The sequence below is a fragment of the Apodemus sylvaticus genome, chromosome 4 (assembly GCF_947179515.1).
Source record: "Apodemus sylvaticus chromosome 4, mApoSyl1.1, whole genome shotgun sequence".
In the NCBI taxonomy this organism is placed as follows: Eukaryota; Metazoa; Chordata; class Mammalia; order Rodentia; family Muridae; genus Apodemus; species Apodemus sylvaticus.
This window is the reverse complement of record NC_067475.1, coordinates 54,474,997-54,592,807: the sequence shown is the minus strand read 5'-3', so window position 1 is coordinate 54,592,807 and position 117,811 is coordinate 54,474,997. Positions and strand designations below refer to the sequence as shown.

Genomic DNA, 117,811 nt, shown 5'->3' with positions numbered 1-117,811 from the left:
TACTTTATACTTAATTTCTGTGGCTTTAGACAAGCAAAACCACCAACCATTTAAATGGAAGCACAACACTATTTTGCAGCTCATGGAGTTTTTTCCTGTTCCCAACAAACATACCGTCTAAGTTATATCCCACCCAGCCCCCAGTGCTGGGGACTGAACCTAGGGTTTTGTCTATGTTGGATAAGTGCTGTACCAACTTACCACTGAACCACAACTGGTTTCTATTCCTTACAGGGTGCTCAAAGGAGGGCATACAATGTAAAACCGGAAGCCTACACAACTTCCAAGTCTATTTGATCCAAAGAAATTTCATAACAAGTTTTCAGTAATATTCTATTATTTTACTTTTAAGAACATGTGTGTGGGTCTGTGGAGCACAGAAATGTCTGACCCCTGGAAGTGGAGGTCCAGGTGTGTTCCCTGCCCAATGTGGATGGTGGGAACTGAACTTAGGTCCCCTGCAAAGGCAAAATCACTTAGTCCGTGGGGCATCTCCCCAAACCCCGAGATTTTAGTTTTAAAAACGAATTTAAACATACTTTCTAATGGAATAAGTTTTTCAGAATACATTTGAAATTAACTTGAAATATTAGTCTCTATTTTAAAACAGCCTGTCACAAAGGTGTAGGGACCCAATGTTTCAAAGTTAACTGCATACATTATCATCTTTTGCCACGCCACATTCAACTGAAAAGGCCTTACCTTTTAAAAGCTAGTTTAAAAAAACTACTTCATAGTATTAGTTATACCTACTTAACAGCTTTTGTAAAAGAACACCAAGAGTACATGTATATTCTATATAATCCAAAGTTAAAAGGGTTGTCTATAAAAAGCAATTAGTACCTCAAAAATCTCTCATTAACCTGAACAAGAAGCTGGGAGAAAGTAGCTAAAATATACAGAATCTCTTTTTGTTAACATCTCCACGTGTATGTTTAAATGACAGAAAATATCTTATTTGGTCTGTCCCAAATTTCTAAGTGTCAAGACAAGAAAAAATGGATGTCTTTTATTTTACATGCTCTAGAGAAAAATGCTTGAAGACATTAAAACTATTAATACTCATTAAAATATAAATTAACCTCGGAGGCCTGGAAGGTATTTTTTTTAACTACCTAATTTGTAGAGAAGTGGAGAATCTAGTTAGTGAGACCAAAATCAATGGCCCAAAACGAAACCGAAAAATAAACCTAATTAGCCATTCATTTAACCAGGGAAATGCATTTATGGCGATTGAGCATGATTAATAGTGCATACCTCTACCTGCGACCCTGGGCTGCTCCGAGCCTCGCTGCAAGACTGAGTCAATCCTGCTAACGAAACAAGAACTGAGACAAGAGTGCAGTGAGGAGGCGCCAGGTGAGCTCCCCAGCACAGCCAAGCCAGCACCGACCCTGCCGCAGAAGCCCAGGGCCCAGATCATTCTAATGATGCCCAATGCACAGGTGGCTGAGACCTCCGACTCCTGACTTCCTGCTGGGAAAAATTTCCAGGCCTTCTGTACACCTCTTTGCCCTGGCACACCACGCCACCCTCAACCCTCCCGGCCCACCCGACACACTCACTGGCCAATTTCTGTCTGGATTGGAGAGTTTAACGAAGAACAGGAGGCCGACATTGAAGTAATTACTTCAGTAATCCCGCTGGCCCGAGGGGCAGCGGCAGAAGCACCATGTTAGTGCTTAGTCGACACAGGTAAAAAGGAGTCATTTTTTTAAATGGTGAACTTGGACAGGCTTCTGGTATTACTTTTCTCCTCTCCCCTAGAGTTCTTGCCCAACAGCTCCCTAGGGACAGGCAGGAGGAGGTTGGGATAGGTTAAAGATCGATTGTGGCGGGCTCGCCCGGCTATTAAAAAAAAACAAAAAAACAAAAACAGAACAAAAAACAAAACCTGGAAAGGAAAAAGGAGGGCGGCCCTAGCCCGACCCGTCCCAAACCATCCCCAAGTCTCACCTCTCCCTCCGCCAACTTTCCCCCTCCCCCAAATCCTCAGGTCTCGGGAGGGAGGGAAAGGGGGCGCATCCACGGTATCCGACAACCCGCTTTGGCGAACTTACCCCCAACGGGAGGCCTAGAGGATGCGTACCTTAAAGTAGATCTCGTCCACCACCTCGTGGTAGGTCTTGAGCTCGTAGAGCTGCACTTTGAAGTAAGGCGACGACAGGATGTTGGTGAGGATCATGGGGTTGAGGTTCATGGTCTTCTCATTGCCCCACAGCGGCAGCACATTGCCCTGCTTGCCCGACACCGCCGGCTTGGTGGCGCCGCCGCCGCCGCCACATTGCTGCTGCTGCTGGGCCACGGCCGCGGCCGCCTGGTGCTGCGGTTGCGAGTTGCCGGTCAGCGCGGGGCTGTTGTTAGCCATGTTGCCGCGGCAGGAAGGAGGGTGGGAGGAGGGGGCCAAGCTCGATCGCGCTCTTCGGGACAACGGTCCCGGACCTACTCCATGGAAGGCCGTCGGGGCAAGAAGCCCGCCGCGTTGTGCCCCAGCCGAGCGAGGGACTGCAACTGGTACGCCGACACACGCTCCCCAGGCCGAAGACGGACGCCAAACGCAGGTAGCGGGAACTCAGGACGCAAGGCAGAACGGGCAGCCAAGGAGCTCGATCTCTTCCGCCAACTGCCCCTGGGAACAAGATGGCGGGCTTAGCGGAAGTGACGCCACACGCCCGGGCGTTCGAGCTAAGCCCGTGACCAATCAGAGCCGCCCGTGTGTGCAGGCTATTCCTTTTCCTGTTTGCGCGAGGTCGTTGCGTGTTGGATCGGCTCCGGTGGTCTGGGTGCTGTGCTGTTGGCTTTCTCCTGGGAATTTGTCGCGGGGAAGGGGGTCTAGACACAGTTGCCGTGTTTTAGAGTTTGCATCGGCAGCTTGATTTTCCTCGAGGCAGGAAGAGGGTCTCGTGACATTTATGTTCTGGACGAATGCGTGACTACTGCAGAGCGGTTGAGGTCTCATGAGTTAATTTTGTTAAGATTCTCCAGAAAGGACTAGAGTCAGGGACTTGATTCCAATAGAGTCCTTGAGGCTTTCGCAGAGGTAATAGTGCCCTACGGGAAGTCGTAGACGGCCCCAATTTTTTTCTCCTAAGATTAAGATAATATTTTAACTGGGCTGTGAGCATTAAAGAAAATACTTTGGACTGGGTGTGGTGGCGCCCGCTTTAATTCCAGTGCTGGTGAAGAACGGGCAGGCGGATCTGTGATTCCAAAGCCAAAGTCCCATAGAGTCCCAATCTCAAAACAAAAAGTAAAATCTGCCACCCTAAGTGGAGTGCTTCCATTGAATCGAATCTTTTATATTTTAATTAGGGGCTCACACTCACACTATAGCTAAGGCTAGTATGTAGCTCAGGCTGGCCTCAAACTCAGGACAGTCTTTCTGCCTCAGCCTTCGAAATACTGGGATATGATACATGAGCCACCACATGTATTGAGATGATAGTTCTGTGGTACCACTGCCCTGGGCCTCAGATAAGGAGCGGAGATGGAGAAAAGGTGTGGAAGTAATCACAGGGTCTGCTCACAAAGGTACTGATAACTTAAGATTAATAGTGTTTTACAGTTGAAAGACAGCTGGAGGCTCTGACTATCTACTATTTACCATCTAATAAGCCTGATTTGGGCAGAGAATAGCGTAAGCATAGAAACCAAAATCAGAGATGGTAAATAGTACAGTTGGCAAGAAGCTGAGAGGCAGGCAATAAAATGTCTGTAATACGTGAATGAAACATTAGGAATTTAATAATGCTTAAGGCAAGGGTTACCCCACATCCTTATAGTGTGCGTGTTTATTTAAATCAGGCTAGGCTGGTTTTGATGGCTACATCTGAAATGCCAGCAGCCCAGAGACCGAGGCAGAACAATCAAGAAGCCAAGACTAGTCTGGGCAATATAATAATCTGACTTAAAAAAAAAAATCAGGTGATTGGTATAGGTCAATGATAGAAGATGTGTTTAGTGTGGTCAACGTCGGTTTAATGCCAACATACATGGATTTTCCTATGCTCACTCATGCACATATGCATTAAAGACTGAGGATGAGGATGTACCTCAAAAGTAGAGATTTTATTTATTAGCAAGCAAGAGATTTAGCCCTATCACTGGAAAAAGAAAATAGTTTATACACATACACACACACACACATATATATACATATATATAATTTTAGATATGACCTTAATGTCGTCTTTGTATTACTTATATTAATATTTCTGGCTTCAGTCCATTCTTAAGAGATTGCCAGAATAATTTTGTTAGTGCACCTCTGCCCCTGGATGCCATGGGGTGAGCGCCATCCAAATCGCCAAACTCCAACAGCGTTTTGTATCTATTTAATGTCTGCTTGGGTTGCATACTATCATCCTTTCCTGGAAACTCTTGGGTTAGGAAGTTTCAGAGTAGATCTTAGTTTCAGCAGCACATATAGATGAGACTGAAATGGCAGACTGAACACGGGATTGGCAATGAGTTGAACCAGTTCATCCTGATACTGAATCCTGTAGCTCACCCCTCAGGGAAGTCCGGTCAGTTCCATATGCAGTCCTGAATTGAAAGTCAGAGTTCTGCAAGTGACTAAGGGCTCCTTGCTAAAATATCCAGGTTCTTGTGTTCTCCTCAAAGAATTTGATTGGAATAGAATGTTAAAAAGGGCAAGCACTCACTCTTAGTGGGAGTGGACTAGTGAGCCAAGAGAAAGGTCCCAAATTGCTGGGCCATGAGCCACCGTGACACTTTGTAGGACAGTTACATACTCCCTGCCTTTCTTGGGTTTATATATGACTGACTTGTTAAACATGCGCCTTGCTATTCCCAAGGAAAGGGTGTCCGGCCTTTCTTTGCCAACTGGCTGCAACTGCTGCTGTTGTTTCTCCTCCTTCCTTATTTCCTCCTTCCTTCCTTGCTTTCTCCTCCTTTTCCCCTTTTCTTCCTCCTTCCTTCTCCTTCCTCCTTACTTTTATGTTGGTTTTTCCAGGTAGGGTTTCTCTGCATGCCAGGCTGGCTTCAGACTCAGAGATGCACTTGCCCCTGTCTGCCCAGGGCTGGGAGTAAAGGTGTGCGCCACCAGCACTTAGCTGATCTCTACTGTTTGTAATTAAACCATTACGTTTCTCTTTTATTTTTTTGTTTAGGGTTGTAGTGGTGAGTCTGTGCCACACTGCTTTGTGCTCCCAGCGGATCGCATGTGTGTACCCACCCAGGAACTATCTTTGGATCCTTGAATGAAGCAGCGACAGCAACAACACACACACACACACACACACACTAGCTTATTTTTAAATTGCCTTGGCTACCTCAAGGCTGGGCACTCCTAACCCTTCCCCTGATATCCTGGCCCAATGGGGAAAGTGGCTAGTGGCCACTTAACCGAATTCTCTCATGGCTGTTGGGCTTTATCTCCAGCTCCTACACCACATCCCATCCCCCGCCCCCAGTGAATGCAATTCTCTGTTCCTCTCTGAGTCTCACCCTATGCCCAGCCTTTGGCTGTTGGCATCTTTATTGATTGACCAAAAACCAACTGGGGCCGGGCGGTGGTGGCGCACACCTGTAATCCCAGCACTCTGGGAGGCAGAGGCAGGCAGATTTCTGAGTTTGAGGCCAGCCTGGTCTATCTACAGAGTGAGTTCCAGGACAGCCAGGGCTACACAGAGAAACCCTGTCTCGACAAAACCAAATCCAAAAAACCAACTGGGGACAAGGATCTTCAGCATTTGAACCCACAGATTCCCGATTGAATCAAAGCTTTAGAACCTATCTCCAACATAGGGTGGGACAGGGTCCCTTTTATAACCCAGATGGGTCTTAAAATTGCTATGCAGTTCTGGGCATTGTGGTGCACACTTTTAATCCCAGCACTCGGGAGGCAGAGACAGGTGGATCTGTTACTTCGAGGCCAGCATAGTCTACAAACTGAGTTCCAGGATAGTCAGGGCTCTTACACAGAGAATTCTGTACTGAAAAACCAAACCTAAAAATAAAATTACCGTGCAGCCATTAATGCCTTTGAACTCCTGATCCTCTTGCCTCTGTCTCCTGAGTGTCTGGCTAATTTACTTGTTCCTCCTTAGTCCTTTCCGGCTTTATGTGGGTGGAATTTGAGGACCATTTTTTTTTTATTAGAGTTGGAGAGTAAAACAATAGGGAAGGCCAACTGAAAATCAGCAGCTGCTGGAAGGAGGGAGACGAGAAAGTCTTGCCTTATGTTACGACAGAGGCCAGCCAGCAACTGCAGGAAGGGTGTGTGGGGAGAGGGTGAGGTAATGGGGATGAGGGGAGTCTTGGGGATGAGGGGAGTCTTCAAAGAAACGGTGAGAGGGTACACAGCGCCAAGGAAAGAATGTTTAGGCCTTGGCTGATATCCTGAAAAAGGAAAAAAAAAGTTAGGCTGCCTTTTAAGTTAGAACTCAGGAAAAAGCAGACCATGAAGATCTGCAACTTCTCTTACTTTTTTTCTAAATGAGGTGGTTTTTGGTTTTTCTTTTTCTTTTCTTTTTTCTTTTTTGCTTGCATAGGGTTGGGGACAGGATCTCACTCTGTACATGTGTGGCCTCAAATATACTCTGTAGACCAGGCTGGTCTTAAACTCAACAGATCCTCTTGCTTCTGCCTCCTGAGTACTGGGATCAAAGCCGTCTACTATCATGTCCATCATGCGTCTAGTTTGTTTGAGACTAGGTCTCTCTACGTATCTCTCGCTGGCCTGAAACTCGCAGAAGCCTGCCTGCCACTGCCTTTAAAGGCATGTGTTACTAATCCTGGCTCTTTTTTTTTTTTTTAAGTTAATGTTATTTCCCATGAGGATTATGAGATTTTTCATTTTGTTTCCAGATAGACTTTACCTATACTGGTTGTCCACACTGGCCTCAAACTCCCTGGCTGAAAAGATCTGAATGCTAGGGTTAAAGATGCCCAGCTGGGAGTCTAAATTCTGATATAGCACAATTTTTGGCCAAGGGCATTTTTTTTTTTACAAGGCTTCGAATCAGGTAACAGGGCCAAGGCTACAGATGGGAGTGATCTGCTCAGCAGATGGCTTGTGAATTTGTTGATACTGAATTTATTTTAAGCTGTTGGACAGAAAAAGAATATTGTGGGGTTAAAGTCTCTAAGTCAGTGTTGTTGGCAGAGGATCTTTATATGGCCATGATATAGACTGAATGATTAGCTCCTAGCTGACCCACATGCCAGTGATGGCCCTGCAAATGGACAATCCTTCTGTAGCATCTTAGAAATGTTGGATGGGGACAACAACAGAGAGAATCAAGATGCTAACACCAGGCACTAATGCCAAAGGAATGCAATTCAAAAGCATAATCACGTGGATTCATCCAGGTTCGTGCCCAGGTTCTGAGGAAGCAGTAACCTAAGTAGGATCAGTGATGCAGAGAGTTCTCACTCGGGTGTGCTATAAAAGCACAGAATACTCAGCCTGGTGGTGGTGGCACACACTTTTAATCCCAGCACTCAGATTAATCCTAGAGGCAGAGGCAGGCAGATCTCTCTGAGTTTGAAAGGCCTAGTCTGCAAATGGAGTTCCAGGACAGCTAGGGCTACACAGAGAAACCCTGTCCTGAAAGCCAAAACAAGCAAAGAAAAGGCTTGGGTCAGGGGTCAAGAAATGACAAAGCTCAGTGACAGTGCTTGCCTTTCATTTGATTCTCAACACAAACGAACACCAACTGGCTGACTAGCTAACTAAGTACAGAGTTCTCACTGCACCTTGTCTGTGTGCACCCCGAGAAGGGGAGAGAAAACACCAGTGGGCCCGCGAGGCAGCAAAATCTTTTATTATTCCCACCACAGAAGCAGAGTCATTGCTAGATCAGGGCCACCAGACAAGGACTTAGAGCCTTGTTTCTTCTGGCAGCCCTGAGTAGGAGCTGAGGCAGCAGTTATAAGCATAAAGCTCGCAAGCATCTGGGCTGAGTAACAGAATTTTTACCAATGAGAACTTCGGGTTTAGGGACAAGCCCATTTTCCATCATTGTTGGCTGACATTCAATGTAAATGTTTTTGCCCAAACAATCAAATTCATTCTTTGATTTCTTTGATTCTTTCTATTGTTAGAATCATGCATTATATTTGGGTAACTATTGATGCTTACAGAGGGAGTTGGTCAGCTTAGGTAAAATGGAGTCTAAAGTCAAAATTGTTTAAGACTTCCCCCACAACCCCAGGATAGCTGTAGCCATTTTGTTCCATGCCGGCCAGCTATTTCATATTGTTACTGTAATATGCCTGCCAGTCACTGACATAGAAAAATAACTTTCTGCTCAGAAGGGAAGGTGTCCTGGGGCTGAAGCCACACAGCTCTGAGGGGAGAAGGCATCCTAACGGAGGGTATCCTGAGACATGAGGGCCTAGGAACCACACAGCTCTGAGAAAGGACCGTGTCCCAATGGAAAGGCATCCTGAGACATGGGAGCCCAGGAACCAGAGCCGGGAGGAAGTCTCCTCAGCAGAGGCACTGCAGCTCCCAGGGGAGGGTATCCCCAGCTGAGCTGAGGAGCTCAGGGGCCTCAGCCTCACTCCTTCTCTTCATTGCTTCTAATCTTCGGATGAGAGTCACGCCAGGCAGCTAATCTCATAAAAGAGATTTACTAGAGAGTTCTGGGAGAGGAGGGACAAATCCAGGAGTGGCTGCCTCTACTCTTGAGCAGACAGCAGCAGTGAATTGGGCAAAGCACAGTGTTTATATAGGGGTCCTTTGGGGGTGGAGCTTTCTAGGGTAGAGATTTTCAGGGTGAAGATTGGTGGGATTTCAAGTTCTGAGCTTAGGGGAACTCAGGAATTGGTGGGTTTTCCTGTTCAGGGATTGGTGGGGTTTTGTGCTCAGGGACTGGTGTATTTCTGTGGGAAGTTCAGTGATTGGTGGCTTTTATTTAGACTTTTCACTTAAAATTAGCATAACCCGCAGAGAGTCCCGTTGAGAGGCAGGAGAAAACCTTTATACAGTTATGGCAGTTAGGGAGGTCTGGGGAAGGGGCCTGCTGCTGGAGCTCCTCAGGCAGGGCCCTGGCCATTTTCCTGCCTTAAGGGTTAACAAAATTTATAGAGGGAGTCTATGGCAAGGAAAACCTTTCCTGTCATTTGAATTTCTAACACATACCCTGTTCTGTATGTTACGAGGTTTGTTAATCTTAAGAAATTCCATGACTAAGTTTCATGTAAGACCCATCAATTAAAGGTCAATATGAACTGTTATGTCTTAAATGGCTTGAGTCAGGGCTGACCACTGGGCAGTGCTTCCAACATCTGTGTATGAGCTCATTGTGGTTTTTGCCATTTTAGCCTTTATAAGCTGGTTTTGAAAAATGTCCAAGTCTCTTCTGCAACTCAAGACACTCTCATAATAGCAATACTGCAATAAAATAAAAAATCAGATCACATACAATGGCACTGAATATATATGACAATTCCAGAAGGGAGAACAGAGAACATGGTGAAGAAATATTGGACCAAAGTAAGAAGGAAAACCCGTGGGGCAAACTCAAAACTCCCCATCTCCATGTCTGATGTCAAAACTCTCTTCAGGTCACCAACTCTCTTCAGCTTTCTTTGACTGCAACACATTTTTCTCTTTTGAGCTCTTTCTCTACACCTGGTCTGCAAGCTCTCTTTGGCAGGTGTCTTAGGGTTTTACTGCTGTGAACAGATTTCATGACTAAAGCAAATCTTATAAAAGACAACATTTCATTGGGGCTGGCTGACAGGTTCAGAGGTTCAGTCCATTATCATCAAGGTAGGAACCTGGCAGCATCCAGGTAGGCATGGTACAGGAGGAGCTGAGAGGTCTATATCTTCATTTGAAAGCGGCTAGTGGAAGACTGCCTTCCAGGCTGCTAGGGTGAGGGTATTAAGCCCATACCCACAGTGACACACCCATTCCAACAAGGCCACACCACCTAATAGTGCCACTCCCTGGGTCAAGCATATACAAACCATCACAGCAGGTATCCCTTGACTGGCACCTGCAACATTTTGGGGGTCTCCAGTGCAATCCTGGCTCCATCTTCACAGCTTCATAAAATGGTATCTCGTGGCCTTCATGCAGGAACATCCCTGACACATGCCTGGCCTTAGTGGCTTTCCTTAGCCTCAGGTGGAGATTCCATAACCCTTTCCTATCCTTGACTCTAAAGCAAGAACATGATTGAAGTTACCAAGTTCTGCTGCTTTCTGGGGCTAGAACATGGCCCCTTCGTTCAGATAGGTGGAAGAAGGACTACAGTTACATTTGCATCAGCTTTCTGTTGTTGATGGTTTCTTCTGCACGTAAGTTTTTCTTTAGTTCCTTTTTACATGTTGGAAACTTAGCTGCGTGGGGTCTTACCCTGTGGTCACCATTCCTTTTAATCCATTTAGCACCAGGCTTTCCTTTAGACTTTTTATCTCCTTGATCATTTAGCTCCAGTACAATTCCTGGAGAAAAGGATTTCTCTTCAAACTGTACATTTTGTATGTGTTTGCTTACCTTGGTCCTTTCCATTATAGATCTGCATTTAAGAGTTGTTATGAATATAATATGTGTGTGTGTGTGTGTGTGTGTGTGTGTGTACTTGGCAGGCCAAGGCTAAGGGATGCCCCTTTGTAATTATGCCACACAACAGATCTGGTATAAAGGAGGTTTTCTGGGGGAAAGGAAGAGGGGTGAGGACTTGGAGAAGAGGTAGAGGCAGACGAGTGGACATGTAGACAGGCAGACAGAGGGCAGAACTGAGGGTGTAGGGTGTGGCACTGGAACAGGCAGAGAAACATGGGAACAGAGCTATGGTGGCAGGCAGTCTTTTATACTCAGCCCATACCTGGCATACCTGGCATACCTGGCATACCTGGCAGTGACATGATGATGTAAGCTGTTGCTAGGTCCCTGTGAGGAGCCTGGTGGAAATGCCTGTAAGCCAACAAGTGTGACCACACATAACCACATGCAACACTAAATAAGTTGTCTTGAAATCTCCTGCCAAAGCCATCAATCCAAAATTCTTCAGTTTAACCTCAGGCAGATCTTCATGACAAGGGCAACAAGCAGCCACAGTCTTCACCAAAATATCACAAGAATGGTCTCTAGACTACTTGTTAATATTCTTCCCCTCTGAAACCTTTTGAAATCAGGTCTTTGAATTTTCCATTGTTCTCAGCACCACTGTCTTCCCTGCTTCTACAAGTATGGCCCATTAATTCAAAGTCCACATTCTGTCAACAGGCAGCTGTCAGGCCTGTTACAGCAATACCCTGCTACCTGGTACTAATTTCTGACATAGTTAGTGTTCTATTGCTGTAAAGAGACAACATGCCCAAGGCAACTCTTATGAAGAAAAAGGATTTAATTGGGGACTTATCTACAGTTTCAGAGCTTTAGTCCATTACCGTCATGCAGGGAGCATGGTGCTGGAGGAGTAGCTGAGAGCTACATAGTGATCTGCAGACCAAGACAAAGAACAGTGGGCCTCCCATAAAGCCCACCCCAAGAGACACACTTTCTCCAACAAGGCCACGCCCCTTACTCTTTCTAATCCTCTGATGATTAAGCATTCAAAACTATGTGCCTTTGGAGGCCTTTCGCATTAAAATCACCACATTCGAGTTGGGTGCAGAGTTTGCTTTAAAGATGTCCATGCTTCTGCCCATAACCCCTCACCCATTGTTCTGTAAGTAAGCCTAGAGTGAACATTGCTCTGTAATTTCCCCAGAGTAAATTTTGATTTGGCCAATAGATAGGGTAAGCATTGTTTATGTCTCCCTCCCCACCCCAGGTTAGAAATATTAGCAACACTTGGCAGGATGTGAGAAAACCAAGGATATGTTTGGGAAGAACAATGGTGTCTTGATATAGGGAATGAGACAGGCAACTGAAGCCTAATGGTGGAATGTTTGCAGAAGAAATTTTGACATGGTTTTCTGTTGCCATGCTATGTGGCAGTGTGCTTTTTCCCAGTGGTGGTAGTGGCATGGGTAATGCAGAAGGTAGTGAGATATGTAACTAAGGGAAGGGGATGTCTGTTGGGGATGGCAGTCTTGGGGGGTGGCAAGTGGCATGGGGGTGGCATGCCTATTTAATGGGAGGATTAAGCAAAGGAGTATGGAGGTGTTTTGAGAACAGCTGCTAGAGCAGATATTACAAGCACTGGGAGTAGGAGTGGTGGTGGTGGTGGTGGAGGAGGAGGAAGTGGTGGTGGTGGAGGTGGTGGTGGAGGTGGTGGTGGTGGTGGTGGTAGTGGAGGTGGTGGTGGTGGTGGTAGTGGAGGTGGTGGTGGTAGTGGTGGAGGTGGTGGTGGAGGCGGTGGTGGAGGTGGTGGTGGTGGTGGTGGTGGTGGTGGTGGTGGTGGTGGTGGTGGTGGAGGTGGAGTATCAGCTAGTAGCTGCAGAAGCAGCCTGGCTGTTGTTATGCATGATAAGAGCTATCTGAGGCTTGGGTGGTGGGACATAGGGAGATGGAAGCTATGAGGGAGGAATTACAACAAGAAAGAGACTAGGAGCTGACTTCCTTTGTTGGCCTCCAATCTATTGGATGAATCAGAAAAAGAAGGAGCAGTAATGGTGCAAGTCTGGCACTTCTCACAACTGGGAGACTGAAGGGCAAAGAAAACACAAATCATATCTGTATTAAAGAGCCCTTCTTGGAACCCCCAAAACCTGAAATCTACAATGTTGACTTTTGTTAACCTAAGCAGATCTATTTGCAAAATCTAGGATTTGAAGACCTTCAAGAATGGTGCAGACTACAGTCTAATGCTGCAGACAAGTTTATTTTAGCTTCAGTGTTCTTTTATACATGCATGAAACAAAGAAAGCAATGATACAAGGAGGGTCATTAAAAAAATCATGTAAATAAATGCCAGTAAGTATGAACTGAATATTAACAGAACAGCCTTTTCCTAGAACTTTCTCAGGACAGGGCAATTTAAACACAACTCCCTGGCATATGCTATAGATTATACCGGGGAAAGCATGAAAGCAAAGAGGAAGGCCAGGCCACACTGAGGACAGCACACAGCACATCCTCTCACCAGACTGGATTCTATATGTGTTCTGACAGCCAGCAAGAATATACATGTCTTTTACATCGACTGTGTTTATTGCAGGAGGCTTGAATCGTGTTCATGAATAATCCAGGGAACAAAATGCACTTGAGGGAAAAGGCCCTCTGCCTTTTCCCCTTGAGCCTCCCTCACAGTTCCCCAAGGCATTGCTCACTGTGCTTCATTCTTTTGACTATGTTCTGATACCCATGCATGAGAAACGTCAGGTAGGAAAGGAAGACAAGAGTGAACTAGAGGCTCCAGGTGACTGCCCTGGAGTCTGGCCTTGATAGAGAAAGGGGAAACCCACAGTATGCAGCCGTGCATCCTGGGGGCTTCGTGATTCCAGCCTCGTGATTCAAGCTGCTGCCAAGATGCCTGAGCTGCAGTAGTGGCAAAAGCAGTTAGTGGATAGAGCTGATTTTTGATTGGACTTCCAGCTCACTCCACCAGGGGGGAAATTCACATATGCTACTGTGAACTTAGACAAAAAAACCCCTGTGACCAGAACAAGTCATAGGCTCCAGTGGAGAAGCAGCTGCCGTGGCTTTGTTAGATGGTGTAGCTGCTAAGGCGCTTCTCCACATTTGTGTTTATGTCATAGGTTATTGCTGCAGTCGGGGTCAGTTTGAATATTTATTCTGTTTTCTGTTTTGGTCTTGTCCTGACTTGTGTTTTATAGTAGGAGGAATTCCCCCAGACTTACCCAAATAGAGCAGGTTTCCTCATAATTGCCCAAACGTGGTTGTATACATGTCCTGAGAATGTAGGAATGGCTTCTTTGACTGAGCTAAATTAAATTGACATAACCTAGGTTAACAGTTAAGAAGTCATTTAATTATATCTTATCTGACAAGAATTGAAGGAATATATGCATAGTGGCTGACTCCAAAAGAAGACCACAGACTCATGGGAGACAAGACTTTTGTGTTGTTTTTAGCTCCCAAATAATCTAGCCTCAACTCTTCTTCCCAAAGAACGTCTCTAGGTATAAATCCTCACAACAAATGTTCTCTTCCCTTTTGTATTTCCAAGAATCTACTTGTGAACTGAGACTAGGCTGGGTGGTAGACTTGCCTAGCCTTGGTGAGGTCCTAGGTTCGATTCCCAGCACCACAAACAAACCAAATACAAACCCCAAACTACTTGTTGAGAAGAAGGCTAACATGGTAGGCCTAAACTGTCCTCCTTGCTTGCAAAACTGTCCCTTAGCAAGTATCTAGGATCATAGAGTAGGGGAGAGTTTCTGAGGCAGGACAGAAAGATGTGCAATTGTGGGTACATGGGAAGAAAAGCTAGGGAAGGCAAGGGGCTGCCTCCCAGGAGCTGCCTTGCTTTTCCTCCTAGAAAGGGCAAGGGACCATTGATAAAACCTAAATTACCTACTGGGACAATATGTTTCCTAGAGACATCTTAATCAAGGATGGTGAAAACAAGAAATCAACTATATTTATAATCTGTAATAGTTAGTTTTCAGTACTCCCCTCTCATAATGAATTCACAACTTTGCTAAGAAAAGCAAATGCTTTAACCTTTGACCTTGTTGTCAACTACACATTTTAAGCAATGGGTAAAAAAAGGCTGGGTGAAGGGAGCACACTTGGTTCTTAGCCACTTCTAGAATTGTTGTGAGCCACTGAAATCCTTCGTGGGTCCCTTGAGAAACCCATATCCTCATTTGGGTATGTCTTATTCTTTCTTTGAGAGTCTCTATTAACCTTTGTGCTTAAGATCAATATTAAAATGTCTTTTTAATAAACCTCTAATTCTGCCTCATACTGGCTTGCCCTGCAATTCCTTTCTGCATGAAGCCCTAAATCCCAGTGTGTGTGTGTGTGTGTGTGTGTGTGTGTGTGTGTGTGTGTGAGAGAGAGAGAGAGAGTGAGTGAGTAGGAGGGAAGAGAATGGAGCTGTGCCTCTACCTTGTCACTGCTGCCATCCCCACCACTCTTAAATGCTAGGAATGGCTGGCTGCAAAGAATTCTGATGCTAACAACCTTATTTGAGCTCAGGTTTCACAGTGTTAGGGTAAAATCCTTCAGAAGCTCTATAGTTCTCGGTTGTATAACCTTGGGGGAGGGAGTGTAGCTCAAGGGTAGATAGAGTGTTTGCTTAAATTGAGGTTCTAGTACAGACAAAAAGGATTCTTCCAGATTACATGACAACTTGCTTTTATGAGCAAGTAGTTATAAGCTTGGATGCTTATCAATTGGCTGTAATGATTCACAACACAATAATTAAGGACAGATACAGACGTATAGCGTGTACAAATTGGGACTGGCCAAGTGGAGAAAGGCTACGGCTGCGGAACATTTTAAATACAAGCTTCCACATGATCAGCATGGAACACTCTTCCCTTCCAGAACACAGATGTGATTATCACCAGGAAAACTTACCTAAGCTCACAGCAACGGAGTCTCTCTGTCTCTGTCTCTGTCTCTGTCTCTCTCTCATTCCGTTTTGTTTGTGTGCTTGTTTTTTATTTTTAAACTTGTATTTGTTTGAAAGAAGGTCTTGCTAGGCATTTCTGGCTTGAACTTCTCGTTGAGACCTAATTGACCACTCAGCTTGTAGCAGTTTCTTGTCTGTTTCCTGAACTCTGGGATTGCAGGCATGCACCGCCATGCCTGACTGAGACGTCTCATTGTGGTTTATTAAATATGTACAACTGACTTAGTCATCAGCCATGTGATTGAACCCAATCTCTAGAGCCTCTCTGTGGCCATAAGATGCTCCATATTGTAGAAAACAGTTGTTTTCTGACTGTGCCCTGCCTTCAAGGACTAGGTTTTACAAGCAACATTGTTTTACAGATGGAGGGGAGCTGTGAACCTTGGATGTATGCATAGCACCGTCTGTCTGGCACCATGCACATGATATAGACTAATTAATAATTTACTCTTTGGGTAAATTATCCACTCTACAAATTCATTGGGGTGAATTGAAATTCTAAGGGAACATGGACATATTAAAATCATATCAGGACTAGGTAGTGGCACACATATTTAATCCCAGTACTCAGGAGACAGATTTCTGAATTCAGGACAGCCTGAACTATTCAGAGAAACCTATCTCTAACAAAACAAAACAAAACAAAACAAAAAACAAAACAAAACAAAACAAACACCAGGAATACCAAGTCTAAGAGTATACTGGGCATATTAGCTTGGGGAAAGAATCTAGTTTCCTTATTTAGACACCACCCCTGTAAAGGTAGGCATTTAGCATTTCTGTGGACTTTCAGTTGTTCTACAGATTTCTGCTTAGCCAGGATCCTGCTGTCAATGCAGCCTACCCAAAATGCTGTCTGCCTGTCCTGTTAGCCCATCTGTCCCTGCTGTCTCTCTAACCATTCACTCATCTAGACCTGGCCCTGCCCTTTTACCTCTGGAGTATGCCTTAATCTCTGCAGTTCAACTTTGGCTTTGCAGCCTGACTTACAGCCAAGTAGCAGTGGCTTCTCTAGCAAGACTTTCAGCTCAGTGGGGTTCACTGTTCAATAGAAAGTTTTACATCTCTATTGGTTTTCAGTGTTTAGCCTCTCAGACTTTGAGCCTTTTTGCCTTTTCAACCCTTTGCAGTTATTTTATAGTATGTGTGTGTGAATACATACATTTACTGTGTGATGTATAATGTATAATTTTAAGGGTAATGTTAGTGATTAAGATTGGAAAGGGAACTCATATTGACCAGCATTATCAAGAAAAGTGAGAATTTTGTTTTATTTTTTAAACATTTATTTTTATTTTATGTGTATGTATGAATGCCTACATGTATGAGCATCATGTGTGTCCCTGGTGCCTATGGATGCCAGAAGATGGCACTGGATTTCCTAGAACTAGAGAAACAGTTGTGGGTGCTGGGAACCACACCCAGGTCCTCTGCAAGAGTGGAAAATGCCCTTAACTCTATCTCCAGCACAATGAGAGTGGGAGGATGTGGCAAACTGTGTCACTGAAACCGCTGTACCTCGTAAAATTGTTAAATTCTGATATAGTGGGAAGTCACAAACATGTCTGTCTGTTTCTGATGCAGTTCACTCTTGACACTGTCTTCTAAGAAGGCTGGCATCTCAAGGGCTAAAGCCTCATCTTCTAATTAGAAGGTTCATCTTTCTGAAGTAGACTGCCCCCAACATGAGTCAGTTCATTACTTTAAGTTATTGGGAAGGGCAACTCCTAAATCACCTCATTAATATAAACTACTGTGCCCACTGTGAATAACAAAGATACTCCCACACTCAGGAAATTCCAAGGTTGTACAGGCTAGTTCCTGGTAACTTGAGACAAAGAAAAGATACATTCTTTGTCAAATAACCTTGTCTTAAACTAATTATGTAAATCATACCTTTTATTATAAATATAACTTTTCCCTATAGGAGCGGAGAATTTGGGTAAATGCCTTTAATGGGTGTTTATACAATGAGACTTCAATTGAAAAATCTGGGCACTGAGTTTCTAATGAACTTCGTTGATGGGCAGTATTTCCCAGAGGTTGTCATGGCTTATTGCAGGAGGATTGATCACACCTTGTGTTACTTCCTGAGAAAGGATTCTACTAAGTGTCAAAGCAAAACATAGCTCTTTCTTCAAAGGAATTAAGAGGGAGTTTATCAGTGCCAAATAAAAGTGACCATGGCTAGGAGACACAGATTCAGGCAACCCTGTAGGACAGTTCCACTGTGAAATGGTCACAGGAGTTTTTTTTTATTAGTCACATAATAAAAGAAAATCAGAAATCAATTCAAGCACAATGGTAGGGACCTCTGACAGACAGACTGAAGCAAAGCTGGGACATGTCTGCTCTTATGTCACATTTAAATTTTAGAGCTTACCTGCTTTTGGGTTGGTAGTGACTAGGTGTGCCAAGCTTGACAACACATTCTAAGAATTTTATCTAAAAGTCAGGAAGATGTAGGATGTTAGGTCGGTCGGATATATCAGCGAGTGACAAGTGGCTGTCACAAGGGATTAAAGACAGCCTAACTCATTTGAATTCACTGTCCGTAACAGTTCAGCTCTATCATCATTAGATGAAATCAGTTAACCAGACTACAGAATCTTCAACATATATGTGTGGCTTTTCCAGGGAACTTCCACTCTCTGTCTCTGTTTCTGTCTCTGTCTCTGTCTCTGTCTCTCTCTCTCTCTCTCTCTCTCTCTCGTTTTCTCATTTTTTTTTTTTTGTTTTGTTTTTTTTGTTTTTGAGACAGAGTTTCCTGTACAAAGGGTAAAGTGGCATGGAGCTGCATCTCTACACTGTACGTACATGAATTCCTGCTTTGGGTATATTACACTTCAACTATGTCAGAGGTAAGTACTTGGAAAAACTGAGTATCTGGCTGCAGACTGTTCACATTATCTCTGCAGCTTCATGCTGTAATATGTAATTATCCCAGAATTAAGAGAAAAAGTAACTATTGGATGATATGGAATAAACTTCTAAACAGATCCTGACAGGGATTTCTCATCTACTCAGTCCCATAATTTGAAGAAATTACAATCCTTGGTCTTAGAATTCTTATTTTTTGTTTTGTGGTAGAAAATAGGTTTGTTAAAACCTCACCTGATGTTTATAATCTTCTGGTTGAGAGAGTATATTGTTACTATTGGTGTGACTACATGCTCTGTGAGTATGTTAAACAGTTAATATATTTGAAACGCATCTATGTTTGACTAAATATCATTTTCTCTCAATAATTAAATGCACTAAATACTCCTGGCTAAATCCAAATATATAAACTTAAATCTTAGGAGTGCATCTTTTCAAGTTATTTAATTTATTTTTTTCATTTTTTATAAATTAAATATTTACAACAGTAACAATACTGAGAGGCCAATTAAAATAAATAAAATATAATTCCTAAGAGGGAAAAAGAATACACAATTCCTTGTGTAGTTAATATTTTAATAATGCACATCACAAACAACCACATAAGAAGCACCTTTATGGTTTGTTATGAGTTAGAATAACGTGCATTACCAAAAAAGTACTACTTCTTTTTAAGATTTACCTAATTTTATTTATGAGTACACTGTAGCTGTCTTCAGACACAACAGAAGAGGGCGTCAGATCCCATTACAGATGAGTCACCATGTGGTTGCTGGGAACTGAACTTGGGACCTCTGGAGGAACAGTCAGTGCTCTTAACCGCTGAGCCATCTCTCCAGCCCTAATCTCTATTTTTCCTTAGAGTTACCTTTTCTATAGCCAGTACTTACTCCTTCTTGATTCTGTGCTTATCCTCACAAACATTTGTCTTGGACTCTTATGCCAGTCAATGAGCAAAGAGTTAGCAATTCAAATAAATCAGTAAATCACTGCATCTCCAGATGATTCCATGCGGGGCTCCCGATGCTTATTAATATGCACTTGATCTGGGCATGGTGATACACATCTTTAATCCAAGCACTTCGGAGGAGGAGGCTGGCAGATCTCTGCGAGTTCAAGACCAAACTGATTCCAGGACAGCTAGAGCTTTTACACAGAGAGACTTTGTCTCAAAACAAAACAAAACAAAACAAAACAAAACAAAACAAAACAAAACAAAACAAAACAAAACAAAAATCCCCAAATCAAACCAAAATAAAAAAAACCACTTGAGAAAGTCACAGGGCACCTTGTACTTTATTTGCTTTCTCTTGGGACAGATGGAGGCCTCGACCCTCACAGTCAGTCACACGGGGCAGCTCCCTTTAAGGGCCCTGAACTCCTCCACTCACAGCTGAGGACAACTTGGTTGGCTAATGTTTCTTCAGTTCTGAGACTGTGGGTGGAACAACAATCAACATTTTTTTCAAACTTCTTTTTATTTTATGAGTATGACTGTTTGCCATCATGTCTGCATCTGAACTGCCACTGGAGGCCAGAAGCTGGAATTACAGATAGCTGTGACCCACCATGGCGGTGCTGGGAACTTAACCTGGAGTTTTCTGCCCGATCAGCCAGTGATCGGGACTGCTGAGTCATCTCTCCAGCCCTGGCAATCATTATTAACCAGCACAGAATCCCTCACCCCAGAGAACCAAGGATTTCCACAGAACAAAAAGCTATGAAGAATGCCGACACTGAGAGACTAGTTCATAGATACTCCAAATGAAAGCATTAAAATAACAGGCGGTTGCCTGTATTTTAGGTGGACGTGTTTGTGACCTTTGAGTTCTACCTTACTCCTTTCTCATTTCTAACCCTGTAATTCCCTGACACTCTCATGTGTACGGTCACAGTATGTTTTAGCTTGTAACAGACAGAACAGAGTAAATGAATCAGGAGGGCTGAAGGTGTAGCTCGATGATAGGCTTTTGTGTAGCAGTTTCCCCATGGTGGAAAGGGAAACTCCTTAACACACAGGCTGTAAGAACAGAAGGGACATAACACACGGTGATACAAGGGCAGGGGAAACGCCTAATCTTGCAGGGAAATCTATTAAAATGGGAAGAACCCAAATGTTTGAGAAGTTCCTGAAAATGATCAGATATATTAGACCCCTCATTTGCCAATCACATTTTAAGCAGTAAGACTGTCTAGAGGCATATGCTGACAAGTTGAGTAGCCTACACAAAACAGAGACCCAGCTGAGACACCTGCCGCAGGCTAGACCAACTGAGCTCCCCAGAAAGGACACTCTCCACTGTGTTGAGCAGCCTGCAGGTTGCACAGTGCTAGAACTCGAGAGGTTCCCAGCTTTTGTGAGCTGTCATCTGTGTTGAAGCGGACTTTGGTGGTACAGCTGTCTTTAAGTTATTTCTGCCCCTATAAGTAACCCCTCATTCATATTCCCATAAGTAATTCTTATAAAACTCACTGGTTCACTTCTTTGGACTTTGTGTTAACTATAGTTAGGTCTCCCATGGATTCTCTGTGTGGGGTGAGTAGATCATTGTCTGCATCTCTGTAGGGATATTGTCTCAGCACAAGTGTTGGCTTAGCATGCACAGGCCCTGAGTTTGAGCCCCAGCATCACACATACATATACACAAATTTCATCAGGAGCACATAGACACATGAATGTATAGGATTGTGTTAAAGTTACTAGGCATGAAAGCTTAAAACAAACACATCAGACCAACAATCCTGCAGTTCATACTTAAGACACACAAAAGGAGAGGCAAGCGAGACTGCAGCATGGCACACTAATACTAATTAGTGCCACTGGTAAACCCCCCTCCCCCCGGCAAGGGCAGATGATGGACTTCCCTTCATCTGGGAATTAGCTCAGTTGTCTTTGGTGCTGCTGGCTTAGAAGTCATCCTCAAGATGTTTATGATATCTGCTTATTATCCCATCAGAGAAGCAGGAAGGACGATCTCAGGTTTAAAGTCAGCAGAGCCTACATATCACAACACACACACACACACACACACTCACTATTGGTTCTATTCTTGATGGTAATATTCTACACTCTATTGCTGAAGATACTACACACTTTGGTCACAGGACATGGAGAAGTCAACCTGGAACTGACTTAATTTTTTTTTTCATTTTACAGAAGGGGTTATACAGGTGCTGGGTGGGGTGGGGTGGAAAGAAAAGACATCAATAGTTTCGTTCAGCTGTGATCCCTGTGATCTACAATGATGACCAGTCTGTCAAGTCATGCACGTAACAGTGGTATGAATGTTATGGGGGTGAACGAGTAATTTCTGATTAGATGTAAGGCCTTGGGAGGGGCAGCTCATTTGTGGTAGTGTAAATACAACCAAGAATTCATTGCTGGGGAGCTCGAATAGGCCTTAGAGAAGAACATATTGTCAAGGGACAGCTGACTCTATTTTCTTCTTAGCTAAACAATGTTAGACTTTGATTTATTTCTTTTTCTCCTCTCTAATTGTGACCTTAGCTAGAAGTCAACTTGATTTTTGATTTGTTCTTTCTCACTAAACTTGTGAATTATACATCAACTATTTCCATTGTTCTGAGAATTGACCGACCATAAAATGTTTCATGATATGTTAACTGTCTGACCATAAACCCATATGTCTTAGTCAGAGTTTCTATTCCTGCACAACATCATGACCAAGAAACAAGTTGGGGAGGAAAGGGTTTATTCAGCTTATACTTCTGCGTTGCTGTTCATCACCAAAGAAGTCAGGACTGGAACTCAAGCAGGTCAGGAAGCAGGAGCTGATGCAGAGGCCATGGAAAGATGTTCCTTAGTGGCTTGCTTCCCCTGGCTTGCTCAGCCTGCTCTCTTATAGAACCCAAGAATACCAGCCCAGGGATGATACCACCCACAAGGGGCCCTTCCCCCTTGATCACTAATTGAGAAAATGCCTCACAGTTGGATCTCATGGAGGCACTTCCCCAACTGAAGCTCCTTTCTCTGTGATAACTTCAGCCTGTGTCACACAAAACCAGCCAGTACACTTTTCCCATTATTGGACAAATAAGTGAAAAATTTTGCTTTTACAATTACTCCCTTGTTTGCCGTAAAAGGCCTTTCTGTTTCTGGTCTTGTTGCTTCATTCTTCTACCAAGAGAGACTGCAAGTTTGGCTTGGCTGTAAATAAACAGTCAACATCTTGCAACATCTTGGTGTTAGTTCCTGGCTTTCCATTCATAATACACATTATTATTATTAGCAAAATGGACATAGTTTTAAATTGCCTTCTAACTACGTATCTCTATACCTAAAGACTAGTGTAGCCCTTAGTTCTTAAAGAAGCTTCTTACTGAGTGGACCATGGGTAATACGGAGACTCACAGGTGCAAACGTAGAAAGCAAGTGTCTATGCAATGCTCGGCATGTAGTCTCAGAGGTTTAGTCCATTATCCTCCCGGCAGGGAGTGGGTCGGCACACCAGCACATGCGAGCTGAAGGAGGAGCTGAGAGATCTATGACCTGATCTGCAGAGAGCAGTAGGAGATTTAGACACACCCGCCAGACTTGAGCTTATAAGATCTCACAGTCCACCTCCACAGTGACACACTTCCTCCAACAAGGCGACACCCACTCCAACAAGGCCACACCTCCTCATAGTGCCAATTCCTGATTCACATGGGAATTTACTAGATTCCACACACACAAATCTATGGGGGTCATTCCTATTCAAACCACCACAGTCACTAAACACAGGCTCAGAGCTGGCCCACAGGACACATTCACACTGGGATTCAATTCCGTTCCATACTTTTGTGTCAGGATGACAGGTCATTCCAGTGTCCTTTCTAACACCAAGACAGCCAGTAGAAGAAAAACACCCAACACTAGGAAAATTTTTTAATGAAATTCTAATATCATACCTCAGCTTAAGCCCATGTCATGACATTTCTCTGGAGGATGGTAATGTTCTGTGAATTACTACCTAACAGTAAGAGGGACCAAACAGTTCATAACACTGAAAGAAGACAGCTATGATGCCAAGCGAGCAAGAAGAGGTGTGGATTTGGGTGGGTAGGGAGGGTATGGGAGAAGCAGAAGGAGGTGAAACTATCAGAATATACTGTATGAAGAGAAAGATAATAGATAAAGAGGATTTCCTGGTTTTTCATTTGTTTGTTTGTTTGATAGACAAGATACTTCAAAGGTTGTTTTTTAAAACTTATTTTTATTTTACATTTTTTGTTTGCTTTTCCAGACAGAGTTTCTTTGAGAGTTTTGGCTGCTCTGTAGACAATGCTGACCTCAAACTCAAGAGCTCCACCGGCCTCTGCCTCCTGAGTCCTGGGATTAAAGTTGTGGGCCACCACCACCCAGCTTGAAGGTTGTCTCATTACTGCGTAGAATGTTATCTAATTTTATATATAACACAGTGATTAGTTTGCTCGGGCTCACAGAATAGATGGCTTGAACAACTAAAGTTTATTTTTGCCTAGAACCAGGGAGATGAACTTTTACAACTTCACATCTGACAGCCAGGAGCTAACTAACACCAAGGTCAGTTATTTTTCCATGTTGTGACCAAAATATCTGAGAAGAATAATCTAAAGAGAGAAAGGTGATGTTAGGTCCCATCTCCCAAAACCTCCAAAATGATAGCACCACTGACCATGCTCTAAATGACACCTGGGCTCAGCTCATGCTGGACTCTGAAGGATTGCTGGTGGACAGAAAGAGCTTACACTCGGCATTCTTCAGGAAACTGTGACATGGATTTCTGTCAGCCAGGAAGAGCCATTTCCTTTATCTCTTCTTACCTCTGGCAACGGGGCTTCTAGCCGCCCATTAGTACATACCTGTAACATGTAAGCCCCCATTAGTACATACCTGTAACATGTATCAAAGCCCCGATGGCTTTGGCTGAGTACATACCTGTAACATGTAAGCCCTGATGGTAGGTCTTAGGCTGTTCTGGCTTAGGCTGGGTACTGGCCGTCCTGGAACTCACTCTATAGACCAGGCTGTCCTGGAACTTAGAGATCTGCCTGCCTCTGCCTCTCAGTGCTGGGATGAAAGCGGTATGCTATCTCATCCAGTTCAGTATCGTTTTTCAAAAGACATTTTGAAAGGTTATTGAGTGAGTAAAAGTAAAAACAATACTTGAGGTTAAATTACTTGATTTCAAACTCAACCTGGTCTCCATGTCACCGAGGACGCACTGTATAGTGAGGAAGGTTCGGTCCGACGACAGAGGCTCCATTAAAGAAACATCTACACTAAGTGGCTGGTCATGGACAGGAACAGATGCCACTCACAGCTTGAAGTCTGCAATTTGGTGATTGTTCAGATTTGGGATGGGCAGAGTGAACAGATGATTTTCAGGCTTGAGGACGCAGCTCTGAGCGTCACAGGGGTCCAAGTGGGATGAACTAGGCAAGTGGAGAGGAAACTGGTCATGAGGAATTTATATCCATAAATGGGTCAACCAGAAAAAATTCTGGACTTGTCTGTTGTAAAAAAGGAAACATCAGAGATAAAATATCTTAAAGTAGGAATCTAGGCTTATGATTCAGAGATGTCAAGCCAAGTTCTGACGATCTCATTTCGATGTGCCCGAGGGAAGGGTGGATGTTACAATGGGGCCGTGTTGTAAAGGAGCCTGCCTACCTCGAGAAAGCCAGAAAGCACAGAGGGAGAGCTTCATTTCCAGTGCATTACTCCTCCCAATTAGCACCCACCTCTTAGACCATTCAGTGACTTCAACTATAAATTCATTAATGGGTCCCTAACCTCCCCTCCCCCACATCTAGTTTCTTCTCAATAGTGACAGCAGCCCTTTAATATATGAGCCTTCTGGGGAGACATTTCTGGAGGACTGGTTCCTTCTGTGGCCAGATGGCTTACTAGACCAAAGGGAACATTAGGTGTCCACCCGGGGAAGGCCAGAAGGAACTAATTTTTCCTTAATGGACGGGCCTTGCTGCTGCCATCTCACTGTGATAAAATATCCCGACACAAGTGATTGATTGGGGAGGGAAGGAAGGGATTATTCTGGTTCAAAGTTCCAGGTTTCAATCCTTCTCCCCACCCTACCCTACCCCTTGGGGAAGTCACAGGAGCTGGAGCGTGAAGTAGCTGGTTGCATGGCCGCATGACGTTACCTCAGCCCTCTCTCTCCTTCTCACTCAGGTGACGGCAGGGGAGAGCACCACCCAACCAGCCAAGTCCTTCCATCACCATTAGGGGAATCCCCTACCACTGGGATGCTCTGGGGACTCTAGATTGTGTCAAGTTGATACCACTGTTATTGCTATCCAGCACACCTTCCTAGTGCGGATGCCAGCTTCTTTCAGTTTTATATATATATATAAATATAAATACCCAGAAGTGCGTTTATGTCGGTTTTGAAGTTCCATTGAAATGATATCCCGTGAGAAGACATATGTCCTTTAATAAAGTCTGTTTGAACTGCATGTGCACTAAGGCACCAGGAAACTCTCAGACTGTAACAATACAAGATCTTATCTCAAAAGCTGGAGTTACACATATTTTTCTCCATAAGCTCTAGTCTAGACTCTCAAGTACTGAAAACAGATGTAATTTATCTTTGTGCTACCCTGTAACTATCAGCATCATGTTTTTGCACAGAGTAGCCAGTGAGTGTTTGAATATTTAACATTTCATTTGTGGCTTTTTAATTTTTTTTTTTAACCTTAGAGGCAAGTGTAGATCAGCATTCTTTAGTACTCAAAGCTGTTCTTAAATTTCTGATTCCTAACTCCAAGCGTTGACAGCACAGTACAGGCAGCACTACCATGCCCAGCTTATTTATGGTATATTTAACAGGCTATTCACTAGTAAAGAAATGAATGAATGAATGAATATTTATTTGAGACAAGAGTCTCATGCTGACTAATCTGGCCTCCAACAATGTAGTTGATGGTGACTCTGAGTTCCTGTTTCTGCCCCAACCTCCCGACTATGCTGGGATTACAGGAATGCGCTTTCACGAAACCTGGCTCAGTTTTTGCTTTTAAAGCAAATTCCCCCAATTCCCCCAATTCCCACCTTAGGTGTTTCCATCACCTTCTTTGGTTGCATACAACAAAATTGTAAAATTCCGTGTAAAATTGACGGAAAGGACGGCATTAACACTACACATTTTCTAAGATCAGACAGTTCTTAAAGTGTATATGGTTAAAAAAAAAAAAAAAAAAAAAAAAAAGAAAGTTCAGTGTTGGAAGCTGAAAGAATGCTTAAGAGCTTAGGTGGTTGGGACTGAATTGTTCTGGGTCAGCAGGCTCGCGCTGAGCCCACCTGCCTCCGTGGCCTGCCATTGGCCAGGACGATGTCCACCTCTCTTCCGCGCACGAGGAGCCTCGCACCCGGGGCGCCACGGACCTAACAGCCGCCGAGCCCGCAGCCTGGCCGCCCGTCTGGCAGTCAACAGTCGCGGCAGGGGCAGGTCGCCGCAGCGCGAAGGTCTGGGATGCTGTGGGGCTGAGGGTCGTGGTCCCTAGGGTTCGGAAGATCGGTGGGAAAATGTCTTCGGGGCATGCGCCACAGCGGCCGTTAAGTGACCCAAAACCGACACCTTGGAGGCGGCAGCCTGGAGGCATGGGGCCTGAGCATGGCCGGGCTTCGCACGCCCAGCGAGGACCCTGAGGGCGCAGAGCGCAGGCGCGAGGCGCAGGGCCAGCCGGCGGCCAGGTGCCGCCAGCCAGGTGCGGAGCACGGGCGGAGCAGCGCGGCTGCGCGGGCGTCAGGGGGCGTCAGGGGCGTCAGGGGCGTCAGGGGGCGTCAGGGGGCGTCAGGGGGCATCAGGGGGCGTCAGGGGCGTCAGGGGGCGTCAGGGGGCGTCAGGGGCGGGGCCTCCAGCTATACGGTTCTGGGCGGGACTTTGAGCTGCTTGCTTTCCCGGGTGGATTTGCTTCTCGCCCTTGGGTAAGTGATGCTGGGCGTTGATGAGGACTAGAGCTGGAATACTAACACCTAAAACCCCCTACTCCCACCCACCCCCAGCCGAGGTTCCTAATACGCATCAGGAAACCACAGAAAAGCTGGTGGTTGACCTCTTGTTTACTTCAGATTACGTTCTAGTTGATAGGACCGTGTAGTAATAGAATACCAACATTCAAGTCCGCGGGTGAATTGGATCCGTGTTGCAGCATCATCGGCTTATGAAGGGCATCGGCCGAACCCCGGATTCATTTGACGATGTTTGAGAAGTTACTGAAAGCAGAATGGATGAGGTTGAGATTTTGAGGATGACGTTGAACTTCTGATTTTCCACTTTCTGTGTGCTGAGTTACTGCCGAGGACCACTGGGTCTGGTTTAGTGCAGTGTTGGGGAGAGCCAATATGCTTCAGGCTTGCGGTGTAAGCATTCTACCAACCAAGCAGCATACGTAACTCAAGGATCTTAGCAATAGCGTGAATCACACTGAACTAGTAACGGTTAAACATGAGTATTATCACGCTTTGCTCAGTTGCATGATTTTAGAACCCATCGTCAGTATCTCAGTACTTACAGGGTGAACTTTGTGGGCAAGTGGTTAGAGCGGAGAAGGCGGCATAATGCCTACTTTTCATCTGGGCCATCGTTTCTTCCAGGCATCTCGTGTGAAAGGGGGTTAATTGGCATTTACAGCTGAGTTGCGGTTGATTCTGATACAGAGCCCAGAGGATAAATCAGCATTATTCTTTTTTTTTTTTTTTTTTTTTTTTTTTTTGTCACAATGGAAGTCGGAAACAAAATGGAAATGGCAGAAAACATACCGGTAAATGCTCCCTTTTTACCCACCCACATGGGTCTCAGAGGCGTGTACTGTGGAGAGATGACAAGCCATCCCATTAGGCCCTTGCATCTTCCCACAGGGCGTTGAACTAAATAAAAATTGACATCAGTGAAACACCCACATTTGATGCATAGAAAGTAAAACCACAGTTGTTAGTTACTTAAAAAATAATCTCTAAAGTGCAAATGGGTCACCTGGAGATTTTATTTTTCCTTTTCTTTGCCCAGAGAGTTTAAAGTGTAGAGTCTTCTCTGAGATCCATTGAGACCCAAGACTTTGCATTTCTAAATTTCCAGGAAGATGTTATACTTATTGAGGGACCTCACTTGGTGACCCAGGCTGAATCTCCCTGCTGGGTAGCATTTGGGCACTTGAACTTTAGCTAGTGCAACTTCACCTTGATTAATTTTAGCATTAACAAGTGTGAAACTCTGGGTTCAGCCCCCAGCACAGCAGGAGAGAGGGAGAGGAGACTGGGCCTGGGTTGCAGGTGTGGGGTGTATTTTATTGTATCGCTGGGGATGGAGGCCAGGGCCACACCCAGAAGACAAGTGGGCTGCCACTAATCTACACCCAAGCCCCACATGTAATTTGCTTTTATTGGATATCATTACCCTAAATACAAGTTTGTCTTGATTTAGTCCTTTACAGTACTTGTAGAAATAGTAGGGACAGCTGTTGCAGACACAGCTTACATTTCTTTTTCTCTTGGATCTGCTGAAGAAAAAAAAAGGTGGGGGGGTATTCTGATTTAGGACGGTTGCAACAAGAACAGTAGGGCTTAACTCTGGGTAAGTAAAGCGATGGCAGCGGCAGCAGAAGATAGAGATGTAGCGATAGAGACACAGGCAAGGAGTGGTTTATGGGAAGATAGGGTGAGTGCTTAGAAAATCAAGAAGAAACATGAAGGTGGGAAACCAGCTCCCTTTAAACCGAGTTAGCAAAACTCTTGGTATAACTGGCCTATGCAGTCCCAAGACTGGGGTCCAGACCCAGATCAGAGCCTGCTAGAGAAGTGGCCTTAGAAGTCTGAGTGAAGCCTGGGGGTTGAGAGCGTGCCTTAGTCTTCAGTCTGTCTGGACCACAGTCCTGGGCAGTTTACACAGTAAAGAGGTCCCCGACATTTACCTACGGGAAGGTCATACTGCACGGAGGTTGTGTCACACAGTGGCACTGCTGAGTGACCCTGGGTTTGAGCTGCTGTTGCTCAGATTGATCCTTTTGTTTTCTTCTTAAATGTCCAAAGTCATGTGTGATTGAGACCTTTATGTTGTTGTTTAAAATCTTGCAGTGCAATAGTGTGATTGGTGGTAATTTTAAAGAAGTATGTGCAGAGAAGGTAATTAGGTTCAAACCGCCATTATACAAGCAACGGTACCAGTTCGTTAGAGACTTAGTGGATCGCCACGAGCCCAAGAAGGTAATTATTATATTATTATTATTATCATCACTATTATTATTATCTGTTAAGACTGCCCTATTAAAGTGGCTTATTAAATATACTGTAGGAATACCCCCCCCCCCCCCCCCCCCCGGCCTCCCACCCAAGTATTTGGAATTACAAACAAGGGCTTTGGCATGCTAGGCAAGCTGTCTGCTTCCCCAGCCTGAGTGATTTGAGGTGTTGGATATGATTATAGTACCTTGTATACAAGAAAACTGTCAGAAAGAAAAAGAGATGTGGTTTTTTTAGGTTGCATAGTCTGCTTCCACCTCATAGGCTCAAGCCATCCTCCTGCCTCAGCTTCTCCAAGTGGAGAAGACCTTAAGGGCAGGAGCTCCACGTGTTTCAGAGATAAGGAGTTTTTGTTTTTGTTTTTCTTCTTTTTTTTCTTTTTTAAACCATGGAGTCATGAACAAAGTCACAAATGGGAAAGTTATGATAATCCCAAGAAGGGCCAGCAACAGCATTTTTAACAGTGAGGGCAGCTTAATTATGATTATTTATTTTTGGAGACAGGGTCTTGTAGTTCAAACTGGCCTCCAGCTCCATTCTCCTGCCTCTCCCTCCCAGGTTTGTGGTTACAGTGTTTGCCATGGCACCTGCTGAGCACCCTCTCCCCACAATCTGTTTTTGTCTATAGGGTCTGGCTAGGTTGACAGCTGGTCTCAAACTATTGGGATCAAGCAATTTCTTTTCTTCCCCCTCCCCCTCTTTTCCTACCCTATCTTGTACTTTCTTTTCTTCTTTTCTTTTTTTTTTTTTCAAGAGAGTTTCTCTGTGTAGCCGTGGATGTCCTAGAACTCTGTAGACCAGACTGGCCTTGAACTCAGAGATCTGTCTGCCTCTGCTTCCCAGGACTGGGATTAAAGCTGTCTGCCACCATGCCTGGCCTCAGTGATCTTGCTTTTCCTTTTTAGCCTTTAAACTTTCCCCTGACAGTAGTGGGGCTCCAGGCATTTCCCAGCCCAGTTGGGAAGGATCATTGAGGAAAAACGATTTCTTCAGTTTGGGGAGACAAAGTTCATTGGCATGGGGGGGGGTGTCTGAAAGAAGCTTTAGGAAAGTGTGGTTATGGGAAATGGGAACAAATATTAATTTTCAACATTGAGGCTGGGAATGGAAACACAAAGAGTCTTACCTCAGTCTTAATGGAGGAAGGTCATTCTTTGCAGTGACCCCTTTCCTGGAACATGAAGTGAGGCAAGTCTCTTTAGCCCTGTACAGGGCGCTCAGAGCCCAGGTGGAAATCACCTTGCTAGCCGGTGAGATAGCTCAGCCAGTGTAGGCATTTGCTGCCAAGTCTTATGATCTGAGTTCAAATCCCCAGGATCCTCCGGGTAGAAGCTGAGAGAACTGATTTTCATAGGTCCTCTGACCTCCATCTGTGTATTGTGGTAAGCAATAAAAATGCACCAATGAAAAAAAAAGCACCAATATTAAAAAGAGTTTCCACTGGGCAATGGCGCACACCTTTAATCCCTGCACTTGGGAGGCAGAGGCAGGCGGATTTCTGAGTTCGAGGCCAGCCTGGTCTACAGAGTGAGTTCCAGGACAGCCAAGGATACACAGAGAAACCCTGTCTCAAAAAACAAACAAACAAAAAAGTTTCTATGAGTAAGTTTTTTTTCTTTGAAAAAAATTAATTGAATCCCAGCATGGTGGTGTAGATTTTTAATTCCATGACTCAAGAGGCAGGTGGATTTCTGAGTTTAAGGTCAGCCTGGTCTGTAGAATTCAAGGACAGCCAGAGCTACACAGAGAAACTCTGTTTCCAAAATCCAAACCAAACCAAACCAACCCTAACATAACCAAACCAAATAAACCAACCAAACAAAAACAAATCAGCTCTGGGGTGTGTGTGTATGTGTGTGTGTGTGTATGTGTGTGTGTGTAACCAACCAAACAAAAACAAATCAGCTCTGGGGTGTGTGTGTGTGTGTGTGTGTGTGTGTGTGTGTGTTTGTGTGTGTGTGTGAGAGAGAGAGAGAGAGAGAGAGAGAGAGAGAGAGAGAGAGAGAGAAGACATTAGATACCCTGGTACTATGTGCTACCTGGTATGGATGCTGGGAACTGAACCTGGGTCCTCTGAAAAAGCAGCCAGCATTCTTAACTTCTGACCACTTCTCCAGACCTCTTTGCTAAAATTTAAATGTGAGGAGAATCTTGTCTTTTTGCAGTTGGTTTTAATGTCATAGATTCCATATTTCTGGAATGTTCTTTTGGAATATCAGGCAGTATTGCAACATTGTGGTCAGAGGTACTGTGGTTCTTTTCATATTAGATGGTAAGTGGGCCAGAGTGGCACACATATCCAACCCCAGGTATACGTTAAGGTTCCAGGCTGAGGCAGGAGGTTTGCTTAAGCTCTGGAGTTTTGAGGCTAGCCTGAGCTACATAGTGGGTTTCTAACTCAAAAGCAAAAACTGACCAACCAACCAAAATTGCAGCAGGTCAGATGATAACTGGCCTGTCCATCAACTTTGGAACAAAGTCATGGTTTCATAGATAAAGTCCCTGGTGATTATGCTAATGAGCCTGCTGTGGCCATAGATCAGATTCCAGTAAGGTGAAGGATTCTTTCTCCTCCCAGTGTGGAGGACTGGGTAAAGTGGCCTTCTCTCACAGACTTCTAGGTACACCTCTGCTTTGCAAATGTTCACACACCTGCCTTGGTGGTCTTTTAAGCAAATCTGTTCACTCAAGAGTCTGAAGTGACTTATTTTTGGCAGCTCAGAGTTCAATATGGAATTTCACATGGCTCAGTGTGATTGTTTCCTTAAATAATTTGAGAAACTGGGGCTGGAGCTGGAGCTCAGCCTGTGGAATGCTGGCCTAGCATGCACAAAGCCCTGAGTTCCATGTCCAGTATCGTGTAAACTAGGTGCAATGGTTTAAGCCAATAAACCTAGCAGTTTTAGAACTTAGGAGGCATAGGCAAGAGGATCAGAAATTCAAGGTCAGCTTTGGCTACATATCATGTTTGAGGTCAGATAGGAGACCATAGGAGACCCTGTCTACATATTAGATTAGGCCATAGGAGACCCTGTCTACATATTAATTAGGCCATAGGAGACCCTGTCTCAATAAATAAACAAACATACAAAAGAAATTAAGAAATTAAACTACTCTATAAGAAAGGAATGAAACAGAGTTTTAGCAAGCTTTGTTTCTGAAGCATGATGCTAAAACTCCAACCTGTGCTGGGCATGATGCCACAGGCCTGTAGTCTCAACACTCTCAGTCAGAGGCAGGAGGATTGCTGTGAGTTTGAGGCCAGCCTGGTCTGCAATGTGAGTTCCAGGCCAGCAAGGAGTATAGTACGCATCGAGACCCTGTCTAAACCAAAACAAACCAAAAGCAACAAACCACCTAAAAAAAAAAAAAAAGACTCAACTCTGATCCTTGCTTTGCAGCTGAGGGTAACTTTGAACTCCCCATGCCCCTGCCTCTGCTTTGTTAAGTGCTAGGATTCTGGGTCTTGCTGTCACTCACAGTTCACTGGGAGCTGGGAAGGGGACCCAGGGCTTCAGGCATGGTAGGCAGGCGCTTTATGAATCCAATTACAACTCCAGCCCAACATGTGATTCTGAATGGGAAGACTAGTCTTCTCTGGACCCCCTAAGGCAGGGTCTCATGTCCTGCCTGCCTTCAAACATAGTTTTCTGTCTCAGCATCCCCAGTGCTAGGATTAGAGGCAGAAGACTGCCTTGCCCTTTTAACTTCCTTGTGTCAAATATAGAGAGTAGCAAATGTTCTGAATAGGAATCATCCTTCCATATAATAACTATGTTTTTACTACTGATACACAGTCTCTCACAGAGGCAGGACACACATGCATGCATACATGCATGCATGCACACATGTGGATGGAGGCACCAAAAAGGTCAACATTAGTGTCTTCCTCTGTCACACATTAGGTATGTTTTTGAGATAGGTCTGAAACTGAACCTGGATATGTCAGATTTGGCTAGGCTGAGGGTAGGATTACATGTGCATGCTGCCACCTGACTTTATGTAGGTGCTGGGGATCTGAACTTGGCTCCTTATTCTTGTACTTCACCCTCTCCCACCCCCCAGTTTTAAAAACTCACACCTTTCTGGCTATGAATGTCTCGCAAATGACATTGTGTCTCATCTATAGGTTGCAGACCTGGGATGTGGCGATACCAAGCTTCTAAAGCTGCTAAAAATCTACCCATGCATTCAACTGCTTGTTGGGGTAGATATCAATGAGGAGAAATTGCATTCAAATGGGTAATTCTTCTAGTCCTATGGTTTGGATGTGGTTTGCCCCCCCTCCCCCGCCCCCACCATGTGTTGGAAGCCTGGTCCCCAGAGTGGTAGTAGAACTGTAGAAAAATGAGGTATAGTCATAGGTCATGGGGTCTTTTCCATAAGTTCTCTCTCTCTCTCTCTCTCTCTCTCTCTCTCTCTCTCTCTCTCTCTCTCTCCCCCCTCCCCAGACACACTATTATGATATAGTACAGGGTGCCCTTATTTTAAGTTTGCAGTGTGCTGCCATGCCTGGTTTAAAGCCTGTCTCTAAGGTGTGGGCTAGGTCTCACGACTGTGTCAGTTCTGAGGGAGGATTGCACAGCTTGCCCGTGTGTGGCCCCGTCACGCTCCCCTTTCTACTCTCTGATACCTGTTAGATTTCTACATCATTTTGAGACCTGCTCTTCCAAAGAGCAAAGAGCCAAAACATCTCTGATCCATAGAGAGGCAAAATGTGAAAATGAGAACCACTGTGAACATTAAAATTGTGTTCTTCCTGGCCTGACTTCCCACTGTGGAAGGAAGTTGCCCAATGGTCTAGTGTTTAGTACAAGAAGAGAAAAATAGGCCAAGTTAGTCACATTAGTGTAGGCAAACGGTGATAATCTGGGTTCTATAGCTATAGCTATCAGAATTCCCTTTTTTTTTTTAACTTTTCTCTCTCTCTCTCTCTCTCTCTCTCTCTCTCTCTCTCTCTCTCTCTCTCTCTCTTCCTCTTCCTCCTCCCTCCCTCCCTCTCTTCCTTTTTCCCCTGATGTTGCGAATCATAAACCCAGATACACCAAAGCAGGATTTTGAGTTTCAGGGCCCCTCCCTGTTTAGTGGGGCAAACCCTTTGCTGCTGAGCTGTCTCCAGCCCCAGGATTGCTAAGTCGGTCGTTGGCCGTGTTTCTAACTTAACGATGGTTCTTTTGCAGGCATCGCTTGTCTCCCTATTTGGGGGAGTTTGTAAAACCCCGGGATCTAGATTTGACTGTCACCTTGTATCATGGCTCTGTTGTGGAGAGAGACTCCCGCTTGCTTGGATTCGATTTGATAACATGCATTGAATTGTAAGTTTGAAAGTTGTAGAAACTGTTCATTTTGGAAAATATGAAGGAGCTAGCCTCATAAATCAGTGTGGTTATTTGAAAAAAACCAGCTCACTTGGGTGTATCTTTTTACTTTTAGTATTTCTTGGGAATTCCAAATATGAAGATAATTCCAAAAATAGATGTTCATATACTCACCGCACAGCCAGCTGTTACTGCTTCTCTTCTCTTGCTTATCAGGTTACACATGTGCTCTCTTCCTTGACACAGTGGGTTTTTTTCCTTGAGATAATTAAAGGAAAAATATATATGCCTTTACCCCTGTGTAAAGATTTCATCTGTGGGGCTGGAAAGATGTTTCCCAGCACGCACACGGCAGCCAGCATCTATCCATAACCCAGTCCATGGGCCCTAGCTCCCTCCTCTGATCTCTGAGGGTGTATGGTGTGCAAGCAAACACTCACATGCATAATAATAAAGAAGCTTGTTTAAATTTATTTTTTATAATTCATTATGGACAGGAAAGGGGAGGTGGAGCTAATAGTTGGGGAGGCAGACAGAGGTCAGAGGAGGAAGAGAGGAAGGAATGGGGAGGAAGAGAGGAAGGAATGGGGTGGCTTCAGACGTGATGTTATCAAAGGTTAGAAATACTGGATTAAAGCTTTATTTTCAATTGGCTTTTAAATTATCTATTGGCATCTTGTAATTGTGTTTATAATATACATAAATCTAACTGGCTAGCTAATCAAGCATTAAAGAGTCATGCTTCTACCTGGTAATTGGATGGTGAGCTGACCGACCATGGTGTGGGCATTGCATGGTCTCCTGCTGGAGAGATAGCTGACAGAGGGATTGGCAAGTGAGATGGGCCAGCAGAGGTGTTATGGCCCTACAGGGCCTGAGAGTTTGTGGGCCTAGAGACCAGCGGCTCCAGAGAGTTGGTGGTGGCAGGAGTGCGGGAGTGTGGTCCGGTTCCGCCACAGGGAGTTGGCGGGGCGTTCTTTTTTTTTTTAATTTTTTTATTCGATATAATTTATTTACATTTCAAATGATTTCCCCCTTTCTAGCCCCCCACTCCCCGAAAGTCCCGTAAGCCCCCTTCTCTTCCCCTGTCCTCCCTCCCACCCCTTCCCACTTCCCCGTTTTGGTTTTGCCGAATACTATTTCACTGAGTCTTTCCAGAACCAGGGGCCACTCCTCCTTTCTTCTTGTATCTCATTTGATGTGTGGATTATGTTTTGGGTATTCCAGTTTTCTAGGTTAATAACCACTTATTAGTGAGTGCATACCATGATTCACCTTTTGAGCCTGGGTTACCTCACTTAGTATGATGTTCTCTAGCTCCATCCATTTGCCTAAGAATTTCATGAATTTATTGTTTCTAATGGCTGAATAGTACTCCATTGTGTAGATATACCACATTTTTTGCATCCACTCTTCTGTTGAGGGATACCTGGGTTCTTTCCAGCATCTGGCAATTATAAATAGGGCTGCTATGAACATAGTAGAGCATGTATCCTTATTACATGGTGGGGAATCCTCTGGATATATGCCCAGGAGGGGTATAGCAGGATCTTCTGGAAGTGAGGTGCCCAGTTTTCGGAGGAACCGCCAGACTGATTTCCAGAGTGGTTGGAAGAAGTCAAATTATCATTATTTGCAGACGACATGATAGTCTACCTAAGTGACCCAAAAAAACTCCACTAGAGAGCTCCTACAGCTGATAAACAACTTCAGCAAAGTGGCAGGTTATAAAATCAACTCAAGCAAATCAGTGGCCTTCCTATACTCAAAGGATAAGCAGGCTGAGAAAGAAATTAGGGAAATGACCCCCTTCACAATAGCCACAAACAGTATAAAGTATCTTGGGGTGACTCTTACCAAACATGTGAAAGATCTGTATGACAAGAACTTCAAGACTCTGAAGAAGGAAATGGAAGAAGACCTCAAAAAATGGGAAAACCTCCCATGCTCATGGATCGGTAGAATCAATATAGTTAAAATGGCCATTTTGCCAAAAGCAATATACAGATTCAATGCAATACCCATCAAAATCCCAACTCAATTCTTCACAGAGTTAGAAAGAGCAATTATCAAATTCATCTGGAACAACAAAAAACTCAGGATAGCTAAAACTATTCTCAGCAACAAAAGAAAATCTGGGGGGATCAGTATCCCTGACCTCAAGCAATACTACAGAGCAATAGTGTTAAAAACTGCATGGTATTGGTACAGTGACAGGCAGGAGGATCAATGGAACAGGATTGAAGATCCAGAAATGAACCCACACACCTATGGCCACTTGATCCTCGACAAAGAGGCTGAAAACATCCAATGGAAAAAAGATGGCCTTTTCAACAAATGGTGCTGGTTCAACTGGAGGTCAGCATGCAGAAGAATGCGAATTGATCCATCCTTGTCTCCTTGTACTAAGCTCAAATCCAAATGGATCAAGGACCTCCACATAAAGCCAGACACTCTGAAGCTAATAGAAAAGAAACTGGGGAAGACCCTTGAGGAGATCGGTACAGGGAGAAAGTTTCTGAACAGAACACCAATAGCGTATGCTCTAAGAGCAAGAATTGACAAATGGGACCTCATAAAATTACAAAGTTTCTGTAAGGCAAAGGACACCATCAAGAGGACAAATCGGCAACCAACAAATTGGGAAAAGATCTTCACCAATCCTACATCAGATAGAGGGCTAATATCCAATATATATAAAGAACTCAAGAAGTTAGACTCCAGAAAACCGAACAACCCTATTAAAAAATGGGGTACAGAGTTAAACAAAGAATTCTCACCTGAAGAACTTCGGATGGTGGAGAAGCATCTTAAAAAATGCTCAACTTCATTAGTCATTAGGGAAATGCAAATCAAAACAACCCTAAGATTTCATCTTACACCAGTCAGAATGGCTAAGATTAAAAATTCAGGAGACAGCAGGTGTTGGAGAGGGTGTGGAGAAAGAGGAACACTCCTCCACTGCTGGTGGGGTTGCAAATTGGTACAACCACTCTGGCGGGGCGTTCTTTTTTTAATATTTTCTGCAACAACTGGTGGCCATGAGTCACCTGATATGGGTTCTAGAAACCAAACTTGTATCCTCTGTAAGAGCAGTATGTGCTCATAATTTCTGCGCTATCCCTGCAGCTGCCTGGGAATGCATTTTTGAAAAGAACACATAGCCGTAATGTTGTATTCTTGGGGCATCAAATCAAGGACTGTACAAAGTCAGATGCTTTAAAAAAGGAATATTGACATAAGTTCTATAGAATGCAGCAGGAGATCTTAGTTGATGGATCATCTTTGGTGAAGCTGGGAGTGGGAAGGGTTCAAACATAAACACAATTGTTCATGGGTTGAGGATTGTTGGATTATCAAAGGAGTGAGAAATCAACAGGTAATAATTCAGGTAGGAATTATTTCTGCTCATTATATTAATATTCGGCTAGGGAAAGTGAAGCCACATTAATTGCATCTTCTTATTAACCACTTTAGAATAGAACATTTGGATTCAGATGATCTGGCCAGATTTCCTGACGTGGTGTTTGGATACCTGTCACCCACCATGATTGTCATCAGCACACCAAATGCTGAATTCAACCCCCTGTTCCCTACAGTGACCCTGAGGGATGCCGATCATAAATTTGAGTGGAGCAGAATGGAGTTTCAGACCTGGTAAGTTCGGAAGGTTTTGTTTGTTTGTTTTTGGTTGGAACCCTGTTAGAGGAAATAAGCTTTGATATGTCTGTCTTACCTAAGCTGTTTCGTACCTCACTCTAGCAGGGCCTCCATGTGTGACTTACAATGTAGTAAGAACACAAGGAAAGGAGAACGTTTGTGCAGCAGCAGAAGAGTGTGTGCTTGGGAGATGTCTGTAAGAGGCACCTGTAGTGTGGCATAGGATGAGGCCAAAGTGGGGAAGGTCTGGGCCGTGAGGGGAGCTCATGCCCATCTTGGGGTGCCTTTTTGGTTTCTGTACAATTTCTTTTTGTACAGAATTCCAAATGTGCATACTTTAGGCTGATGTCTTTGAGGTCCCCTCATCCACCCCTACTCTCTGACCCATAGCCTCCCTTTCCTCTTCCTGTGGTGACTTAGAAGCTGAAAATGTGTCACTGCCTTTGTTCCCTACAGAAATCAGGTACCCTGGTGAAGCATCACATGCCCGCATAGCAATCTGTAACTTTAGGTTGTTTTTTTTTGATGTGTAAACACTTTCTTTTTTCTTTTTTTTTTTTTAAAGATCTACTTATTTATTGTTATATGTAAGTATGCTATAGCTGTCTTCAGACACACCAGAAGAGGGCATCTGATTTCATTTCGGATGGTTGTGAGCCACCATGTGGTTGCTGGGATTTGAACTCAGGACCTTCGGAAGAGCAGTTAGTGTTCTTACTCGCTGAGCCATCTCTCCAGCCCTTTAGGTTGTTTTTGAGGTGGTATCTCCTTATATAGCTCACGTGCCACTGTGCTTGGCCTAGAAATACTCTGATTCATCCTGTTTCTGTGTTTTTATTTATTTATTTTTTTTTGAGACAGGGTTTCTCTGTGTAACACTGGCTGTCCTAGAACTCACTTTGTAGACCAGGCTGGCCTCGAACTCAGAAATCTGCCTGCCTCTGCCTCCTAAGTGCTAGAATTAAAGGCGTGTGCCACCATCGCCCGGCCTGTTTCCGTGGTTCTTAACACTGCTGACAGGAAGGCGCTTGAGAATTGTTTGTGTGATAAGCTGTTTAGCCATACCCTGGTGTTCAGAGAAGTGATTTCCCTTTGTTGTCTGATTTCAGGGCTTCCCAAGTGGCAAACTGCTACAATTACTGTGTGGAGTTTACTGGGGTAGGGACACCACCAGCTGGATCTGAGCATGTTGGATACTGTACCCAGATAGGTGTCTTTACGAAAAACACTGGGAAGCTGTCTGAGCCCTCTGTCTCCCAGCAGCATGACCAGCATGTTTATAAACCTGTGAGTATTCTCGTGAGGTCGCTGTCGGGGCTAGAAGTCCGTGGGTCAGCATGACAGACAATGGGGACCAGGGCAACTACTACTAAGACTATCACGATTCCTCCTCCCTCTCTCCCTCCCTTTCCCCCTCCCTCTGTCTTCCTTCCTTCCCTCATTCCTTTCCTCTACTTCTTCTTTTCTCCTTCCTTCTTCCTCTCCCCATTTCTTATTTTTTACATTACTGATTCCCAAAGTAGAAAGGGGTATAAATGTCCTGCTTTCTTTTATTTTTAATTTCTCTCTGTCTTCTCTTTTTCTGTCTTTCTTTTTTGACAGGGTCTTACCCTGCTGGCTTAGACTTTCTATATAGACCAGAATGGCCTTGAACACACACACAGAACTCCTGCCTCTACTTCTGAAGTGCTGGGGTTAAAGACCTGCATCACCACACCTGGCTAAATGACCTAATTTTGAGGCTCATCATAGAAAGATTCGGGCTGGATGAGTATTGGCCGGGTTGGCCTATGGCATCCTTCCAGATGGCCTGGCCCCTTGGCTTTATGTTACAGAGAACAGTTTGCTGGAGGGCTTCTTAGGATGTTTTAAAGCAGAACTTTTGCTGCCTCCTTTGTAATCTCTTAGGAGTGTGAGCAGTAAAGAGAAAGCCAGTAATAGTTCCTCCCTAGCCTGCGACTAGTGATTAGTGTAGGAGTGTGAGAGCACACATGCACCTTAGCTTTCAAAAGAATACATTTTTCATTTGGTGGAATAATTTTTATTTATTTTTAATTTTTCTTTTGCCTATGTGTCACTTCACTGCCTGGAGTGGCCTGGCTTTCTAGGCTCAGTGGCTGACTTACCTGAGCCTCTCAGGGAGCTGTGGTTAGAGGCACACATCGCTGCTTCTAGATTGGACCATTTTCTCTTTTTATACTGATTTCCATGTGATACCAAGTAGAAACACTGGGTTATAGGTTTGATCCAGCCCACAACCATCTGTTAACTCTAGTCTTCCTGGATCCAGTGAGCTCTTCCGGCCTCAGTGGGTGCCAGACATGCATATGGCGCACAGACATACATGCAAGCAAAACACTCTTACATACAAAATAATAAATCTTAAAAAAATTAAGGTTAGTGCCTGCTGGTAGAAACCTGACTGGGTTATAGTTGGCATTAGAATCGGAAGCAAACCAGCTAGGTAACGCCTGCATGTGTTTGACTCCCAGTATAACCAAGGCTTTTACAATGAGTAGGTTCTGACACTCATGCCGGATGCCGGTGTCGCACATGCCGGAGGCCCGCACGGTTCTCATGGGGCTGAATTGCTGATGGTTTAAAAAGCTTCGGTATTGTGTTTGGTTTCTGCCCTCAGATTTATACCACCTCCTACCCGAGTTTACAGCAGGAGAAGGTGCTCAAGTTTGTTCTGGTTGGGGAACTCCTGATCCAAGTGGACCGGCTGAGGCTGAGGCACCAGAGGATGCTGCGGGAACGGGAGAAGGACCCGGGCCCTAAGCCAGGGGACACGGACTCCTGCCCAGCCCCCCACCTACTGTTGGGAGCAGTCTTCACGGAGGCCGAAAAGGCCAGAATAGAAAGTTCTCCCAAACCCTTCTGTGAAGGAGAGAAGTTTTACATACCCCTGCAGAGACTGCTCACATACCCCAAACTGCACCGCCTGTGTGCTGACGAAGACAGGCTGCGGTCCCTCATTGCAGACTCGGTGTGCTTAAGCAGCGACGGCTCCGCAGTCGTGGTGGACCTGCATAATTCTTGGGATTATCGGCCCGAAGATAACTGAGCATCTGGATTTCCTGAAGCTCAGAGACCCGCTGATTGTTGGGTTCGTTTAGAATTCAAACTTTTTTGTTTTAGTGGTGCCGGGACTCGACCCTTGCGCATGGTAAGCGAGCACTCTGCCACCCAGCTGCATCCTCACCCTAGGATTTAAACTCTGTACAGTCATAATTCAAGAAATAGTTTGAGAGTTTTAACACAAATTGGGTCCTCATCTTGATGGCAGATCTGCCTGACATACAGACTGCTCTTTGCCTGAGAAAGGGCTTAACTAAAAGTAGTTGCTTTCCTTTAAAATTAGAAAATTAGATTTTTTTTTTAAAAATTTGGTGTTTACAACAATGAAGAAATTAGATGTGGTAATGTGTTAATTTTGTCCTTACCCATATTTTGGTGTTAGAGCCATATGTTGTATGTGACATTAAAACGTTTAAATGTAATCAGAGCCACTTGAGAACCTTTCCCAGGGCTGGACATAGAGGCCCGCATCTGTAATCCTAGCACCCGGATAGATGAGATGCAAGGATCATGGGTTTGAGGCCAGCCTGGGTTACATGGTGAGACCCTATCTCAAAAACAAACACCAGTTCCTCTGCCCAACTTTCCCCAGGGGTGATATAGCTTTAAAATCTAGGATTATCTTTCTTTGTCAATTTTTCCCTATTATACTTTGCATAAAACGGTGCATGAAAAAAAAATCTGAGACATTCAGATTTTTCATAGAGAAAAATCGAATCCCAGGGCTTTGCATGTTCTAGGCACGTGCACTCGCGCAGAGCATTCTGGTTGGAGTTGGAGTGGTAGTAACTGCAGGAGAGAGATATATGGCGTTGGTTATTGAAAAAGGGGCTTCAAGGAGATATTCTTGTATGAGAGGTGGGAGTCCAGACGTAACTCAACCAGGCATGCTCTGCAGTGTCAGAGACGCGGGTGTCCATCTTCATAGCGACAGCAGACATGGAGAATTAACCTGGCATAGCCTACACTAGCACAAAGGAAGAGAGGTGGAGCGCACCAGCTGCCCAGTGTGCTTTGCTGCTCGTTGCTAGGCAACACCACTGCCTCCCCCTTCCCCCCCCCCCCCGCGGCCCCCAGCAGGCCCCCCACGGTCGCCTCTCTTCCCGACCCCCCCTTCCTGGGCTCACATAAGGCAGCGAGGGAAGTTGAGAAGTATAGTCTGTGTCCTGAGGGGCTGCATGCATACTCGGTCATCTCCTAAGGAACCAGAAGAGAGCAGACACGATAACAAACTGTGGCGCAGTCTGACCTCCCTGAGATGTGTTCAGGGCTGCAGAGTCGGTCCCTGGGCAAGCGCTCTGTGGACACATATTCTTAAGCCGAATCTTCAAGGATTCACAATCAGTGGATGTGGTGAGAGGGTTTTCATAGAGAAAAATCCTAATCACAGAAGCACTGCCAAGCAGCTGCTCTCTTAAGTCTCAGAGACCAATCCACCAGATCTTTGTGTGCTACCACGCGCTCGAAGGTGTACACAGCCGAGACAGATTTGCATTCCTCTCCCCCTCCCAAGCGCTTCCCTTTCCTACATTTGTGCCCCAGGTTGTCTGAGGGCACCCGCTCATTGTTGCTCTTTGCTGAAGCCACAGTTTCTAGCCAGAGTCAAGCTGTTCATCACATTTTCCTCCAAAGTTATTCCAGAAGTTATCTTGCAGCCTGATGGCTTGATCCCTTACGCACAGACCCCCTATGTGCTTACAACTTACTGGGACAGGACTGCTCTTGCCTTTCCTGCACCTACCGCTCCCTGTTCCCAGGGCTGCACAAGCTAGGCAAGCGCTCACCACTGAGACACACTCCCAGCCTCGGCTTTCCCTTACATTCTGAGTTCGTGTTCACCCCCCCCCCCCCCCCCAGCTTTGATAAACATATTTCTTTGCACTTTGGAAGGTTTATTGGCATGTCCAACCAGGGATCAGCATAGTTCTTGTAAGTGCTTTGGCACTTAGCATGGCCCCCTCGCCATAGCTCTTCAACTCTGCTTGAGTTGAGGCATAAAGTAATCTTATGTTAAACGTAACTAGCGTGTACTACTTCTAGTTGCGAAACATCTTCCAAAGCAGCTGTTGGATTTAGTTTGTCATGGTCTGCCCTTTCCTCTTTCTTTAGTGCTGGAAACATAGCCCAGGGCTCTCTCTATGTGCAACGCAGGCGCTCTACCACTGAGCCTCATCCTCAGCTCAGACCCTTGTTCTAAAGCCACAGTCTTACCCTTTAGCAGCACACTAAAGAATACCTCCGTGCTGGGATCCATCCAGGACCCTGCAGATGTTAAGCAGGGACTTTGCTGAGCTCAACCCCAGCCTCAGGTATTTTGTGTAATTTTGGGATCTTTCCAAAGAGCCAGGACAACTAGAGATTGCAGTCCCCAGTGCTGTGACTACAGAACACACACACACACACACACACACACACACACACACACACACACACACACGCCTCATGTAGAAGGGGTGTGGCTGCTATCCCAGCACTTGGGAAGAGGAGACAAGTTCAGAAGTTCAGAGTCTTCCTCGTCTACATAGTGAGTCTGAAGCTACCATGGGTTACACGAGGCTCTGTCTCAAGAAAAACAAAACAAAACAGAATAACAATTCTCTTCACACACACAATAAAAACCAAAGGCAGAAAGCAACCAATCAGGTTTGCTAGGGGGAATCTTGCTCCAATTATGTGTAAAATGAGGTGTAATTTTTATAAATGCTAGAGAGATAGTGTTGTAGTATTGACCTAGTTAGCTAGTGTTATTAAAATTGTTTCTCAGACTGAGTAGCCAAGCGCCTGGCCGCCTTCAAGAAACAAGTAGAAAAGTGCAGGCAAGCACACAACCTAGCACATGCGCAGTCTCCTCTGCCCTCCACAGAGTGACTTGCATCGCTCCTCATCAGACTCAACACACACTCAGGCACACACGGACGGACACACATGCCTGCACACACACACTCCACTCTGCAGAACAGAGAGTGTCCACTTCAACCACTGCCCCTGCTCGACCCTCCATCGCCTGTGGCGCCTTCACTCTCTCTACCACCACCTTCACAGCTCTCTGGAGCCCCACCCCTGGATGATGGGTGACAGATCTCTTCTTTCCTATTCCACCTTAGTGTGGGAATTTTCAGGGAGCTTCCTGGGAAATCAGACATGGGAGATGCACTCTTTGCTACCTTCGTATTTGAAACTTTCCAGGCCTTGGACTGAGGGGGCTTTCCTAGGCTCTTATTGTCTGGAGATACTAAAGAATACCTCCGCGCTGGGATCCAGTCCAGGACCCTGCTGATGTTAAGCAGGGGCTTTGCTGAGCTCAACCCCAGCCTCAAGTGTTTTGTGTAATTTTAATCCTCCTCTCTTTGTTTCCTGCTGGTGAGCTCCTCCTAGGAATCCATTGTCCCTTATATCTTGAGTTAAGCATATTCACTGCTGCCATCTTTTCTGGCCTAAGCCCTGGTTTGTGCTGAGAAGTTTATGAGTGGAGAAGAAGTACATTTTCTTCTAAGCTTAAATTCTGGTTGAATTTCAAGTGTTTGAGACCGTGTTTGTTCTCAGACTCACTACAGAGCTGAATATGGCCTTGAACCTCTCGCTTCTGCCTCCCCCAAGGGCTGGGATTACAGGCCTGTGTTAGCATATCCCATTTTCTGCAATGCCGGGGACTGAACCTAGGGCTCCGTCCATGCTGGGCAGGCACCTTACCAACTGAACGACATCCCCAGGCCTCTGATGTTTTAAGCCTCCCTGAAAACAAAGCAGCAACTGAGCCCCAAATGCCCTTCCTTCCTTATTCCCAACAATGCTCAAGGCCTGAGTGTGATCCTCTAGTACCATAACCTAAAAGATTCAGCTACACACGATGGCACACACCTGCAATTTCAACACTCAGAAGGCAGAAACAAATTTGACGTCAACCTGCTCTGCACAGCACGCTTTCGGACAGCTGGGGCAACATGGTGAAACCCTGTCTCAAACAAAGAAGGAAACAAAGGAATAAAAACTGTTAAATTATTTTTCTTATAATCTTACAATTTAAGTTATGAAATAAGTACAGTTCAGAATGATAGAATCTAGAGTAAAGCTAGTCATACCTTAATTCTTTTTATCTGTAATACCATCTCACAGCCTCCACAGTGGTGGGGGCGGGGTGGGTTGGGCGGGGCTGGGACTGGGGCTGGGGCCGGGGCAGGGTAGGGTGGGGGTAGGGGTGGACTCCTGGCTTCTCCTGTTCATTGTTTCCTGAAGAGCAGCTCTGACCACTTTGCACAGAGTCCAGTTGCCTGTTTTATATCAATTTCCAACAAACGACATAAGTGCATGGTTTTTTTACCCTTGTTATTCTGTTCTTTTACTAAGACATGTTTTAAATATTTACCTTTTAAGCCTTCCGGACATTTGTGTGTATCTGTGTCTGCGGAGGTTACAAGGGGACTGTGATCCTCTGGGACCGGAGTTCCAGGCTGGTGTGAGCCACCCAGTGTTGGAGCTGGGAATTGAATGTCAGCCCTGTACCAGAGCAGCAGGCGTTCTCAACTGAGAGCCTTCTCTCTGGCTCCTACTGTAGCTTTCTTATGCATCTTTGTCATCAGCAATTTATAAATGCAAATGTGCTTCTTTCTGTATCAACAACATGTTCTTTTGCAAAACAGTAGTAGTTGTGTATAGAAATTCATGCTGAGAATTCCCAATTGCTCTCTTCATTTTGTGTGATGGGTCTTTGCCTGGCTGTGAACTAAGGCTATGCAGTACCCTTGGAGGCCAGAAGAGGGCTTAGGATGCTCTGGAGCTAGAGTTCCAGAGAGTTGTGAGCTGCCACGTGGGTGCAGGGAATGGGATGTGGGTCCTCTGGAAGAGCAGCCAGCGATCCCCCAATTACTATGAAGAATGTAAAGCAATGCCCCTCAACAGTTTACCCTTCCTACCCATTCCTAGAGAAGACTTATTAAGCATTCCGTGTTCTCCATTCACGAAAGTGTAGACTGCAGGTTGGCAAGAGCTAATGACCAATGAGGGACAGGTTATTTTTCACCCTACGCCCACACCCCTGGTCTATCACTTTAACGGACAACATAGTATCTTTTTTTTATTTACTTACTTGTATGGGTATAGGTATTCTGCCAGGTTGCTGGTGACCGCAGGGCAGAAGAGGGCATCGGATCCCGTGGAACTGAGTTGCAGACAATTGTGAACCACCATGTGGGTGATAGGAATTGAACCCAGATCCTCTGGGAGAGCAGTTGGCTCTCTTAACCAATGAGCCATCTCTCCAGGCCCCTGGACCGCATGTTAATATGAGTGACATTGCTCTGTGTGTCACTGAATAATGTGGTTTTGTAGGAGACAGAATTTTACTTTAACACTTACTTTAGTACGTTTTCATGCTCTTCAACAGGGCCCCCATTCCCAGTCTGTATGTGAAATGTGTTACTAGCCACAGACTCCAACTCCTGTTTCCAGTCTGGATGGCTTGAAAACTTGGCTTTCTGTATTATGACAAACTACGTGAGGCCGCTAACAGGAGATAAGTCTTGTTTTGGCTGACTGTCTTGGAAATTCCTGTCCGAGATAATTCCATCCTGTTGTTTTCGGCTTGTGGCAAGGTAGCACACATTGGTCAGACCTTTTGGTCCAGCAAGACCACTCCCTCTGTAGCCAGGGAGCAAAAGCGAGGAGGAGGCCATGGTCTCGGTTCTGCAGAGGCACTCCCCACACCCGTCCCCCCCAGTGTTCCAAGATCTTCCATGATGTCCCTTCTACCTCTTATGTGGTCCATGCCCCACCCCTACCCCTACCCCCAGCAGTATCTCCCTGGAGCTCTCTGGGAGACATGATGACAGCAAGAACTTTTTAAAGATGTCTATGACTCCACAGAAACTTGTCTTCCCAGCATTCCTTGAGTTCAAGTTGTCTCCATATCATCTGCATGTGAGACCTGGCCCCTTCAGTGTCTCCATGACACTCCACAGCCCACTACCGCCTTTCCTCAGAGGAGCATACGTGCTTCCTCAGGCCTTCTTGTTCCTCCCCACCCTCCCCATCTGTCTGCTCTGATGCACACTCTCCCCCCTCTACAGCGTCCCCAGCAGGCACCTCAGTGCCCATACAGTGTCCTCAGCCCTCAGTTCTGTCACCGGGGGCCCAGGAACAATTCCAATTAAAGAAGTTTTCTCCACTGGATTGGGTTGCAATGACAACCCTCGCCACATCTGGTCCCTCGCCACATCTGGTCCCTCGCCACATCTGGTTCTGTGCTTTGTGTTAAGCACTTTCAGGAAGTCATGGGCTGGTGGCCATCAGCAATGGCAGCAGAATCTTCCAATAACATGAAGCACAATGCCTTTCCACATTGTGCAGGATGCTACACACAGTTTGCCAATGTATACGCATATACATATACGCATCAGCAATGGCAGAAGCATCTTCCAACAACACGAAGCACAGTACATTTCCACATTGTGCAGGGTGCTACACACAGTTTACCAATGTGTACACATATATGGTAAATATCTTTGTGGATAGGAAAAATAACATTTGTCCACAATGTTGAGACATGATAAACTGGTGGGAGTTATAGAAATCTGTACAGTAAATACTAATTTTGAAGTCCTACATGCTGGTTATATCCTCTACCACCTGCAAAAGTTAACACTACATGCCTGCTGTGTACCTGTTGGGATTTTAACGTTCCTGCTGTTGTGGGATATTCATCAGAAAAGGCTGCTCAGACATGAGTTTGAACTTAAAGAAAGCCCGTATTAACCTGGTGGTGACCACACTGGGGGTTCAGGATTCCAGTGTAGCAGTGAGCCTTTCTCAGGTTGAACTTTCAAGCACAAAACCCATACTCTGGGTTGACAAACTTCAGTTAACGAGAACAGAGAGGCAGAAGCAGAACTACAGAAGCCATAGCAAGGTTGGTACATTTAGAGATTTCCTCAGAACTGTGGACTTGGTTGGATTAAGTCTTTGTTTCATTTTGGCGGGTGGTACTGTCTTTGTGCTGAGTTTAGCCTGAACGGCACTTCTGTCATGGACTGACTCAGTTATGCTAAGAAGGTCTGGGGGCTTTTACATCTGCCAAATCGTTTACACATTTTGCCTGAATCCCTTTTGCCTTCAACACTGTAATTACCATTTTCCTACCCAGTTCATTCTGTGAGCTGTGGTTCAGGCTAACATTAGTCAAATGAAGTTAAATCAGTTCCTTCACTCCTAGAAACACCACAGTCTGCATCTACACCTTAACCATGACTGTAAACAGATCCTGGGTTTTTGCTGAACGACTCTTGTGTTTTCATTGTAGCATCTGGGTCCAGTGCTTCCTGGGACCTCCTCATGGACCTGTACTTCTAGGACCCTTCATTAATCCCACATCAGAGGAAACATTTCACCTTATTTAAGCAACATGAGCAAGACTTGATACAACTTTTTTTGGCAGATATTTTTAAAAAATTTAAAATTACTACTGAAAAAAATATCCAATGTGTTTTTCCTTGGTTTTATTCCGTGGACTATATGTGCAGACTGAGGATCACTTGAGAGTCACTGAAGTTCAGTGCCAGGAAGTGTCACACTTTTCCTAAAGTCACTGCATACATTGTAGCTTTGACTCATAAGAGTAGAAAGCAAAGCAAATGCCAAATCAACCAACCACAAACCAACCTAGGATGCCTGCTTCTAACTTGTCAGAGCTGGAACTGCACAGGAATGAGTCTAAAGCAGTTCAGTCAGGGATGCCTCAAACCAGCATCCCCTTGTTTTAGGGTTTCACAGACCCAGGGACTGTCTCTAAATGGGTGCCTTCCCAGTTTGCCTTCTAACTGTTATGTTACATAATCACAGGCTAGATTAATTTCACCAATGGTTTTCTACCTCACCCAAATGGAAACTTTCATTTTGTGCTCCTACTAGATAAATGGCCGTCTTAGTCTGCTTTTTCTTTGCTGTAATAAAGAGTTCGTTTGGCTTCTGTTTGCTCAGCACAGCACATCATCAAGGGAAGTCAGGGCAGGACTTCAAGGCAACAACTCCAGGCAGGAACTGAGAGAGAAGCCACAGAGAAATGCTGCTTCCTTGCTTGCTTTCCTTGGCTTGTTCAGCCTGATTGCATTTATCGAACCCTGGACCGCCTTTCCAGGGGTGGCACTGCCCAGATGGGTTGGCCAGTCCCAAGTCGATCATTAACCAAGTAAACATGCCACAGACCAATCTGACAAGAGGCGTTTTCTCAGTTGAGGTTCTCTTTCCCAGGCGTGTCTAGCTTGGGTCACATCAGAAAACTAGCCCAGTGGTGGACAGGCTGAAGTAGGTAGGAAAAGGGAGGAAGGCCAGGAGACAGGAGAAAGCCACTAGATGCTGAGAAAAGAGGAAGCTGCAGGCTGAAGAGGCAGCAAATCGGTCAGAGGTCCTGCCTGGTTCTGCCATGATCTGGGGCCAAGTTATCCTGTGTCCTGGGGGTGGGTTTGGAGTCTCTTCCCTACCGTATTGTATCCCCTTCAACAGTAGGATGCTCAGTGGTTGGAGCTTGGAAGAGCTGTGTGGTCCAGGGGCCCTGATAACGGTCTTAAGCTCCTAACCACAGCTATTTATTAACTCTCATTCTCTTCAGCAGCACCAGAGAAGGGCGCTGCTGTTATATTTCCTTTCTAAGAGGTTGTTCTGATGAGAGGTAAGAAAGGTCTGTAGGAGGATACGGGTGACCCAAAGTCAATTTTAAAAAGATTATTTTATGTCTATGAGTTCACTGTTGCTGTCTTCAGACACACCAGCAAAGGGTATCAGATCCCATTACAGATGTGAGCTGCCATGTGGCTGCTGGGAACTGAACTCAAGACCTCTGGCAGAGCAGTCAGTGTGCTCTTATCTGCTGAGCCAGCTCTTCTGCCCTGAATGTAATTTTTAAAAATCCTACTTCCCAACATTTTTTTTAGCAAAACTTTAAGAAGTATCTTTATGATTATCACATTTAAAATCTACGTGAGTCCTTGATTCCACCCAAAGCTTTAAAAATATGGATAGTTTACCAAAAACACAAATATTTAAAGAGATCTCATTGGAAATGGTAAAAGATAATGTCCAGGCATGAGACCCATTCCTGAAAGGCAGTGACACCTTTAGCTGGGCACTGGGTTATAAGGCTACGGCGCCATCCTCAATTTGTAGCTTCATTCCATTTTGAACAGGAAGGAGTAAGACTTTTATGGTCCACCACCCATGGTAAACAGTCCCTAGGTAAGAACTAACTGGTTTCCCATGTTTTTGAGTTCAGGTGACAGTGAACAATTCTGTCCCATCAGCCTTTTAAATTCCTGCCCATTTCCTCCTCTCCATTCGCCACAACATTGGCAGGGAAACGCCTTTGAAGAGAGCACGCCAGTGGGCAGCAGCTGGCGGCCAGTGAAATCCAACTGGCCCAGAATACACTTGAACCTGATTTAAGTTTCACTGAGAATAGCTACGGGGCATTCACAAACCCAGCTACATGGGTTCCATTGACTGAAGTTGCAGTTGATCTGTAGTTATTGTGGGCACTTGGCTGCAGTACGGGCTACAGACCATCAGCAAGGTCCTCCGAACACAGCAGAGATCTTCCACGGCTGCGAACTCCAGTCCAGTTGCTCCAGGGAACAGCAATGCTCTTTTGACTTGTTTATTTTTTTGGGGGGTGGGTGGGAAATCTTACTCTGTAATCATAGTTTCCTTGTAACTCAATACCTGTAGCCCAGGCTGACCTCAAATCTGTGGTGATCTGCTTGCCTTCTGAGTGCTGGGATTTCAGGCATGAGCCATCTTACTTGGCTTCCTCATATTTTAAAAAGCAAAGGGTTGGAGAGATGGCTCAGTGGTTATGGATCCGTTAGCAGGAGATTCGAGTCTTCTGGGCCTTCATGAGTACCACACTGACATGCACAACCCCCATACATGTAGATAAAAATGGTTAAAGTAAAATCTTAAGAACATCTAAACTTTTGAGATACTACTTTTTATTGAACATGTATAAGATCCACTTTTATATTATTATAAACATTTTACAAACAAAATTTTATTTTGTTAAAAAACATTTCCTGGATTTTATCACTGAATGGTTAAGACATAAGACATATAATATATAAATATGAAGGTCATTCTCCAAGGATTAGAGCAGAATACCGACGGAGTCACTTCATTTTCTCCTTTTCAGCGCTAAGGACCAACCCCAGGGTCTTGCACATGCTGGAAGGTTCCTTACCACTGAGCTGTTCTTCAGACACCAGTAACATTTTTTTCATAAACACTGTTTTAACCTCTAAAGGACTGGACTAACACAGAGAAAGGTAATCCTCAAGACATATTGCCAAAGCTAATCAAAGTCTTGTATAAGTCTGTCTTTCCTTGCACTGAACTGACCGATGAATAGCAGTCAAAGAATTATATAAGATAAACATACTCATTTCAAAATACAGAACACATTGTAAATCAAATTTTTTGTCATCCTTGTTATATGGGGAGACCACCCATATTACCATCTATATATTTTCTGATAAAAGTCCCATGGAGAAGGGAGTAAGGCCTTATTTCCAGGGCAGTGTTAACTTAGGCTTACTACAGGAATATTTCATCCACACAGCTTGACTAATGACAGCATGCTCAGTACCTAAGATGCCCGGTGGCCTAACAGTCTCAGCTACCCTACTTGATTATACTCACAAGACGTACCATCTAAGAGAACTGAATTTCTGAAATGTCCACATGAAAGACTTGTGAAGAAAATAGTACAATCTCGTCATAGAGATGAGCTCACTGTGTCTCTCGGAGATTTGACATAAACACGGAAGCCTAAGGTTTCAGAAGTGTTTCAGTGAAGTATTTAATGATACTGTCAGCTTATGCTTCAAAAGTGGTCTATTGAACATGAAAATCTGAGAATCTGGAATTGCTTCTGGATGCTTTGACTTACCAAAATTCAGTGTTGACTGATTAAAAAAAAATTGCTTTTTGAGTCAGGGTCAAGATTACCATGGGGGCCCAGACTGTCCTTGAATCCAAGGAGACCATGTATCCCACCCAGGCTAGCCTTGAACTCATAGATCCTCCTGCCTCAGCCTCCCAAGTGCTGGGATTACAGGTGTGAGCCTGAATTTGAGTATTTTTCAAATAGAGATTAGTTGAAGATACTTTCTTTTCCTTCTAGTAAAAAAGGGGTTAAGTGGTCTGCCTCTGTGACTCACAGTTTTGCACAAAAAAGAACAAAAACAAATTAAAAACAAAACCATATATAGAATCTAGCTTGGATATTATTGTCATGGTTTTATGATGGAATGAGGGTAGAGTTTGGGGTTGTTGGTCAAGACTTCAATATAAAAAATTTTAATATACATTAGTTGTTTGTATACAGAAGCCTTCTAACACTGCCACAAAACAGAGCCCAGCCTTCAGGCATATACTAATGGTGTATACTAATGGCTCTGGGCCTTCTCTGCCTTTTCCTGTATGTCACATCCTGTGCAGTTTTGTCCCCAGCCTGTGGCAGGAGAAGTTCTCCTCAAGTGGCCTGTGCATTCTTCTGAACAAGGTATTCCTTTTGTCTTATCACAAATACTAGCTTTAAAGGGTCCTGTCTGCCTTTCTTCTAGGACAGAAGAAGAAAACAACTCACAGCTAAAAATTTCTCCAAGATTGGTCTGTTTAAAATTTGAACTAAATATTAAAAATTAATTTGTTGAGACCCTACTTTTCTAAGTCTATTGTTCTCTAAACTCAAAGCAGAGTTAAAAGTAGACTTGGTACTCAGCAAACAGCTTTCAAAATAGCCTTGTGGCAGAGAGCCTGGCAGTATATGCCACGCAGAAAGAACAGAAATGCAGACACTCCAGCAGCGCTTCACATTCTGATAGGACTACATTGAAATATGAATGCAGAATATGCCCTCAAACACTAGGGGAGGAGAATCCACACTTCAGAGGACTCGAGAGTCACAACTATTCTTTCCCCTTCCAACTCCATGTTTCTAGTTATTAAGTGAATTTTTATAATATTTAACAGTATATGAATCAAGATTATTAGTAGCTTCTAAAATAAAAAGGCATACTTTTTGCACTTTTCAAAATGTCTTCACATTTTCCTTTTTCCTTTTTGAGATAGAGCACCCCATAGCCTCCTTTGGCTCCCAACTCCCTATGGAGTTGACCCCAAACATCTGATCCTCCTGCCTCTACCTCTCAAGTGCTGGGATTATAGGCGTGTACCACCATGCCTGGTTTATGTACTGGGTAGGGATTAAACCCAGGACTTTGTGTAGTCTAGGCAAACATTCTAGCAACTGAGCTATATTCCCCAGACCCACACATTATACTGTTGTAAAAAAAGGTTTCTGTACCATTTAAAATACCAAGATCTAATCCTGTGGTAAGACACAGGGCCAAGGCAGCCAGGCGAAGGCTCAGCTCTGCCCTGACTTCAGCACCTGCATGTGTCTGATGAGCAGCCTCACTGAACCATGCCCACAACCTAGTGTTATTACTGTTCTTTAGAATCCAAAATCATTTGCAGAAGTGCCAATAAAATACAGCCTAGAAATTATATTTTTAAAATAGAAAAATATGCTTTTAAAATTGTCAGATTAAACCTCTCTAAATAATGTCTTTGTTAACTCTAGTTAAAACTTACTTTGATCTTATTGTAACATACAGTAGATCTGCTCATCTGGAAACAGACAGCACGTCCTCACCTATTTGGATAACCTGCTTGAGATGCTAGCTCAGTGTCCTGCCCTCCATGTATGTCTTAATCTGACTCAGATAATCCTTCCTTTTAGTATTCAAAATATTTCAAAACAGGGTGTCATCTTTTTAAAAAAAATTCAGAATCTCTTTGTAAACATAATTTGAATTAATGTAGACTACCTCATTCTTGAGATATTAAAATAAGAATTCTAACACAATTCCAATCTTTCCAAACTTCCCAATCTGGATATCCAAGCATTGCAACAATATTTTGTCAACATAAAAATACCTTGGCCAGAGTAATTCTGTTCTGACCTATGGTCTTCCTGGACATGACTGTGAAGGTGAGGACTTGGGTATTGATGGTTCTGGACAACCTCAAGCTTCTCTTCAGCAAAGGAAAGTTTAGCTCTTTCTACATGGGTACTGTCAAGTAAGACCTGGAAAACTACAGCTTGTGTGCTATGCTGTTAACATGGACCCAGATATCTGGACCCTAAAAGCTGATATGCTACAGTCTACTCTGGCTTCAAATCGCTAAATTCTGACACAGTAAAGAAGGAAACAGTCTTTGGTCCAAGAGGCTGAAATAGGAAAGCGCCAGCCCTGTGGCCTCAGTGCTTAGCCCTAGGCTGAACCTCCATTAGCACAGCCTGGCAAGCTCAGTCCACAGAGGTCTGGCTGTGATGGAGTGCTCTGTCTGACCAGCTGACAGTTTTGTGTCTGTTCTGACCGCTAGACCAGCAAGTCTTAGTTCTGAATGGACTGTGAGACAGCTCTTCTCGTAGCTTGCCTGTGGCAGCCTAATGTACTGATTATTATGCTTACTTTGACTCTTACACTGTGGTACTGGGGCTTTTGCAACTCACCTAATATTAATGACAGGAATAATAGATGCTGCACCATCACAGCATTCCTTCCGCCCGCCTGTTGCAGACTTGGACACATTTGCCATTTGACTTACGTCTGAAATGTTCAGAATTATAAAGTATTTAAAATCTTTTAAGTTATAGCATAGTATTTCCCCAAAGCATGAATACCCTCTCTTTCTGCCAGTTTACTGCATAAAAGGAGTTAATACACTTAGCACAATGCTGTAGTTAACAGGACATGGGAGATTTACTTCATAGGAATTACAACTATCTTGATAGAATTTATAGGGTTTAAACTGACCTCAAGTACTGTCTCTTAAATGTAAAATTAGAAATCAGAGCCCAGACCTGTTGAGCACGCCCAACTTAGACATTTACGTTGGTACACTAAAATCACTCTCAGATGTGGTCAGTGCGGGGGGTGGGGGGTGGGGGGGTGTCTCTGGGTGCTTCAGAGGCACAAGCAGACCTTTTGTTCTGGGTGCTGATACAGGCCACGCCTTCTCTGCCCCGCCCTCTGCCCTCCCCCATCCGTTTACGCGCTCCCTCCCCCCCCTCCCGTGGGTGAGTAGGTGGGAAAGGATGGGGAGGGATGCTTTAAGAAGGGATCAGCCCTGCGTTCCTCTTCACAGATGAACTTCACTTTGAAAACAGGCTCCTTGTTTTTCTGACATGCTTGACTAACACACCTTGAAACACCTGTTGTCCACACAGGGACGCTTCCGCTCGCCGCCTTCACTTCTAGCGTTTGATCACAACTTGTTCATAGGCTCCAGATCCAACCCTGGAACGGCAGTGAGAGGAAAACTTTCAGACCTTGAACTGCGGACGGACTTACTGGCAAGCTCCGAAGAGCTCTCCTCCCAGGCACACCCGCTGGTTTCCTTTCCCCATTTTTGAGACAGGGTTTCTCTGTGTAGCTCTGATTCCTGGGATTAAAGGCGTGTGCCACCCAGCTCCAATCCTAAAATCAGTGTCAGCCAGGGCAGTACACAGGGTTTCCCTGGAGAATGATGGAGTTTTAAGTAACAGTACTGTAGGTCTTAATATATCTTTCTAGAAAGGGGAAGGCCCTTCCCACTCTCTCTCTCTTCTTTTTCCCCTCTTCCTCTCTCTTCTTCTTCCTTTTCAGACAGGGTTTCATGTAACCTAGGCTGGTCTACATCTCTCTGGCTTTGCAGTCCAGTTCTTCCTGTCTCCTAAGTGCTGGGGTCATGGGTGACAGGGCTCAAGATTTCTTTCTTTCTTTTTCTTTCTTTCTTTCTTTCTTTCTTTCTTTCTTTCTTTCTTTCTTTCTTTCTTTCTTTCTCTCTCTCTCTCTCTCTCTCCCTCTCTCTCCCTCCCTCCCCCTCTCTCTCTCCTTCCTTCCTTCCTTTTTTCTTTCTTTCTTTCTTTCTTTCTTTCTTTCTTTCTTTCTTTCTTTCTTTCTCTTTCTTTCTTTCTTTCTCTCTCTCTCTCCCTCTCCCTCCCTCCCTCTCTCTCTCCTTCCTTCCTTCCTTCCTTCCTTCCTTCCTTCCTTCTTTCTTTCTTTCTTTCTTTCTTTCTTTCTTTCTTTCTTTCTTTCTTTCTTTCTTTCTTTCTTTCTTTTTCTTTTTCTTTTTCTTTCTTGAGACAGGGTTTCTCTGTATAGGCCTGGCTGTCCTGGAACTCACTCTGTAGTCCAGGCTGGCCTCGAACCCAGAAATCTGCCTGCCTCTGCCTCCCAGAGTGCTGGGATTAAAGGCGTGTGCGCCGCCACCCGGCTCAAGATTTCTTTTAGTCAATACATGGCTTTATATGTGGCCAGTATTGTAAATTGCACTTGTGTGACATAGATCAAAAGGGAGAGTGCTTTTGGTTGACCCCTCCCCCTAATCTCTTCTCTTCTTTATAATTTAGCTGGGGATAAGGAACCTTGCTGGAGACTGTCTCCTCAAGTCCCCTGTAGATAGGTGTGGTCATGTGACTACATCTTCCCACAAAAAACACAAAGAGACATAATAACTTGCATCTCTCTAGTGTATAAGAAATCCTTGTTCTGGGTTGGACTGACCCCAGCAGTCCAGGCCAGTGAAAGAATAAGATGGCAGTGCATACGTTTTGGGGACAGAGTTGAATGATCAGCCTGGCCATTGCATACTTGAGTTTCTGTGTCCCAGTTCTGTAATAGGCTGGGTATGAAGTGACCAGATACATATGTAGCAGAGGATGGCCTTATCTGACATCAATGGGAGGAGAGGCCCTTGGTCCTGTGGCGGTTCCATACTCCAGCTTAGGGGGATGCTGGAGCAGTGGGCGGGAGTGGGTGGGGGTTGAGTGAGCACCCTCATAGAGGCAAACGGGAGGGGGAGAGGGTGCATAGGATGGGGGAGCTGTGGAGGGGTAACCAGGAAGGGGAATATTATTTGAGATGTAAACGAATGGAATGAGTAATAAAAATAAAGTAAAATAAAGTAAAATTTGCAAGATAAAAATTGAAACAAAAAAAGGAAGAAAGAAAGAAAAATAATGAAAACATCATTTTGAAAACAGAATGATGGAATATACTAAATAACTTGCAGGCTTTGTTAATAGAGCCATTCTGAGACAGCCTATTTAAGTAATGGTCTCATCAACAGGAGACCTTCTGCTGCTGTTATAATTGATGCACTTAGGACCGTGGTTCTGTGCCATCCAGGATGGAGCATGCGTCTCCCTGCTACTGTTTCTTGGTCTGGCAGAATAAAGGTTCTCACTATGTCTTTCAGACAACAGCTAGCTTTACGTTTTTGAATGAGTCATAATTCTATCTTTTCTCAAAGCATCATGGGTGATCAGGAGAACTTCAGTGCTGGTGCTGCACGGAGGTGAGGGTCTTATTGTTAGAAGCTATTAGCAGGGACCCATTTCCTCATTTGTTGAGGTATCAGAGATCCCCTCCCCCATCTGCTGGTTTGCCCTGAGTGTATAGACTTTAATAATCCTAGAGACTATTATGCCTGGTCTAACCCCTTAATGACATTTTCTGAGGTGTTTATGTTTATGGTATATCTTTATCTTTAGGTATAACACGATTATCCCATTCTTACAGTTGGTGAACTGATGAACCTGTGAGCTTCATCTGTAGTCATGGCAATGAAATAAACCAATACAGTGACAGCAAGGTTTATGGGAATTGAAATAGGGTTGGGTTTTTAATTCTTTACTTGTAGAAAGAACGAGGGGACGATCACCAGATTCTCACGGGGGATTCCGCCCACCATGTGCTCTTGGAAGATGCTAGGGCATATGGCGGTGGAGGGCTAATTGACGCTAGGCCTCTATGACGTCAACCATGATGGAGTGGGATTTCTTGGTGACATAGCTGTTTTAAGTGGTCCTTGCTTTTGTAAGCCCAGGAAGCTCACCGGTTCATTAGTTCACCAACCGTTATTTTGGTCTGTTGGTAGTGCTTTATCTTAGCTCCTAGGAGATAAGAATTGACATTCGAACCTCAGAATACTGGAAGGAAGCATATGTGTGTGTGTGTGTGTGTGTGTGTGTGTGTGTGTGAAATAACGGATGGAGAATTCTCAAATCTGATGAATGAAACCCAAACAGAATAAAGATAGAAAAACACACCCAGTCACATCATATGCCAAATTCTAAGAAACCAGTAACAAGGAGGACATCTTGCTCAGTGTGCTGGCACATGTCTTTAGTCCCAGCACTCAGGAGGCAGAGGCAGGTGGGGTTTTCTGATTTTTGAGGATAGCCTGGTCTATATCGAGAGTTCCAGACAAGTCAGAGTTACACTCTGTGACCCTGTCTCAAAGAAAAAAAAATCTTAAAAAATATCTAGATAGTGGCTGGAGAGATGGCTCAGGAGTTTAAGAGTCATTCCCTATTTTCCTGAAGACCCGAGTTCAGTTTTCAGTATTTATATTGGGTGTTTCACAACTGTAACTCCCGCTCCAGGATAGCCAATGCTCTCTTCTGGCTCCTGTGGGTGCACATCGCCACCCCCTACCCTGTATATATCCACACAGACACACATATTAAAAAAAACTTTAAAACAACCATATATAAAAATTATATAAAGATTAAAAACAGAAATGAAGAGGCAAGCGGATTTCTGAGTTCGAGGCCAGCCTAGTCTACAGAGTGAGTTCCAGGACAGCCAGGGCTATACAGAGAAACCCTGTCTTGAAACATCCTCCCCACCAAAAAAAAAAAAAAAAAAAAAAAAAAAAAAAAACAGAAATGAAAACAGCCATTTTGTTTGAAAAAAAAAAGAGAGAAATGTCCCTAAAGTCAAGAAAGGTTAATAGCAGCCTCTGCTGCTGAGTAGGTGCACAGCAGTTCACAGAGGTAAGGCCACTCGCTGGAAATATTTGCTTTGCTCTGTTCTGAAAATTCTTTTTCTGTTCCAATGGTCAAGTGCTCTATTTGTCCAACAGATTCTAAAAATATAAATAAGGTAACAAACTAACATAAAATATGATGCTGCAGACCTCCAGGAAAGAAAAGAATATTCCAGTCATAACCAGCTCCTCTCACGGAAGTGCAGCGTGTGTGTTATTTTAGCCTCAACATAATGGAAACTGCAACCCTTGGCCTTTACTTTTTTCTCAGAGCCTAGGCTAGCTTGGGACTCTTCAGACTATGTAGCTGAGGATAGCCCTGAACTCCTGAACTTTCTGCCCTCACTTCCCAGGCGCTGGGATTATCAGAGGGAGCCACCACACTTGTTTCTGTCCCTCTGAAGTGAGGGTTTCACTCTTGCTAGGTGAGCCTTCTCACTACATGTCCTCTCCCCGTGAAGTAGGACGTCCGTGTTTTAGCAGAGTGACCAGGTGCATGACATACCTGTTTGGAAGGTGGTGGCTGCCAAAGGTTGTACTTCCCCCGGGTCCCACGAATAACCTCAGCCCTTCTTCTGCAACACACAATTGGAATGCTTGCTAAGCGCACAGTTACCAGACCATTCTCAAATAATACGCATGCGGTATTAACCCGCATCTTACATTCATCGAGTGTATCAGAGTTTTATAAGAGCCAACTGGAAAGCCAACCTAACTAACAGTTCTTTCTCACCAACCTCCCCAAAGCTCTTTTCCTTTTAACAGTAATGACAGCTCTTTCTACAAATTTTCAGGAGGCTTAATTATTTCTATTTCCAGCCAGTTACACAACAAAACAGTCTACTGTTAAGTGTTCTTTATTCTCACCAGCATGAGTAATTATACCTTTCAAGCTGGTGGCAGATAAAATTTCAGTTTCTGTGGAAATTGCTGGGAGAGACTGCACAATTCTACTCACGACTGGTTTCAAGATCACTGCGCCAGCCTCCCCCATGGGTCACAGAGGTAGCACTCATGAATTACATGGACAGGAAAGCTTTCTTTAAAATTGATCTCTGCTTTCCCAGACCCACATCATTCCTAGGGCTTGAACCCAGGACCCCATACATCCTAGGAATTTGCTGTATTACCAAACTACACCTCCTTCGGATGATGTCTTCACTAAAGTCTGCTCTTTTCCAAGAACACCAGCCTTTGTCAGAGACAAGCTACAGAACTACCATTGCTTTCATGGGCATGGAATTGAGTTCATGCATCTGCAGCAATACCCCAACCACATGGCTCCACAGCGGCGGGGCACAGCGGTGGGCACAGCGCCTGTACTCATCCGCTGTCTGCACACCTTCTGCACTGGAGTCAAGGCTGAAGTCCTGACTCTGTAGGATTTTCTCTACAATGTCGTCAGCATCCACTCTGGTGTCGTCAACCCGCTTCAGCTGAGACTCAACAGAATCCTGCTTCACTGGGCATCTGTGAAGAGAGCCACAGCTGTTTTGTTTTTGTTTTTGTTTTGTTTTTTTGTACTGATGACATCATGAGAATAAAGATGCTTTGAAATGTAACATTACGTGGGAGGGTACCTGGCGAGCTTCTCGGAAGCTTCTTCTTCCTTAATGGTGGTGGTGGCGGTGGCGGTGGCGGGGTCTGGATTTGGTTCAGTTGTGATTTGCTCAGTTTCGTCGCATGGCTCAAGAATGCTTTCAATCCCTGTTGACGTGCTTCCCACTGAGGTATTTCTCCTATGGCAGAACTCGGAGAAACTGGATGACCGGGAGTGACATGTGCTATACCCTGCCAGAGGAGAAATCACTTTGGGTATACTACCAATGGTCAAGCACACTACAACCTAACCTTTTCTTTCTGTATGTGTGTACAGGTTCATAGGGGTGATAGGGGTGCACGCACGTGTGTGTGTGTGTGTGTGTGTGTGTGTGTAGATGCACGTGTGTGGATGTGTGTCCAGAGGCCAGTTGTTGATCTGGTATTCTCCTCTGTCACTGGCCACTTTGTGCTCTGAGACACTGAACCTTGACCTTGCTGATTTGGCTACAGTAGTCCCTGAAATCCTTCTGTCATTGCCTTCCCAGCCCATAGGTTGCAGGTATTAACTATCATGTCTGACTTTTATGTGAGTGCTGGCGACTGAGCTCAAGTTCTTAAGCTTGCATGGCAAACATTCTACTGAGTCATCTGCCATCTCTGAGATGTAATCCTTTATCCCACAACAATAACCTTTCCACTATAGTAGTTCCAAGTGTATTATTGAATTCTATTTTGTTTGGAGACAGGCACTTGCTATATAGAAAGCAGAGGCGGGCCTTGAACTTACCATCCTTCTGTCTCAGCCTCCCAATTGCTAGGATAACAGGTGTGTGTTACCACATCTGGCTTCAAGTCCATTTAGAACTTGGCTTCTCAACCTTCATAATGCTGGGACCCTTTAATACATGTAGTGACCCCCTTGTAATCATTATGGAGCATAATATAAATATTTGATATGCAGGATATCTGAATGTGACCCCTAAAGGGGTCATGACCTATTGGTTGAGAACCACTGCTTTAGAAGAATAAGGCGTTGAATCCCACTGTGTACCTGATACTTTGGACTGTTGGCTTGCATAGCTTGATGTTCTAGAGTGTCCCCAGGCACCAAGTTCATCTGGAACAGAGGCACTCTTTGCTGAAAGATCTGCAATAAGTCACAACTCAGCATTACTATCTCCTCCAAGTCAGTTTGTATTCTAACTTGCAGATTTTATTACTTTGTAAATTCATAATCAAGGAAAATAAATGATAACGTGATAGAGTCCTTCAAACTGGCACAATGAAAACAACTACATTGCAAGAAATGAAAGAATACTTAAATATCTTAGTTCCTTGGAAAGTTAGGGTACTTTCATCATGTCTACTAGCAGTGTGTCTTAAAATTATTAGTTCCTTTTCCTCAATACTTCTTTAATAAGTCAGGCTTATTCTTATAATTCTCAGGAAAATGTTGGACTTTGGTGTTGTTTCCCTATCATCCACCCACCTACCCACCCACCCACTCACCCACTCACCCACCCATCCATGTATATATGTATGTATGTATGTATGTATGTATGTATGTATGTATGTATCTATCTATCTATCTATCTATCTATCTATCTAATCTAGCCATCCATCAGACATAGTCTCATATCTATCTGTCTGTCTATCTATCTATCTATCTATCTATCTATCTATCTATCTATCTATCTATGTATCAGATATAGTTTCACATTCTATCTATCTATCTATCTATCTATCTATCTATCTATCTATCTATCTATCTATCTATCTATCTATGTATCAGATATGGTTTCACATCTGTCTGCCTGCCTGCCTGTCTGTCTATCTGTCTGTGTATCTATCTATAAGACAGGGTCCTGTAACCCTGGCTACCCTTAAACTCAGTCAGTAGCAGAGTATTCAACTCCTGACCTCCTTTCTTGCTATCTTTGGTGCTTGGATTACAGGTGTACACCACATGCCCTGACACTGTAGTGGTTTTGCTCTTTTGTTTTTAGGTGGTTGGAGGAGATCTTATGCCTTCAGACTTCATCGCAGTAGTGAATTAAAGGTACTTTACTGCCATAATGTCAGCCTTCCTAGTGCTACACCAATACTGTAACTTTTATCAACACAGCATAGGGTGTAGTATCCAGGATGAAAGTTCTTAAAAACCAAATATAAGACTGAAGATGATACAACTTTTTAGAGCACTGGCTGCAAGTTCTTCCAGAGAACTTGGATTCGGTTCCCAGCACCTACGTGGCAGCTCACAACCAGCTGTTATTCCAGCTCCAGGGGGCCCGACACCCTCTTTTGGCCTCTACAGACATGCACATGGTGAACAGACATATACATAGGCAAAACAATCACACACTAAAAAAATAAGATACATACAAATTGAAAAGTAAAGTGACAAAAGAAACATGATAGTATTTATTGTGAGGTACTATTTGGGACCTTGAACTGTTTCTAGTAGGTCCCTGATCACATGCATAGTCTGGATAGCGATTATGCATGGGTGGTACCAGCCCTCCTCCACAGAAGACAGAACTGTTGAATGTTTAGCATTAGTGTAAAACACTTGGAAACAAGAACCGTTGTTAACTCAGGAGCAGAAGGAAAGACAGTTACCACAGTAGCAGCTCTGTAACTGAGATGCTGCACAGTTGCACCAGCAGATGCTGTCAAACATGCAAGCCACTGGTCCTCTGCAAAGGCTTCTCATGTCTGGGCAGACTATAAGGGTCCCAGGTGTTTATCTCTATAGCAGCCCTAAACCCAAGGGACAGCTCCATTGGATCCTCTCCAGGTGATAGCTTGTAGAGATTCCCGAACACCCAGAAGTCTACCCCAGTGTTTGGCTCAGATCTCAGCCATCTGTCTTCTGTTTTCCAAAATGTATTCTATATAAACATTTATTAAGCTCTTATCAAATCAGTTGTCTGTGGTGTAGATGAAACAAACACTGGGGCTACAAAGTCTGAGGCAAAACATATGCAAACAAAATACAGTGTGCTCAGCATTAACCAAAAGAAGGCACTAAGGACCCCAAAGGCCAGTGCACCTCATACCACATGGGAGGAGACCTCACAAGAGGAGGCTAGCCCAGGATCTGCCAATGTAGGAGTCTCTCAGCTAGCTGAGTGGGGACTGTCACAGGGTACAACAGGCCTTGTTTGTAGAGAAGCAGTGGTGAAGTTGGCATAGAGAGCAGTGGAGAGATGTTTGGCAGGAAAGAGGCCGAAGGCACAAGAAGATGCCAGTTGGTGAAGACCTTTCTGGGAGCTGACTGAAGTCAGACTTCGATGACTTTAAGTAAGGGCATGACACTGAAGAATGTACTGGGTAAAGGTCACTTTAGCAAAGGGATAAGCAAAGGGATGGACTGAAGAGAGAAGGTTTTCATTATAACCCAGCTAAGAGTGTGAGGTGTTCAGCACAGACGGCTGAAGTCAGCTACCGAGCAGAAGCTTGTGCCAGGGTGCCTGACCAGTAGGAGAAAGACTTAGGCAAATTTACACTGACATGTGGAATCGGAGGACTATTGATACTCATCACATGCTGACCTGGGCCTTATGCTGGGATATAAAATCCTGGTCATAAAGAACCCAGAGTCTGGCTCGGGAGAAAGATGAGCATATGGATTTCAGTAGGATATGTGACATGAGGGAGACCTTCCCCAAGACATTTGGAAACATGTACTTGTGAATGGAAAGTATCTAACACACACTCATATAAAGAAATTATATTTAAGATAGTTAAATCTAGGGGTGTAGATTACATCACTCAGAAAACTAAGTGAGGGGACTGAACTCCTGTGGGAAGCAACACTGGAGAGGAGGCTGAAGAAGACAGGGAAGGGTTTATGCCTTGGTTTCTGTTTTTGAAGGACTGGGGACTAAAGCCAGGCCCTCAAGCACACAGCAAAGTGCTTGATACCACGGTGACAGCCCTAGCACCTTAAGGAAGTTTCCTTTTAATTTTTTGTTACTATTTGAGAACTTTATACATGCACATGATGTATTATGACCAAATTCACTGCCTATTCCCTCCTCTCCAATTCTTCCTCTCTTTCTCTCTCTCTCTGTCTGTCTGTCTCTCTCTCTGTCTGTCTGTCTCTCTCTCTTTCTCCTATACCAACTTAATGTGCTGTGTTCTTAAGTGGAACCCACTTAGTGCTGCCCCTGTGTGTGTGAGTGCAGGACCATCTACCAGAGCCTCTCAGGGACCATACTCCTGAAGAAAACTTTCTCTCCCTCCCCTAACAACCACTATGGTTATTTGTTTAGTAATTTATTTGAGTGTGTGTGTGTTTGTGTGTGTATCTCTCTCTCTCTCTCTCTCTCTCTCTCTCTCTCTCTCTCTCTCTCTCTCTCTCTCTCTGTGTGTGTATGTGTGTGTGAGATAAGGCATACATGTGGAGGCCGGATGACAACTAGCTAATTGGCTGGAGGGTCCGGGGATTGAACTCATGTCTTCAGAATTGACAGCAAGTGTCTTTATCAACCGGACCATCTTGCTGGCTCAAGGAATCCCTAAGAAGCTAGAAGAGGAAAGGTCATGAAGGAAGGAGACAAGGGATGAGAAGGCTTCAAGAAAGAATTAGTGGCCGAGTCATATGAGAACAGGAAAAGCGCCCACAGGCTTTGGCAATCATGTAATCGCAGACATCAAGACAGCACACAAACCAGATTGCAGAGGAGCTTGACAATCAATGGGCAGTGCCTTGGTTAATTCACTGGAAGTCTGACTAGACTAGGATTGACCTGAGGGCCACCTAACTGGGCCTGTCTGTGAGGTTTAACTGAGGAGTGAAAACCCACCGCATGTGAGCAGAACTGGTTCTGAGCTGAAGTCCTGGGCTGGATGAAGAGGAGGGGAACCGACTGAACACCAGTGTTTATCTTTGTGTTTCCTGACTGCGGGTGCAATGTGACCAGATGCCTCCCCTCCCACTGTGGCTTCCCCACAGCGACAGGCTGCATCCCCTGGAACTGTGAGCCCAAATCTCCTTCAAGTTCTTTTGTCACAGCAACAAGAAAAGTAACAGATGGAAGCAGTCTTGGTTTCTAGAAGTTTGTCTAACGTATACTGTGATGCACGTATGAAATATGTATTCTCTTGGTGATACTTCTCCATGTCTGTCTGTCTGCTTGCCTGTCTGTCTATCTACCCTACACAGGGCTGCTGGGCTCTACGGGACCTCAGAATATAGAGAAGGATGTAAGGGTAATAGGGCTTCCTTTATATTTTCTCAGTAGAGACAACAACTCAGGATGCTTTAAGTGCTGAAGGGAGGAGTTAACAGAAAGATTGACAGTATCTATACGATTAGCTGATTTCAAATCAAGAAATACATACTCATGATCACTTGTAAGAAACCTTATCACTGCACATTTGCAAAGGTAGTGAAAATGTTAATCCTAGCACTTCACTTTTCTTTCCTCTCTTTCCAACAATACACTCTGCTCCCATAATTTGGGAGACAGAAGGACACTCCCATTTTCCTGCAGTCAGGTTGGCATCTTGCTTTTAGCAGCTTAGAAGATTCAGCCTCAGATGTAAGCTTGTCTAGGAAAGTGGATCTCACTCTGTAAGCTAGGCTGGTCTCAAACTCACAGAGATTTGTCTGCCTCTGTCTCCTGAGTGCTGGGATTAAAGGTGTTTATACAACCGCCCAAGAAATGGATCTTAAACTTGTGCTGGGTATTGTGAGTATTAGAAAGTTTCAAGGCACTAACCTGGATCTACCAAGCCCCAAACTGTCAGCTGTGCTAAGGCAGAGCTGACAGCTGAATAGAGCTGAAAAATGTTAGGTTATCTAAGGGAGTGAGCAGCCCTGTTCTTAGACTGACCTTGGTCCAAGAACTGAACTCAGATCATCAGGCTTGGCAGCAAGCACCCTGACATACTGAGCCATCTTGCCAGCCCCTCAGGGTTTAGAATCTTTTTTTTTCTATATTCTTTGTTTACATTCCAAATGATTTCCCCTTTCCCAGTTCCCCCCTCCCCATATGTCCCATAAGCCTTCTTCTCTCCACCCATTCTCCAATCACCCCCCCTCCTTTTTCTCTGTCCTGGTATTCCCCTACAATGCTAGATCAAGCCTTTCCAGGATCAGGACCCTCTCCTTACTTCTTCATGGGAGTCATTTGTTATGCTAATTGTGCCTTTAGATTCTTTTAGGAAATAAAATAGTACCATTTTTCCGAAACTGAAAGACCAGGAAGCTATAGAGCCATACCTGCTATTCCAAGATGCACTTTGAGGGTCTCGCCACCTTTCCTGTCCTCTTCCAGAGACTCGGATTCCCCAGCGATTGGTATTGACATGGATGTAGAAGGAGGCCTGTAAACAGATATTCTAAGGATCAGATCTTGAGCCATGTGTGAGGCTGAAGGTTTGAACTATTCTTAGAGACTCATTATGTGGTCAGCACCTGGCCTTAGTAAGCTCTTTATTAGTGTTATCCTTTTGAAGATGAAATAAAAAAACATTAAATAATCCATAAGTATCTTTTAGAACCTTAAAACCTGAATAATGCATGTGGGAAAGATTTTTATATAAGATATTACTTTTATTTATGTGCATGTGTGGTATGTGGGTACATGCATGTGCAGGTACCATTGACATGGGTGCTGGGGACCCAGGTCCTCTGGAAAAAGCAGCAAGAGCTTTAATCCCTGAGCCATCCCACCTGCCCTGTGGAGAAGTTTTTAATACAACAAAATACTGGGAATAGAAAGAGTTACGGTCTTACGGTGTTCTGAAGAGAGAACCCAATGTGGTGTCACAGCCCTGTATTCAGCTCTTAGGAGGTTGAGGCAGGAGGACCAGATCATCCTAGGACACGCGCAAGCTGGGTACCAGCCTGGGGTACGTGAGGTCTTAAGGCCAAAGCAAACCCTTCAATAGCACCTTTGGATCAAAGCTCAGGCTGTGAGGAGGACACCCACAGCTCTTCACAGTCTGACTTGGAACAAACTCTTTAATTACCAATAGTTGTATTTTAATTTTTGTTGTAATATTTTAGGTTTTTTTGGGGGGGGGGAAGGAACATAATCTTCCTTGGTAGCCCTCGCTGGCTTGGTAACCTGTATGTAGCTCAGACTAGGCTTAAACTTATGAAAAATCCTCCTGCCTCTGTTTTCTGAGTGCTAGAATTACATACAGGCTTGTATTACCATGCCCTGCTGAGTTATATGTTTAAATAACATAAAAAAAACGTGATTAAGAATCCATTGAGTATTTCACAGGAATATATTCATATATATATTCATATATATACATATATATATATATATATATGACTCACAATAAGAATGGGGCCTACAATGACAGTCATAAATCACTAGTGACCTTACTGTGCCTGCATGCCTCAATTCTTAAATGTCAGCTGTCTTTCCTTCCATAGGTGATTACAGCCATAACACATCCAACACTCCCTAACATTTGGCTTTCCTGTCCAGCTATCTCAAAAACCCAGGAGTCATTTCTGCTGAGCGCTCTAAGGCAGGGGCAGCTAGCATTCAGGCCGAGCCAGCTGACCGCAGGGGACTTAGTACAGCAGGCCCAGAATCTGAAACCTTAGCTAGGCTGCTGCAGTTCTGTTGCCCAGGGCAACACAGTTTCAGTGTGTTGGCTCGGTTCTAGTACTTCTTTTGTTCAAAAAAAATCTTTTATATTCTTTGTTAGGATCGCTTGATGTAGCATGGTTGCCTATTAAAGAAATGGGGATTACTAATCCCCATATATCAATGTTAAGAGTCTGTGAAAAGTTACCTCCTTAAATGACATTACATCCTGGATATCCTACAAATATTCCAGGCACCATGACAATGCCCCGTGTGTGTGCACACTGGTTTTTTTCTTCTTGGAATGCTTCTCCTCACCTTCCACACTTAGTACATTCTTATTCATCATTACAGCTGAGCCCAGCGCCACACCCTCAGGAAAGACCTTCTGGCTTTCAAGGATCAGTGGCGATTCGTGGCTCTCAGCTCTCTAGCTCTGTAATATCGTGTGCTGTGTACACGTCTCCCAGGCATCCAGCAGAGCAGAGCATGCATCTCGCCAGCAGTTATGTACCTTTGGTTCCACACAGACATACTTGGCCAAGACAATGGCTCTGCCTTAGCTTCTGCCTATGTAAGATAAGGGTCACACTGGGATGTTTTACAGATTCCTTTTTTAGATGTGGATCTCACTGTGACTTACATCTGAGCTCTGAGTTGTTCCTCCCGGGGGCTTCTCAGGAGAGAAAACATTAACTAATGAAGCAGTCACTTCCGCCGTCGTTCCACAGCTCCCTCACATGGTCTCATTTCTACCTTGTGTCATAAACAAGGGCAGTCCTTTTCACCTGAAACCTCTGTAGCGTTTTACCTTATTCAGAAGGTAAGTGGGGCCATTCGAGTGGCTCCCAAGATGACCATCTGACCTCATCTCCTGTTACCAAGCTCTCCGATCCCTCTGCTCCAGATATCTTGGTCTCCAGGCAGTTACTTGAGCACGCTGGGTACAGGCTCCCCTCAAGACTTTTGTCCGTATTCCCTCCACTTTGAATACACTTTCCCCAAATCTCTGTGTGTCTTGCTTCCCACCTCCTTTAAGTTTCTACTCAAATGTCATCTTATCCAGGAAGGCTTCCCCTGATACTCCATATAAAACAGCACCAGCCATTTAGGGCACATCCCCCCCCCCTCCCCGCCCATCAGAGCATCTATTCCTAGGATGGTTTCTGTGCTTTTTGCCACTTGGTTGTTTCCTTCTTCGAGTACAAACTCTAACATGGGAGAAATGCAGTTTCTTTTGCTCACTGAAAGTTGGAAAGCAGTCCCACACTCAGTAAGGCACCTACCAGATGTTTGTTGAAGAAGAAAACAGAAAGCAAATTAAAACTGTGTTTGTCTAATTCCACCTTAAACCTGAAACCGCAAAGGTGGGGAAAGATGTCTTAACTTACATCTTTTTGAGAGTGGCTTACTTGATACCAGGGGACAGTCACTTCTACAAGGTTCAGGCCACTCTACCAGGAAAGGAACCATTTATCTACAAAAGTGTTTCAATTTGTATCATACTTTCAGACAAAAACGCCCATTTACTGGTTATCAACTTACGTTTTAAAACACGGGTCACCGGACATCAGCTGCATACTGATCAAAACCTAAACAAAAGAGCAACAAATGTCACAGTTACAGAAGATTTCTCCAGAAGCCAGTTTCTGCTAATAGGTGTTTCTCCCACAACACCTAGTCTAACATTTTCTATCTAGAAAGCATTAAGTGAAATAAATGTGTAATGAGGGTGTACCTGGAATTCAATTACTGCTTTATGTAGAGATGGATTAAAAATTATCTTTGGTGTCCAAAACCTTGTGATTCTAAAATTCTTGTTGGAAATGTAAGGATGAAAAGCACTTCCCTAGTAATAATCCCTCCTTAACATGTGGCTGTGTCTGGACTGTCTGTGTTTACTCCAGATTCCTGTGGGGAAGCACAGGCCCTCCAGCTCCACAGATGAGGTTCATGGGATGGCTGCTCCAGGCTCTAAGGGGCAGAGATCTGGCCTTTGCACCAGCTTTGGGCTGGAACTACAGCCTTGCTGTTTCCTGTTGAGATGCTGATATTCCCTGGTTGCTAAGTAACTTTTAAGAATCAACCACAGGACAATCCTATTTATTCTGAGCGAGTCTAGCCTCGTTCTCAGTATGCATCAGAGGGTGGCCTCAGACTTCTCCTTCTCCTACATCCTGGTGCTGCATCAATCCCAGGCCTGCACCTCCACACCCAGTTTATATGGAGGTGGGGACTGAGCCCAGGGATTCTTGCATGCTAGGCAAACATTCTACCAACCAGACTGCATTCCCAGCCCCAAACTCACATTCTAACAGGAGTGATAATAGTGAGGATGGTATTCACAATGATAATGACTTGAGAACTTGTTTTGTTTTGGGTCTTTGGGAGTGTCTCAGAATTCCAGGCTACCCTTGAACTTGCTAGGTAGCCAAGGATAATCTTGAACGTATGATCCTCATGTCTCAGCTTCCTGAGTGCTGGGATTACACAATGCACATTTATACTTGGCTGGCATGGGGAATTTATGTTCCAGATATAAACTTTGTGTTCTAAACACTTCATCTCATTTTATTTTCAACAACCCCATGAGAAAGGGACATTGTCTTTTTGAGACCATAGGGATGAGGGGATATTTTCTGAATCATAGAACTGGCATAGGGTCGAACCCAGGACCACACATACTGAGTCCATAGTCTTACAGACACCCAGGACACAGAGACTACTGCACGCTTTCCAGCCAATGGTTGACATGCGTCTTTTACAATCTCATTCCATTCACAACTTTTTATCCCAGGATGTCCACTACTGTCCCTTTCTTATTTGCTTTTGTCCTTGAGTCTCAGACCTATCCTGCTGACCTGGTTTTCTTATTGTCTCTTCTTTCATGTGGTCCTTCGTTCTGGTTCCCAACTCTACAGGACAGCACTGTGTCTATCTGAATGTCTTAGGATGAAAGAAATTGTATGGGGAGTCAGATCAGAGAAGCGGGAGGGCGCTGAGAGTGGGAGGCAGAGGTTCATTCTTAAGATACCGTATGCATCAAGTCTCTCTTTGTATATTGACAAGGATGGGTCATTAAAAGGGCAGGTGACAAATAGAACAGGTGAGCCAAGGAGAAAAGAAAACTCTTGATTAAGCCTGTGTGGATTCTAGAGCCCAAGAGGAAGGACTGATGTCTAACAGGAGGAGGGTCGTGTCAGCCATCGTAACCACAGGCAAGGCAACAGTTGTGCACTGTTGTAAGAGTGGAAAGACAAGTAGAAGTGTAAACTCTGTGCTGGGATGACGAGGGGACACACATTTAATAAGTTCTATCTTTCTGATAACGGAGGAGCTGAGCACAGCTAAAATGAGGGGAATAAAAATACATTGGGAAAAAAAGACAGGAAGGAGAATATCTAATTGGGCAGAGTGTGGGTGCCAGCTGGAGGTGAGCCTGATTTCAGTAACGCACACTCGGCTGTGTGTCCTCCAGCAATGTTCAGTAGCAGGACACAGACTCAGGGAGGACCCAGACTCAGACCCAGACTCAGGGAGGACCCAGACTCAGGGAGGACCCAAACTCAGGGAGGACCCAAACTCAGGGAGGACCCAGACTCAGGGAGGACCCAGACTCAGACCCAGACTCAGGGAGGACCCAGACTCAGGGAGGATCCAGACTCAGGGAGGACTCAGACTCAGGGAGGACCCAGACTCAGGGAGGATCCAGACTCTCAGGGAGGATCCAGACTCTCAGGGAGGATCCAGACTCAGGGAGGATCCAGACTCTCAGGGAGGACCCAGACTCAGGGAGGATCCAGACTCTCAGGGAGGACCCAGACTCAGGGAGGACCCAGACCCAGGGAGGATCCAGACTCAGGGAAGACACAGACTCAGGGAGGACACATAGTCATACCAAGTAGAGCTGGAGCTACTCAGGGGCAGCGAAGAGCAAAGGAACCCGGGGTGCTAGTTTAAGTAGGATAATCATGAACTGTGCACTCTGAGCTACAGAAGGGAGGGGCTGGCAGATCCTGAGGAAGGGGTAGGGATAGAGACACCAGCTGTGTGAGCAGACCGGGGGCTGGGGACATAGGAGACGGTGGTAGGAGAGGGGACCTTGCCTACAACTAGGCAGCAGTTCCAGTGTGGGAGAGGTGACTGATGGTTAAAGCACCTGTCTCATAAAAGAGATCTCACACACACACTCTCTCTCTCTCTCTCTCTCTCTCTCTCTCTCTCTCTCTCTCTCTCTCTCTCTCACACACACACACACACACACCCTGAAAGCAGTGCTATTCAGAGAGGAGTTATGTGCTTTTTTTTTCCTTTCCCCAGATAGGATTTTGCTGTGTAGCTCTGGCTATGTTGGACCTCAATACATAGATCAGGCTAGCATCAAACTCACAGAGATCCACCTGCCTCTGCTTTCCAAGTATGGGATTAAAGGTGTTCATTCTTACCACCTGGTGGGCTGTATGCTTTTTAATGTGAGGCATGTATGGGAAGGCTGGGTTTTAGTAACCTGTTTGGGATCATTCAGAATGAATGGTAAAGTCAGTGGGTTCTGAGAACAGGGACTGGAGGGCATGGGAACGGGGAAAGGCCACCAAGCAGCAGATCTGCATGCTGAGCTCAGCTCTGTCACTAACTGCTTGCTCGCTTATCTATCTATCTATCTATCTATCTATCTATCTATCTATCTATCTATCCATCCATCCATCCATCCATCCATCCATCCATCCATCCATCCATCTATCTATCTATCTATCTATCTATCTATCTATCTAATTTGATGTATATAAGTAGCTGTCTTCAGACACATATAACTAGCTGTCTTCAGAGATACCAGAAGAGGGCATCTGATCCCATTACAGATGGTTGTGAGCCACCATGTGGTCGCTGGGATTTGAACTCAGGACCTCTGGGAGAATAGTCAGTGCTCTTAACCATTGAGCCATCTCTCTAGGCCCTAACTGCTTCTCTTACAGAAGACACTTCACTGCCTGAGTCTCACCTCTGTTATAAATCAGGGATAAAAACTGTTCCCCATCTATCTGGATCTGCCAGTCTCATGGTGGTATGTGCAAGTGCCCTGAGCTATTTTCAGAGGGTCTAAATAAGATCAAATAGACTCTAAGCTCATAGCATGGTGCTTTTTTAATTTCCTCTTTCCCAACTTTGGTTTTGGAGACAGGGTCTCATGTATCTAAGGCTGGCCTTGAACCCCTGGTCTCCCCTGTCTCCACCTCCAGAGTACTGGGATTATAGGGCTGACATCTCCTCATTTTTTTTCTTAGGATCATTTTTCTCTCCATATCAATTACCCCATTCTGCATTTCTTGAAGCTGCTGTGTGTGCAAGGGAGGGCTACCTATAAGAACCAGTTCATGAATATCTATCTATATTGGTAGAGCTAAAAGTTCATGGAAAACAGCTTAAAGTATAAGCATTAAGTAATTCTTCACTATACCAACTTTGGAATTAAAACCATTTGGTTTTCACCCAGTTATCTTTCTTCTCATTACATAACTTACTAATTCAGCAAAATATAGTGAAAAAAGATTCTCATAGGTACAAGCTACTTTCTGAATATTTTCCCAATGGATCTCACGTAACACTTCCATCAACTCCACGGAGAACCCATTCTCGGTGATTACCTGAATACACGGCCCCTGATGAGGCCTGGAAGAATAAGACCTAGGACTGAGCTTGCCTGTCATTTTCACTACTTACGAGGGAACCCAGTGACCTCTGAACGTGTCACAGCTTCTTTGGAAGTACTCTTGAGAGGTGTGTGTGTGTGTGTATGTGTTTGCACGCATGCAGCATGGGTGAACATCTGTGTAAACGCATGAACCTGTGCACACACAAAGCCCAGAGGAGTGCATCAGGATTCCTCCCGTCACTTTCAGTCTTACTCTTCTGTAACAAGGTCTCTCCCTGAACCTGGAGCATGCGCTTCACAGCTGGGCCAATGAACACTAACATCCTTCCTGCCTCCACCCCCCCCCCCCCACAGCATGTGATGACAGGTATGACCAAACCCCACCCCTGCCTTCTTACATGCACTGGGTCCAAACTTAACTCTTCATGGTTGTGTAGCAAGTGCCTTTGACTACTAAGCCATCTTTCTGGCCCTGGTAGTTGTATGTGTTTTAAGCCACGTGTTTAGTCATCGCGTTCCCTCTCAGCAAGCGCTTTTGTTGCAGTGGTGGTGTGTTTATTTACATCGCGTTCCCTCTCAGCAAGCGCTTCTGTTGCAGTGGTGGTGTGTTTATTTGCTCACAGCACCGAGGAGAAACACACTGGGCCATCAAGATGGTCATTACTTTTCACTACTTCTATGGTGTGGAAGGGTCTTTCCCTAGTGGCGTGGTGGCTTATGACCTCAGCATGGATTCCCATTGTATTGATGACAACAGATGCCCGTGTTTAGTGCGAGGCATGAGGTCTCTTTTATCAGCATGTAAGTCTCAAAGAAGAGTGCTTACTTTAAGGATGGAATTGTCCTGTCTTGTATTTTTGGTATCATAGCCTTCCAGTAAACAGCGGCGAGTGGTATTTCCTGATCCAGCAAACTCTGCCAGGTTTAGATCTGCAAAGCCCAGCTATGAAAAGAAAGAGAATCATATTAATAGACTATCTAGGATGCTCTAGCATATCTCCTTAAAATAGACATTCAGACCTTTCAGTTCTTGCTGTTTTAATGCTACCTGCTTTATCATTTACTTTATGCGGGCCCTTAATATACTTGCTTTTTAATAAAAATCTGCTCCCTATTCTACCCATCTTTTGCCATGGATTTGATGTGCTGTGCTAAAGACATTTCCTATGGTCACTAAAGATCTCTGCTATGGACTGCATGCTTCTGTTTCTCCAGAATTCCTATGTTGAAAGCTAAACCCTCAGAAGGAGAGTATAGACTGGGAGGTAACCAGGCCAGGAGAAGGAAGTCCTCAGAGACGGATTAGTGCATCCCTCCACTTTTGGTGCTGGGGATCAAAGCCAGGGCTCGGTTGGCGTGTCGCAGTTTGTGTTCTAGGTCCACACTAAGGCCTGGATGAATGCACTTTAAGCAGAGGAGAGAACTTGTACCCTCTATCTGCAATCTGTCACATGGTGACACATTGAGAAGCTAATCATCTGCATACCAGGTTCTCCAGAGACAAGGGGTCTGCTGGCATTTTGACCTTAGACTTCGCAGCATCTAGAATGATGAGAACTAAATGTACTTTAAGTCACCCAGACTGTTCTACTTCAGTATAGTGGCAAAATCCAAACAAGACAGTTGCTTTTTTTTTTTTTTTTAATTTTCTATATTCTTTATTTACATTCTAAAAGCTTTCCCCTTTCCCAGTCTCCTCGCCCCATATGTCCCATAAGTCCTCTTCTCTTCACCTTTCATGTGCCAGACTTTTATCTAGACCCAGGAGAGCAGTGAGGTAAAAGAAGAATATTTTGTTTTCGAAGAACTCACATTACACACATTATAGCACTATGCCACCGAATCCATATTTCCTTTGACTTTTTTTTGGCTCCATCAAGATAATTGTCACATGCATATCTATCATGTATGTCTCATAAATATGCCATACCACATTTGTGATAGACATTAACTGATTCAGAAAATAATTGTTAACATTTGTATTTCAGGTAACATTAGGCATAAATTGGGAATATAGAATGTCTTCCCTATTTGTGCTGCTAGGGATGGAACTCAGAGCCTATCTCATGCTGAGCCCTGAGCTATCCCTGAATCCTTTATCCTTACTTTCATAGTTTAGTATGAGAAAACAGAAAGCAAATTCCTGCGGTGTTGTCTGATAAGTGCCGTGTTAAAGGAAGACACACAAGAGAGGAGACAAGTTCTCAGTGGGAAGGTATGACTAAGCTAAATCTTTAATGATACATGAGTTGACAGGATAAGGGAAGGGGGGAAGACATGCCTGGTGTCAAGTCACAAGGCAAAGAAGCCAAAATAGCACAGAGAGATACTCTGAAGGGGATGATGGTAAGACACCACCCAAGGATGAGGGGTGGGAGAGAGGACACGGCGGCAGGTAGAAGACATGAGCAGCAGAAAGGGTGTGCAAACCACAATGGGTCTTATTGATCAGCTTACAGAATTTCCAATTTCCTTTACAGTCAATGAATAACGACTGAGAAACTAAAAGTGGGGAATGATATAATCGTGTTTTAATTTTAGAAAGATCACTCTGGCAGGACTAAGGAAGATGGAGTTAGACAACAGCGACTGGACTAAGCAGGTGACAACAGGGGCTGCCAACAGAAAATAACGCAGGCAGAGTCTAAGGCAATAGTCTTGTAAAAGGTGAGAGATACTGCCTTAAGAGCTCTTAGAAGAGAAATTAATTCACGAACAGTTAGTTACCTTGCTTGTCTGCCCGCCTAATGCTCCAGGCCCTGTTAATCCACTTTACCCAGAGATTCAATCTCTGTACTTATCTTTGTGTATGTAGAGGGACCAATCCTCCAATCATTGCTACGTTATGGTTAGTCTAATTTAACAACAGCAATCCATTTCTATGTATTGCTGCAGATGGTTAGGGGTGGGTATAAGGTCCAGTTATATTCAATAAAACATATGGTAGAGCACTCTAAGAACATCTAGGAAATGCTTACTTATTCAACAAAGATAATGCACAGAGATAATATACAGGTTTTTGTGCATATGAATTATGGTAAAAATTTAAGCAACTAGACATCTGATGTTGGGGTATAGTAATCAAGATTACTCACTGAGGCAAGGGGATAATGGATCCTTGACCACAGTCTTTAGTGGAGTAGCCAATCCTGGAGCAGCAATATCTCATATCTAATTATTCTGTGTTATCTGTAAGCTATGATTTCAAGAAAATCAGAGAACATTCTCTCGTAGGGAGGCTGATACTAAAGGGTAACACAATAAGCTCCCAGGATAGTCTTTTTTTAAAAAAAGATTCATTTATTCTTATTACGTGTATGGGTATTTTGCCTGCATGTATGCCTGGGCACCACGTGCAGGCAGGGCCTGAAGAAGGGTTTGGGGCCTCTGGAACTGGAGTTACAGATGGAGTTCTAGTCACATTTGGGTCCTAGGAACAGAACCAACCTGGGTCCTTTGGAGAACTGGTGGTGTTCCTAACCACTGAGCCATTTCTCCAGTCCCCAGAAAGAATATTCTAATAGTTTGTTAGATCCAATTATTCGGTCTCTAGTTTGCAGTACTTAAAATGAGCCAAGCTTGAGTAACAATTAAAAGCCTGCAATGACAACATATGGACTACAAAGAGAGTTAAAGAATATTTACTTACCTTTGCATAAGCCTTCCCACCTTTTAATTCCTGCAAATACAGAAAACACTATAAGGAAGAGCATTGTATGATGAAGGATTTAAGACCAAATGTGTGCCAAACAATTCCGAAGTAGACATTTATATGCTAGTAAATATCACAGACATATACATAGAACAATTTTCAACCCGACTATTCAAATCAATAATAACATCTTTAAAATGACCAAAATTTTCCCTTTGCTTCCAACTTTATTTATTTATTTGTTTGTTTGTTTGTTTGCTTATTTAGTTTTTGATACTGAATCTCTGTATGTTGTACGGACTGACCTTGAGCTCAAGTGACGCACCTCAGCTTCCTGGATATCGGAGCAGTAGGCCACATTTTTGCTTTTGGGATTCCACACAGCTGTGAGGGCCAAGTGTAAAGCACTCATTACAAAGCCCAATGCTCGTGCACTGCATTTCTTCTGTTTTCACTGAGCGCTTCCTTTCTCCAAAGTCACTTTGAGAACACGTTTACTGAAGAGTTGTCACTTCCCTTTTGTGACTCTATCTAGCACGCCTAGCTTTTACACGTTGAATTTAAAGAAGCCCAGAGGGTCCACAGCGAGCTCTGTCATTACTAAGTAATATCTGCCGCCCTTTCCCTTTCCTGCTACTGCTTCTAGTCCTTATGAGCTGTCAACATGTCTTCACTGTTGGGTCTTTCTCACACTCTTTAATGGTGCCTGTACTGGCTGGTTTTGTGTGTCAACTTGACACAGGCTGGAGCTATCACAAAGAAAGGAGCTTCAGTTGGGGAAGTGCCTCCATGAGATCCAGCTGTGGGGCATTTTCTCAATTAGTGATTAAGTGGGGAGGGCCCCTTGTGGATGGTACCATCCCTGGGCTGGTAATCTTGGGTTCTATAAGAGAGCAGGCTGAGCAAGCCAGGGGAAGCAAGCCAGTAAGAAACATCCCTCCATGGCCTCTGCACCAGCTCCTGCTTCCTGACCTGCTTGAGTTCCAGTCCTGACTTCCTTTAGTGATGAACTGCAATGTGGAAGTGTAAGCTCAATAAACCCTTTCCTCCCCAACTTGCTTCTTGGTCATGATGTTTGTGCAGAAATAGAAACCCTGACTAAGACAGTGCCATTTTTTTTTTTTCGAGACAGGGTTTCTCTGTAGTCCTAGCTGTCCTGGAACTCACTCTGTAGACCAGGCTGGCCTCGAACTCAGAAATCTGCCTGTCTCTGCCTCCCAAGTGCTGGGATTACAGGCGTGCACCACCACTGCCCGGTTTAATGGTGCCATTCTTAAACAAATGAATGGAAACCTCCCCTAGGTGCTCCGTGGCTCCTGGACTTCCTTATTTTTATGACTGTCATCTATGGTCGGAATTCCAAAGGCTTAGACCTCTGACTCTGTCAGCTCTCTTCAGCTGGACTGACCTTATTTCCCTGACCTAGTGGCTCAGGATCCCCAGGGATCTTCATTTTGCAGAAGCTAAAAGCTCCCTGTTTTCATCTTAGTCTCTCAAGCATGTGATGACTTGACCAATGACCTCCCTGATGCCATGATGCCACCCTTCCCCGATGCCACACCTACTGGATGCCACGCCTCCCAGATGCCACACCCCATTGCCACACCCCCTGATACCACACCTCCCTGATACCACACCTACTGCTTCCCTGGCTGTGGCTCCTCCAGCCTCTCCTTTCCTGCATCAACTCCTTTATTTAGCTGCTACAGAAAGATTGCTAGCTCTACCTTAGATATTTGTTCTCACTGTTCATGTAATAGAAACCTATACTTTTAGTTGGGTGTCTAGTTGTGCCAAATAATGGACCGTCTCTGTGTAAAACTGCTTTTCCGAATCTAAGCATGTCTACTTTGAAATATTAAAACCAACTCTTCCACCACCAAAGCAGCAGCATAATCTTACGAAACAGTGGTTCTCAACTTTATGAATGCTGTGAACTTTTTTTTTAGTTTTTATTTTATTTTTTTAATATCTATTTTTATTTTCTATATTCTTTGTTTACATTCCAAATGATTTCCCCTTTCCCAGATCCCCCCTCCCCATATGTCCCATAAGCCTTCTTCTCTCCACCCATTCTCCAATCACCTCTCTCTTTTTTCTCTGTCCTGATATTCCCCTCCAATGCTAGATCAATCCTTTCCAGGATCAGGACCCTCTCCATACTTCTTCATGGGAGTCATTTGTTATGCTATTTGTGCCTTGGGTATTCAGAGAATGCTGTGAACTTTTAATAAGTTCCTCATATAGTGACCCCCCCATATAAAAATTATTTCGTTCCATTGGGCGTGGTGGAGCACGCCTTTAATTCTAGCACTTGGGAGGCACAGTCAGGCAGACTTCTGAGTTCAAGCCCAGCCTGATCTACAGAGTAAGTAAGTTTCAGGACTCTAGGAGAATAAGTATGACACAGAGAAACCCTGCCTCAAAACCAGAAACCAAAACAAACAACCCCCCCAATAGCAAAAAGCCCAACCAAACAAATAAAGCTCATTGCAAATTCATACCAGTAATTTTACTGGTGTTATAAATTATAATGTGTATATCTGGTATGCAATCCCTGTGAAAGGGCCATTGAAGTCCACCAAAGAGGTCACGGCCCACAGGTTGAGAACCATTGCTATAAATGATTCTCCTATTAAAATTTCCCAATGAATCAGGTATGGCGGCATATGCCTGTACTTTCTGTACCTGGGAACCAACCTATAGCAACGCGGGCATAGCTCAGTTGTTAAGAGAGCTCGCTGTACGAGAATGAGGACTTATGACTTAGTTCAGATGCACAGCACCCGTTTAAAAAGACAGCTACAGCCACTGTCACAGCTGCTTCTACCCCAGTGCTGGAGCAGGAGCAGGAGCTAGAGCAGGAGCAGAGATACATCCTCAATTTTCTAAGGCAATGCTCTTCCCTAAGTCATCCTCCATTATCCCATTTTTAAAAATGTGTAACATTTACAGCTATCAGAACTATTTTATTTTGCTACACACACTTGCTTTCTCTTACCCAGTTCTCACCAGAAAGTAAAGTCTAAGACAATCTGGAACTCTGGTTGACTGGTGGCTGCTTCTCTGTGTCTAGGGAGCAGGAATCTCTAACAAATCCAATCTTTGTCAGATCTGTCCATAAAATAGTATCTTATTTGTAGTTTTAATTAGTGTAAGTTTGGGTATATTTTGTACTTTTACAATACTTTTGGGGGAGGGAATATAGTGACACCTGTCAAATTCTCATAAATGCTGTTGATTCTTTAACATAGGGTAAACATGTTTTTTTCTATATTATTTTTTGATTGATTAGCAAATATTTTCCCCTAATTTGTGACTTTGTTTATGACATTTTTTGGGGGGGGGCAATAGTCAACATATTTAAATAGATGGGTTCTCTGATACTTCTTTTATACAATACCTAGGAAAGGCTATGTAGAATAAATACTCTCAACTCCCGAGTAGTCAAATACAGCAAGAGATAACTGGCAACTTATAGACCTCTCTTCTGGAACATTAGAACCTTGGCCACCCAACCATGGATGACAGTTGGAACCTTTCAGTCTGGTGTGAGTCACATGACTAAGTGCTAACCAGAGGAATGCATATAAATCACAGGCACCACCTTTGGATCATGTCTGTCCCTGTGTCACTACTTAAGGGAGAACAAGACTAGAGCTGCCCTGCCCCTTAGATCTAACGATGAAACCGTATGCTACAGGTGGTGGGGCTGCTACATTTATCCCAAGTTCTGACGCAGCTTCTACATTTTGTTTAGGCCCTGACTTTGGGTCTGTTTTTACCAGTTTAACATATATGACTTGTGCTGCTTAGGGTTTTTTGGTCACCTTGACCCCAGCTCAGGTCACCCAGGAAGAGGGACTCTCAACTGAGCAAACGCTTCCATCGGATTGACTGTAGACAGGCCTAGGGGGCATTTTCTTGATTAGTGACTGATGGGTGGTGCCACTCCTGGGCTGAGGCGATAAAGAAGCTGGCAGAGCAAGCTGTGCAGTCAGGCTGGTAGGCAGTGTTACTCCACGGCCTCTGCTTCTGCTCCTGCCTCTCGTTCCTGCCTTGATTTCTCTTCATGCGGTGACCTGTAAGATGAAATGAACTCGTCCCTCCTCAGGTTGCTTTGGCCATAATGCTTATCACAGCGGTGGGACACAAACTTAGACACGCCCCAACGGATGTATCAAACCCTTATAATATGAGAAAGGGTTTATCTGAGGTACATCCTGGTGTAACTGGCATTTATAGTTTCTGTTTGTCTTACTAGGGTTTGAACTTATTTGATTTGTAGGAGGACTTTACGTTAAGCTGGTTATATATATTTATATGGAAAGACTAGCACATCATCCTTGAGGCATCGTGATTAGAACTCTATTCAGACAGGGTTGCAATGAACGGGCAGTCAAAGCAGTGTGGGGAAGGTGGGAGGAATGCTTTGTTTTGTCAGCCGATCCCTACATTCCCAGACAATCAAGGACTAACTCTTTAGATTTAAAGTTCAACTTGCCCAAGGTCTCAGGGTTGGTAAGTTGCCGCATGCTTGGGGCTCAAAGTCAGGTCGGTGTAAGTGCATGTCTGCCTCCCCTGTGCCAAACTTCCTCTGCCGAAGCCTCTGCTCAATTACCATTGCTCCAAACACAACTATTTCCATAAAGACTTAAAAGTTGTAGCACCATTTCTGTACACGTGCATTTATTATATTCTAACCGAGTGTATTAAGCAGTGTAAAAAAGGCTGGACTATGGCCACCCCTGTCATACTGCTATCAATTCATTCAAGACATGGGATGGCAAATCTAAGAATAGAGCTTTTTATCTGGCACAGAAAGACGTAGGACGGAGTGGAGAAGACTAGGAGGCCTCGAGTTTCTCATTCAAAGTCTTTATCTTTGCTAGCACATACATGCACCCTGGTAACTTAAAATACACACAAAGCGGGGCATGGTGGCATGCCTGTAATTCCAATACTTAGGAGACAGCGGCAAGGGGGATCACGAGTCTGAGACAAGGCCGGGCTGTGTCTGAGTTCCAGGCCAGCTTTAGCTATCTAGTGGGCTCTTGTTTACACACACACACACACACACACACACACACACACACACACACACACAAATGTGTATAAAATGTTAAACACACTGTCGGGTCTTCATTTATAAAGACAAAGTTGTGACATAGCCTAGGCTGGCTTTAAATGTGCTAGGTAGCTCAGGCTAGCCTTGAACTTGGCTTTTCCTGTCTCTGCATTTCCAGTTGCTGTGATTACAGGATTGCCACCATCATGCTTGCCTACAGAGTTTCTATTTTTAAAGCTGATAGTTAATTCACTAACAGCAGTGATTAATGGATTGTTCTTCTTAAATTAAAAACAAAAAACAGGATCTTACATTTACATTTCCTCAACCTCATACACAAAAATAAAATATAATATAAACAAGGACAGAGATTTGTGTTTGAGTCTTCCCTTTACCATTGTAATAAATTGTAATACATTTGTAAATTTGGGCAAGTTACTTCATTTCTTTGAGCCATGGTTTTTCTGAATATAAAGAAAAGGACTCCTGATTCCAAGGCTGCAGTTAGGTATAACTGATTGAAGTCCCCAGAACAACACTTATTAAAGAACAGAGGTTTGTTGGAATCTGCTCCAGAACTCCAGATCTGAGCCTGTCTCAGCCCTCGCCAGAGAAGCTGCTCTTGCAGTAGATGGCAATTGACACAAAGGCCTTCAACTGGTCAATATGCAGAGAATACGAAACTTGGGTGTGCTCATCTGCAAATGGTATGTCTACGTCACACGAGACCCAGGCATGTGTGGGGAAGAGGTAGCTTTTGGGAGCCAGAGGTGGTGGACAGTTTCAGGAAGGTACGACAGGACAGACACACACAGGATTCAGAGCGATTGTGACCGACACACACAAGACCTGCACCAGCTCCATCCAGGTAAATCCCAGCATTGCGGAGGGATGTGGAAAAAAATCCAACTCTTAGTTGCCTAGCTGAGGAGATTTTGGTATTTGGTAGCTGTTGGAAGAGGGAGAGCCAGTTTTCTTTACTGATGCCCCACACTCCAGGGCAGGCCCTACTCCCCAAGAGAACTGAACGGAACTGGATCAAAAACCTAGGGAAACTCACCTAGGTAGGCGTGGCAGTGATGGTGCAGAGAGTACATGCAGGAAGAGTTGGGGGATAAGTATGAGCAAAACACATTGCATGAATTTTTCAAGGAATGAATGAAAATATTATTTTTAAAATACATAATAAAAAAGTAAAGAGTGGGAGTTTAATAAACTCCTATTACAGACAGACACACTCCCAAACTAATACAGGTGTGGTTAATACTCATATGTACAGTGCCTCTGAGGTTGGTTTTGAATCTTGACGGATAATAATCTCAGGTTTTCTACCATATCTTCCAAGGAAATTTAATTTATTACTGTGACTGTGAAGTTACAGTTCTACTGTTAAAGCAGATCTAGATAAAGTGAGTTAGTTGGTGACTGTAGCTAATTATGGTTTCTGAAAGGGGAGGAATAATGGGCTATTTTTATACCTTCCGTACAGACACTCTGTAGATACAAGGATCCAGGACGCCGGTGGAGGCGCTGGCGCTCATTTTGCACATAAACGAGAACTTCTTTCTCCAGTGAACACAATTTGCTTGCACCACCTCCCTGAATAGGAAAAAACAAAAAAAAAAACGCCAATTAAGTGCCTCGTTAAAAACATGATCTCACTCAAATCTGCAGCGCAAAGTTAGATAGAAGTCAGTATTCACAGGTGTGGAGAGATGGACAGCTCAGTGAGAAACTGTGTGCTGCAAGTTCAAGAAGGGGAGCTGGGACCACGTAAAGCCGGGTGTCTGCGATCACGGCATTTGAGAGACAGGGGCCCTGGATCAAGCTGACTAGACGAACTGGCCAAAAGGGCAAGCTCTGGGTCCAGCTGGGGTCCTGACTCTACAAAGACGGAGAAGAGCACCTGAGGCGCTGCCTCACTCCAGCACACACAGGAACACGACAGACGCAGCAGTGGGTATCTGCGAGCAGTACAACAGGAATAATTAACTATCTGAAATGCGGAGAACTCAACTTATCCATCGGATTAAAGTGAGTCTTCAATGTTCATTTACTTTCTGTGTGTTGAGCATGCTTCTAAATGTTTAAAATACAAGATAAAGGACAGGATTTCTAACCTTGCAGGGCTTCGTGCAAGAGACGGAAATACACACAAACACACTACTTTCTAGCTGCTTCAGAAACATGAATGACATGTTTATAACATGACATTGAATCTCACGGCACCTCTAAAATGCAGCTGGCATTCCCCTCACTGCACAGACCAGGAACTTAAAGCACGGGGTGGGGGTTAACTTGAGATAATTTAGCTCACTCAAGCCCCTTGTCCACAGCCCTAAATCTGCTGTTTTTCCCAACAACTTTCCTCTTGCAAGTATCCTGACTTTTGTACAAGATGTACTCTTCTGTGTAGGTTCAAGGGACTTTGCTTTAGAAAGGAAAGATAACTCTTCTGCTTATGGAAGGAGATAGAAAATGGGGGAGGGGAAGTGGTTATAAGTAGAGAAAAATAGATAAAGCGGAAGAATGTTCTCTACATTTATTTATCAATTTAGCTAATACAGGCAATATAACATTTTAAATAAGTATATTATTTAATACATCCTTTTTTTGAGGGGGGGCGTCTCACTATATAGTCCTGCTGGCTTGAATTCTCCTTGTAGGCAATGCTGGCCTTAAATTCAAAGAGATCAATTTGCCTCTGCCTCCAAAGTACCATCCCACCTGGCCTTAATATTTTTATTAATTCTTTGAGAATTTCATACAAGCATATATAGAATGTATTTTGATCACAATCACTCCTCTTCCTCCCGCTAACACCTCCCACATCCAATCCCACTTCCCACTCCCTTCCAACGTCATGTCATCATCCTCTTCCTCCTCCTCCTCCCCCTTCTCACAACTGACTGAATCCAATGTGTGCAGTCCATACACTCATGTGTATAGGGGCACCCATAGAGCCACATCTCTAAAGAAAGCCTGACACCCTGTATCCCAGAAGTGTCACACCCAGCTCCTCAGTCAGGCGTGAAGGATCTTGGGTCCCCCTACTCCATGCTGGAACGTTGACAGGGTTGATCTTATGCAGGCCACCACAGACGCTGTGAGCTCATGAGAGCAATATTCCTGTCAGACCAGAAGATACTGTTTCTGTCCAGTGCCCCCTGACCTCTGGCTTACAGTCTTCCCATCCCCTTTCCTGTGATGATTCTCCTGACAGGGGAACAGATGACTCTCTGTCCTTTGACCCCAGGGCAGGCCTCAGGAGTGTGATGACATCATACTGAAAGATGAGTCAGTGCTGACCCTTACTCCTTAGCTGGCTCTGGCAACGCTGGAGACAGGGGTGCACTCATCAGGAAAACTCTAATGAGATGGACACGGAGGACTCCCAACCAAATGGTTCTGCCATCTCAACCGTGGTAAACGCCAAGGTGCCAGCCTCCTCTGCCTGCACAGAGCTTCCCTCAGCTTCAGAGCTGCAGTTACAGCTAAGCTGGCACCCTAGGAGGAGCTCTTATTGGGAAGAAACGGGCCAAAGTGAACAGTGCAAAACACAACTTCATCCACACAGAGCTGATGCTGGAGGAAGAGAAGTTCTCAAACGAAAAGTTATGGGTTGAAGTGATGGCCCAACTCCCACACTGACCTTTGACCTCACCTCTTACAACCAGGAATGCGCACAAGGCCCCCTCCACTACCACACGCACATGCACACATACATGTAATAATAATAGAAATCACATCTACTATATAGGACTAAGATGCTCTTTAAAAACAGGAAGAACATAGACCCCCTAAAACATGTTAGTGGAAACCAATGTCCTGGGCTTAGCCTTTCACTTGTCATTTTGGACTTCCTCTACCAATTTATAGCCCAGAGGCTGGCCTCCATGGACTGCAACCCAGGCTTCCTGCCTTACCTTTCACTGTGCAAAAGGAGAGCACCAGAAGGCCGAGGGCGGGAGCAAAGACAGCCCGGCCATCCTGCGGGCTAACTCCTTGCTGGGTGGATGAGGAATGAACAGTTGCAGGGACTCTGGTTTTCCACCCCTGCCTGTAGACGTCCTCTTTAAAGACAAAACTTAGACTTTAAAATACATACACGTAAACCTCTGTTAAAGTGAAAACTGGAAAATTAAGAATATTACTAAGTACTAAAAAAAAAAAATCTCAAAATGGAGCAAAGTTACACCCAGGAGACACAGCATGTAGAACAGTGCCCGTAATCCCAGCACTGAGAAGGCTGGAGGAGGAGGAATCCAAGTGTGATACCAGTTTGGGCTGCACTACAAGAACACCTTTTTTTAAAAAAGGCATTTAACATTGAAAGCCATTATTTTCCAGTTGCTTAAAATATTCACCTGGTGAACATTCTTTGTTGTCTAATATAGGAAAACCAAATAACCTCATTTTGGTCAATTTTCTGTCACTATAACCAATGTCTAGTCAGATCAATGTTTAAAGAAGACAGGTCGACTTTGCTTCATTGTTTGGGGCTCTGACTGGCTTTGTCGTGCAGGCCTGTGGCAAGGCTATCATGGTAGAGTCATGTGCTGGAAAGCCTCTGTCTCCACAGCTAGCAAGCGAAATGAGGGAGTGGGCTAAAGTTACACTGTCCCTTTGGGAGCATGACTCCTAATGCCCTAAAGCCCTCCTACCTTTTAAAGGTTCCACTACCTCCTGACAGTGCCCAGCTAGGCACAGACCTCCATCACAGCTGGACCTTACTATGTTACTAAGCTAACTATTCTAGGAATTACATCGGAAATAAAAACAAAACACAAATACTTCAAAGCCCCCCAACCTTGGTTTACATTGCTGTTTTTTTATTTATGAAATATCAGTAATTCCCCAACTATAGTAATCAGAAACACATACTAGATTTTTTTATCTGTTTTGAAACACTCTTACAATGAGATGTATTTATAATGGTTTCATGTATCAAATCACATATACTACCATTTGCACAGATAGAAAGTAGCTTCAGCCTGAACGACAACATTAAAGACACTAAGTGGATTCTGCATGCACCTGTTATCCTTAAATACAATTAAGTGGGAAGTACTCCATATTTACCTAGTTTAGCTGGAGAGTGGAGGGAACTGACAGGAAGTCTGGTAGACTTGGGGAGGAACCAGGTTAATAATAGCAATACATGGGCAGGAACTGTAGCATACAAGGAACAGGTTTTAATAAAGAGTATGGTATTACATCTTGCAGGGGAAACCACACTTCTGGTTTCTATCCCTACCCGCTGACTTCTGCTTTAATGATAATGTTGACAGTAGTTACTGACTGCTTTCGATAAAGCAGACACTACATTGTAATTTTATAATTATACATTGTATAATTTTATAATCATACATTGTAATTTTATACATTGGAACGCCACTCCATTTCCTTAGTATAGGAACTGAGAGAAATTAAGTAGCTTATCCAACTTCACTATAGTGAAAAGGAATTAAATTGAATTTAAGGCACTGTGTAGAGTAGACCCATTCCACTTCCCGGTTATCTTCCAACATCCCAATGATATTTCTATCCCAGCATCCAACTGAAACTGCTCCCTAATAAGCAATAGATGGCCAGGTCTGATGGACCCTTTAGTTTCTTTTTTTTTTTTAAAGTTATATGTGTGTGTGTCTTTGAGTGTATATATGTCAGCATAAACATGCTCTAGCATGTGTGTGGAGGTCAGAGGACAACTTGTATCAGTTCTTTTTCTACTGTGTGGATTCCAGGGATTGAACTCAGGCTGTCTGTTTCCTTGGCAGCAAGCGCCTTTACCTGCTGAGCCATCTTGCTGGCCCCTTGCTGGCTTTCTTGACGTCACACTTCACCCTTACTATACATTCTTGAATGAGTCCTGTCCCTTCCTAATTTTGTGGCTACTTGTTCTTAATTTCATGTTCCTGTCTCCTTAAAATGTTGGTGTCCACTAAGCTTATCTTTTTACTCCGACGTTTTAAGTAGTACGCACACACTCACATATATGCACACACATATACGGCTAAGCCTCTTTCTTCAGTGCTTGGATGCACAGCATCATCTGTTAGCTGCTGGGCCCACCTGGTACCCGGACCTAGAAGGACGAAGTCATCTATTTATCATGGTGCTTGACAGCAGTCGCACTCATCACTTTAGCTGGGGCGCTACACCAGTCAAACCATTTGTTCAGGAGCATATGAGGAGACCATCAGCTGCTTATCCAGTGTCTCCTCCTTCTTTAGCATATCTAATTTTATGCATAGCCAATTAAGCCTATTTTACAAGTCGTTGCCGCTAAGAGGAGGAGGAGGGGGTTGATTTTTTATTTATTTACTTATTTATTATCTTTTTTATTCGATATATTTTTTTTATTTACATTTCAAATGATTTACCTTTTTCAGGCCCCCCCAACTCCTGAAAGTCACATGAGCCCCCTTCCCACTCCCTGTTCTTCCACCCACCCCTTCCCATTTCCCTGTTCTGGTTTTGCCTTATACTGCTTCACTGAGTCTTTCCAGAACAAGGGGCACTCCTCCGTTCTTCTTGTACCTCATTTGATGTGTAGATTATGTTTTGGGTATTCCAGTTTTCTAGGCTAATATCCACTTATTAGTAAGTGCATACCATGATTGATCTTTTGAGACTGGGTTACCTCACTTAGTATGATGTTCTCCAACTCCATCCATTTGCCTAAGAATTTCATGAATTCATTGTTTCTAATGGCTGAATAGTACTCCATTGTGTAGATATACCACATTTTTTTGCATCCATTCTTCCGTTGAGGGATACCTGGGTTCTTTCCAGCTTCTGGCTATTATAAATAGGGCTGCTATGAACATAGTGGAGCATGTAATCCTCATTACATGCTGGGGAATCCTCTGAGTATATGCCCAGGAGTGGTATAGCAGGATCTTCTGGAAGTGAGGTGCCCAGTTTTCTGAGGAACTTCCAGACTGATTTCCAGAGTGGTTGTACCAGTTTGCAAACCCACCAGCAGTGGAGGAGTGTTCCTCTTTCTCCACATCCTCGCCAACACCTGCTGTCTCCTGAATTTTTAATCTTAGCCATTCTGACTGGTGTAAGGTGAAATCTCAGGGTTGTTTTGATTTGCATTTCCCTAATGATTAATGAAGTTGAGCATTTTTTAAGATGCTTCTCAGCCATCCAAACTTCTTCAGGTGAAAATTCTTTGTTTAGCTCTGTACCCCATTTTTTAATAGGGTTATTTGGTTTTCTGGGGTCTAACTTCTTGAATTCTTTGTATATATTGGATATTAGCCCTCTATTTGATGTAAGGTTGGTGAAGATCTTTTCCCAATTTGTTGGTTGCCGATTTGTTCTTTTGATGGTGTCCTTTGCCTTACAGAAACTTTGTAATTTTATGAGGTTCCATTTGTCAATTCTTGATCTTAGAGCATACGCTATTGGTGTTCTGTTCAGGAACTTTTCCCCTGTACTGATGTCCTCAAGGGTCTTCCCCAGTTTCTTTTCTATTAGCTTCAGAGTGTCTGGCTTTATGTGGAGGTCCTTGATCCATTTGGAGTTGAGCTTAGTACAAGGAGATAAGGATGGATCAATTCGCATTCTGCTGCATGCTGACCTCCAGTTGAACCAGCACCACTTGTTGAAAAGGCTATCTTTTTTCCATTGGATGTTTTCAGCTCCTTTGTTGAGGATCAAGTAGCCATAGGTGTGTGGGTTCATTTCTGGATCTTCAATCCTGTTCCATTGATCTGCCTGCCTGTCACTGTACCAATACCATGCAGTTTTTAACACTATTGCTCGGTAGTATTGCTTGAGGTCAGGGATACTGATTCCCCCAGAATTCCTTTTGTTGTTGAGAATAGTTTTAGCTATCCTGGGTTTTTTGTTATTCCAGATGAATTTGAGAATTGCTCTTTCTAACTCTATGAAGAACTGAGTTGGGATTTTGATGGGTATTGCGTTGAATCTGTATATTGCTTTTGGCAAAATGGCCATTTTAGCTATATTAATCCTGCTGATCCATGAGCATGAGAGATTTTTCCATTTTTTGAGGTCTTCTTCCATGTCCTTCTTCAGAGACTTGAAGTTCTTATCATACAGATCTTTCACATGTTTGGTAAGAGTCACCCCAAGGTACTTTATACTGTTTGTGGCTATTGTGAAGGGTGTCATTTCCCTAATTTCTTTCTCAGCCTGCTTATCCTTTGAGTATAGGAAGGCTACTGATTTGCCTGAGTTGATTTTATAACCTGCCACTTTGCTGAAGTTGTTTATCAGCTGTAGGAGTTCTCTAGTGGAGTTTTTTGGGTCACTTAAGTAGACTATCATATCATCTGCAAATAATGATAGTTTGACTTCTTCCTTTCCAATTTGTATCCCTTTGACCTCCTTATGTTGTCTAATTGCTCGAGCTAGTACCTCAAGTACAAGGAGAAAGGGGCAGTCCTGTCTTGCCAACCAAATCCAAGAACACATAAAAACGATCATCCACCATGATCAAGTAGGCTTTATCCCAGGGATGCAGGGTTGGTTCAATATGTGGAAATCCATCAATGCAATCCACTACATAAACAAACTCAAAGAAAAAACCACATGGTCATTTCATTGGATGCTGAAAAAGCATTCGACAAAATTCAGCATCCTTTCATGCTTAAAGTTTTGGAAAGAACAGGAATTCAAGGCCCATACCTAAACATAGTAGAAGCAATATACAGCAAACTGGTAGCCAGCATCAAACTAAATGGAGAGAAACTTGAAGCAATCCCACTAAAATCGGGGGTTGATTTTATGCTACGGTGATATCATTAGAGACCACTGGCTGGGCCTTCTGGAAAGGCCCAGTAAGGGAGGTGTGTAGGGACTGTCCTTTTACCCTCTATTCCTTTCTTTGTCTGAAAACAGTCATGACAACGGTTTCAAATGTCAGAAGCCATGTTGCACCATGAGGACCTACATGAAAAACTGCCTGGTGATAACACAGAGAGACGGAAGGTGGATAAGCATGAAGCCTGGGCTGTCCCCATTTACGCTTCCCACCTTTATTATTCAAAATGCTTGTTTTAGGTGAGCTAAAATCTGACACAACCGAAGTCTGATCACTCCATACTTAGAAGCCTGAGAGTCCCAATACTCTTTCCATGTGGAATGAGCTCTCAGAATCCAGAGTTCTTTCCCCATCATGGAGGATTACTGTGACCCAACACTTGGGAGGCTGAATCGAGAGGATCATGAGCCCAAGGCTAGTGTGTGCTACATTGTAATCAATACTCTATCTCAAAAAACAAAATCATCAAAAATAAGCAAGCAAACAAACAAAAAAACAAACAAAATAAGATTACTGCATGGATTAATGATTTGATTTTACAAATTGCCTATTAGGAAAGTCCCACCCGCAAATTAGCCAGGTTCACTTCCTATAGCTGGGACATCCAGCTGCCTGAATTCTGCCTTCCAGATATCCGAACAACAGCATATGTGAGGGACTCTGCAACAGGTCCTTATATAGGACGGTTTAGTAAGCCAAGGGATCAGGCTTGGACGAGCTAGATTTATACAGTGTTTTCTATTAACTACTTCATGCTGTGTGTAACAAAGATACCTTAGTGAAGAGAAGCCCAAAAATGATTAAAATATAAAAAAGGGCCAAATTGGACAGTGGTGGCGCATGCTTTTAATCCTACTCAGCACTTGGGGGGCAGAGCCTGGTGGATCTCTGTGAGTTTGAGGGCAGCCTGGTCTAAGAGTGAGTTCCAGGAAGCCAGAGTTATACAAAGAAAACTTGTCTTGAAAACTCAATACCAAACCAAACTGAAACAAGACCACAAACATGACACAACACACAAACAACCCCACAAAATAGATACAATACATGTGTCATAATCCCATGAATCCTGCCTGCCAACTCCGGTGAGCTTTTAATAAACAGCCCCCAAATACCTGGTACCAGGCATAAATTCCTGCCCATCGCTTTCTAACTATTCAGAAATCGAGCCCTTTCCTGTGTCTAGCATCATGATCACAATTCAGATTCTTAACAGAATTTCCTTGAATCATTGCAAGAGCCTCCTTAATGGTTCCTGCTCAAATCTGTCTCCCTCAGATCTCCACCTGAGAGCGTGTTTCACACCTGCAATCTGCAATCCCAGCACTTGGGTAAACAAGGGAGAAAGAAAGAAAGAAAGAAAAAAAGCTTAAGTGAGTTTTTTTTGAGGCCAGCCTGGGCTACAGAGACCTTGTCTCAAAAAACCAAACTAAAACAAAAAAAAAGTGTATTGTGTCCTAAGGCCATTAGTCAGAGTTTTCTGTGGTAATTGTTCATGTGTACACATAGACCTTGGGAAAAAGCTGTCCAAATTAAACAAATCCAAAAAGCTGCAAAGTTAGTTTGTGACATTTGTTATACTGATGGGTTACCATGGCAACCCACGCAAACTACTTGGCAACGGAGTCGAAAGCCGCATTACTAACTGCTTTCTGTTGGGTGAGTCACTGACTTCCTATGAGTTTTGGACAGTTGCTCAACCAACCACTGTCTAGAAAGAAAGCAAAGGAATGTGATCTGTGCTGCCACCGTGGAAAGCCAAACATTCTGAAGATGATATGATAACGCTGTTGCAATGAACATGAAATAAACAGAGGACTCAGAAGAAGATAAAGTTGCCATGGCCATTGTTTTTATTTCAAAGAATCAAAAGGAATGTAGGATGCTGGTGAAAAGTTAAACAAAAACTGGGATGGAAGTTGATGGAGCCAGTCTTTGTGACCGAGTATTATACCAATGTCATCAATTTCCCGAGAACCAGGGAATGCAGACTCTGGGCACATATTTAGAATTACACCATGCCCTGATTATTTAAGATACTTTCCACCTTTCAGAAACAGCGATATAGGAAAATCTGCTCGGAGGAGTGTGGGCTGCTTGCCGGGTAGTACAGCGTGCAGGGTAGGTGCTTGTCCCACAACTAGTCTCTGAGTTCAAACCCCGTCTCAGCCGCCTGCCAGCGACCACCCTGGCTCATTTGCCACATGTGCAGAGCCTTCTCATGAGATCTACACCTCATGGGGACCTGGGGAGGCCAAATAAAGTATTACAGGTTGCTCCAAACAATGCCTGGAGCACAGTGTAGCTTGATAATAAATGTTAGAGGCTGTTAAACTCAAGGCTACATGTACTTGTGAGTTTGTTTCAATTTGTCCACCAAAGTAAAAGATTGGCCAACTTTATATCTTTTTCTTGATATACTGAAGATCTGTGTATTTAAAAGACATGTAGATTTTGACAAAGAAGACAATTTTGTGAAGTGAAGCAAAAACAAGTATTTTAAGACTGTAAAGATTAGTTAGATCTATAAGACTGACTTTTAATTGCAACACAAAGGATACATGAGTCTGTCGACCCCAGCAGCATTTTTTAGCTTAAGTAAATGCACGGCAGTAATACCATCAAGAAAAACTGTGCAGGGTGTTTCACTTTATTTACTCATTCACTGATTCACTTTTCTAGTGGGTTAGGCAGTGAGGGAGTCTCACCCAGTTCAGACTCTTCCTCTTGGAAACACTCAGTTTGCAGACAGATCTGTAGAGAGAACTCGAGAGAGGTAAGGACTGAAAACATGGATGCGAGTCTTCACCATGGGAAAGGATGAGGCCAACTGAGGAGAGTGGCAAAGGAGAAAGGGAAGGGGACGTCCTGTAGGGCCACCAGTGTCAGAGCAGGAGAGAGGCTGGAGTGGCAAGGAGGTGGCATCTCAAAAGGACAAGAAAAGAACCAGGGTATTGGCAAGAGCAACGGCAACGGGAAAGTCTTAAGAACTTGTTTTAGATCTGTTGGGGATGAAGACAGTAGGGAAACTCAGGGCTGCATCCAGCTGAGCACATGACATGAGAGATGATTCCACTTCTCCATGCAGGAAAGATAAGCACACTTCAGTACTGATGGGGAAATGGTGTGGGGACCAAACTGAGCATTTGGCTGGGTATGAACAGTGTCATCAGAGAAGACCGATTCTTGAGATGCCAGAAATAATAGAACCCACACCAGTTAGGGACTGACCCTGGGCAGAAGGGGTCACCTCTTATCACAAGGCAAAGAATGAGATCAAATGGAGACAAAGGTGTCAGCAGGTCGTTCTTTATTGCCCTGAATTGTTCTAGTGAGAAATTTCATATAAAATATAGCACTCCTTGGCACTGAGTAGGTGTTTGCTGAATCCTAGCTCATTTAAAACCTGCTATAAATATTGCAAAAAGCCTCTACAGTTTCATGTAAGAGTTGCATTCAGTGGCTGACAGATATACTGATGAAGACACGTGTGCATTCCCTATACATGTGGAAATGCATACACATGTCCACACTGTATACATACATACATATGAGGAAATGCATTCCTTGTATGGAATGGAAGAAAATTTATAACCCATGCATGTAATCAGGGGTTAATATATAAAACATGTGAAGAAGTCACAACTCAATCATAACAACAGGGGAAAAAAAAAGCTTTGTGATTAAAAGTGGGTCCAAGGCTCGATCATTTCTCAAATGTCTGTACAACTGGCCAATGCTTACTGTTAGTGACACCGTTAGTGTCAGGAAACTATAAACATAAACCTAAGCAAGATGGTACCCACTCTAACTAAAGTACTGTCACTAAAGACTTAAAACAGAACAAGTGTTGATAAGGATGTAGAAAAAAGAGAACTCTGGGATGTGGTTTTGATAAGGTCATTATGAAAAATGGTATGGAGGTTCCTCAAAAATATTAGAAACAGAACCACAACATGATCCGGCAACCATACGTTCCTCTGGGTATGTATCCAAAGCAAACAAAGTCAGGTTCTTTGGTTTGGTTGATTGTGTTTGGCTTGTGTTTTGAAGTTAGGGTCTTGCTGTGTAGCCCATGCTGGGTCTGGAATTCATAATCCTTTTGTCTCAGGTTTCAAGTGCTTGGATTATGGGCAAGTACTTCAAATTAGTATTTCAAAGAGACACTTGCAATCCAATGTTTGTTTCAGAATTATTTATAATAGCCAAGATTTGGGGAACAAAACCCCTAAAGAATATGAAAGAAAATGTCACACACACACACACACACATGCACAGGCACACACACACACACACACACACACACACACATACACACTACTTTTTTTTTTTTACAGGAAATTTATCTGTTTTTAATGTGACCTGGATGATAGTATGCTAAGGGAAAATACCCAGAGAAGAAAGGGAAATACCGTACATCTCTTACATGTACAATCAAAAAATTGTTAAACTCATTCAAGAAAATACATTTCTTTTTCTGTAACTATAATTTCCATTTACCACTACTTCCATACTTTCTAGATAGAACAATACAGATACAGATGACATACAAAAACACAATAGGAAAATTCTTCTATAATAATAATAATCTAAGAAAAGACCCTACACTGAGAATTTGGGAATATACATCATAGTCTAGGAAAACTTAACAAAAGAAAACTCAACAACGAAATCCCAAATTCACTAAGGTAAAAATGAGAGAAGGAAAGGAAAATCCACTCCTGGATTATGGCATTCTGAAAAAGGCAAAAGTATGCAGACCGTAAAAAGCCCAGGAAGGAGGGAAGGAGGGAAGGAGGGAAGGAGGGAAGGAGGGAAGGAGGGAAGGAGGGAAGGAGGGAAGGAGGGAAGGAGGGAAGGAGGGAAGGAGGGAAGGAGGGAAGGAGGGAAGGAGGGAAGGAGGGAAGGAGGGAAGGAGGGAAGGAGGGAAGGAGGGAAGGAGGGAAGGAGGGAAGGAGGGAAGGAATGAGAAAGGGGTAAATGGATGTGGTGCAAGGCTGTTTAAGCAGTGAAACCATTCTACACATTCTATAGAGTAGATACCACTACATGTGTAAAAATCCAAAGGCTGTAGAGCACCACTTGTAAACCCCAATGTGACCCACGGACAGTGGGTGGTGACTTGGCTGCCTGTAGGTGCATCAGCTGCGATGAGTTTGTTGTATTCTAGAGGGAACAGCAGATGATGCTGTGTCCTGTGGAGACGAGAGGCCACATGACAAATGTCTCTGCCTTCTGCTCAATTCTGCTGTGAAACTAAAACTACTCTGAAATAAAGTCTAATAAAAACCTGACAATATGTATAGGAACAAAAATACATTTTTCATATCCCTTTAAACAAGGAAGTAATAACTACAGAATTTAGGAGTTACTGTGAACTATAGATTCAATACACGGCCAAAACTTTGCATTGTCTATGAAAAGATGAAATCTCTCTTTCAGAGATCAAAACAGAGAAAAAATATGACTACCACTTAAATATAACCCCCACCACACAGATATCTTTCTGAATACAAATGCAAATGTGGGAATGGTTACAAAAATTAGATTTTAAGAATAAAACATAGCAACTAAATTACTAGGCTATGTCTTGTAAACAAAAACGATTCTTTGTTGCTATTTGTGACTATTCTAAAAATGTAAAAAAACAGCTACAAATAGCTTCTAAAATTATAGATCCAATGAGCCAGTTTCAGATCAAGAAACTTATGGCACCAGGACTACAGAGATGGCTCAGTCGTAAGCAGTATCTGCCACAAGAGTTGGAGACTTGAGTTTGGATTCCCAGTACTCATGTGAAAAAGCATAATCATGAGATTACACTTGTAATCTCAGCATTGAGGAGGCAGAGACAGCAGGATCTATAGGGCCTGCTGGCCCTCCAGTCCAGACAAATCGGTGAGTTCCAGGTTCACTGAGAGAATCTGTCTCTACACACATACACACCTACTCACAAACACATACACATGAACATGTACACTCACACACTAAGGTGGAGACCAATGAAGGAGGACATCCAACACTGACCTCTGACCTCCACATGCATGTGTGTACACAAAAGCATATCTGTATCCCTCCCCCTACACATAAAAGAAATATGACTCTTTATAAGGGTCAAACCTTCATCTGCTCATAATCTCTCTGTATAGCCTAGGCTGATTTTGAACTCATGATCTTTTTGCTTCAGCCCCCGAGTAGTTGGTACTGCAGTAGTTAGACCACCAGGCCTAGTTCTGCCTACCATCTCAAAAAATTGATCTCTGATTCCTCCATTAATGGAGTTACCCACCATCCTTTAACCACCTGAATGTGTGCCCTCATGTTATTCCTTTTCATTAGGAATATGGCTTGTAACCCTTATCCATATGGTATAAGGAGAGAGGATAGGTTTTCTTTTTTAATACTATGTATGTGTGTGTGCACATGTGCTCACTTGTGTGAGTACAGGTGTGGAGGCAAGAGGACAACTTCAGGTATTGGTGAGTACTCTACCTTGTTTGAGACAAAGTCTCTAAAGTTTGATGTTGTGTGTGCCGGGCTAACTCAGGATTCCCTTATCTCTGCCTCCCATTTTGCCACAGGAGCACTATGTCACAGATGTGTGTGCGACCCTGTAGCTTTATGTAAGTTCTAGGGATCTGAACCCGAGCCCTTGGACACCTGGCTTGTCAAGTGTCCACTTGAACCATCACTGAACCATCTCCCTAGGCCATAGAGGCAATGGATTTTAGACTCAATGGAACTGGGCTTGAGTTTCTCATACTGAACTGATGAGGAACCATTTTCATATATGAATGTCTTCCTGTGTAGACTACTTTATTGTCAGCTACAGTTGGTGAGCTTTCCATGTCTGGAAAGCATTCCTTATTGTTTCTGCACTCACAGAAGCCAAGATGTGGAAATAAGCTCAGTAACCAGCAACATAGGAACACATTCTACACAAATACAGTATATAGCCACAATGAAATGTTAGTTGAGTTTTAAAACCCAGTAAATTCTGTATTTCTAACACTGTAGATGGGTCACTAGTAGCAAAAGATGGTACTTAATGTTTCTGGCTGTACAGCCTAAACAACTCTGTTTAGGGGCTGATAGAGGGCTCAGTCAGGAAAGGGTTTGCTATGCAAACACAAGGACCTCAATCTGGGATCCCAGAACCGGTGTAAAAACTGGGCGTGGTGATGTGCGCCTGGAGTCACAGCACTGGGGAAGAAGAGACAGGAAGACTCCCACAGCTTTCTGTTCCGCCAGTCTAGCCAATCAGTGAGCCTGGTTTCCACAGTGAGTTCCAAGCTGGCCAGAGCAACACAGTGAGACCTTATCTCCGAAATTAAAACAAACCAACGAGATAACAAAAGTGAGAGAACCTGGGGTCCTAGAGTTGGCTCAGTGGTGACAAACACTTGCTCTTGCAGAGGACCTGAGTTCAATTCCAGCACCCACATGGTGGTTCACAACCCTCTGATTGATGGGATCTGATGCCCTTTCTGACCTCTGTGGTACCAGGCACACACATGGTACATTGTACATACATGGAAGCCAAACACTCATACATGTAAAATAAATATAAAAATCTACCCTTATAAGCTACCCTGGAATCTCACTTGCAATAGAAGTTTCTTTAGGATAAGAGAGGCTGTTAATTCAGCCAGTCAGCAGCACTCTCCATGGCCTCTCCATCAGCTCCTGCTTCCAGGTTCCTGCCCTGCTTGAGTTCCTGTCCTCAGTTCTTCAACAATGAATGTTATGCACACTCAACAAACCGTTTCCTCCCCAAGTTGCTTTGGCCATGGTTTCACGACAGCAATAGTAACTCAGACTATGACATCAAGAGGCAATAATGGGTTGTGCTAATCAAGGCGGAGAAGTACAGCCTTCAACTTTACCACAAGGGCAAGGGGGACCAGCCCTGAGCAGATCAGTGGAGGCTGCTTTCCATGTTCTCTGTTTTCTGCTGGAAAGGTTGTCTAATGAAAACAGATTGTTTAATGAAAACAGCTTGATCAAAAATGCGTAAAAACAAAGAATTGCTTCATCTTAAAACAAAGCAAAAAACAATACGTCTTTTCTTTTTAAAGGAAAGGAATTGTGACGTCATGGATATTTGATAAGATGAAGAGAGCTTACATGTACTAAGTAAAAGAAGCCAATTAGAAGGCTATCCACTGTAATTCCTGCTGTGCACATGCTTGAAAAGGCAAATTTAGGAAGAGAGTAGGCATATTAATGGTTAAAGCGAGAAGGGTGAATATGCAGAGCTCACATGTTTCAAACAGTGGAATCATCCCGTAGGTTACTACTATGGTGGGTATATGCCATCGTATGATATGCTACACCAATGTGAACTTGATAGCCTATGAACCTTGGATGCAGTGGTGTGTAAAGGCAGATTCCTGGTTCTCTGTAACAAATGTACTACTGTGCTGGGGCTACCAGAGGGGAAGCTGTGTGAGCGACAGGAGGCTTATGGGAACGTTGTACTTCCTATTCAACTTTGCTCTAAAAAATAAAGGCTATTGATGAAGTGGTATAAGTCAGACCCTCAGGGAATTCATAAAGGAAACCAGAGAACTGAGAGGTAAAAAACAAGGAGTAGGTTTCAAGGAGACAGAAACAGTCAAGTTTCAAGAGGCTGGTAATTACCACAGCTTTGGTTGGGGTACAAAGGAGAACACATTGAATTTGTCAGTGACTGATATCAGGAGAGTCAGTTTTAGTCACAGGGTGGGGCAGACCTTACACTACAGGGTTGAGAGGAGAGAAGGAGTGCTTAAGACAGATCAAATAGATTATTATTTTTTTTTCCTACAAAGTGTGGATTGACACTGTATACAGTGAGGAGCCGGGAGTTAGGCATGGGCAGAGCGAGAGGCACAGGGAAGTAGCGAGGGGCTGGAGGAAGCAGATTCCTTCCTTGGAAATGAGACTGCTGCTGAGGGTCCTTACCTCAGAGCAAAAGCAATAAAAGGAGATGAGACTTCCTAGGAAGTAGACAGGACCTCACTTGTTCTCCTGGTTAAGAGCACTTGGCTGCTCTTCCAGAGGTCCTGAGTTCAAATCCGACCAACCACATGGCGGCTCACAACCATCTCTAATGGGATCTGATGCCCTCTGATGGAGCTGGGAATGGGAGGAACCCTCCTCACACAGGCCACTGGGCCTGAGTGGGACACACCGAGGCATTACATGTCCCCCAGGAGTCCCAGGGACTACAGCCCAGCTCCTCCCACACCTCTCACCCACACAAGCCACAGAAAAAGATGGCGGTGAAACCCTTGGCACTCCTCCTCCTGCTCGTCCTTCCTCTGTGACCCATTCTCCTGGAGGTGTTCTCCTTCCTAACTCATCCTGCCGTGCGGCCCAACCCCTGACCAGGGTTGCCGAGCTCTCACATCCTGCCTCTTCACCTGTTCAGCTTCCTCTCCCATTCCCCGTGGAAACATTTCCTGAAAAGATTCATTGATTCGTGTATTTTATGCATACGGGTGCTCTGTCTTCACACCCACCAGCAGAGGGCATCAGATCCCATTACAGATGGCTGTGAGCTGCTCAGAACTGTGGTTGTTCGGAATTGAACTCAGGACCTCGGGAAGATCAGCCCGGCCTAGGCTATATAAGACAGTCAGGAAGGGAACCTGATGCTTTTTTTGTTTTGTTTTTGTTTTTCTGGCCTCTGCAGCTACAATGCACACACACAGTGCACATATATACATGCAAGCAAAACACTCATACACACAAAATAAAATCAACGCATATTTAAAAAAAGAAATCTTAAAAAAATAAAAAATAAAAACACCAGTCTTAACAAATAGACAAGGCTGTTTAACTGTTAGCAGTACTGGGGTAGCTTTTCTTTATTACACTCTTTTAGATGTTGAAATTTTCTCACCTGTTGATATCTGCCCTCCTACTTATTTATTTTATTTATTTCCATGCACAGTGATACCCTGTAAAGATGACATTTCCCAGCCTTCCTTACAATCAGACATGTTTACGATCAGGCCTACAGACTGTGAACAGATGGGTTCTCCCTGCTTTTCTCTTCTCCCATGGCTGGGATTGGGATGCAGGGTGAACCATTGTCCCCAGGGATGAGCGGACACTCGAGAACAGCAACATAAAGTGAGTCCAGGTATCTGACAAGTTGACAGGGGAGAACCACGCTAGCTGCTTGGACTTTGTATGAGACAGAACTCATTTTATTTAAGTCACTTATTTTAAAAAAAAACAAACCCTGCACGTATCTCCCGAGCCAAGAGGAGGAGTGCAGACCTCCCATCTCTACTAAAGTAGTTTTGCAAGAATTAAACAAAAACAAGAAAGTAAGATACAGAAATACATGCTCATCATTCTAGTCTCTGAAGATATTGACTTGAAGACTAACCCAAGTCCTCTGTCATTAGCAACGTTGCAGATTCCTCAGAATTCAGTCTCTTCTCTGGCTTTCCATTTGGTAGTGTCCCCTAAATGGTGCTAAATGAACACCCTAAAATGAACACAATTTGTTTTGTTTTGAGACAGGGTCTTGCTATGTAGATCAGGCTGCCTGAATTGGAGATTAAAAAAAACAAACAAAAATCCCAAAAGAAACAAACAAACAAACAACCCTTTCCCTTTTTGGTGGCACTCATGGGCACGATGTCACACAGTGGCTGTTCTCTGCATGAGGCCCTTTTCCTTTAGCACCTGTCCTCCTGTCTCACTGCCTTGCCACAAACAGAGGGTGTTTGTTTTTTTCTTTGAAGACAGAATAAATCTCCATTGGATATGCCACATTATGTTGTTTCACTGTCTTGGCTACTAAGTACAGGTACAGGATCTTTTCAACACACTGCTTTCATTATCTTGGGATACATGCCTAGAAGACAGACTGCTGGCTTCCGGGCATAGGGTTCCCAACTTGTAGTTAGATAGCATTTTAAAATACTGGCTACTTTTGGTTACTTTGTGATCTCAGTGTGAAAGAGGAGTTTGAAAAAAAAACAAAAACAAAACCTTAGCCAGGCTTGGTGGCACATACCTTCGCAGAGGCAGGGGGATCTCTGTGATTTCCAGGCCAACCTGGTCTACATAATGAGTTACAGGCCAGACAGAACTACATAGTGAGACCCTGTTTCAAAAACTAGACCAAACCAAACAATAAGCATTGGTTATTTTTTATATTTGCTGCTTTTTAGTGCTTTTTCATCTTAAAAATCAGCTCAATGCAATGGAAGGGAAGTTGAAAATATCAATGCACATGAAAAGAAATAAATCTTAAAAAAAACTTGTGAAATTCAATAACTCTATTTCTATATAACAGCCTAAATAAGAACAGATGTGTACTATCTTGGTCACAAAGATGCTCACTATAGTTTATAAAATTATTAATAAAAAGGCAGGAAGAAAATTACTTCTAAGGGATTTAGTTCAGTCATTGGACTTAACATACGAGAATAATATTGAATATTTTGTACTTGAATATTTAATAACATGAACAATTAACTGAGAACATATTAGGTACAACATGATCTCATTTTGGTTCAGAAAGGTCAATGGCCAGGTCTGGTGGAGTAAGCCTTTAAATACAGCCTTTGGCAGCCAGGCATCTGTGTGAGTTGGAGGTCAGTCTGGTCTACATACTGAATTCCAGGCCAGTCAAAATTACATGGTGAGACCCCATCTGAAAATAAATAAATATATGAACAAATAAATATGTATCAGTGATCACTGTGGGGCAGTCGTGTGTGTGTGTGTATGTATTATATAGAGGGACCAATAGAGGCTAGGTTACATACAAAAATATTAATAATGGTGGTAAGCTCTGCATGGTTAATTTATAGAAAATATTTGCTACTTTTCCTTCTCTAAGTTTTCTAACATGAAAACATTCTTACTTCTGCAATATGGCAAAAATTAACTAGAAAGTAGCACACGATGTTCAGTGAATTAAAATCTTGAAAACAAAGATGTTCTCTGGCAAAAACAAAAAAGAAATCCTTTTAGCTTGTTTACAAAGTCAGAGATACAATACACAGATGTGCTCTTCCCTTCCGGGATACTCCCTGAGTTCACATGTGTTTTCTCCACAAGTTCATGAGAAACTTGGAAACTTGTTAGTTACCAACACAAACACACACCACACGCACAGATAAATGCAAGGCAAGCTGGGAAATCACAGGTATGTAGGAAAATTTCCTTCCCATCATTCCTTTGCTTACACAGACCAGAATTAAACATGCCCTCATAACTCCAGTAAGCTTTAAAAGTGATCTACGTACTTTATTAAGGGGAGTTCTGGAAAGATTCAAATAATTCAATGTTCTGTTTTTTTCTGAAAGGTCTTCAAAAATATTTTATTAGGCAGCTGCTGGCTTCAATTGAGTAGATCACTGTAATGTTGCAATGTATTTTCCAAATGTCTTGTTAACTGTGGTGAGATGATACCTAACCACTTTCCTTAACCATTTTTAGTGTCACTTCCTTGAAATAAAGAGTTATATATTTTTTTCTAACTTCTTTTACTGATTAAACTTTCACAGGAGAAACTAGATCCTTCTAAAATTCATTTTCACTAATCATCTATAAATAGGCAAACCAGTATATGGCTCTTCTAACAGGAATAAGCAGGCTTGTATGGCCCCAAGAGGCCAAGAATATAAGAAATACATATACTGAAATAACTGGGCCTTCGATCAATTGTCAGATCCACTGTCACCTTAGATGAAATATATCGAGCACACCCTTAACTCTTCATATTCTCTAGACGGTGGTTCTCAGTCTTCCTAATGCCGTGACCCTTTAATACAGTTCCTCATGTTGTAGTGACCCTCCTCTCAACCATAAGATGATTTCATTATGTTGGGTGTGGTAGAACATGCCTCTGCACTTGGGAGGCAGAGCCAAGGAGATCTCTGAATTTGAGTCAAGCCTGGTCGACAGAGTGAGTTATGGGACAGCTAGGCTACACAGAGAAATCCTGTCTCAAAAACCAAACCAAAACACACACACACACACACACACACACACACACATTTGTTGCTACTTAACTATAATTTTGCTACTTAATGTAAATATCTGATATGCAGGGCATTGGACATGACACACAGGTTGAGAACTTCTGCTTTAAAGCCATGTACAATGTTTCCCCCACCCCAAACAGAACTGAAAGGCCATTACCTCAGCTTCCTGACTTCTGCCAATGACATAAGGCATTGGTCACTGCATGATCACCTGTCAGGTCCTGACACGAAAAGCCTGCATTCAGGTTCTCACTAGGCCCACTTTATTTTCACAGCCTCTCATTTTTCTCTCCATTGCTAATCTATCTTTTGCCACTTGAGTCCAAACAGCAGCAGGCTGTCAGCCAGCCAGCCAGCCAGCCAGCCGGCTTAAATTCTACTGTAATCACGTTATGAGGCAGTTCAAGAATACAATATTGAATTCTATCCTTTGAGCAGGGAAATCAAACCCTATCATGCCATTCAAAGCCCTTTTCTAACGCTATCTGCTGCTTCTGTTCACAGGACTCTGCCATTAGGCTGATGTAGCGCCAACCCTGTTAACAGCCTGCCCTCTCTCTCCTCTCACCTCTTTCTTCTCAGTGACAATCCATCCTCTTGGCGTGTGCAGCTGAAATACCAGTGCAGACTTCAGCAACCATCATAGCTGTAAATAAAAGACCTTTCCTTTTCAAAACTCTCATAGCGTCTGACCCTCTGATTAAGTAGTAAGCCGTATGTCTCCTACCATCTAGCAACTAGACATCTATGATCTAATTTCATTAATTAGAGTCAATTCCCTCATGGACTTTGTATTTACTTTACTCCCACGTCCCTAGACAGAGAGTTAGAAACCTGCTAAGTGCTTAAGTGATATTTGGTGAGCAATGAATCATCTGCACATTTAGTTTTTGAACAAAGGCAAGTTGTGTGTGTGTGTGTGTGTGTGTGTATGTGTGTGTGTATGTTTGGTGTGTAACCTTCTGTGTATCCACTGAGACCCTTCTCCAACAATAAAGATATTATTTTGTGTAGGGCCCCTAAGACCGTGCATAGGGTTTGGTGATTCCTTAGAACTCAGTGGATGCAGCACACAGCCGTACTCATTGCTGAAGACATTACAGTCCCAGAATGCACAGCAGAATCAGCTCATGGCTTCTCTAGCATCGGATGGGGGGCGGCAATGTGCTGTCTAACAGGGATGCTTATCAGGTTTAACTTGGACTGGCTGCTTAGGCAACTGTCTTCTGCTTAGCAGGATGCCAAATCTAGGCTCTCTGAAGGCTTTCAGCATGAACCACAGAGTTGTACAAACAGTCTAAGCACAGTAAGCCGTGCCTGTCATCCAGGCGAGAAGATCGTGCCGCTCATCCAAGGCACTCTTGTCAGTAGGCCTTTCTAAGATGACAGTCTTGAGCCCGCTTTAACTCTTTTTACACAGAAGTCATTTCATATTGCTATGGGAGAAATGTTAGTCTCAACCATTTATGATTCAAAAGGGTCCCCCTCGAATAATTTCCCAAGTTAAAATCTAGCACTCAGGGATGTATTCTTATATGCTGGCGCCTGAGATGCAAGCTACATAATTTTGATTATTTCAAGTTTTCTATTTCTCCCTGTAAAGGAAGGTATGTTCTTTTTATTGACGTGTGTGTGTACACATGTGTGCACATGTGTGTTTTAAGGCTGCCTCACGTAGTCTAGGCTAGCATCCTTCTATTTGTACCTCAGGTTCTGGGACTGAGGTCTGCACCACGCTACCTGTCTCAATGGATGATTCTTTTTTTTTTTAAACATTTATTTATTGTTATATGTAAGTACACTCAGCTGTCTTCAGACACATTAGAAGAGGGCATCAGATCCCATTACGAATGGTTGTGAGCCACCATGTGGTTGCTGGGATTTGAACTCAGGACCTTCAGAAGAGCAGTCAGTGCTCTTAACCACTGAGCCATCTCTCCAGCCCCAAAGGATGATTCTTAAACCAACACTTTGGTAGGATAAAGGAGTTGGTAGAAAATTCAAGTAAATTTCTTCATCACTGAATGCTAAAGTACTTTGTGTTTCAGATACATTGTCCTAGGAAATCCTCAAGATGGACTCAAACTGCTGAACATTTCAATTTTCCAAATTTTAGCTGTGAATGCCTAAGTAAACCCATACAGGTTCATCACAGGGGAGCTGAGGTTTGTCACCTCATTCTAAGCCCAAGTTAGGGCACTATTAACCTCATTTCTCATGATAAAGCCAGATTTTAGTTGGAGGAAGGGTTTGTTTAATACAGGCATCCTGACTTTTTTCCTGTGTGGAGAAATCAATTAAATTATTAGGCAGCTGCCTACTCAGAAACTCTTCAACAGCGCACACCTTTTTCCTCTGTCTGACGTCATACTGTCTGAAGTTAGACCTGGGCTAGAGACTTGGCTTTCCGTGATCTTGGGAAGGTATGTTTCCTAAGATTCAGTTCACTTACTAGCATAATAAGACTCTCCACCTCATAGTCCTGCTTAATTTAATAAATAAAATTTAATAAAGTTAAAGACCCAGTGGACATGTGTATTTGGAGTGACGTGTGTGTGTGTGTGTGTGTGTGACAAACAGACAGACTGCTTTTGATGACTAACTGACTTGTGAGATAAAGCAAGCCAAATCAACACTCCGTGCAGAACAGAAGGTAGAAGAGAAGGAAGGTGGTAGGCCCACGTTCTGACCACCAGGTGTCACCATTGAGGCGGAGGCTGAAGCCTGTCGGTTCCAAGTTGGGGGAGGGGGTAAGAACCCTCCAGGAAGACTTTGTCTGGGCCTCGAGGTAAGGCTGCCACTTGGGGTAAGGCTGTCACTTGAACCCCTCATGGTGTTCAGGATTTCCATCGCAAGAGCTAGCAAATTTTATTTTATATATATATATATATATATATATATATATATATATATATATATATATATATATATACACACACACATATTTACACACATATGTGTGTGTGTATGTGTTTTTCTCTCCACAGTTCATTGTTCTCAGACAGGAGTGTTAAAATGGTTGTATAATCAATTAGCTGAATGTCTACAGGTTTGTCATCACAGTTTAATATTGCAAATTATCTTCAGTGGATTTTTTTTTTTATAAATTTGAGGATCAATAGCACCTCCTACATCTGTTCATTTAGGCAATTAGGCCGTTTCCTGGCTTCCATGGGCTTCATTATTGCCACAGAGGGCAGTTTTCTAGCTTCTGTCCCACAGCCCATTGACATTATTTCCTTTACATTATTAATGGGACAACAGGTAAAAAGAATATTTTTTAGGGTAAAAATGAAGAACGTGTAGACAAAATATACATTGACGATTAGCCCCTTCTCCTTGACTTTAAGAACTTAAAAGTTCATTCTAAACTTCTTCCAATTATTTTGTTTTCTTGTAGAGAAGAATATCCAAGAGCAAATCTATCAATCTGCAACCTGTCCTTAAATTACTCAAGGAATCCTGCCATACATGGCTGCGTTCTGTCACCTGCTGCTAGATTCTTTCCCAGTGTCTAGGTGCTCATTTTAAAAGGAGGACAAGGTCTGGGCTCTCTTGATTCAAAGTCCTTCACTGAGACCCACTAGTGGCCACTCGAATTGAGACTATAAGCACAGTAACTGGAGACAGCTCTAAGGCAAGCCAAAGACTACATAGTCTGGTCTGCCAGGAACACTTGACTCAAGTCAAGCCCGACCAGGCGTATCCCAAGCTCTATCGTGGCCACCCTAAGTCCCAGTAAAGTCTCAGGAATTATGTCAACCACAGGCGGTTTCGAGTGGGAGCTCTTGGACTGTTAACAGTTTGGGTCATTTTTGCTTTTCACAGCTTTAAGGTCTACTTTGTATTTTGCAAATATGGGAATGTCTTCAGAGAAACCAGAAGCATCCTTTCTGTGTCTCCACCATTCCCATTGCTGAAGAACTGGGGAGGGTGGGGGGGGGGGTGGAAGCAGACTCAGGGGCCACCTGGAGATAGGAGCGCAGGACAACCAGCCCAGCCCACTGCGAAGCACTTAGTGCCGTTTGTTCGATTCCCTGACTGATTTCAGACTCGTCTTTGGAAGACGATGAGCTCACCAGAGCTGGCAGCTCCACAGAGCAATGGGGCCAAGCAAGGAACGAACGGGATGCTGGCAGAACAAGAAGCCCCTGCCTGCAGGCGCCGCGGGCGAGCAGCTCCCGAGGCTCGTTACCTGGAGGACTCAGCGGTGAAGCTGCCGCCGTCCAGCAGCCGCATCTTGCAGAAGAGGACCCCGTTAACGAAGGGCACCGAGGAGAGCTCCTCGAGCTCGAAGTCCACCTTAAACTTAAACTTCTTCTTCTTCATCATCGTGAGGGCCAGGCGCCGGCGAGCGGGCTGCGCGGACGGGCGCCGCCGCCTCAGCTCGGCCGAGCTTCGGATCCGCCCAGCCCCATGGCCCGGGCCGCGAGCAGCGCGTGGGGGCGCAGCCGGGGGGCGCCGCGAGTCGGCGGAAGCCGGGGCCGCCAGTCGCGGCAGCCCGGGCCGGAGAGCACCGGCGGCTGCAGCGCGGACCCCGGCCGCCCGCGAGGAGCGGTCGCCTTGCAGCTCGCCCGGGGAGTGGGCGCCCTTTCCGTACCGCCGCCGCCGCCCGTCTGATCGTGAGCAGGGAGAGAGGCGCCGCTAGCAGTACGGTCGCTGCTGCCTCCCGGCTCGGGGCGCCCCCAGCGGCCGCGACTGGAAGCGCATCCAGCGCGGAAGCGCATCCAGCGCGAAAGCCGGCGATCCGCGGAGGGCGGAGGAGCTCGGGGCGGACGCGCGCCCCGCCTGGGAAGCTGTGCAAGCTAACACGCGACAGCAGCAAGCTCGGCACGCCTCCCCGGGGTTAAAAAAAGACAAACCCAGCCGAAAAAGCTTCCTTCTGCAGCTTCCTCTGCGCCTTTCCTTTCTGGGTTTGTACCGCCCCCCTTTCTTCCCCTCCCCCTCCAGTGATTTCACAGCCTCTGGGTTTGAAGATAAATAGAGACAAATAGAATCCCAAACCTAAAAATCTTGTGTAGGGTCTCTAAAATCCACTAGCTCTTAAACATTAGATGAAAGTCGGGTAGGAGAAAGGAAAAGATTAAAACGTGCTGTGGCCACACCGAGTGCCCAAGCAAGGGGTAGCGCCTTGTGTTTCCTGTCAATGATGGCTTGTTTATTTAATTTCTGTCACTCAAGAAAGAAAAAGGACCAGAAGAATTAAAATAGTCTTCCCTTTAAAAGTCTGTCCATACTGCGAACCAGAATATTTGAAATTAGATTCTGAAGGCATACATAAAAAACATTCTTCTTAGATGAATAGTAATTGCCTACACACACGCACACACACACACACACACACACACACACAGTATCTATTGTTAAAATGTATGTTACCAACTTAGCTACATAATGCTTTTGGGAGGGTACTTGTAGTTACGGTTGTTTGTTTTGTTTTTTAGTCAAGATCTCTAGCTCAATGTTCAAACTCTCCGTGTAGCCAAGGATGATGCTGAACTTACGATCCCCGTGTCAGGGTATGGGAATGTGCCTCCGTGTCGTGTTTATGCGGTTCTGGGAATCGAACCTAAGACTTTCATGCCTGCTAGCACGCTACCTCACAACTGAGCTACATCCCCAGACTGGGATCTGGCCTTTTTAATCTTTGAAAAGATGTAATTAAAAAGAACCTTCTTTGTAGATCACTCCTTTACTTTTTTTTTTTTTTTTTTAAATTCAGTTTATGTGTCTGGGTATCTTGCCTGTGTACATGCCTGTGTGTCTGGTAACTGCAAAGACCATAAACAGTGTGTCTGATACTCTTCAGCTAGAGTTATAGACAGTTGTGAGCGGCCCTGTGGATTCGAGAATTGAACCAGGTTCCTCTGGAACTGCTGGGCCCTTTCTCCAGCCCATTTATTTATTTATTCACATAAAATATTTTAATTGCCTAAACCGTCAGTCACTGGCTAGATTCCATGATCAAAATCCAAAACCTGCTTGTAAAACTTTTAAAGTCCTGGGCTGGCCAAGATGGAGCAATGGTCAAAGGAACCTGCGGCCAGTCCCAAGGACATGAGTTTGATACCTGGAATTCCCATGGTGGAAAGAGCAATTATCTAATCCTGCAGGTTGACCTCTGACCTCCACAGGTTCACTGTGAGGCATGCACATCTACAAATACACTTGCATATATTTACATAAACGCTAAGTAAATATATTTTAAAAACTTTTAAAGATAAAAACCAGGCTGCAACAAAATGTCGGTGGGTAAAGAGCCTTGGGGCAAGCCTGAGGTCAGGAGCTTCCACCGGGTGACTTCAGTCCTGAGAACCGTGTAAAAGTGGAAGGAGAACCAGCTTCACAAACGTGTCCTCTGAGGCCCAAACGCCACCATGACATGCACACTTCCACACACATGCGTCTCTCACCCCTGCCCAAGAATAACAACACACAACAATTAAAAAAAGACAAAACCTAAGACAGACCAAAAAAAAAAAATTCCTAAATTTAAACGAAGTACAAATTGGAATAAGAAGTGGTGAATTGAAAATTAGCTGGCTTTATGAATTTTAAAAACTGTCTAGGATTTGGGAGAAAGTAGGAGGTGTTGAAGACTCGGAGCTTACTATTTGAGCGAGGGAATTTGGTAGTAGACGTTTGCTGCTTTGTGGAACACAAAGAGATGGGGGAAGTGTTAGTGGACTTTGATGTTTGTCGCTTGCAGAAGCAGAGGGACTGAACATTGAGAGCAGGAGGACAGACTGGGGAGAGGAAATACTGAGAATCTGAGCTGTTTTCAGGGAGCAAGGCTGAGCCTTCGTGCCTGTGAAAGGTTAAGGTTGAAAATATGCATTTGGGAATTGTGGTAGTCACTGATGGCGGAAGCCCAAAAGGCGGGCAAGAATGAGATGCCCTGGAGAATATTTAATGGGCAGATGGAGGGGGAGGTGATTGTGAAGGCTTCCAAGAACAAGCAGCCTGAGAGAGAGACCAAGAGAGATGGCCTGAAAGCCAAGAGAGTTCAAACCTTGTAACATTAGTTATTAAGTTATTAGTTATTAAGATCTGCTGGGGTACTGGATGCAGAGACAGGAGGATTCTTGGGGCTTGCTGGCAGCTAATCTAACCAAATTGGCAAGCTCTAGATTGAATGAGAGACCCTGTCTCAAAAAGGCATTGAGGAATGATTGAGATAAACACCTGATGTTGACCTCCGGCCTACACACGTGCACGTGGTGTGTGTGTGTGTGCGTGTGTGTGTGTGTGTGTGTGTGTGTGTGTGTGTGTGTGTGTACTGCAAACCCTGAAAAGAAGCTATAGAATTGAAGAGCTCATAGGTCATTGGTAACCTTGGCAAGAGAATTTTCCACAAAAGATCATCTTGGCAAAGTGATCTTAAAATGGCCCTGCAAGTGAGCAGAAGGTAGCTATGAGGAAGAATGACTAAAAGGGTTTTCTTTCTGAGTTTTGTCATTGAATGAGAGCTGGCATTAGTCCAAGGAGAGTTCAAATCTTTCAGCAGTATTCAGGAACTTTCTAGTACTTACTGAGTTCCTATTACACGCTGAGCACCTTATAGATCTGAGGTGCATCCCGGATGCTACATCCTATGCAGGACATGGGAAAATAAGCAGAGTCGTAGTGCAGTGTGACAGCTAGTGATCTGTAAATAATGGAGAAGGGAGTCGGCTGTGATGGAAGACAGCGGCCAGCTAACCGGTTAAGTAGGCTTGCAGAAGGCTTTCTGGGCTTAGTGATGCCCAGGCAACAAAGAGATACTTTGTTGCAGAGGGAACTGAAATTAGTTCTGTCTGTCTGCAGTTTAGAGTCCTACTTGGAAACGGGTGTAATCGAGAGCCATTGTTGCCTTAAACCAGAGGCGTGACATATTCAGATCTGCATTGTATAGGGCGCTCCAGCTGTAGTAACACTGGAAGGCAGCCTACAGTTTGATTATTAAACACCTGGCATGAGTCAGGATGAAGGCAGGAAACAGTCCAGTACTTCCAGTATTTAAAAGAGGAAGGCTCGATGAAAGGATTCTTTGCAGTGCCAAGCCCAGGCAGAGAGGTGGGGAGAAATACCGCTGCTATCCCTAACCTCCTCTGTTCTGATCTTCTGCAGGTGCTTCCCATGATCCAAGCCAGCCCAAGCCAGAGAGTAAAGGAGCCTGAAAAAACGCTGTTTAGAGGAGACAGACATGTGGGGCATGCAGGGGTGAGAAAAGAGCCAAGCAAGAGGCTGAGAAGCCACGAGAACACAATTGTTCAGCCAGCATTTTCTACTGAAATCCACTCCGTGTGTGTGTGTGTGTGTGTGTGTGTGTGTGTGTGTGAGAGAGAGAGAGAGAGAGAGAGAGAGAGAGAGAGATCTATAAAATTTCTAGTGGACACCTGTAGGATATTGAATGCCAAGACACACCACTTGTTTGGTCTTCCTATATTTTCCGCACCTATGAAAGTATGCATTTCTCAGTTCTCTTGTAAGCAGGTATGGCTGTGTGTCTCTTTCTAACCCATTTGTTTTCAACCTTCCTAATGTGACCCTTTCATATAGTTTCTCATGCTGTGGTTTTCCCCAAACCATAAACTTATTATTTTGTTGCTACTGTAGTTTTGCTACTGTTATGAATTGTATTGAAAATATTTTTGGAGAAGTTTGCCAAAGGGGTCACGAGCCACAGGTTGAGAAACACTGTTCTAGTCTCTTCTCTATGAGAAGAAAGGCAGCACATCCTGAATGAGACAGAGCAAATATTCGAGTAGTTTTCTGGACTGTCTCTCCCCTGCCATCATAGTTATGGGCGAGACATTGACCTAAGATGGAAGAGCCTCAAAATTATAAGAACTCTGACCTCTGAGTAAGAACAAAAGGAGTAACTGGCCACACCTCCAGGAAACATTTTGGGTTGAGGGAGAGATTTGTATCAGACCAGTGAGATTTGGAGACTGTGTGTTGTAGCAACATGAGGCAGGACTGTTCTGATTAGAAGGCAGATGCGGAGCTGATAGTAGGATACTGCTACTGACTCTCCCATCATGAGGACCTTAAGAGGAGTCTACATACCACATTCACGTCACCATAACTTGCTTGCAAATGGCCACAACTACCAGGAGATAGCCTGTATTTATGTACATCTCTTTTTATCTTAAGTGCATCTCGTTAGCAGAAATGATTTGAACCTGTACTTTGAATGCCAAGGGAATCTCAGGGGTGTAATTTTTTTTTTTTTTTTTAAAAACCTTTCCAAACTCTTCTAATAGCACGGCAGAATGGAATGTAACAGCCCCGCACACTTCAGCACTGCGATGCACGGTCCTCAGAGGCAGAGGTGGTTAGGTCACCTTGCCATCTTTGTATCTTCTGTAAAATTTGGTATATCTGATCCTAGTAGATAACTAGTAAGTGTTTCTTGAAATTACTTGGATTTATGAACCAGTCCTAAGCTGTGTTTCACCTTAGGTGAAATAATGGAGCTACAAGCTATATTCCCAGACTGTTTGCTGCCAGAGGCTATGACCTGCTCTCTAACAAGCTGGAGCATGACGAACACAGCACCAGCAGGCTTTGCTCTTCTCCCCCTTTCACTCTCTTTTGCGAAAAACCATGCGGTTACATTCCTAAAGCTAGTCCCCAAGGACCATTACCTTATTTGGCCACCGACTCATTCCTGAGACAAAACACCAAGGTTCAACTATCAAAATTCATTATTTGGCTAACACATCCAATCAGGACTTACCAGCTCACCCTATCACAGACTCTCCCTTTTTCTCCTTAAAACCCACTCCTGCAAAAAGCACTTCTTGCTGCTGCTGCTGCTTGCTGTCTACCTTATTTGATCCAGATGTAGCCCCTGCCCCCCACCCCCGATTGCCCCAATTGCGATTGCAATCATGCAGAGAACTTGGTATCTGGGTGTGTCTTATATCGACTCTGAGGGGCCGTCCAATCCCTTCAGGGCTGGCCAATTTTATGGTGCTCTCTGCTATGAGAAGGGTGAGGTAGTGAGTAGAAAGGGGAGGTAGAGGTGATCTGTTAGTCAGACATTCTGTTTCTGTGACAATACCCAAGAAGAACAGTTTTAAAAGAAGGAAAGACTTATTTTCGTTCATGATTTCAGTGCACAGACAGCTCCATTGCTTTGGGACTTGGGTAAGGCAGAACATTGTGGTAGGAGAGCTTGGGGTGGAGACTGCTCGGTCACCTCATGGTCACCAGGAAGCAGAAGAAACAGGAAGGGAGCAGAGACAAAAGATACCTCAAAGCCTCCCCTCTTTCCAAAAACTCATTTCCTTCTCCAAGACCCAACTCCTAGGCTCCCCACCTCCTAAAATAGTGCTACTATCTGGGGACCCAGTGTATACCAACATGAGCCCCTGAAGAACATTTCCTATTCAAAGCAAACGGGCTGAAGAAAAGTAGCTATAGGCAAAGAAATTATGGAAGTTAAAACTAGGTTCAGCTGTAAATAAAACTCAAAAGTGACAGTGGATTAAGTATGACAAGAAGGTGGAAGGAAGCGAGGTAGGATCTCTTCCCCTGAGAACACTTCCTGGAAGATACACAGTCCGTTCTTATTTAAATTCCATCACACTGCCAATGCCAGGCTTCACCAAAACCTTTACCCATGGTGCTCTTCCTTCACTTCTGACAAGGCAGCCTCAGTTAAACGTTTGTCTTTATAAGAGTTCCCTTGGTCATGGTGCCTCTTCATAGCAATGGAACCCCTGACTAAGCCATTTTTTTTTGTTGTTGTTTTTTTTCACTAAAAGTGTTTGAAGTATTCTTGCAACAAACAGCTGGCAATACCTTCATACAAAAACTGTTACAGAAGAGAATTGCTGCTTTGGAAAAAATAAAATAACATATTTACTCAAAGTACTGTACAACCCAGGAAAGAAGGATACCTCAAAGAGATCATATGAGACCAGAAAACTGACTTCTACAACCTTGGCAAAACACTAGAAACTACTCCTTTCATTACAGAAAGTGAGATAGTACCAGTTATTGTTTAAACATAAAATATTCCCCACAGGCTGACATGACAGGAACTTCTAGTTCCCAGTGGTGGTGTTGCTCTGCAAGTTTCTGGAAACTTTAGTTACTTCAGTTAGAGCTTACAAATGGGTCCCCAGCTCCCTTTTGCTGTGCATAATTATAAAAATTTCAGACTACTTAGGCAGGAACAAGGAAACTTATTGAAGACTGAAAAATAGGAAGCCTTGATAAGTGTCTTGGTCCATTTTTGTTGTTGTTGTTGCTAAAAGCATAATGCCACAGATTGGCTAAGTTATAAAGAGTTTCATTTTGGCTCATGGTTCTGGTCCAAGGTCAAATGCTGACATAGTACCAAAGCAGTACATGGTATCCTTCTCATGGCGAGAGCCCAGAAATTTGAAAGAGACCTAGCCAAATTGGCTTTTATAGCAGACTCACTCTAGATTGCCCATCAACCCATCAGTCCATTAATTATATGATTGAATAAATCCATTCAGGAGGGCAGTGCTCTAATCCTATCTGAAAGGTCCCCCCTTCTTAATATTTCACAATAAGGCTTAGATTTCAATACACAGTTCAAGCCACAGCACAGGGCATTTGATCAGAGTTGCCTGCAATGATTTGGGAGGAACAACACATGATGCCTATAAATCCCACAGCTCTATAAAAATGTTGGAAAAATGAGAATACTAGTAGGTTATGCTTTCTGGCTGCATCAAACAAGATACTACAAACATGAGATGGACTCATGCAATAATTAGCAGGTTTCCAGGCACGGATAAAAAGGAAACAAAGTACTGGAAACTTGATGCCTCAGGGGAGTGGAAAAAATGGCCGCTCTATTTTTCAAAGAATAGAAAATAAGATTGAAAAAGCTTTTGAGCAATGAAGGCCCATTAAGATCCAGCCGCACAGTAAAGATTAGATTAGGGTGTGGCTGCACATTAGCGTCGGTCTAATGGTCTCCAAGGAGCCACCTTAAACTGAAAGGGAAAGTCCTAGGAACAAAGCAGCAAAGAAATAAATCAAGACTAAGAACCATCTGTGGGAATCTTTCATGCCACTGGCTCAAGGAACTGACTGGAAGCAAACTGATAAGCAGTCTCAGGTTTTGAGGGATCTGTTTATAAAAGCTGCTTTCCCCGAGAAAGCCGTGCTTCCTCACACCCACTTCAAATTCAACAGTAGAGAGAAACTTCCAGAGGACAGAAAAATAACCATACAGAACCACGGACGAAGAAGGTACCTCGACGTTATGCCGTCACAGTGGCAGAATCAGAGCTTACAGATGGGTCCAGCTCCCTTTTGCTTTCACAGCCTGAAGTATTCACCACATTACATGTGTCCTCTCCTTGCTTAGGAGTACGGAAAGATAATTCATTAGCTCATGGCTCATGAACCAGTGATATGCTGTACCAAAGAAGCGTGTTGTGGGGACTGCCCTGTGCACTGTAGAATGTTCAGAAACGTCCCTGGCCTCTAAGCATGTCCTTCACTCTCGGTGTGTCAGTCAAAAGTATCTCCAGATGTTGCCTAATATCTGACAAACTCACTCCCATCAAGAGTAAGTGGATCACAGAATGTTGTGGAATTATATCAAGACCTCATGGAACCCCTTGGGCATTACCTCGGTGTTCTGTGCTGCTGAGTTCAAATGGATTGACTATGTGAGAGTTTAGGCCATCTCACTTGGCGAGGAGATAAGCATATTATTTGTTTTATCAAGAGATGAAATGTTTATCTGGTGTCCTTGGTTGGGTTTCCATTGCCGTGACACCATGACCAAGGCAGCACTTACACAGGACAACATGAATTGGGGCTGGCTTACAGTTCAGAGGCTCAGTCCATTATTGTCATCGCAGGGAGCGTGGCAGACATGGTGCCGGAGAAGGAACTGAGAGATCTTGATCTGAAGGCAGCCAGGAGGAGCTGTCTCACAGGCAGCCAGGAGGAGGGTCTCTCTTTCATACTGGCTAGAGCCTGAGAGTAGGACCTCAAAGCCCATCCCCAGAGTAGAACTTTTCTTCTAGC

The 117,811-nt window shown here is 44.0% G+C and overlaps 3 protein-coding genes across 6 annotated transcripts in view; 1 reads left to right on the top strand and 2 right to left on the bottom strand.

The window, feature by feature from the left end:
* Prpf38b (pre-mRNA processing factor 38B) overlaps positions 1-2,646 on the bottom strand; it is an 8,715-nt gene extending 6,069 nt beyond the window's left edge. For 2 of the 4 annotated variants that reach the window (XM_052179415.1, XM_052179416.1), the window contains exon 1: positions 2,090-2,646. In XM_052179415.1, coding sequence (XP_052035375.1) covers positions 2,090-2,368 — 279 coding nt within the window. In that variant the 5' untranslated portion in view covers positions 2,369-2,646. Of the gene's footprint in view, positions 1-1,257; positions 1,311-1,565; positions 1,788-2,089 lie in introns of all 4 variants that reach the window. The other 2 variants (XM_052179419.1, XM_052179417.1) reach the window with 2 other exon arrangements.
* A 26,299-nt stretch (positions 2,647-28,945) lies between these two features.
* On the top strand, positions 28,946-42,330 carry Henmt1 (HEN methyltransferase 1). Its single transcript, XM_052180913.1, has 7 exons — positions 28,946-29,017; positions 29,434-29,562; positions 33,728-33,840; positions 34,779-34,913; positions 38,394-38,573; positions 39,686-39,863; positions 41,215-42,330. The coding sequence occupies exons 1-7, from the start codon at positions 28,946-28,948 to the stop codon at positions 41,641-41,643; spliced, it is 1,236 nt and encodes a 411-aa protein (XP_052036873.1). The 3' UTR covers positions 41,644-42,330.
* A 9,276-nt stretch (positions 42,331-51,606) lies between these two features.
* Positions 51,607-109,416, bottom strand: Eeig2 (EEIG family member 2). The gene is made up of 11 exons (XM_052179414.1): positions 108,993-109,416; positions 84,475-84,595; positions 77,926-77,955; positions 75,103-75,219; positions 70,172-70,218; positions 67,297-67,400; positions 62,113-62,208; positions 61,100-61,310; positions 60,862-60,989; positions 60,025-60,094; positions 51,607-56,002 (listed from the first exon to the last, which is right to left on the bottom strand). Exons 1-11 carry the CDS (start codon positions 109,127-109,129, stop codon positions 55,960-55,962), a joined length of 1,104 nt encoding a protein of 367 aa, XP_052035374.1. The 5' UTR covers positions 109,130-109,416; the 3' UTR covers positions 51,607-55,959.
* Positions 109,417-117,811: the final 8,395 nt, after the last annotated feature.

Excerpts from the sequence above, each read along its gene's own strand:
- Eeig2 (XM_052179414.1), bottom strand. The coding sequence starts at position 109,129 with ATGATGAAGAAGAAGAAGTTTAAGTTTAAGGTGGACTTCGAGCTCGAG. Across the intron at positions 75,220-77,925 it reads GTGGGAAGGCTTATGCAAAG|CTGGGCTTTGCAGATCTAAA; the intron begins GTAAGTAAATAT and ends TTCTTTTCATAG. Across the intron at positions 61,311-62,112 it reads CCAACAGTCCAAAGTATCAG|GGTATAGCACATGTCACTCC; the intron begins GTACACAGTGGG and ends CTCCTCTGGCAG.
- Henmt1 (XM_052180913.1), top strand. The coding sequence starts at position 28,946 with ATGGCAGCGGCAGCAGAAGATAGAGATGTAGCGATAGAGACACAGGCA. Across the intron at positions 33,841-34,778 it reads GAGAAATTGCATTCAAATGG|GCATCGCTTGTCTCCCTATT; the intron begins GTAATTCTTCTA and ends GTTCTTTTGCAG. Across the intron at positions 34,914-38,393 it reads TTGATAACATGCATTGAATT|AATAGAACATTTGGATTCAG; the intron begins GTAAGTTTGAAA and ends TAACCACTTTAG.